At 44.9% G+C, this 143,736-nt stretch overlaps 7 protein-coding genes and 3 long non-coding RNA genes across 25 annotated transcripts; 7 read left to right on the top strand and 3 right to left on the bottom strand.

Moving 5' to 3' along the window:
• The first annotated feature begins 1,375 nt into the window (after positions 1-1,375).
• On the top strand, positions 1,376-3,030 carry LOC118516481. The gene is made up of 2 exons (XM_036062412.1): positions 1,376-2,281; positions 2,348-3,030. Exons 1-2 carry the CDS (start codon positions 1,907-1,909, stop codon positions 2,453-2,455), a joined length of 483 nt encoding a protein of 160 aa, XP_035918305.1. The 5' UTR covers positions 1,376-1,906; the 3' UTR covers positions 2,456-3,030.
• Positions 3,031-26,528: 23,498 nt separating this feature from the next.
• LOC118516484 lies at positions 26,529-28,555 on the top strand. Of its 3 annotated transcripts, none has more exons than XR_004907902.1 (3): positions 26,529-27,053; positions 27,233-27,343; positions 27,415-28,555. It is a non-coding gene; the product is annotated as an uncharacterized LOC118516484 (long non-coding RNA). The 3 variants fall into 3 exon arrangements; XR_004907900.1 differs by having other exon boundaries at positions 26,529-27,343; positions 27,415-27,537; positions 27,624-28,555; XR_004907901.1 differs by having other exon boundaries at positions 26,529-27,343; positions 27,415-27,559; positions 27,624-28,555.
• A 2,222-nt stretch (positions 28,556-30,777) lies between these two features.
• Positions 30,778-32,804, top strand: LOC118516483. Of its 3 annotated transcripts, none has more exons than XR_004907899.1 (3): positions 30,778-31,302; positions 31,482-31,592; positions 31,664-32,804. It is a non-coding gene; the product is annotated as an uncharacterized LOC118516483 (long non-coding RNA). The 3 variants fall into 3 exon arrangements; XR_004907897.1 differs by having other exon boundaries at positions 30,778-31,592; positions 31,664-31,786; positions 31,873-32,804; XR_004907898.1 differs by having other exon boundaries at positions 30,778-31,592; positions 31,664-31,808; positions 31,873-32,804.
• Positions 32,805-65,571: 32,767 nt separating this feature from the next.
• LOC118516476 lies at positions 65,572-67,740 on the bottom strand. Its single transcript, XM_036062394.1, has one exon. It carries the CDS (start codon positions 67,738-67,740, stop codon positions 65,572-65,574), a length of 2,169 nt encoding a protein of 722 aa, XP_035918287.1.
• Positions 67,741-90,934: 23,194 nt separating this feature from the next.
• LOC118516485 lies at positions 90,935-93,195 on the top strand. Its single transcript, XM_036062414.1, has 4 exons — positions 90,935-91,097; positions 91,165-91,364; positions 92,358-93,151; positions 93,187-93,195. The coding sequence occupies exons 2-4, from the start codon at positions 91,196-91,198 to the stop codon at positions 93,193-93,195; spliced, it is 972 nt and encodes a 323-aa protein (XP_035918307.1). The 5' UTR covers positions 90,935-91,097; positions 91,165-91,195.
• A 24-nt stretch (positions 93,196-93,219) lies between these two features.
• Positions 93,220-98,297, top strand: LOC118516478. 8 transcript variants are annotated; one of them, XM_036062398.1, is made up of 8 exons: positions 93,220-94,541; positions 94,625-95,004; positions 95,135-95,158; positions 96,594-96,647; positions 96,794-96,910; positions 97,011-97,119; positions 97,205-97,287; positions 97,840-98,297. In XM_036062398.1, the coding sequence occupies exon 1, from the start codon at positions 93,248-93,250 to the stop codon at positions 94,313-94,315; it is 1,068 nt and encodes a 355-aa protein (XP_035918291.1). In that variant the 5' UTR covers positions 93,220-93,247; the 3' UTR covers positions 94,316-94,541; positions 94,625-95,004; positions 95,135-95,158; positions 96,594-96,647; positions 96,794-96,910; positions 97,011-97,119; positions 97,205-97,287; positions 97,840-98,297. The 8 variants fall into 8 exon arrangements, with proteins under 8 accessions (XP_035918291.1, XP_035918294.1, XP_035918293.1 ...); XM_036062401.1 differs by lacking the exon at positions 96,794-96,910; XM_036062400.1 differs by having other exon boundaries at positions 96,594-96,896.
• A 9,036-nt stretch (positions 98,298-107,333) lies between these two features.
• Positions 107,334-108,716, bottom strand: LOC118516482. The gene is made up of 2 exons (XR_004907896.1): positions 108,243-108,716; positions 107,334-108,136 (listed from the first exon to the last, which is right to left on the bottom strand). It is a non-coding gene; the product is annotated as an uncharacterized LOC118516482 (long non-coding RNA).
• A 3,452-nt stretch (positions 108,717-112,168) lies between these two features.
• LOC118516477 lies at positions 112,169-114,831 on the top strand. Its single transcript, XM_036062396.1, has 4 exons — positions 112,169-112,693; positions 112,758-113,166; positions 113,234-113,550; positions 113,613-114,831. Exons 1-4 carry the CDS (start codon positions 112,564-112,566, stop codon positions 114,425-114,427), a joined length of 1,671 nt encoding a protein of 556 aa, XP_035918289.1. The 5' UTR covers positions 112,169-112,563; the 3' UTR covers positions 114,428-114,831.
• A 110-nt stretch (positions 114,832-114,941) lies between these two features.
• On the bottom strand, positions 114,942-116,581 carry LOC118516479. The gene is made up of 3 exons (XM_036062407.1): positions 116,106-116,581; positions 115,940-116,013; positions 114,942-115,861 (listed from the first exon to the last, which is right to left on the bottom strand). The coding sequence occupies exons 1-3, from the start codon at positions 116,111-116,113 to the stop codon at positions 115,023-115,025; spliced, it is 921 nt and encodes a 306-aa protein (XP_035918300.1). The 5' UTR covers positions 116,114-116,581; the 3' UTR covers positions 114,942-115,022.
• A 10,989-nt stretch (positions 116,582-127,570) lies between these two features.
• Positions 127,571-142,850, top strand: LOC118516480. Of its 5 annotated transcripts, XM_036062410.1 has the most exons (4): positions 128,258-128,280; positions 128,353-128,373; positions 139,196-139,256; positions 141,872-142,850. In XM_036062410.1, exons 2-4 carry the CDS (start codon positions 128,357-128,359, stop codon positions 141,977-141,979), a joined length of 186 nt encoding a protein of 61 aa, XP_035918303.1. In that variant the 5' UTR covers positions 128,258-128,280; positions 128,353-128,356; the 3' UTR covers positions 141,980-142,850. The 5 variants fall into 5 exon arrangements, 4 of the variants coding, with proteins under 4 accessions (XP_035918302.1, XP_035918304.1, XP_035918303.1 ...); XM_036062409.1 differs by lacking the exons at positions 128,258-128,280; positions 128,353-128,373 and adding an exon at positions 127,571-127,602; XR_004907895.1 differs by lacking the exons at positions 128,258-128,280; positions 128,353-128,373 and adding an exon at positions 127,876-127,912.
• Positions 142,851-143,736: the final 886 nt, after the last annotated feature.

Below are 143,736 nucleotides of genomic sequence, written 5' to 3'. Positions count from 1 at the left end.
TTCGCTTGTCACTAGATCTTCCATAATTGTCGACACTACTAGAGACATAATTGTCGACAAATGTTTTTGCGATGGTAGCTGCTGACCTATCTGCCATTGGGTAACACTCAGGCCATCTTGTAAATCTATCCACTATTGTGAGTAGGTAACACATGTCTTCCGGAGGAGGTAGAGGACCAACGATGTCCAGGTGGATGTGGTTAAACCTGCCTTTCGGAATGTCAAATGTTTCCAATGGCTAGTGAGTATGGCTTGTTATTTTGGCCTTTTGGTGTCCATTCTCCCACGTCCTTGTTCATGGATGGCCAGAAATAACGATCGGTCATAAGCTTTCTAGTAGCCCGAATGCCAGGATGTGAGTTATTGTGGATCCCTTGGAATGTAAGCTTACGCAGAGATAAGGGAACATACAAACGTTGTTTTCCTGCAGAAGATTCTATCAATAGTTGAACATTGTTTGAAGATATTTTTATTAGTTTATATGTAGTGTTTCTGCTCTGTTTTTTGGTAATATTTTTAAATGTGCATCTTTCTTTTGCTCTTTTGGAATAGTTTGATCCGTTAACATTGCAATGGAATCCATGACTCCAATCATAGATAAGGCATCCGCTGCTACGTTGCTCTCTCCCCGAATGTATATATATCAGGGATATATGTATATATATGTACGTATATCAGAGGTGTACTAGGAGATGAAGTCGAGATGTCGACTTTGTCGCGAAGACTTTTCAGCCTTGGATTTTAACGCCAATGTTAGAGGTTTGTAGTCTGTTAACACCTTAAAGTCTCTCACTTCGAGGAAGTGCCAAAAATGTTTGATTCCTAGGAAAATGGCAAGTAGTTCTCTATCAAAGGTTGAGTATCTCTGCTCGGTTGGTGTTGTTGTTTTTGAGTAAAATGCCAACGGTTGACTTTCACCATTGAGATGATGATGAAGTATCGCGCCAACTGCATTGTTATAAGCGTCGTTAGTGAGAGAATAATTAGCGTTACTCTGTGGATGAGGTAACATGATTGCATTTGATAGGTCATGTTTTACTTGAAGTACTGCTTGTTCACATTCTTCTAACCTTTCAAAGTTTTGTTTACTCTTTTTGTCGTTATATTCAGCAATGAGTTGATACAAGGGTCTCAACTTGTTGGAAACCTGTGGAATGAAATGATGGTGGTAATGTATCATTCCTGCCAATCGCTGAAGTTGTTTAACGGATGATGGAGAGGGAAATTTTGTAATTACCTTTACCTTAGAAGAAGAAGGAGTTATACCTTTTTCAGAAATGTTGTGACTAAGGAAATCCAACGATGGTACGCCAAGAACACATTTGGATGACTTTATTTTGAAGTCCGGACTAGCTAGCCGATGGAACACTTTATGCAAATGTTAAATGTGCATTTTTTGCGTTGGACTAGCTGTAAGGATGTCGTCAATATAGACAAAGACAAATTCCAGATCGCTGAAAATGCTATTCATGAATCTTTGGAAAGTTTGGCTGAATGAGGTGGTAATAGCAGTGTTCGTATGCGGGAGTTTTCGGATGTGTTTTTTTTTTGCTGCAGTGATGAATATTAACCGTCGTTTGTGTTCCTTGGAAGTTCGCAGGTAAGAGAGTTTATTTTTCCTAGTGCACTTATTTTTAAAAACCAGGCTACACGATGCTAGATTTCATAAAGATTTCGCTTAAAAGGGGAGGATTGGCGAAATTTTTACGTCAAAAACATTTCGGTTCATATAGCCGCGTTTAGGGCAACAAAGCGCACACCCAGCAGCTGTCATTCGATGTATGCGAAATTTTTCTGTCATTCCTCGCCATGTTTGTAAACATACAGGCAGTGTTGTTTGCGGTTGTTGATTTGTTTTCCGGCGTTGATTTGGAAATATTAAGGATTTTGCTGTGAAAAGTTTGCAATGGAGAATCTGTTGATGAGCGAAGAGTGGTTCGCTTCGTTATCGTGGGTTGTGGAATTGAATGAAGTGAATTTGCGAAGACGCAACAGGCAAATTGTGCGCACGTGGTGGATGCGACCAATTTTTTTCCGGCGGCAAGAAGATGGCAACCGCTTGCTGGATAATATTGTCGCAGAACAAGCCAACGAAACCGTCGTTAACTTTCTTCGAATGAAGAAGGAAGATTTTATTGTTTTGCTGCAAGCTATAAGGCCGGCAATAAGTCGCATGAACACCAATATGCGTGACTCCATCACAGCCCAAGAAAGGTTGCTAATTACGTTGCGGTATATAGCAGCTGGAGAAACGTTCAGTAGTTTGCAATATTTGTTTCGAGTGAGTATCTCGTGCGTGAGGGATATACTTAAACGAACAAATTATAACATCTTTGTATTATTTCAGGTGTCTCGTTCCTCCATAAGCAACATAGTAAAGGAGACGTGTATCTGCCTTACAAAAACTCTACGATCATATGTGAAGGTAGGATTCGAATACGTTTCTTTCGATTGATTTTAGATCAATTGTACACCAATAAATGTACAACAATAATTTTGTTAGGTATAGTAAACCGTAATCTATTTAACAAAACTTACAACTATCCTACCAAAAAATCTAACTATATTTACAAACAAACTAATGCAAACTAAACTAATTACGCTAATGTAAACTAACTAACTAACTAACTATAAAACCTAAATCTACACTATACTATGCTAAAGAAAAAAACTACTCCCGGTTAGCACGTTTGGCCAAAACTAAATCTTCTGCATTGAGCATGGATCGCTGAATCCTTGACGTTACAAAATCCTGTTCTTCGGGTGAAAAACGGTGGAGAAATCCAGCGACCCAGCGGCCAAACGTGTTCTCCCGGGAGTGTGCATTCTCCCTTGTGGCCTCCATCAGCTGCTTGAGGGCCTCGCTCAACTCACTGCCCCCGCCATCATGGTTTCAATTATGGAAATCGTGTTTTTGGTGTTGTAGATATCGGATGGGTAAAGGATTGGACGGTGGATGGCATGGTCGAGACGAGGGAGTGCTGAGCGAGGCCCTCATCATGATCGTCAAGCTGAAATTATTAAAAAGAAAACAGATTAATAAAATTTTTTATTCATGAAGAATGGCCTGGCCGTATTGCTATATTTCATTTTAATGCACTTGAAATTAATTATTCTTTTCATTTTCAATTACCATCCACTAAAGAACAATGGCTGGAAGTATGCCATAGATGCAGATTACAATTTTATGTTTGCTGATGCGGGAGGCAAGGGTGGGATTTCGGATGGAGGAATATTTAGAAACAGTAGATTGTGTAGATTGTCCGGTGGCCGAGGCGACAGCGGCGCCGGTCTTCACACGGCAGGGCCGGGGTTCAAATCCCATCCAGACCGCCTCCCCGTACGAAAGGCTGACTACTTTTCTTCGGGTAAAAACAAGTCACAGAAAGCCAGAAATGACAGGCCGAGACCTCTCGAGGTTGTAGGGCCACAGAAGAAGAAGAAGATTGTTCCAAAAGCTTGAAAACAAGTTATTAAATATTCCAGATCCCGAGCCATTGCGATTACCATATAAAATTCCAGTACCATTTTTTATATTAGGAGACAAGGCTTTTGCTTTTACCGATTACTGCATCCGTTCCTTTGGCGAGCTCCACTCACCTGGGAGCTACCAGCGCATTTTCAATTATAGACATTCGCGTGCTCGAATGCCCGTTGAAAATGCGCTAGGAATACTTGCAAATCGGTTTCAAGTATTAAAAGGACAAACACTTCTTTCTCCGGATGTGGCAAAACATATTGTTCTAACAACTGTCTATTTAAACAACAAACTTTCTACACAACACAATTCTTCTCACAACACTACAACTTCTATTTACGAAGAAATGCTTCAAGAACAATATACTCTCCACCATCCTCATTCGATAGAGTCATTGGCGAGAACGTGGTCCCTGGCGTTTGGAGAGCCAATGATAATTTGGTAAATCTTAAATTTGTTTCGTCACGGACAGCTGATCGATTGATGAATGTTCGAACGCATATGGTTCTGGATTTTAAAAATAATTACCATCATTATGCTGCTTAGTCCCTGAAACTATATGACCAACTGACAATGACCAACTTTACATGTCACGTAAAGGTAAATGGAAATTTTAAGACCACTTTGCTACCACCAAACTATGTGTTCACCTCTCTTTTCTTTAATCTGGAACGAGGTGGACATCCGACATTAGAACGTGATTCGTTTCTGAAGATTAGATTAATTATTCAGTTTACTTAAGATAATGATCCTATTAAAATGTGTTGTTGTGATATTATCGTTCATTCTATTCACAATAAAAAATGTAATTATTGCTTTTTGTAAATTTTAGTGGAATAGAAAAAATCTTAAATGTTTAAATGTTTTAAAATAAAAATGATACTTAAGATAGTGATACTTAAGATAGTGATACTAAAGATAGTGATACTTAAGATAATGATCCTATTAAAATGTGATGTTGTGATATTATCGTTCATTCTATTCACAATAAAAAAATGTAAATATTGCTTTTTGTAAATTTTAGTGGCATAGAAAAAATCTTAAATGTTTAAATGTTTTAAAATAAAAATAACACCACTGCACTACATGGAAAGTTGAGAAACATTGAGTATACCGCTAAATGAACTCAAACCTGCACGCCTGAACAGATACGGTTATATAGTGTAACAGATCGACAGGTTTCCGTTGGCTCGATTTTAGTTAATGTCGGACACCTCTACAACAGATCGTTGTCTTGGCCAGAGAGGTAAAGTTGCATGTAATAAGTAAGCATAACGTGATAAGTAAAATATACCAAACAACGCTATTTACTACGTCATACAGGTATTTAAAAAATGATGTCACAAGATAAACAACATTGCAGACAGCGGCAGCGTATGATAGAAACCGCATCAGTTGATTCTACATTGCTATCACTACTATCAATTAGCCTACTATGCAATACGGTCATACCGTTTTATAAAGAATTTCAAACTAACTAATCTACTGATTGCAATTCATCCTACGTTGTCCATGTCTGTAATGTTGCTAGCCTTTGGAAATTACATGAAATGTAAATAGAGGTTATACTAACCGTATCGGCATGTTCGTTGTCCTCCGTGGTATTCGCCATGAACATCATCGCCTCGTAGGCGAAACACCTCGGACGGTAAACTGCATCGTATGCTAAAAGAAGTAGAAAGATTACTTTGAGTTACTTAACTAATTAATTTATAACAACTTACCTGCTCCAATATGCATGCTCTGCCGCACTTTCGACCGATATGATCGAAAGCTACATAGCATGTTGGACCATAGGCGCTGAGCCTCAACGATTGTGGCTCCAACCTCCGTTGCGACACAAGACCAAGCGTCGTTCTGCAAGTTGCGATTTTTGTAATTACGGGAACTTTTTGTGTAAATTATCGGCTGCCGTTCCACGGCATTTGCCAAACGCAGGCAGAGCTCCGTATTCTACAATTACAAATAATAATAATAGCAGTCACTAATTGCAGTTCAACAGCGGCTCCATTGAAGAACTGTATAATATCCTCGCACAACATAGGACGCCAACATGCACCATGCACTGGCAGCTGTCAGTGCAGCTGCAGCGATGCAATTCCACCATCCTCCATTCGCCATGGGAACTTCTAGCGTCGCTACATTAGTGGCACCTCAGGAGACCGCTACAATTTGTTGCTTGGAAGAGCCGGCTTCCGTTTTCATCATGTGATAATGAGAATGATTCGTACTCACCTTCTGCGCGTACGCACGTTGCGGCTTTGCATTTTCCATGTTCAAATTTATTCTAAAAACAAAAGACAAGAGAGTTATTTTTGAAGCAGCATGTAAAATTTAAGATTTTTTTTACCATACTGTAGCTTTGCGGGCTTTGTCGCGGTTTGTTTTGTTTTGGTTTATTCCTTCTTCTTTTTTTCTCAATTTCAATTTTGATTATCTCGGCGAAGTGTCAAAAAGATATCTCATGGATTTCAGCTCAAGGAGCTGAAATGTTTTTGACGTATAGATTTCGCATAACCGCCCCTTTTAAGCGAAATCTCTTCGGCATCTCGCATCGTGTAGCCTGGCTTAAATACTTTTATTCGTGTGAGCGCCTCTGCACTCAACACGAATCCTGGCTACGCGAATGCCCCAACTTAACGAAAGCACGATCGTGCTTTCGTCGACTGTCAACACGTCAGGGTTGTGTCGGGGCAATTTTACGTTTCTTCGGTTCCAGAAGGCGAAGCTTAGCAAATGGTAGAGCCTTTTGTTTCAATGTAGTGTGAAACAGAATGACCGACCGGTGTGCTGTAGTCAGGGCGCTCGATCAATGATGGGTATTGTCTAAAACCTCACCGAACTCAATTGCTTCCATAGAAAAATGTTTTGGTGCGGGAGTGTCCCCTGTCGCAATAGTAGTCTTTGACACCAGATTTGTAGTTGGTTCAATTAGGCGCCGCTCCTTAAGATCAACTAACAAACAGTGTTTGTGAATAAAGTAAGCTCCTATCATAGGACGATTAACCGCTGCTATAACGAAAGTATAAGAAAAAGACCGCCTCAATCCAAGAGATACTTGTATTAGCTTGGTTCCATATGCAGCAATGGTACTACCGTTGGCTGTAGCTAATACGTGGTCAGTTGGTTTGGCTAGAGTGCCTACTAAATTTTGTAGAATGACGGATATGTCAGCTCCGGTATCTACAAGGAATGTGAATCTCATCATTGATGAAGAGACGAGGTGAGGAGCTTAAAATCGCTCGTGGGCTATCCCTCAATGCTAAGGAGCAAATTAGTTTTTTGAAGAGATAAATTGTTCCCACCCTGCGTTGAATTAAAATTGCAAGGGTTGATACACTTTTTTGCGTTCCGTTCATATTTGCGGTGGTACCAACATAGCGGACTTTCTCCCTGTTGTGAGGGTGTGTTGCAACTATTTCGCGACTTTGAGCAATTTCTCTTTCGTCCCCTTCGCTGATTATTAGAATTTACAGCCATTTGGCGAATCATATTTCGTAGCCCCGACATTTCTTGACGAATATCGTCAGTCTAGTAGTGTTGATAAAAATACTTTGGCTTACATTCCATTGCGAAACGCTACGTGGATTGTTGCATTCCCAGAGTCTATCAGCGATTTTCATTTGCTCATCGTGGTCCTTAGAATCAACTGCAAAGAGTGCTTCCTCAATGGATTTGGGTCAACTCGATTTCTACAACTTTTGTATCAGTTTGGCAGAGATATCATCTGAACCAACCGCGAGCTGCGCCATGTGCCGATAAAGCTCGGATGGTGACCTGTCACCCATCTACACGTGATATAAGAGTTTCGAAAGTTGGGCTTCTTCACTGGTTGAAAGGCGACTCAAAACTTGTTCCTTTAAATGACTGTATGGTGTTTTTTTTCATGTGGATAACATCCAACACTTTAGCTAAGGTTTGTTTAGGAAGAGCGACTATTAGGTATTTAGTATCGGTTGCGCTCCCTTGTAATTTGAGATACCTCTAACTTAGCCTCCGCCTGAGCAAACCAAATTTCAGGCATATCATCCCAGAATGGGGGTAGTTTGGCGGAAATGCGCTCCACCTACGGCACTGGTGTGGGGCTCTTTGCATGCTGGCACTGGGCCTCTAAACGTTCCGTTCTAATGACATTTTATACCATTCAAATTTAATGTGTTTGTAAGTTAAGATAAAAAATTTCCGCAAATTATTATTATTATTATTATTTATTAATTATCACTGCTAGGAGCCGTATTGTCAGCACCGCATGTGCTGACGAAATACAAATGTCAAAAACAAAAAATTCACAAAGAAACTACCAAGGCATTTCCTCCCTGGTATTTAGCCTTATCCGGGTTATGCTCGGTTGTGGGTGTGTGGCGATTGTATTGTGGAAATCCAGGTCTATTGTAGAAGTTGTATCAATGATTAGGTCTATTGCTGGCGGTGTTGTGTTGATGGTAGTGTGGTGTGTAAACGGATCATCCTTCCGTGTATCGGATCTGGAGAGTGAAACAAAAACCAAACAAAAAAAACAGCGTTTTGGACAGCACAAACATTTGCCTCTGTGTAGTGTTTCTCAAACTGCCCAGCAGTGATAGCCCAAGCTCGACCAAGCCAGCACCGAAATCAAAAGCTATCGGCGAGTTCCCCTCCGTAACAGCAGGGTTTCTGCTAATCACGAGGTAGGACCCGCCGACCACCTCCGAACCCAACGCCAACAAGTCCGAACTCGCTCCATCAAGGCTAGGCAGAGATGAAGAACACTATTGCAGAAAAGTCTGCCTCCCTTCTAACGATATTGTCGACTTTGGTCCCGGATACTGTTGCACCGTCAACGGACCACCCGTGGCACTACAAAGAACAATTAAGACACGGACAACACAACGAATAACAAAAAAGGAATGTAGGGGACTTAGGATTGAAAGGATAATTGTGATGCGGAATCAAAGGATAAGACCGTTGTCTCTGGCGAATCGGAAGATGAGCCTCATGTAAGCGAGGTCCCTAGTCGCCAAAATTTCTCTAATTTCTGTACCCGGTTGTCTACCGATGCTCTCGACTGTGCTTAACAAGGAGGGTCTTGCGGTTTCAAACTCCATGCAGGACCACAGAAGGTGATCCACATCGTGAAATCCGTCACCGCAGCCACACACCTTCGTCTGAGCCAGAGTTATACGCTGAAGATGAGCATTCAACGCGAAATGATTCGACATAAGTCGAGACATCATGCGTATGAATGCCCGGTCTATAGAGAGCCCACCGAACCAAGGCCGCAGGGACACTTGCAGAGAGATCGAGAATAGGAATCGCCCGAGATCATCGGCCACATGCTCTGCCAGCGAGACAGGAAAAGTTGCTGTGGTAGACGAAGAAACTCTCGGGCCGAGATCGGACGGTCGTAAAAGGTGCCTTGTTGGGCACCTGTTTTGGCCAGTAAGTCTGCCTTCTCGTTGCCGGGAATTCCACAATGAGAAGGTACCCAAATTAGCGTAATCCTGAACGCCTTGTCGAACATGGAGCCAAGCAATTCTATGATTTTGACGGTAAGGATATCCTGACTCTTAACAGCCTTCGAGGATCGTAGTGCTTCGATAGCGCTAAGGCTATCTGTAAAAATGAAGTACTGATCCGAAGGTCTCGCTGCTATAATCAATAGTGCGTACAAGATTGCGGCTAGTTCTGCGGTGTAGACACTACACGTCTCCCGCAATTTGAAAAATGCTTCGGCGGACTCACTAAAAACGCCGAAGCCGGTGCCTTCCTTAGAGGATGATCCATCAGTATAATACTGGCTACTTTGGTCTAAATGGCCATACTTATCCCTGAAAATGCCCGGAACTACCATCGGGCGAAGATCATTCGGTATGGTCTTAATTTCCTCGTGCAACGAGGAATCTGTTGTTAAAAGGGAACTGTAGGTCTCAGGAAGGGCAGCACGGATTAATGCCTGTGGAGCGCTAGGATGCACTTTTAGGGCAACAAAATCTTCGTAGATTTTCAAGATCTTGCTCTTAGAACCTGTCTCTAGAAGCGCTTTAAAATTTTATTCGATCAAGGGATTTGATACTGAAGAACGGACTAGAAGGCGAAGCGACAGCATTTCAAAACGAAGTTTTAGCGGCATCACTCCGGTCATCACTTCTAGGGACATGTTGTGTGTTGATTTCATGCTCCCTAGAACGAGTCTAAGACAACGATACTGTAGCCTCTCTAATTTGAGGATATGCGTTTTGGATGCCCAATGGAAACATATGCTGCCATATTCCAACACGGATAGTACCGTTGTCTTATACAGTCGCAGGACGTCTGTTGGATGTGCGCCCCACCAGAATCCTGTGACTGTCCTTAGAAAGTTGATTCTTTTACTGCATTTTTGCACCAGATGGGTGATGTGTGTACTCCAGTTTAGCCTGGTGCCAAACACCAAGGTAACGAAAATTGTCGGTAGTTGATATCATTTCACCGTACAAAAAGACATAAATTTTCGGGTCAAATAGTCTTTTCTCCCTGTTTTTTGTCGTGTCGCTAAAAGGGGAAAAGACTACCATCTCAGTTTTCGTTGCAGAGAACTTGATACCAAGGTTTTCAGACCACTCGGCAAGATTGTCCAAAGTGTTTTGTAAAGCCAGTTGTATTTCGGCGTCGTCCTTGCTTGCAAAAGATATGACGCCGTTCTCTGCCAATTGTCTAATGCTGCAGTTTGGTACTAGACAAGAATCTATTTCACTAACATAGAAGTTGTATAGCAGGGGGCTCAAGCAGGACCCTTGGGCTAGTCCATGGAAACTGGTCCGTTTTAGCTGAATATTACCATTGTTGAAATACATAGCTTTTTCCGACAAAAGGTTGAACAGAAAGTTATTCAACTTTGGACCCAGCGCCACATTTTCTAGTTTTTAACTCAGCTTGTATGGTGATACTGAGTCAAATGCCCCCTGTATATCCAGGAAAATAGATCCCATGTTCTGCCTGCGCGCACGAGCAAGCTCTATTTCTGTTACCAGAAGGGCTAAGCAGTTATTAGTACCCCTGGCTTTACGAAAACCAAACTGGGTATTTGAGAGAAGGTTGTTAGATTCCAACCATTCTTCTAACCGGAAAAGAATCATTCTTTAAAGGAGTTTCCTCAGACACGACGGTAACGATATTGGCCGATACGAATCGTGTCTTGATGGCGGTTTGCCAGGCTTCAAGACAGTGACAACTTTCACTTCTCTCCACTCTTGCGGGACGCTATTGACCTCCAACATATTGTTGAAAATACTTAACAGACGCTTCCTCCCTATGTCAGGAAGATTTGGAAGCAATTTGCTACCAATCTGATCCAGACCTGGGGAGGAATTCTTGCTTGATAGGAGAGCAAGTGATAGCTCTACCATTGTGAACGGTGAATCCATCCTGGGGTCACTACCAGGCGCATTTTGTGTAAAGCTTTGCGCAGGAACGAAATCAGGACAAATCTCGTAGTAAAATTCATATAGCCACACGCCAGAAAAGCTTTCGTTCTCATTGATGTTGTTGCTGTTTCGCATCCTTCTAGCCATTCTCCAAAGCGAATTAAGTGAAGTGGCGGGGTCTAGATTATTGACGTATCTACGCCAACAACCCTTTTTCTTCGCCTTCAACAGGTTTTTGCACTTTCTCTCTAGTCCTTTATATTTTTCATATAAGGACCTCGAGCCCGTGTCCCGGAAGGCTTTAGATGCCTCACGCTTCTTGGTAAAAGCTTGGCAATCCTTGTCCCACCAAGGAGTGGGAGGTTTTTGAAATGTCCTTGCTTGGTGGGAGCGCCTAGTTTGGGCCTCAAGGGCGCACTTGTTTATGATTGAAACAAGTTTTTCGTACTCCTTGACAGGAGACAAATCTTCCAAGTCAAGTGAAAGCGAAGTGGCTATTAATTCGCCGTATCTCGTCCAGTCGATGTTCCTCGTTAAGTCACATTTAACGGGGATTTCTTCTACTGGGCATCCTCCCTTGATGTAGGAAATTTCTATCGGTATGTGGTCACTGCCGATAGGGTCCTGGATCACCTTCCAACTAAAATCCAGGGCCATTGCTGATGGACATAGAGACAGGTCCAGTGCACTCGCCCTACTTAGAGGTGTCTGCATCCTAGTTTCCTCTCCTGAGTTTAGAATCGAAAAACCAAATCTGTCGCAGAAATCTCGGATGATAGGAGTGCGAATGTCATCCTTATCGCACCCCCAGTCGATTCCATGGGAGTTAAAGTCTCCCAGGATCAAAAGCGGTCCAGGCAAGACCGCTGCTAGATTTCCAAGATCCTCTTTGAACTTTTCAATTTTTTCTTTTTCATTATTGGCTATCGGGGGGATATAGATGGATGCAATTGTCACGTGAAGAACGCCCAGTTTTTCCTTAACTGCGACAGTTTCTATCATTTCTTGTCTTGGGGTGGGTATTCTAGTGAAAGTGTGACTCTTTCGAACACCAATCAGTACCCCCCCACCCCTAGTAACGCGATCTTCACGGATTATATTATATCCCGGGAAGGTTAATTTAATGTTATCCGATAGCCAAATTTCACAGAGGGCAAACACATCGCAGTTGTGTTCGCCCACTAATGTTATGAAAGAGTTTAGCTTTCCAAGTAAACTCCTACAGTTCCACTGTATGATAGTAGCCGTAGGAGCCATTAATCATCCAAACGGACCATCATACTTAAGCATGGCCATTGAACCAGCCACTGTTTGATCATCCCCTTCAGGAAAGGAAGGGCCCAAGTAGCGATCATGTGCAGGTGCTGCGGGAGGTTAAGGGTCATTAGGAGGGACTCAAGGATCTCGGAAAGAGATGGGGTGGGAGTTCTCGGGAAGCTTCCGTCAACGAGAAGCTCCGTCGGAAAAGCCAGGCTTTCCACTAGCGCTTCGGTCCGAGAAGATCGCTTCTTCTTGGGCTGCTTCCTGGCAATTTGGGGGGCAGGAGTTTTGGGATCAGCGTTACGTTTTGGACCGGGGAAGAAACTTTAGCGTGGCGCTGTGGTGCCAAAGGTCTATTTTTTGTCTTTAGAACCTTCCGCTGTACCTTTTTGTAAGGCACTCTCATGATCTTTACCGATCTCAGTGGCACCTGTTCGGGTGCAGTCGGACTAGGCTCGCCATTTGCAGTTGTACCCAAAACTGCAAAAGGGTTCGTTGCGTTTGCTCCCTTGAGAGCATCGCTGTATAAGCCGCGTGCCCCCTCGGCTACAGTTTTTGTCTGCTCCTTCTGGAGTTTCCGGTACACAGGGCACAAGGCTACCTCATGCCACTCCTCCCGACAATGCGAGCATTTTTGGGACGGGGCTTTGCATTCCTCTGTAGTATGCGCCCTTTTGCATTTACCGCAACATGTTTTGTGAGTACAAAACGGTTCAGCGTGTCCAATCCGGCTGCACTTTGAACAGGTGGCCACCCTTGGTACGTATGGCCGGTCGATGGGTATCCGGAGACCCTCAAGAATGAGGGCCTGCGGAAGTACCGTTCCCTCAAACGTAATCCGGATTGAGGCGGTCGGGATATACTTTTTCTCGTCCTTCGACGAGGCGTCTAACTTGAAAATCTTTTTGGCTTCAAGCACTTTTACTTTTGGGGTGTTTGGTGCTACAAAAGCGTCCACCCCAAAGTTCAAAATTTCCTCCTCTGGGTAATCGAAATCCTCGATTACGCCGGTCACTTCAACCAGACTACCGGGGATATACACCCGGTATTGCTTCGCAAAATCTGGATCAGCCGCAATGACGTTGGCTTGTGCCCGGTCCTTTGCGGTGACCCTGATCTTATTCGGGCGCATCCGAAAAACATCGGCAACGCCCGGGTACTTTCTGAATAGAGCAGCCGCGATCGACCTAACATCGAGCTGCTTCGTTCGTGGCATGAAATAAACATGCGGTTTACCCTCCCACGATGACGGGTAAGCTCGTGCGCGGTGCTCGTTTGCTTTTATCTGCGGGGCACCGCTAATAATTGGGGCACTACTCGTGGCCTTCGAGGTCGAAGGACCTTCGTCAAAGGCCACTTTTTTTGTGGCCGGAGCGGCCCTAGGGCGACCTGGTTTGCGCTTAACATGCGGCTCTATCTCCGTTTCCGAGTCCGATAAATAAGTCCCCATGACGGGACCGGAGACAACAGCGGGAGTGAGGGGAGACAACACTTACCGCTACACACGAAACACAAGGCTCGCGCGCACAGGTACACACACACACACACACACACACACACACACACACACTGCTTACGATCGAAGCGGCGATGCAGCGTCGACACGCTTGCTTATCGCAACGATCAACAGATACACACATTCACAACACTAAAACACACAATGATCGGGGCTAGGCGCCACTCGATCGATAAACACTAACTCCGAGCGAATGCCGGAGAAAGGCGGAGACACCGGTAAGTGCGATACGGGTAATCACGTTGATTGCGCAATCGCACACGAGAACAATGCCAACTATGTGCCGTACGCAATGATCTTTAGGACGCTTCCGAACGAAACATGTCTAATCGTTACGGAAGCTGGAGGCAGACTGGATTCCGATTCAGATGTTTGAGTAATAATTGAACAGTATTTGTATCTGGCAATACTTCGTTGTCGAAGATAAAGCTTATCGAATTGAATGCCAAAGCATCGGCAGCTACATTTTGTCTCTCTGGCTTGCAAACTGATTCGTAATCAAATTCTCCCAAAATAAGTTTGCCTCTAACAATGCGGTGGTTACTATTTGTCAAAGAGTACGTTAGTGGTTGGTGATCCGTTACAAGTTAAGTGCTCTGCCATAGAGGTATGGACGAAAATGCTTCACAGCCCACACCATTGCTAGTAACTCTTTTTCAGTAGTGGAGTACTTCTCTTCGGTTTTGCCCAGAGTACGTGAAGCGTATTCTATTGGTCTATCTTTCCCTAATGATCCTTGCGACAAGACGGCTCAAATTGCCCAGTCGCTCGCATCAGTTGTAAGAATAAAATCTTTTGAGAAATCAGGGCGTTGGGGCGCCGGGTTGCTTCAAGGGGTTTCTTTCAGAATGGAGAAGGAGGTGGTAGGTTCTTTTCATTTGTACTGGTACTTTTTTTGTACTTAATCGTTTGGCAGGTCATATCCAACTCCATTCTACGACGATTCTCGCGTTTTTTTATACGCGAGGAACTGCTACCCGCAGAATATTTAGAAGGTTCCAGCAAGTTTCTGCGAGTGTCACTTCTCGATCCTCGTATTTCGTGATGACAATGATGATTGTTTGCGCTCGGGTGCCCCTCTCTCCGCTTTGCTTGCAGCGCGTTCGGTTCTCCTCGTCGCCTCGTTAGCGTCGGTGGTCATGGTGGTCACGCACATCCTAGCGCGCAGTTTACAGTCTGCTGCACTAGCAACCGGAGCTAGCGTGTCGGTAGCGAACACAGGGTATATTAGAATAGGATCCATTGTCAACAGTTTTTTTTGCATTTTTCAAAACAACTTTCAAACTGTTTCGTAACATTGAATTCCGTATCTTTTCTTTACGAGTTCGTTAGTTGGTGGCGCGCAGAAATGACGCCGTAAAATTGTATTCTAAATGAAACACTGATTATGTGCGTGGTGACGCGAGGACCGACCGATCAGAACTAACCTTTTTATTTAATTCTTCTTTTCCTCCTTCTCCTCGGACGTCACAATGTTTGACATTTGGGGTGAAGGACTCTGATAAGAACGATGGGTGCGTTGAGCCTAACTTTAGGCGCCTACCCTAACCTATTTAGGAATCCAACATTAGTGGTTGTACCATTTTTGCGAAATCCTTTATAAATTTTCTATAGCACCCTTTTGTACCAATAAATTGTTTTAGCTCTTTTTCATTTTTGGCAACGGCCATGCTTTAACAGTTTCTACCTTTTTGCTGTTTGGTTTTGCTCCTTCCTCCGTACCTGTGTGTCCTAAGAAATCGACTTCTTTTCTAAAGAAGTTGCATTTGCTCACTTGAATTTTCAAATTAGCTTCTTTGAGCTTCGTAAATATTTTAATCCATTCGTTTTTATGATTCTGCGGTGAGCTCGAGAAAACTATGTCCATGTAGACAAAACAGCACTTCCCTTTTTCCTGTCTAAGTAAACAATCCAATACTCTTTGAAATGTGGCGGGTGCGTTTTTCAACCCAAAGGGCATTCGCATAAATTAAAACTTCCCAGACGACACTGAAAATGCAGTTTTTCTATATCCGCTTCATTCATTTGGATTTGGTGATATCCTGATGGTAAATCAATTGCTGAAAAATAGCGAGTCCTCCAAGCAGCAATTCACCACGCCTAAATTCATCATTCCCTCTTTTGCAGCGTTTGGAGGGGTGGTTGGTTCATGTTTGCATCCCAAGGTCAATCGGATTGAAATTTCAAAATGGCGACCAAAAAATTGTATTGGCGTACAAATGACGTTCAATGTTGAACGTTCCTTGCGGTTTATACTGCCGAATAAAAAAAACATATCGATGCAGAAAATTATTTGTCTCGCCCTTGCTGCAGATGTAGGGTATTGGTACATGGCCATGGTCGTCCGGCCATACCGCCTAAACCAACCGTACCATCCAAACCATCCATTCCATCTAAACCAGCCATTCCGCCTGAACCAACCGTACCTTCCAAACCTCCAAGTTCCACTCAATCTAATTTTGGGCTGGCAAATTTGCTAGACTCATGTCCATCGTATTCCGGCCTCTGCCAATTGGACAGAATAGAAAGGAAGGTTGATTTAGGATTGAACATGATAGAAAAACGGCAGCATATATTAAACTTGTTTTAAATCAGGTGTATGCAAATGGACCCAAAGTCCCAAAAAATTTTGCATTAGATTAAGTAAACACGGAGGAAGCTCTCAACTAGTTTTATAACGACCTTCAGGAAGGAAATTACATGGCAGAATTGGTGAACGACATGACGCACATGTTGAAAAATATTAGTGATTGTAACAAAAGATTGTGCATTCTGATGGATCATGTTTTTGAAAAGGAATTTAAAAAAAAATGTAGCTGGACTGGGAGAGGATCACATTGTTCAAAAATTTGTGTAAGCAAATATTCTGCAATTTTTAAAGTTATTCAAAATAGTCGGGGGAAACGAAGTTTCCAAACTTACGGACGATCAAGTAGAATTTTTTTTATTAAAAAACTTTATAATATTAAGCCAGCTGGACAATTAACGGTTAAGAAACGACGAGTAGCGGACTCTGAAGAAGAATAAAATAAGTTCAGTTAGTTAAGTGATTAAGGTTAAGTAGGTTAAGATGAATGAAGTAGTCTATACCATAAGAACTAGTTGTACATTTTCTGTACTTTATTTTTTTCGAATATAGTTTAAAATATGTAGATAAATATAAAATATAGAATATGTAACTACATCAACAATATGTATATTATACAGCAGATAAAGTTTTTTTTTGTTTATTACATTAAAGTGTGCAAAAGTGGACTGAAATAAAATGAAATATAATTGACAGAAATTGCTACAAGCTTAACTTTAACATAACTTAATTCTACCTGAACTATTTCCTATGAAATGTCTTCTAGTTTTCCTTGGAAATTATAAACTGTTTCAGAAGTAATCGGATAACTGAACGCAGCTTGTTTCCTCAATAATTGCTGTCTTTCTATAACGTATGCTCCTGATACTAGCTTAACGCTACTGTACCTTATAATTTCATTTTCTTTTGTTAGGAACCAGCCATTTATTTTCCCTTTTCATAACTTAAATTTTTATGTAATATTAAAGATAACCTCAACTTTCTTATGTTTAACTACTGGATATGAAATATTTGTCTTATTATGCTTAATTTCTAGTTGCCTAAACTCTGTTAACCTACTTACTACTTGAGCTAACGTCCTATGACCTGTCCGTACTAATGATTTTATAAATTGTAATGTGTTCTGAACAGGGTACGAAAAGATTGTAGGGAGGGGTTCATTTCGCGTACATCATCAGCTATATGTAAAATATTGTGTATGATGCTAGTGATATACGATTTATGATAATGCAAACTAAATTCTGCGACTAACTTTTCTAAAAGTGTCTCTGCATAATCCCAAAGTCTTTTAAAATGAGAACTAGATAATAAAGTTATAGCTACGTAAAACAGTTTAAAATGATGATAGGCATCATCGTGAATTCTTCCTTTCAGTAATGGTATGCTAATATGATTTAAGTAAGTGCGAAATTCAGACCCCTTCCAAAATTTTACATATGTAAGCGATCTCATAGCCCTATTAATTTCTACTGGCAAACGAGTTTTTAATAAAATGGTCGAAACCTCTTCTTGTTCTTCTAACGTCCACTTGGGAAACGAAGACAAAGTTCCTTCTGCATGACCTACCACGAATAACTTCATGAATCCGGAATGTAGTTGGTGGAGATCGTCCGATACTGGTATGTGCTTAATTATGGCTAAACCTGTAATATCCGCTATAGGTGTAGGTCGCCTTTGATGCCCAATAGCGTATTGCCCGCTTCTAAACTCTGCATCGGTCCTTTTAGCTGCTACGCCTTCAAAAATCATTCTGCGAGTACGTTTGTCATGTCGACCCACAATTTTACACTTAATACAGCCATTTGCAGCGTTGAAATAGATCACTCCTGAAAAAGAGACAAGTCATTAATACTGCCTTAATTTTTTTTATTGTATTGAATTTGCTTACTTTTAATAAACGCTCGAGCAGGATTATCAGCAATCATGGCTCTGAGGCTTATGGTAATCTTTTTGCTGTCCACCTGCCACCGAAGCAATTTATTTGCCAACGCCAACGGAAGTCTTCAAGAAAGTCCGGGCATCTTTAGGAACATAACATTCCGTAGTTTCCTGAACTATCTCCAATAAATCGTTCAAAGCAGCATGTGTTATTCGATGAGATAGTGCCCACAATTGTTGTTTTGGAAAACGTGTTGTTCCGGTTGGCTTCATCATCATCCTTGACCACATGCTGCTCAGCATCATCTTCCTCTTCATCTTCTTCATCCGTTAACGATATCCATTCCTCTTAGTACTCTGCACTCTCAGCCATGCCAGTATCAAGCTCATGCACATATATCTCTTCATGCATATCCTCATCGGTGATGTGCAGATCAGTATCTAAAATAAAGAAAAAACATACACGGTAATTAATTCCACTGCACCACAGAGGTTGGCTAATTTTTTTTACAAAGCACCAGGCGCTACGGTTCTGCCCGGTTCTATCGTATGAAAGAGTGCAACTGCTCGGCCGGTACCGAAACTTTCACTGTATCAAAATCAGCGGAAAGCCACTGGATCGCCACAGTTGCAGGACCGATCCGTACATTAAACAGCACAAGCAGCAACAGTTAAGAAACCCGACCATTCATTCCAACACTGTAGCACGATATTCGTTATATGTTTTTGATATCCCTGCTTCTATTTTCACACTCTTCACTTGAATACACAGCCAGAACACAAAAAACTTACATGTTGCAGTTTGGCTTGGGTTGGGTTGCAGCGTGCTCGGTCCTGGTTGATTTTCAGCTTCCAATTCTCTTTCGCACTGCTCCCTGAAGGACTTTCCCAGCCTTCTCAATAGTCCACTTTTCTTTGCTCGTTTCACGTTCTCCATTTTCAATTAATTTTCGCTCAAAATACTTTAATTGAAATTATAAAAACAGAACACAGAGAATGGCTTGTTCTGCACAAGATAACGCCGGGTATATTTTTGCAAACCATTCGGAACGTCATTCGTCTATTTTCATTGTCTCTCGTTCTTTCTTATTTGCGCTCTCTGTCTTTCTATATGCCAGTCACCCAGTGCAATTCACCACTGCTCTTCACCTCGTTGTTTCTGTTCTCTTTCTACCCCCTTTGCCCACAAGATAGCTGTCAAATGCTTCTTGGGCTGCCCTAAGTTATCAAATGTGTCTGATATTTCTGGGATTGGATAACGATCACTGATAGTTATCTCGTTAATCTTCCTATAGTCAACAACGAAACGAAACTGCTTATTGCCATTTGAAGCTGCCTTTTTTGGCACCACCCATACCGGAGAAGTGTATGGTGAAAGGGACTGTCTTATTGACTCTTACTGACTTGACTTATCTTATACCATCGTCTAGCATTCTTTTTACTTGTGTCTGAACTGCATCTTCATAAACTTGCGGGTATGTATACGATGTTGTATGGACTGGTATGTTATCTGTAGCTCTTATTTGATGTTTTGTTTTGTGTGTGAATGTAAGAGGATCGGACTCGAATTGTAGTATTTCTTTATAGCTTGTTAATATTCCATTCAATGCTCGTTTTTCTTCTTCATTCAAATCATTGTCGTTGACAACAATTTGTTTGTTATTTTCAATTTTTGGCAATGAATCTTAACTTTGAAAATCCATATCGATTTTGACCTCATTGAAATTCATTTCCATGATATTAGTGTGTTTGTCGCGTGCGCGAAGCTAACCTAGCGGCGCGTTTCTTTAAACAGGTGCAGGTCACGCCGCCTAAAGGCCAATAATACTCAGACTCGTTCTGATGGTTAAATGACAAACTTTATTGAAATTTGTTCGCGTTTTATATCTAATAATTGCTGACCGATCGCGGTCAGCAGTTCATCGGTTGTCCGTTGGCGACCGATCACGGTCAGGATTTCTCTTTCTATTTGTACCGTTGTACCGTCCGTTGGCGACACCTATCGGTCCACGTGATGGACAGTGCCAGGTGCGGAGTTTGACTGGGCGGTACATCTCCAAAACGATAACGGAGGTGCCCAACACTCGCTCATTGACCCCTACAACGCGCAGCTGCATCCGCCTCTGTTGCTGCGGCTGCTTCCGCGGCAGAGAGGCCTCCCGATCTAGTGCTGCTTGCCCGTTCTAGTGCTGCTGGTGGGAAGACGTCCTCATCCTCGCTGGAAGACTCCATGCCATCGCCGTGCAGCCATGCCAGGGAGGCCACAGACCTTCGCCTCTCCCTGAACCTCGCGACTCGTTCGCGGATGGCCGCACGACGTGCAGCTGTTGTTGGCGATGGAGTTGGTGATGGGAGCCGCCCACCTCGCTGCAACTCCCTCGTTCTCGCCCGTGCTGCATTCCTCGCAACATTCCGGCGCTGATTGCGAGCGACGGCCACCTAGTTGTCGGAGGGGCGTGCGGCTGACAACTGGCCCTGCAAAACCAACTGTTCCCTCTCCGCATTCCAGTCGTCTTGGAGCTCGTCAGTTCCGGGTGCGACGAATTCGCAGATTTCGCTCCATCTTTCCGGGCTCTCGAGCAGAGCTGGCTCGAGATCCTCGGGAGTGATCTGACTCGATCTCCCCCCTTCGAGCAGCCTTCCACGTTCAGCGGCACACGGTGGACAGCCAAAAACGGCGTGTTCCGCCGTCTCAGCGACGCCAGGACATCTGGGGCAGTTCGGAGACGACGTGAAGCCCATCCGGCACAGGTAGTCACGGAAAAATCCGTGGCCAGACAATACCTGCGCCAACTGGAACGTCACGTCTCCATGTTTCCGTGACTGCCATTCGCTCACGTCGGGTAGCACTCGATGCTTCCACCAAGTGAAACGACTGACGTCTTGGCTGGCCGCATCTGCGTCCCACTGCTGCTGCCACTGCCCGTACGTCCGGTCATGCTCCAGATTCCAAACACCAGTCCTAGAGTATTCGTTTGCTGGATCGTTCAGCCGGTGATGAACTGTCCTCCTCGATCTGCATGCAGTTGGGGTCTCATCCAAGCAGCACGGCCGTCTCACCTCTCACTGTCCGGAAAGCCCGACAAACATGAATGGCCGTCGTCCTCTGCACCCGCTGGACCAATCTGCGACATTGTTGCAGCTGCAGTCCCTCCGACCATACTGGGGCCCCGTAGCGCAGGATGGAGTCCTAGCGCTAGATGGGGCCCCGTAGCGCAGGCTGGATGGAGGATGGGCATGAGGCGCGTGACGGCTTCCGCAATCCTCATGGCCTTCGCTGCAACCTGCTGAACATGCGGCAGTTGTGACAGGTGGTCGTGCAACCAAACTCCAAGATAGCGGATAAAGCGCTGTGATTGCACGACCACACCTCTGATGTTGATGCTGACGACCGGATGACGCTTCAGGGTGGATATCAGCGTCATTTACGTTTTCTCCGGTGCCAGCGAGGGATGGTTCCGGTCCAGCCAGTCCGTGATTGCCGCGATGGCTCGTTCAGCAGTCGAGGAAGCGGCTTGGGGTGTCGTTGCGGGGACCAAGACAACAAGGTCATCAGCATAGCCAATAACCTCGGCCCCCTCCGGCAACTGGACACCCAGGACCCCGTCGTACAACACGTTCCATAGCGTGGGTCCCAATATGGAACCCTGCGGAACGCTCGCACTGATGCTCCGCTCAACAGGGCCGTCGCTGGTATCAATAACCAGTCGCCGATCCTCAAAGTAGCTTTTCAGCATCTTCTGCAGCGATGACGGTGCTCCCTTGTCCCTCAGCGCGTTGGCGATGGCTTGCCAGGGCGCAGAATTGAAGGCGTTGCGGATGTCGAGTGCCACCACCATCAGGCAGCGCTTGTCTCGGGCGTTGGTAAGGCGAAAGGACATGGCCGTCCTGCCCGCTTCGACAACGCGCTGGATCGCACTGATGGTGGGTCTGCCTCGCCGGAACCCGTACTGCCCGTCCAACAGCCGTTCCGCATCTGGTTCCTCCAGGAACTCGTTGGGGCGGTTAAGTATTAGGCGCTCCAACACCTTGCCAAGTACGTGGAGCATGCACAGCGGCCGGTAGGAGGAGCTTTCCCCGGGAGGCTTGCCAGGCTGTGGCAGCAGTCCTCCAGGGCGCTGGAAACGCACCCCGTTCACGGCAGTCCTGGCACAAACGGACGAAAACCTCCGGGTACTTCCTAATGGCCGTCTTAACCGCCGTATTGGGGATACCGTCAAGTCCAGGCGCTTTCCGGTTCGCCATCGATCCCACGATGGACAGGAGCTCGCCTAAGGTGACAGGGGTCGGCGAAGATCTCTGTTCCTCGGTGTCTTCGCTCGACGATTCGGCTTCCGGCCAGTCAACAGGCGGATGTGTCGGGAAACAGATCGTTGGCTATCCGCTCCAACACGACACGGTCTTTCTCAGGTGGCCCGAAGCAACCACGAATACGAAACATGACCCAATAGCCGGCCCCAAACTCGTTGGTTTCCGCCTGTTGAATCAGCTCGTCGAGCTGCGCTCGCTTGCTGGCACGGACAGCCTTCTCCACGGCTCTCCTCGCCATCCGATGATGTGCAGCCACGATGCTGCGCTCCTGCAGATCGGTGATTCGAAGCATCCGCCCGTGCACAGTCGCACACTCCTCCCGAAGACGTAGAATCTCCGGAGTTCACCAGAAAAGGTCTCGATGGGGGTCACGATGCGACATGGTGACGCGCTCCATCGTGTCGTCGCATACATCTAGCATGGCGTCGACCATCTCCTCCTGGCTGACGGCACGCTCCGGGAAACCGGCCGTCTGGAGTGCGGCTAGGAATGCCTCGACCGAAAACTGGGTCGTCTTCCATCTACGGCCAGCGTGCCGAAAAGTGGTGGACGACGTAGAGGACCCCTGTCCCCGCTGATGATGCTTCTGCTGCTGCTGCTGGTGCTGCTGCTGCTGCTGCTGCTGCTGCTGCTGCTGCTGCTGCTGCTGCTGGTGTTGCTGCTGTTGTCGTCGCTACTGTTGGTCAAGAGTTGGAGGCCCCACGGTGAAAAAGATGTACTGGTGGTCCGACGCCGTGTAGTGGCACGCAGCGGTGTTCGCTGCCACCTCCCAAGTGTTCGGACAAGCGATGGATGCGCTAGCGAAAGACACATCCACGACACTGGGAGTGGCGACTCCGTTGCCCACAGCAGCGGTGTAGCAGCTGATAAACACCACCCCTCCAATCTGCGCAGCAGCCAACCCGGGCATGGCACAGCGCCAAATCCGCTGGATCGGAAGGTGGCCGGTTGCCACCACAGCTGCTCACCCCGACGAATCCACCGCCCAGTTTCCGCTGCCCTCCGGAGGCCGATACACCTCTGACAGCAGCAGCATGTCGACCCGCTTCGCGCGGGCTGTTTGCAGGGCCAGATCCTGAGCGATGCGTCCACCACCCAGGTTGACCTGCATTCTCCGCATTACGCCCGCTTCTGGCGGCACGATGAGTGGCCCACACGATGGGGCCCCTGGCAGACAATGCACTTAGCTGTCGAAGTGCACTGGCTAATGCGGTGGCCCTCTTCGCCACACTGCAAACACTGACCCGACCGGTCCGACGAGGCACGACAGTCTCGCGCCAGATGCCCCATCAACAGGCAACGGAAGCAACGCTGACGGTCGAGCGGCTTCTTCGGCACTTCCCGGATGCCGCTGACGCATTGGCACAGTGTCAGCTTCTGACCGATGAGAAGCCGTGCCTTTGTGAGCGGGAACCGCACTCGAGCGCGCTTCGTGCCATCACGGAGCTCCCAGAGTTCGACACGCGCGATTTCCGGCTCTGCCCCCCTCATTCTCCTTGATGGCGAGCTCCACGTCACTCTCCTTGGCCAGAGAGTCGATGTTGGTAACGAGAAGCTCTCCCATCTCCGTCACCACACGGACCACGCCATCCTCGCCGAGTGCCAGGTTGATCCGGCGAGCCAGCTCAGCGCTGTCCACATTTTTTCGTAATGGGACGATCAGATGACCTTGCGCGGTCCGACGCCCAATCTCAATATCAGCCCTGACGTCTTGCAGCTCCTGAGATGTGCGCAGCTTCACGTACATCTCCGTGCAGGTTTTGTCCGGACCAGGGACTACCGCGATGCGATCGGGTCGTGCAGGACGCCCCTTGGACTGGGCACGATGCTGCTGATGTTGTTGCTGCTGGCTCTGCTGTTGCTGCTGGCGCATCTGAGGTGGCCCGTATAGCTCCTGATGCGGTTGCTGCTGCTGCTGAGTCGGGCGTTGCGCTCGGCTATTCCGACCGCTCACGACCATTGCCCAGATAATCTGCTGCTGCATCGGCTGGAGTTGTGGCCGCTGCTGCTGACGTTGCGGTTGCTGCTGCTGACGCTGCGGTTGCTGCTGCTGCTGGTGCTGCTGCTGGCCCTTTGCCGACACTGTGACCGTCCGTTGCTGCTGCTGCTTCTGCTGCTTTTGCTGCTGCTGCTGCTGCTGCTGCTGATGCTACTGTTGCTGCTGTTGCTGCTGCTGATGCTGCTGCTGCTGCTGATGCTGCTGCTGCTGCTGCTGCTGCTTCTGCTGCTGCTGCTGCTGCTGGTGCTGCTGTTGCTGTTGCTGCTGCTGCTGCTGCTGATGCTGCTGCTGCTGCTGCTGCTGCTGCTGCTGTTGCTGCGAAGTCTTCTTCGCTCGGTTGTGTTGTTGCCGGCTGCGTTTCGTTCTGGCACTGCCCTGGCCACCAGACTGTGCCGAGGAGTGTAGTGCCGTCAACGAACGCATTCCTTCCTGAAGCCCTTCCAGCGTGCACTTCAGACCAACCTCGCGCTCCCGGCTGAGTCGCAGCACTTCAGTTAGCGTCTCTACTTGCTTGGCGAGGGTCTCCAGCATCTTGTGCTGAAACTTTAGCGCAGACGCTTCTCCGCCTTCAGGGATCACCACAGATGTGGATGTCTCCCCTTCTGCTTCCTGCGACGCCACCACCGTCTGCTCCAGGGTGGAGGCATCGGAGAATTCGCCATCATCCTCCTCTTCCGAGATTTCAACTGCCTCCGCTGATCCGGCCGGCCATGATGTCGCCGGAGAAGGGGAAGGGGTGTCCGACCGCTTCCCGGGAGCGGACAACGACCGCACCCCGGAACGCTCCCCTTCTTTGCCAAAGGGAACGACCGTCCGTCGTTTAAATCCCTTTGACTAGTTAACTCGTCTGCCCGAAACAGCTAGTATCGCTCCTTCTCCGGGAAAATCGCAAAAAACCGTAAAGAACGGGTTTTTCCGATCTGGGTGGGGGGGGGGGGGGGGGGGTGGTGTGATGGATGGTAAGCAGGAAAGGTGTTGTTTTCCGTGGTCCTCTCCTCAGGCCGCGTTGATGGAGGGGTCGGATGCGGGGATGCGGCTGGAAAATTTAGAAAACCCAAGAAAAACGCATTCCCGTGCGTAACTCCCTCAAATGGCGTCCAATCGCTTCCGGTACAAAGACGTTTTTGTGCGCGTTGTTGCTGCGGAACATCCCGACACTCTTATTTCCCTCCTTCCCCGGCAAATTCGCGAAAAACCGTAAAAAAACGTCTGGGGGTTGGTGGGTATAGGTGGGGGGGTGGAAACTTGTTCGTTGGCTTCGTCTCTTCAAGCCGCGTCGTTTGATACCATCAAGTACCGTTTGATACTTGATGGGGTCCGGTGTATGGTTCGGCAACGGTGGGTGCCCGAAAAAACCGCTACTTTCCATGGGGGGTGGGGGTAAACCCTTGCGGGGGGGTATTATCTATTGAAATTGCACACCCCTCCCCAAACAAACCCCTTTCGGGAGTCGCACCGTTTTCCCGGTAGGCCCGGAAAACTCCTTGGTAACTCGCTTTTCCGGCTGTGGGGCCTCCTTTTTTAATGCCGAATGTTTATTCATAATAATTCACAAATTTGTATAGGTGTAACATATATGTAACAGAACAGAATACATTAACACGCATGAACAAATAATGAACAATAAATAAACAACTCCATTGCCGGCAGCCTTCCCGACGAAGGCGTAGCCACCGGCTGCAATAGCGTCCCTATCTACAATTAGTAGATACGCGCCACGCCTATCTCATCGAAGACACGACACTTAAAAATGACGGACACGAATATTACTGCACGGTTGGACGGAACGAACATCCGCACAAAACGTAAACGAAAAAGGGACGAAACTCACACACATCGCGTACGCGTGCGCTCTCTTTCCTTCTACTGGCCGGGTACGAACATCCGCACAAAGCGGAGAACGCAAAATGCCGAACGTACCCGAACCGAGCGCACGCGCTCACTCTCTCGCTCTGCTGTGCGAGTGCGAACGACCGCACAAAGCGGAGACGGCAAAATGCCGGTCTCGTCCGGTCGTTTCTCGCACGCTCTCTGACTGGCCGATCGTTTCGGCCTAGACCGCTCCCACTCGCGTTGACGCGTTGACGTGTTCGTGGTTGCGATGACGGCTTCGACGTCGGCCGACATGGAATCGCGATGGCGATCTGCTCTCTCGTTGCGACGTTGGCGTTCGCATTCACGCTTGTTGGCCGACGTCGGGCTAGCTCCTCCTCTGTCGGTGGTACACGCTTTCCCAAAGAAGTAAAAATGCGGTTTTCGGGTATGTTTTCGGCCTTTCTTTCGTACTCGAAACGGCGACCGAAAATGTGTACGAGATACAAAGACTTTTCGGACGATAGCCCGAAGCCGACCCGAACGCCGCCGAATGTTTGATTTTCGGCGTTTAAAACCGGTTTTTCGGTGCGGCAGACGTGGTCGGACCACAAAAGAAAAAAACAGCTCTTCCCCCTCTTCTGCCCTCGACAAAAATATATATTTTGCTGCTCTCACGCTTGCTCTCGCTATCGCTTTTTCCATGTACACCATTGTTCACATTTTTAATTCGCTCGCTCTCATGCAGGTGTACGCGTCATTCTGTTTAACGCGCCTTTTCTTGTTCGTACTTGTTCTGGTGAAGTTGTCATCCTCAGTGTTTTTTTCCGGTGCGTGTTTTTCTATGGAAATTTAGGAAGAAAGTTTTGGATTAGAAGTTGATTATATACAATTCAAGTGTTACCTGTTCTGAATCCTCCGCGTTACCCGTTGAGCTATTGCAGCCTTGGTATCGTGCTCCGTTACGAGAAAGGTTTTATGAAGTGTATTGTCAATTTGTTTGTTGCAGCAAAATGTTTAACCAGACCGGTGCGCAAGAAGAAGAGCGAGCAGAGCAAAACTCTAGTGCACTGAACAACCGAAAAAGTACATCTCCGCAGTCTCCGAAATGTTCTTGAAGGTAACGTTGAATGTTATAATGCACATAATTTTATTTAATTACAATTTTTACCTATGTGTTTCTAATTTTAGATCAGTGATGCACTGGGAAGGTTATTAATCCCGCGCCATAATTAAACATTTTAAGCGTTTTGGAATTGCCACCCCTTGCTCCGCTTCATTATTCCCCTCCGCAAACGCCTACCAACTCTGGTGGTATGTTTACGCAAGCGCTACGGTGGAGCTCGAATGTACTAAAATTTAATTTAAAATAATATAAACTATATGTCATAATGTTTCAGAAACCAACCCATCTACTCAACAACCCTGTTCACGTAACAGTTTTTCGGTTCCGGCAGCACAATTCGGTATGTTTCATCAAAGTAAATATTTTACATTGTATTTAACCTTATATCTTTTATCATTTCCTGTAAACGATGACATAAATAACGATGGTAGCCTCTTTACTAATGGTAAGAAATTTTACTGACAAAATATATAATTTTATCCATCACAATGCTATTTTACATTAATTATTTGTAGCACCGAAAAAACATAAAATATGCACTGAATCGAATACGACTAATAATGAGTTGAAAATTCTAATTGAGCAATTCAGTGCAAAATTACAAAAAAAAAAAAAGATGACAATTTCGCTATCGTCAATGAACGTATTAACGTTTTAAGCAGTCGAGTAGATTTTATAGATTCAAAAATGGATGTAGTCATTAAAAATTCTTCACGCGTTACATCCCTTATGGATGAAGTTGTAGCGGCAACTCGTCGTCGGGAAGGCTTGTTTCCCAGGACTGATTTTGAAATCAGCCCAATCGATTCCGAAGAAGATTTTTTTAAATTTAATGAAGAACTTAACGATCCTGAATTTAATAGCAAAGTAGTTAGATGGATGCAAGTGCAAATCACGCGTGCAGATGTGGATAATCGTCTGCACGACGCGATTGATTTGCTGTTTTCAAAACCTTTTTTTGCAACATTAAATTGGAGTGGTATCAGCAAAACTGCAGGTGTTAAAAAATTAGGTTTAGTTAATTTTCAAAACTTTTTAGATTTATTTATTAAAATAGGTAGCAATAACAATTTAAAATCCAATCCAAATTACATTTCTTTCTTTTTAAAAAATAAGTTGAGGAATGCTACGGACCGTGTTAATATACAAAGCACTAAACGCACATCGTGCCACACAGTGAAACGTTCGTAGTATTCCTCAAATTTATTTTCTTTTAAATTTGTTTTATCATCAAATATTTTCTTTTCCACTCTTAACACTTATCATTTTTATTATAGTAGTTAGAAACATATTATTTAATTGTATATATTTCACTTAGAGTTTTTGGTTAGGGTTAGGGTTATCAAAAAGGTTTTGCTAACAGCAAGCACTGCATCTATGTAAAAATATTATCAATATCGGATCACTATTTTTAGAAGTCTTCTTTTGAAGTGATACTTAAAATATTTTGAGCATGATCACTATATCCATTTGCTCTTGTAGAATTGGTTCACGCGTTGTAGTCGGTGAAGTGAAGTTAAAGTTCCTATAAGTTGTAAAATTGTAGTGTAATTTAAAATAATGTATAGAAAATGAGAAATAACAAATATCACACGGTTCAAGACATTGTTTTATTCTAAGGTGTGTTGAACCGGTACAAATATAATTTCGTCTTTACAAGAGGTTGCTAATGCCACTAACTTGCATCTTACATTATCCAAGTTCGTGTTTTCGCAGGTTTCAGACAATGTATTGACGTATCCTTTAAATACACAAATTTCCTTCGAATCAAAAGGATAGTCGAACACATTTAACATTAATCTTTTGTCCACTAATTAGAACGTTGGCGTTATCTGTTGAGGATTCTTTCTCTACTGATTGAAATTTAACAATAGAATCATTCTTCGTCAAAAACCACCCATTTCTGAAATAGTTCTGCAGTATGAAATTTGATCGCACAGTTAGTGTTATCAAATTTCCACGTTCCTTAATTGTAGGATTATTTGTTTCACACACAATACGTGGCATATCAAATTGCTCCATCTCTGATAGACGGTTGTTGGCCTGTTCTAAGTTTTTCCATCCGCTTCGGAGCAAGCGCTTCAAAAATTGAAGATGATTTTCAAAGGGATAAGTGGAAATCGTTGCAAGCGGACAAAATCGAATTACTTCTTCATACACATGGTGAAGATTATGCACGTTACTGCTGATATATCGTGCTCCATAAATTCTATCAAAGTCCTTTACAAATGTATCAAGTAAATTCCTGGCTTAATCCCACTTCTCTCTGTACACACTTGACGAAAGAATTGTAAAAGCACAAAACAAAATAATGAAATGTTGATACATCTCATCGCTCAAATGTTGCTTTAATACAACAATGCCAGCGTAATTCAAAAAGTAATGAAATTCAACGCCTTTCCAAAAGTGCAGATATTTGATTTGACGCAACTTTCGATGCATTTCTGAGGGAAGTTGTATCTTTGCTAAAGCCGTTGAGATTTTGTCTGATTGTGATTGAGACCATCCTTTTGTCCCAAGCTTGCCGTCTCGCCAGCCTTAAAGAAGGCGCTTCATTATGCCAAGATGGAACAAATTTAGAAGATCTGACACAATAACGTTCTCGATCATATCAAACTTCATCAAATCCAGCAGTGGTGTTGGTGTTTTGTGGTGTTTTGGATATGCATTATTTCGGAAACCCTGATCTGTTCGTTTGGGAGCATTCATGGTTGGGAATACTACAGTATGGCCAGCACTGTTGTATTCACCAACAACAGTGCATTTCGAACATCCTTCGTATCCTGTGTGTCCAGCTACGCCTAAAATGTAATGTAAATATGTTTTTAGTGCAGTACATTTTTACATTCTACAATAATGGTTTGTATTATAAGAAGAGTTGTGTAATATTTAATGCAGTTTTTTTAGTTTTTTAATTACCTTTTATAAACGATCTTGCCGGAGTGTCAGCAACGCTGGCACGCAGCTTAACATTTACTTGTTGCCCTTGTATCGCTTTACCATGAGTGATGAGGATATTCAACTCATTTACTATTGGCCGAAGAAACTGCTCAATGCTGTCTGGCTTTTTCAGCCCGCAAAATATGGCAGCAGTCATAATTGGTGCTAGTGGTATTTCTTCTATTTTAAATAAAATCGGCCAAAACTGCATATTGCTACTGTTATGCAGAGGCAATCCGTCGATCGATAGTGTAAGCGACAATTCTTTCGTAGGAAAAATGCCGAACGTACCCGAACCGAGCGCACGCGCTCACTCTCTCGCTCTGCTGTGCGAGTGCGAACGACCGCACAAAGCGGAGACGGCAAAATGCCGGTCTCGTCCGGTCGTTTCTCGCACGCTCTCTGACTGGCCGATCGTTTCGGCCTAGACCGCTCCCACTCGCGTTGACGCGTTGACGTGTTCGTGGTTGCGATGACGGCTTCGACGTCGGCCGACATGGAATCGCGATGGCGATCTGCTCTCTCGTTGCGACGTTGGCGTTCGCATTCACGCTTGTTGGCCGACGTCGGGCTAGCTCCTCCTCTGTCGGTGGTACACGCTTTCCCAAAGAAGTAAAAATGCGGTTTTCGGGTATGTTTTCGGCCTTTCTTTCGTACTCGAAACGGCGACCGAAAATGTGTACGAGATACAAAGACTTTTCGGACGATAGCCCGAAGCCGACCCGAACGCCGCCGAATGTTTGATTTTCGGCGTTTAAAACCGGTTTTTCGGTGCGGCAGACGTGGTCGGACCACAAAAGAAAAAAACAGCTCTTCCCCCTCTTCTGCCCTCGACAAAAATATATATTTTGCTGCTCTCACGCTTGCTCTCGCTATCGCTTTTTCCATGTACACCATTGTTCACATTTTTAATTCGCTCGCTCTCATGCAGGTGTACGCGTCATTCTGTTTAACGCGCCTTTTCTTGTTCGTACTTGTTCTGGTGAAGTTGTCATCCTCAGTGTTTTTTTCCGGTGCGTGTTTTTCTATGGAAATTTAGGAAGAAAGTTTTGGATTAGAAGTTGATTATATACAATTCAAGTGTTACCTGTTCTGAATCCTCCGCGTTACCCGTTGAGCTATTGCAGCCTTGGTATCGTGCTCCGTTACGAGAAAGGTTTTATGAAGTGTATTGTCAATTTGTTTGTTGCAGCAAAATGTTTAACCAGACCGGTGCGCAAGAAGAAGAGCGAGCAGAGCAAAACTCTAGTGCACTGAACAACCGAAAAAGTACATCTCCGCAGTCTCCGAAATGTTCTTGAAGGTAACGTTGAATGTTATAATGCACATAATTTTATTTAATTACAATTTTTACCTATGTGTTTCTAATTTTAGATCAGTGATGCACTGGGAAGGTTATTAATCCCGCGCCATAATTAAACATTTTAAGCGTTTTGGAATTGCCACCCCTTGCTCCGCTTCATTATTCCCCTCCGCAAACGCCTACCAACTCTGGTGGTATGTTTACGCAAGCGCTACGGTGGAGCTCGAATGTACTAAAATTTAATTTAAAATAATATAAACTATATGTCATAATGTTTCAGAAACCAACCCATCTACTCAACAACCCTGTTCACGTAACAGTTTTTCGGTTCCGGCAGCACAATTCGGTATGTTTCATCAAAGTAAATATTTTACATTGTATTTAACCTTATATCTTTTATCATTTCCTGTAAACGATGACATAAATAACGATGGTAGCCTCTTTACTAATGGTAAGAAATTTTACTGACAAAATATATAATTTTATCCATCACAATGCTATTTTACATTAATTATTTGTAGCACCGAAAAAACATAAAATATGCACTGAATCGAATACGACTAATAATGAGTTGAAAATTCTAATTGAGCAATTCAGTGCAAAATTACAAAAAAAAAAAAAGATGACAATTTCGCTATCGTCAATGAACGTATTAACGTTTTAAGCAGTCGAGTAGATTTTATAGATTCAAAAATGGATGTAGTCATTAAAAATTCTTCACGCGTTACATCCCTTATGGATGAAGTTGTAGCGGCAACTCGTCGTCGGGAAGGCTTGTTTCCCAGGACTGATTTTGAAATCAGCCCAATCGATTCCGAAGAAGATTTTTTTAAATTTAATGAAGAACTTAACGATCCTGAATTTAATAGCAAAGTAGTTAGATGGATGCAAGTGCAAATCACGCGTGCAGATGTGGATAATCGTCTGCACGACGCGATTGATTTGCTGTTTTCAAAACCTTTTTTTGCAACATTAAATTGGAGTGGTATCAGCAAAACTGCAGGTGTTAAAAAATTAGGTTTAGTTAATTTTCAAAACTTTTTAGATTTATTTATTAAAATAGGTAGCAATAACAATTTAAAATCCAATCCAAATTACATTTCTTTCTTTTTAAAAAATAAGTTGAGGAATGCTACGGACCGTGTTAATATACAAAGCACTAAACGCACATCGTGCCACACAGTGAAACGTTCGTAGTATTCCTCAAATTTATTTTCTTTTAAATTTGTTTTATCATCAAATATTTTCTTTTCCACTCTTAACACTTATCATTTTTATTATAGTAGTTAGAAACATATTATTTAATTGTATATATTTCACTTAGAGTTTTTGGTTAGGGTTAGGGTTATCAAAAAGGTTTTGCTAACAGCAAGCACTGCATCTATGTAAAAATATTATCAATATCGGATCACTATTTTTAGAAGTCTTCTTTTGAAGTGATACTTAAAATATTTTGAGCATGATCACTATATCCATTTGCTCTTGTAGAATTGGTTCACGCGTTGTAGTCGGTGAAGTGAAGTTAAAGTTCCTATAAGTTGTAAAATTGTAGTGTAATTTAAAATAATGTATAGAAAATGAGAAATAACAAATATCACACGGTTCAAGACATTGTTTTATTCTAAGGTGTGTTGAACCGGTACAAATATAATTTCGTCTTTACAAGAGGTTGCTAATGCCACTAACTTGCATCTTACATTATCCAAGTTCGTGTTTTCGCAGGTTTCAGACAATGTATTGACGTATCCTTTAAATACACAAATTTCCTTCGAATCAAAAGGATAGTCGAACACATTTAACATTAATCTTTTGTCCACTAATTAGAACGTTGGCGTTATCTGTTGAGGATTCTTTCTCTACTGATTGAAATTTAACAATAGAATCATTCTTCGTCAAAAACCACCCATTTCTGAAATAGTTCTGCAGTATGAAATTTGATCGCACAGTTAGTGTTATCAAATTTCCACGTTCCTTAATTGTAGGATTATTTGTTTCACACACAATACGTGGCATATCAAATTGCTCCATCTCTGATAGACGGTTGTTGGCCTGTTCTAAGTTTTTCCATCCGCTTCGGAGCAAGCGCTTCAAAAATTGAAGATGATTTTCAAAGGGATAAGTGGAAATCGTTGCAAGCGGACAAAATCGAATTACTTCTTCATACACATGGTGAAGATTATGCACGTTACTGCTGATATATCGTGCTCCATAAATTCTATCAAAGTCCTTTACAAATGTATCAAGTAAATTCCTGGCTTAATCCCACTTCTCTCTGTACACACTTGACGAAAGAATTGTAAAAGCACAAAACAAAATAATGAAATGTTGATACATCTCATCGCTCAAATGTTGCTTTAATACAACAATGCCAGCGTAATTCAAAAAGTAATGAAATTCAACGCCTTTCCAAAAGTGCAGATATTTGATTTGACGCAACTTTCGATGCATTTCTGAGGGAAGTTGTATCTTTGCTAAAGCCGTTGAGATTTTGTCTGATTGTGATTGAGACCATCCTTTTGTCCCAAGCTTGCCGTCTCGCCAGCCTTAAAGAAGGCGCTTCATTATGCCAAGATGGAACAAATTTAGAAGATCTGACACAATAACGTTCTCGATCATATCAAACTTCATCAAATCCAGCAGTGGTGTTGGTGTTTTGTGGTGTTTTGGATATGCATTATTTCGGAAACCCTGATCTGTTCGTTTGGGAGCATTCATGGTTGGGAATACTACAGTATGGCCAGCACTGTTGTATTCACCAACAACAGTGCATTTCGAACATCCTTCGTATCCTGTGTGTCCAGCTACGCCTAAAATGTAATGTAAATATGTTTTTAGTGCAGTACATTTTTACATTCTACAATAATGGTTTGTATTATAAGAAGAGTTGTGTAATATTTAATGCAGTTTTTTTAGTTTTTTAATTACCTTTTATAAACGATCTTGCCGGAGTGTCAGCAACGCTGGCACGCAGCTTAACATTTACTTGTTGCCCTTGTATCGCTTTACCATGAGTGATGAGGATATTCAACTCATTTACTATTGGCCGAAGAAACTGCTCAATGCTGTCTGGCTTTTTCAGCCCGCAAAATATGGCAGCAGTCATAATTGGTGCTAGTGGTATTTCTTCTATTTTAAATAAAATCGGCCAAAACTGCATATTGCTACTGTTATGCAGAGGCAATCCGTCGATCGATAGTGTAAGCGACAATTCTTTCGTAGGATTCTTTATGGTACTGTAACACAAATAAAATGAAAATAGAATATCTGTTGTCTCATCGACTATCAAGTTATCCTATTGACTCATCTGAAGTAATTCAAAATGCAGTGTTTGATTCCTCGATACCAGAATTGACCGCCGCCGACCTCTGATATCTCGGAGGAAGCATTCTTTTTCGTTCCAAGCAATGTTTTAGCGGTGGCAGGTACTTTAATATTTGCCTTTTTAAAAAGTTGTAAAATCAAATTAATTGATTGGTGCGTAGCGTTAGTAGAAAGCGCCCAAAACTGTATGCCATCTACGATCGACATATTTTCCAAGATGTTATTTGCTGTTGTATTGCTTTCCTCGCGGTCACTATCATCACTACAGTCATCTCCCGGGTTGAGATAGTCTGTCTCCAAATAATCGTTGTGCTGTTCTTCAGCAAGGAAAACTTCTTCTTCTTCTGCTGAGGTTTAAAAGAGACATCAATTTTATAAACGTTTTTTGTCTAATACACAATACTTATCATTTCGATTCGAACTTGACACCTTTTGAACACTGATTGTTTCCAATTTTACATATATTTTTGCGCGACGATACAAATTTCCGGATTTCATTCCATGTTTGATATTCGACATGATAACCTTTTAGGTACACTCTTTTTGATTAAATAGTATCACTTTTTCTAAAATATTTCGCAAACCAGAACAACCTTTTTATCGCATCAACACAGAACATTCATTGGCAAACCGCACGCATGAAAAACTAAAATAAAGTAATCTTCCAGACTTAAAAGAGAGAGAGAGCAGGTAATTAAAACCCTTGTAAAAAGCGCGTGCTCGCGTCCCCCACACTAGAAATACATATAATCACGCATACATACATGAATCTAGAACAAAATCGCGAGAGGGGGAAAGAGTGCGTACTCGTACCACCGTCGCTATGCATACGGTTGTAAGCGTACACGCATACATCCATACGCCAACAGAGAAATCTTAAGAGTGTGTTAGTTATCCGCCGAAAATTTCTGGTTGGGTATATTACATGCTTATCGGCGGGAGGGAAGGTTAGCTCCACTACAGCCGTGCGCTGCAATGCGATGTGGTCCTCCACACCGGATGCAGCTAACCGTACTGCTAGAGCTGGCCGCCCGATGGCCAGGAGCTCCGCATCGGATGCAACAGTTGCTGCGATCGGGCCCGACGCAGTCCGCTGCCATGTGCCCCCTCTCCAGGCACCGGAAGCAACGGCGCTTTGCCGCCTCCAGCCTGCATGATTAAGGCCTCCTCCAGCCGGCACGAGGAGTAATCGATCAGAAGGCGGTCTTTTTGGAGCAGGGCTTCCGCTTCCACTCGCGGTAACCGTACTCTGGCCCGTTTTGTGGCGTCGGTCCTCTCCCATATCCGTAGCGAGGTCACCGCTGGCTCCTTGGCGAGTGCCGCTCTCAGCGCCTCCCGGATTGTTTCCTCCTCCGTGAGGTTGTCCACGTGTTTCAGGACCACCTCCGCCATCTCGGTCGCCATCCCTGGCGGATCCCAGCTCGCCCAGCGGGGACTGGATGCGGCTACACAACGCCGCGGAGTCCATGTCGCGCGCCAGCTCCATCCGAAGGTTCCCCTTCGGCTCCCGTGTCCGGCTCTCCCGGTGTCTCCGACGTTTTCCGTGGGCCTGGCTTGGGTGCCCCCGGCGAGCTCCGTAATGACGACAGCGTCCCTGGCGACAACTCCAGGGGTGTCATCACGACGCGCGGAGACAACCTCCGCTTTTTCGGTTTGATGATCTCGGGGACCACCTCCACCGAACCATCACTCTCCTCCTCCGACATGGCAATGCTGGCCGGTTCGTCGCTTTGTCCAGCGTTGAAGTCGCTAGACTCGTGCACCTGGCCGGTATGCAGCCCGCATGGGTTTTATAGCACGCTGTAAGCTCAGTGCGGAGCTCTTGGTTTGTGTCTCTGGAGAAACTTCCGCTAGTGCCCCATAGAGAGCGCTGGTGGCACTAGGGGGGAATTCTCCCAGGACAACAACCGGGATGACCGGTGGTGTGCCCACTGTCCAGTTGTCAAACCGAGCACGTCACCCTACGCACGCACTCACCGACACAGCCAAGCCCTTACGTGCTAAGTTCACGTGCCCTTAGCACGTGGTATTCGCTTGCTGGTCTAGCGCACTTTAACACACTTTTGCACACTGAATGTTTTTCCCGCGTTGGGGGTAATGTTTTTTACACGATTTCACTTCTGTTTGTAATAAATACACCACACTGCGGCTGCGGGCTCCTCTTCAACCGCACCGAAAGGGAGCGCTACGCTTGCACGCACTTACAACACCACGCACCCTTCGTGGCCACACGCACCGGTGCATGACGCAATGTTTGTGTGCCAATTAACAATGTTTCTTCACTTTTTTTTTCACAAAACTTCACCACGGTGGCGCAAAATGTATGTTCGTAAACGTTTTTAACACTTTTTGCACTTATACTTGTTAAGTTTTCCCGGAAAAACACTGTTATAAAAAAGGAGCTCACGGAAAGGCGTCCGCTCGCTACCTTTGACAGTTCGCCTCTACAAGCTCCACTTCTTTTTTTTTTGCATTTTGTTCATTCATTATAAATGTATAAATGTATCGCCGCGTTACATACATATAAACAATAAATGAAGCATAAACACGCATGAACAAATTATACAACGAATAAACATCATCATTGCCGGCGGCCTTCCCGACGGAGGCACAGCCACCGGCTGCAACGCCGTCCCTAACTACATTTAGTAAGGGCACGCGCCCCGCCTGACTATTAGTTCACACAACATTGAAAATGAAGGACAGAACTTAAACGCCTAACACTAACGAAGCGGGCATGACCGCGGTTCGCCGAGTCTCCATTTTTTCCTATTGCTAACGTATAGTATGTACGCACACACACATGCACATACATAAGTACGCAGACACTTTGATGCTTACGGTGGGACAGAACAAACATCCGCACAGAACGTAAACGAAAAAGACGGACCTGACACTCATAGAGTACGCGCACGCTCTCTCTCCCGCTACTGGTCGGGTACGAACATCCGCACAAAGCGGAGGACGCAAAATGCCGAATGTACCCGAACCGAGCGCACGCGCGCTCTCTCTCGCCCAACTGTGCGAAAGCGAACGACCGCACAAAGCGGAGACGGCAAAATGCCGGTCTCTCCCGGTCGTTTTTTCCGCGCGCTCGCTGACTGGCCGATCGTTTCGGCCTTAACCGCTCCCACTCAGCGCGTTGACGTATTTGTGGTCGCGATGGCGGCTTCAACGTCGGCCGACATTAAGCCGCGATGGCGATCCTGTTGCTCATGGCGACGATGGCGTTCTCGCGCACGCCTGTTGGCCCATCGTCGGGCTAACTCCTCCTCCGTCGGTGGTGCTCTACTTCGACGAGTTCGGCCCGAACGCAATGGCGGTAATGTACCGGTGCGTAATTGGGCGCGGTATTCCCGCTGCCGTTGGTTCCGCCTTAGCCGACGACGAAGTAACACTTCGGCCGATGGCGGAACTCGTTCGGGCCGAATTGGGCGTTGCCTCTCCTGCTGCTGACGGGTGCTGTTGTGCGGCCATGTCCATTTCCCCGATGGCGGATGCCTGCCGTTGCCGGCGTCTTCGCCGTTGGCCAGCGTTTCTGGCTTCACGGCGGACCTGTTGCCGAACGCGTTCCGCCAGCTCATTGGCGGAAACAATCCCGCCAGCGATGGCCGCGTTTTCGGCAACCTGCTGCTCCAGCCACCTTTGCTGTAGGAAGCTGCAGATCCGCCGTGCTGCCGTGGCTGTTCGCTGCCAAGCCTCCGGGCTCGACAGAAGAAAATGCTCCAGCTCATCGGGGGTAATAACGACGCCGTCCGCGTCCGTCAGGAACTGCACTCTTGTGTCGGCGAACCTCGGACAGTGGAACACCACGTGCTCTGCCGACTTTACGGTGTTGTCGGCGCAGAAGGGGCAGGTCGGGGCAAAGGTGAAACCCATAGCGTGGAGGTACTCCCGGAAGAAGCCATGTCCGGAGAGTACCTGGCTGAGGAAGAAATCAACCTCGCCGTGCTTCCTACCTACCCAGCCGGCAATATCCGGCAGCACGCGGTGAGCCCATCGTAGGAACCTGCTCGCGGTCGGATGAGCGGCATCCTGGTCCCACGATGTCTGCCACTGCCTAATGGTCGCCGAGTGCTCTAGCCGCTTGATGACCTCCTTGTCTATCAGCACCCGCCTCTGCAACGCCCGTTGATGCCTGGTATAGCACCGCGCGATCTCGTCCACCTGCAGGTGTAGCGAGACCAATCCAGCCAGCACTACCGCCGTGTCGTAGCCGACAGTGCGGAATGTCCTGGCGACACCTTTCGCCAAAGGTCGCTGCAGCTGCTCCAGTTTCCGCCTGCACCACTGGAGCTTCACCGCCTCCGCCCAGATGGGTGCCACGTATCGCACAACCGAGTCCACCACTGCTGCCAGCAGCCGACGTTTAGCCATCCTCGGTCCGGCGTGGTTGGACATCACGCCGGTGGCCAGCTTCACCACACGGAGTGCCTTTGCGGTGGCCTTCTCGACGTGTGGCTTCCACGAGAGGTGGTCGTGAAGCATGACCCCAAGGTAGCGTATCGCCGGCTTCGAACGGACCTCGACACCGTTGATCACCACGGGCACCGCTGGGTGGCCCCGTCGCAGACTGGAGATGAGGACGATCTCCGTCTTTTCCGGGGCCAGCTGCAACCGATGTTGCTCCATCCAGGCGGCAATCGCTGCCACAGCTTCCTCCGCTACACCTGTCGCCTCCTCCGGTGTACACCCCTTGGCGAGTACTGCCAGGTCGTCCGCGAAGCCGATGACGGATGCACCTTCCGGCAGCTGCACTCCGAACACGCCGTCGTACAGGATATTCCACAGGGTGGGGCCCAGAATGGACCCCTGCGGAACACCTGCCGTTACTCGGCGTGTTACCGGACCGGAGCTGGTATCGTACGTCAGCTCACGGTCGGAGAAGTACTCCTGCAGGATGCTGCGCAGTCCTGAGGGCACTCCTTTGTTCTGCAGCGCCAGTGCTATGGCCTGCCAGTCTGCGGAATTGAACGCGTTACGGACGTCCAGAGCAACGACAAGCAGGCAGCGCTTGTCGCGTCTATTCGTTCGTCCGAAACTCATCGCAGATCTGGCGGCCTCCATCACCAGCCCAACCGCCTGAAGTGTCGACCGACCACGCCGAAAGCCGAACTGGTATTCGGAGAGGAGCGGCTCCGTCGGCATCTCGATGTGGTCGTTCAGGCGGTTAAGCAATACTCGCTCGTACACCTTGCCGGGCGTGTCAAGCAACATCATCGGTCTCACCGATGACGGCTCGCCCGGGGGTTTTACCGGTTTGGGAAGCAGTACCAGCTTCGCCTTCCTCCATTGCCGCGGGAAGCGGCCAGCATTCATCTGCTCCTGGAGGAGCCTCGCGAACGACGTTGGATGCGCCCGGATGGCCGCCGAAAGGGCAGCGTTTGGCAGTCCATCCAGACCGGGCGCCTTCCGAGGATTCAGGCCAGCCGCGATGTCGAGCAACTCCTGCTCCGTTACTGGACTGATGTTGACGCCGTCCGGTTCGATGGGTGGCCCGGCAACAGGGGTGTGGTTCGGGCACAGCGCGTCCACAATGCGCTGCAGAACGGCCGGATCGCGTTCTTGTGCGACGCGGCTCCCTCCGAGCCGTCGCAGGAGCTCCCTCCGAGCCGTCGCAGGAGCTCCCCCTGCCACCTACCCGTCTCGTCATCCTCCAGGTGTTGCAGGAACTCGCTGTACCGGTCCCGCTTACTGGCCCGGATTTCAGCTGTCAGCAGCTGGTCTGCCTCCTGGTGCCGTGCAGAAGCTGTTCTGCGGGCTGCCGTGTCGCTGGTCGGTACCCTGCTGTACCGTTCCCAAGCCAGGCGGCAGTTCTCCCTTAGCCGGCCAATCTCTGGTGTCCACCAGTACGCCGGTCGTCCTGTGTGGCCGACTGACGGGGAAACCTCCGCCATGATTTCGCTGCACGCCCGGCTCAGGGTTCGAGTCAGGCCCTCAGGATCCGTGGCCTCCTCCACGAAGTTGGCTGCCCGCAACGCGATGTCGAACAGCTCCCGGCTGAACTCCTTTGCCCGCCAGCGTCTGCCCGCTGCTCTCACTGCTGGTGCTGCTTCTGCTCCCGCTGAACTCCGGCTCGTAACCGCCGGCCTTTCCCCCACCTCGAAGCGGATGTACCGGTGATCGCTTAATGTGTACGTTCCCAGCATCCTCCATTGCCTTTCGGGGTCCCCGACGAGGTCCTGCCTGCTGATGGTTGTGCTGGCGAAGGCGACGTCCACAATACTCGGGCGAGCGACGCCGTTCCCGAGGAATGTGGCTTCCCTCCCCAGGTTCAGGACATCGAGCCTGAGACCCTCCGCCAGCTGTAGCAGTTTCTCGCCCTTCGTGTTAGACCTGCTGCTGCCCCAGGCGCTATGCCAGGCGTTGAAGTCGCCGGCAAGTAACATTCGGGGGCGCCCTGAGGCGAGCACCTCAATGCGTTGCAGCATTTCTACGAACTGGGGGACCCCGATGCTTGGCGACGCGTAACACACTATGATAGTGACGCCTGCCACGTCCGCCGCCACAATGCCGGGAAAACTCGAGCTCCAAATCCGCTGAACTGGGTGGGAGTAGCCGCTCGCGACAATGGCCACCAGCCTGTCGCGGTCCACCACCCAGTTTGCGTTCCCGTCTGGAACCGAGTACAGCTCGCACATCACCGTAACGTCCACCCGCTCCGTCCGCATTGTGTGGAGAGTCAGGTCCTGCGCACTCCGACTCCTGTTGGTGTTGACCTGCAGGACCTGGAGGTGGCTCCCCACAGGCATGCTTAGCGGCGGGGGGAAGGTTCGCTCCCCTGCAGCCGTGCGCTGCAATTCGATGTGGTCCTCCACACCGAATGCAGCTAACCGCACTGCTGCAGCTGGCCGCCCGATGGCCAGGAGCTCCGCATCGGATGCAGCAGTTACTGCGATCGGGCCCGACGCAGCCCTCTCTCCAGGCACCGGAAGCAACGGCGCTTTGCCGCCTCCAGCCTGGGGGCCTCCTCCAGCCGACACGAGGAGTAATCGATCAGAAGGCGGTCTTTTTGGAGCAGGGCTTCCGCTTCCACTCGCGGTAGCCGCACTCGAGCCCGCTTTGTTGCATCTGCCCGCTCCCAGATGCGAAGCGAGGCCACCGCTGGCTCCTTGGCGAGTGCCGGCATCAGCGCCTCCCTGATCGTATCCTCCTCCGTGAGGTTGTCCACGTTCTTCAGCACAACCTCCGCCATCTCTGTCAGGACCCTGGCGGATCCCAGCTCTCCAAGCGTGGACTGGATGCGGCTACACAGCGCCGCGGAGTCCATATCCCGCGCCAGCTCCATCCGGAGGTTCCCCTTCGGTGTCCGCTTCCCTATGCGGATACAGTGCTGGACATCCTCCAGGGCCGGGCTCGTCCGGATGGGTCTATACATCTCCGCGAAAGAGCCCCCGGTGCTGGTACCACCAAGATGGCGTCTGGTCGTCGTCGCTTGGTCCGCCGGTTCGCCTGTGCGGGGCGTTGACTCTTAGCTGCAGGTTGCGGCCGCTGCCGCTGCTGAGGTGCAGCTGAAGGCTGGGCCTTTTGCCGCTTCCCAACAACCTGCCATCCACCTACCAGGGCATCACGGTAGGATTGCTGCTGCTGGTTGGTTTCCGGTGCCGGAAAGTCGTACGGCTGCTGCAGGGGCTGGGACCGCTGCCCGTGCCCGCTCCTCGCCCTCGTCTGCTCCTCTTCCTCTTCAATTTCTCTTCGCAGCTGCTCCTGCAGTTCCAGCATGCGATGCTGGGCAGGACCCTGCGACTGGCGTGCCTCGGCTCTCTCTCGTTGTTTAGTGCGCCTAATCGTCCTTTTGCTGGGCCCGGATTTGGACTTGGTAGTCGCTTGGCTTCCCAAGCGCACGCCAGTCACTGAGTCCTCCAGCTGCTCAATCGTTCTAACGCCCGTGCGATAGATTTCCAGCTCATTGCGGAGTCTCGCGTTCTCCGCCTGGCTCTTCTCCCACATCGCGGTTACCTGCTCCAGCTTCTGCATGAGCTTCTCGAAGCGACTCGTGAAGTCATTTGCAGGCGGTGATGGTTGCGCTTCTCGTTCCACGGGAAAGGTTTTTTTCGGTTTCCTCTACCGACGGCGATGCGGCTGGTGCCAGCATCTCGGGAGATACCGATCTCCGTGGTGATGGTGTGGGGGCGGGGGCGGGGCCGGTCCTCTCTCGCGCTTCCGTATCCGCCTCTCCTGATGTCCCTGGCATTCCCCTCGGGGCTGGCGTGGGTGCTCCCGTTGCGCTGCACAGCGACGACAGCGTTCCCGGCGACAGGAGCGTCACCACTACTCGCGGCGACATTTTCATCTTCTTTGGTCTGACGGGTACGGTGGCCTCTGCATCCACCGACCCATCAGAACCGCTCTCCTCCTCTAGCATGGCTACCGCTGTCCGGTTTGTTGCTCTGCCCAGCAAACACTAGGCTTCTGCGCCTAGCCGGTATGCGGTCCGCATTCGCCTTTATGGCAAAAGCTCAGTGCGGAGCTTTTGTGGTTTGTATCTGCGATATGGCTTGTGCTAGTGCCCCACAGGTGGCGCTGGTGGCACTAAAGGGGAGAGCACTCCCAGAACATCAACCGGAATGTCCGATGAGCTCTCCACTGTGCACTTGTCAGTTAATGTGCACGCAACACACCTCGCACGCACCAACCGACACTGACACACACTGCCCTTCTAAGTGCGTGTGCCCTTAGCACGTGTTTTGCACCGTCGTTTTTTTACCCTTTTTGGTGTTGTTTTTACACCGAATGTTTTATTTTTTCGTTAACGTAATGTTTTTTCACAGCACTTTTTTACTCCTGAAGAGTTTTTTTCCACCCAATTGCGGGTGCGGGCTCCCTTTCCAACGCACCGAAAGGGAGCGCTTCGCACGCACGCACTCACCTCACCACACACGCACTTTTTCGGTCACACGCGCCGAAGCGCGACGCAATGTTTGTGTACCGTTTATAACTATAATTTCACGGTTTTTCGCCGGGTCTTCACTCAGTGGCGTACAAACTGAACAAATACACCCTTTGCACGCACGTTTCACTGGTTGGAAGATCTTTTTCCTTCGAATTTACTATTTTTTTAACCAGAAGCTCACGAAAGGCGTCCGCTCGCTTCGGTTGACAGTTCGCCTCTGCAAGCTCCACTTCTTTTTTTTTTTTTTTAATGTACATGTACGTGTTTATTATCAAATAAATAACAATCATTACATACAGATAACAAGACACGCACTAACACCCTAGCCGGCGGCCTTCCCAGACGGGCGTAAACCGTCGGCCATAATGCATCCTGACCCAAACACGCGCATGGGCCAGGCGCTGCTCCTATCTATCCGGAACGGTTCCAACGAATCTTTATTAACATTGAATAACGCCATCGGACACAAAACGCCTGAACAGTTACGTTATACAAATTTTACAAAACAACAATCGGATTTGGCGAACACATTAACAAGACATGAAGTTCGCGCACGCATCACCTCACTCGACTTCTCGCTGACCTCTTTTCGCATTCACGGCCAGATGACCGGGCCAGTTAGCGCGTGGATGTCTCCGCCTCGGTACTGGCGGCCTCTGCGTCTTCCGACCTGACGCCACGTCTACGATCGGCATCGTCTGTCCGCCGCCGTTGTCGAAGCGCATGGTGATGGGCCAATCTGCTCGCTCTGTTTCTTGTTTGCTGATTGGCCGTTGTCGTCCCCTGAGGTCGTTGGTTCCGAAACGTCCCCGGTGTACGCCTTCTCCGGTTGATTGATGGCGGTTGATTGCTGACTCCGTCACCAGCCGTATCTGGAGGTTGGCCACCACCTCGAACTGTCTACAGGTTACGGCGGTGATCGGCTTCGGCATGTCGCCTCGCTCGCTCCCGTTCACGCCGATTCGCCTGTCTCCTTTCGATTTCCTCTACAGTTGGTGGTTGCCTGTCGCGGCGCACTCTCCCCGGTCGAACAGGTGGGAGTGTGCCCGCACGCAAACGTTCCCGGTACTCTCGTTGGCGCTGGTTGCGCATCAGCCGTCTACGGAGGAGAACTTCGGCTGATGGCGTACCGGTGTTGCGGGCGTTTCTCCTAGGTTGGGCTGCCATTGGACGCAAAATGGCTGCCCCTTCGTCCGGGTTGATTGCAGACAGGCGTTCGCTCCGCTCTCGACGCCGTCTCCGCTGACCCTCGTTGTGCCGCTCGCGACGGGCCTGCCGTCGAGCTGTTTCCACCCGCTGGGCAGCTGTCTGGATATCCGCCGTGACCACCGCGTTCTCCATTGCCTGGTCCTCCAGCCAGCGTAACTGCAAGAAGCGGCATACCCGCCGTGCCGCTTCTGCTGCTGACTGCCAGGCCTCCGGACTGGTCAACATCCACGGCACCAGCCGTTCGGGAGTAACTGCAACACCCTTCTCGTCAACCAGCAGTTGCACGCGCACATCCGCAAACCTTGGGCAGTTGAACATAACGTGCTCGGCCGATTCAACGACGTTATCGGCGCACGATGGGCAGGCCGGGGCAGAGACGAAGCCCATGGCGTGCAGGTACTCTCGGAAGAATCCGTGTCCCGAGAGCACCTGACTGAGGTGGAATTCCACCTCGCCATGTTTCCGACCAACCCAGGCAGCTATGTCTGGCAGCAGCCGATGCGCCCATCGAACAAACCGGCTCGCGGATGGGCGTGCAGCTTCCTCGTCCCATGATGACTGCCACTGTAACATCGTGGCCGACCTTTCAAGTCTCTTGATGACCTCTTTGTCGATCAAGACTCCCCGGGTCAGTGCGTCTTGATGGCGCTTGTATCTCCGCGCCATCTCCTGCACTTGCAGACTTAGCGGAATCAGCCCCGCCAGCACCACAACCGTCGTGTATTTGACGGTGCGGAAAGTCCTTGCCACCCCTTTTGCCAAAGGCCTCTGCAGCTGCTCCAGCTTCCTCTGACACCACTGTAACTTCACCGCCTCCGCCCAGATGGGTGCCGCGTATCTGACAATGGAATCAGCAATCCCCGCCAGCAGCCTGCGCTTCGCCATCCCCAGTCCGGCATGGTTGGGCATCATGCTGGTGGCCAGCTTCACCACACGGAGGGCCTTCGTCGTGGCCTTCTCGACGTGTGGCTTCCACGATAGGTGGTCGTGAAGCTGGACCCCGAGGTAGCGGATTGCAGGCTTGGATCGCACCTCCACTCCGTTGATGTTAATCGGCACCTCTGGGTGGCCCCTTCTGAGGCTGGAGATGAGGACGATCTCCGTCTTCTCAGGGGCCAACTGCAAGCGGTGACGCTCCATCCATCCCGAAACAGCTGCAACCGCCTCCTCCGCTACGCCAGCCGCCTCCTCCGGTGTACACCCTTTCGCAAGCACTGCTAGATCATCCGCGAAACCGATGATCGTTGCTCCTTCGGGCAGCTGCACGCTCAACACGCCGTCGTACATGATGTTCCACAGAGTGGGACCGAGGATGGATCCCTGTAGAACTCCTGCCGTTACTCGGCGTGTTACTGGACCAGAGCTCGTGTCGAACGTGAACTCACGGTCCCGGAAGTACTCTTGCAGGATGCTGCGCAGTGCTGCTGGTACTCCTTTTGCGTGCAGCGCATCCGCGATGGCCTGCCAGTCCGCCGAGTTAAAAGCGTTGCGCACGTCAAGCGCGACGACGAACAGGCAGCGCTTGTCGCGTCGGTTCGTGCGCCCAAAACTCATGGCGGATCTGGCGGCTTCGTTCACCAGTTCCACCGCCTGAAGGGTAGAGCGTCCACATCGAAAGCCGAATTGACGCTCGGAGAGCATCGGCACCGTTGGCCTCTCGATGTGATCATTCAGACGGTTGAGCAGCACTCGCTCGAACACCTTTCCCGGTGTATCCAACAGCATCACCGGTCGCACTGAGGACGGCTCGCCCGGCGGTTTCCCCGGCTTGGGGATGAGGACAAGTTTCGCCTTCTTCCATCGTTCTGGGAAGCGGCCCGCTTCCAAAACCTGCTGGTACAGCCGAACAAATGTCGACGGGTACGCTCGAATGGCTGCCGTGAGGGCAGCGTTGGGCAGTCCGTCCAATCCGGGTGCCTTCCTAGGGTTCAGGCCGGCCGCGATGTCGAGCAACTCCTGCTCAGTGACCGGCCTGATACTGACGCCGTCCGGTTCAATGGTGGGCCAGTCGACTGGGGGATGGTCCGGGCAGAGAGCGTCCACGATTCGTCCTAGCGTGGACGGGTCGCTCTCTCTAGCCACACGGCTGCCACAAAGCCGTTTTAACGCTTCTCCCAGCCACCGACCGGTCTCGTCGTCTTCCAGTTGTTGGAGCGATTCCGCATACCGCTCCTTTTTGCTGGCCGAGATGGCTAACGTCAGCCTACGTCGGGCGTCCTGGTGTTGTTCGACGGCCTCGGTGTGGGCCACGCTGCCGGCCGGTGCCGGTTGACCGTTCCCAAGCCAGGCGGCATTCCTCGCGCAGCCGGCCAATTTCCGGCGTCCACCAGTACGCCGGTTTTCCGGTATGACCGACTGCTGGAGAGACTTCCGCCATAGTCTCGCTGCACGCCCGGCTCAGGATGCGCGTAAGGCCCTCCGGATCTGTGGCCCTCTCCTCGAAGTGAGCTGCCTGTAGCGCCAGGCGATACAGCTCACCGTCAAACTGACGCGTTTGCCATCTTCGGCCAGCCGCTCGTACTGCCGGTGCTGCCTCCCTTGTTGTTCGCCGACTAGTGGCCGTTGGCTGGTCCCCAACCGCGAAGCGAATGTACCTGTGGTCGCTGTACGAGTATGTCCGTAACAGCCTCCACTCCTGCCTCGGATCCCCGATGAGGTCGGAGCGACTGATGGCCGTGCTGGCAAAGGCGACGTCCACAATGCTCGGGCGTGCAACGCCATTCCCGAGGAAGGTGGCTTCCCCCCCCAGGTTCAGGACATCGAGCCCGAGCCCCTCCGCCAGCACCAGTAGCTCCTCTCCTTTGTTGTTGGAGCGCGTGCTGCCCCAGGCGCTATTCCACGCGTTGAAGTCGCCGACCAAAAGCACTCGGGAAAGCCCTGAAGCCAGCACCTCGATGCGCTCCAAAAGGTCGTCGAATTGGGGCATTCCGAGGCTCGGCGACGCGTAGCAGGCAATGATGGTAATGCCCGCCACGTCGGCCGCCACGATACCGGAAAAGCCCGTACTCCTGATGCGTTGGACTGGGTGGGATTGTCCGCTCACGATGATGGCGACATGTTTGTCGCAATCGACCACCCAGTTCGCGTTTCCGTCCGGTACCGAGTGGAGCTCGCACGCGACAAGTACATCCGCCCGCTCCGTCCGCATGGTGTGTAGTGCGAGGTCCTGCGCACTTCTACTCCTGTTAACGTTTATTTGTAGGACCTGGAGGCTTGAGGCCATCACACTCCCGCCCGTCCTCCTCCCCTGCAGTTGAGCGCGGCAATACGATGAGGGCCGCCACACCTCATACAGCGTACCTCATTCGAGCACTGTGCTGCCCGATGTCCGCTCTCGCCACACCGGATGCAGCACTGGCTTCGGTCTACACCTGTGCACGAGGCCGCCATATGGCCTCGCTCCGCAAGCTCCACTTCTTGTGGTGCCCTTCCGTCAATTCCTTTAAGTTTCAACTTTGCAACCATACTTCCCCCAGAACCCGATTTTGGTTTCCCGGAAGCTACTGAGAGCAACGAATGTAGTAGCGTCTCCCAATTGCTGATTGGCATCGTTTACGGTTAGAACTAGAGCGGTATCTAATCACCTTCGATCCTCTAACTTTCGTTCTTGATTAATGATAGCATCCATGGCAAACGCTTTCGCTTCAGTTTGTCCTACGACGGTCTACGAATTTCACCTCTTGCACCGTAATACCAATGCCCCCAACTACTTCTGTTAATCATTACCTCTGGGTCTATACAAAACCAACCAAAAGACTCAGTCCGAGGTCATGTTCCATTATTCCATGCAAGATTATTCTCGGCCAACGCCAACTCTGGGCGGGTGTGGACACTTTTGTACTAGCCTGCTTGAAGCACTCTAATTTGTTCAAGGTAAATGGGAGCTGCCCGGGCACCACGCACCGGCTCGGGACGTGCCCGACCGATCACGAGGTTGACGCCCAGGCACACCATTGTGAGTCGCAGCCGCGAGCTCGCGCACGAACGTATCCGGCGTGTGCCGGGCGCCCGCGGCGGTCGCGTGTCTGGACGGGGAATCAACTTCGAACGTTTTAACCGCAACAACTTTAATATACGCTAGTGGAGCTGGAATTACCGCGGCTGCTGGCACCAGACTTGCCCTCCACTTGATCCTTATTGAAGGATTTATGCTCAATTCATTCCAATTATGGACCATCGTTAGAGAGGTCCATATTGTTATTTCTCGTCACTACCTCCCCGTGCCGGGATTGGACAATTGACGCGCCTGCTGCCTTCCTTGGATGTGGTAGCCATTTCTCAGGCTCCCTCTCCGGAATCGAACCCTGATTCCCCGTTATCCGTTGCAACCATGGTAGTCCTCTACACTACCATCAATAGTTGATAGGGCAGACATTTGCAAGATCTGTTGTCGGTCAAGCGACCATACGATCGGCATTCTTAACCAGACATCAACTCAAGCCGCCCGGAGTTCCATCGCCCGCAAGCGGACAGCGGTTCCGGCTTGTTGCATGTGTTAGCTATGGCTTTCCCACAGTTATCGAAGTAACTGATGCGGAGATTATCTTGTGAATTATGGCTGTTGTTATGAGCCTTTTGCGGTTTCACATTCATTTATGTTTGTACTTAGACATGCATGCCTTAACCTTTGAGACAAGCGTATATTACTGGCAGGATCAACCAGAATTCATCTTCCACTCGCACTTGCTTGTTCGACTTGATTTTGTCTACCAGGGCACCAGTCCCCGCAGACCCGAGCTACGTACACCACCAGGTGACACAAACGCGTTGTTGTGCACACCGTTGTTGACCTGCGGCAGCATGCCGGCACCGCAAGGTCAACACACCACACGAGCAAAGGATATCGCGGCAAGAGTGCCAACGTACACCGTACACACTTTGACGTACCAAGACGTTAAACCCCGCACGTAGCGAACTAGACCGGACAATGCTCGCATACGCTCCCGGACTCCTAATCACCTTACATTTTTGTTTCCGTACACTAAGATGAGCTAATTCGGTAAAAGACTCGAGAAGGCCCCCCCCCTAGAATGTTTTGTGTGCAGCACTGTGGCCTGTCATTTGTATTGCACAGTGGGATTTTGTATTGTCATAACAAGTTTCGGTAAAAGACTCGAGAAGGCCCCCCCTAGAATCTTTTGTGTACAGCACTGTGGCCTGTCATTTTTTTTTGTACAGTGGGATATCTGTATGGTCAAACCCCATCTGATATAAACATTGTGCATTGTTCCTAAATACTGTTAATAGACAGCGAGTAGAACTTGATAAAATGCATTGTAACAAGTGGTTTGAGATTATGATATTCTTATGCTTCCTCCTTTGCTGAATATCAATGCAAGGTAACAAGTATTCATCGAATTACTGTTCCGTAACCGTCCGAGAACGCCGTGCATGTTTTAGGCCCAATTGTTCACCCCAAGTGCGACCGAAAATTAGTACGAAGCAAAAATGTAAGCCCTTTAAGCCAAAGTGAATAGTAGGGTTAGCGGAGAGAGGGTTTCAATCAAATAATAACAATATTTCATTCTACTTTCTTCAACCAATTTTAACCACACTGAAAGCACCCTGTGAAGCTTTCACAACGTGTACTGCGGATTGCATACCTTTAGGTGTATATCCTATAGTGCCTAACTAATTTTGTCAGGGGGGGCCTTCTCGAGTCTTTTACCCAAGTTTCATATAAACATTGTGCATTGTTCCCTAATACTGTTACTGGACAGCGAGAAGAGCATGGTAATATAAATTATAAGAAGTGATTTGAAATGTTATTATTCTCATTTTTCCTCTTTTTCTGAATATCTTCGCCCGTTAACAAGTATCCATCGAACCAATGTTCCGTTACAGTCCGGGAACACCGTGTATGTTGTAAGCCTGATTGGTCCCTCCCGGCGTGACCAAAAATTATTACGTAGCTCCTGTAATCCAATATAAATGGTCAGGATAGAGGGAGGGGGATTAAATCGAATAATAAGCAATATTTCATTCGACTTTATGCAACCGTTTTTGACCACACTGAAAGCACATGGTGAAGCTTTCGCAACGTGTACTGCGGTTTGCATACTGTTAGGCGTAAAACTTATAGTGACAAACAAATTTTGTCAGGGGGGGGGGCCTTCTCGAGTCTTTTACCGGTTGATCGCTTTCCGATAACTAGTTTTTGAGATATTCTAGAAAATGTGATTTTTGGGACTTAGAAAATTTTCGACCATTACATATATGAACATATATGACTTTTTCATAGGACCAAAAAGATTGTCCAAATAGGGTTGGGTTTCAATTTTTATGGTCAGATAAGTGATACGATGCCGTGTTATTCATAATTGGAGAGATCTAATGCTGTGACCAAAAATTTTTATAATTTATACTTGTTCCGGTGCCGTAAATGGGAGAACTTGGGACGACATTTTTGGCTCGAAGAAAATAAAAATGTACACTTTGGCACATAATTTGTATCAATCCAATGCACCAGAGCCTGTCCTGGGGAACTTTTCCGTGACCCGGACTTGTTTATTCTTCGGGTTCCATGTCCCGGCCATGACCATGTTATGTGCACCGTGAGGCCCTAACCTGCCCGATATTCACTGGATACGGCTACCATAACATCTTTCGGTAAAAGACTCGAGAAGGCCCCCCCTAGAATCTTTTGTGTGCAGCACTGTGGCCTGTCATTTTTGTTGTACAAAGGGATTTCCGTATGGTCAAAACCCATTTGATGTTAACATTGTGCATTGTTCCTTAATACTGTTAATAGATAGCGAGTAGAACTTGATAAAATACATTGTAACAAGTGGTTTGAGATTGTGATATTCTTATGATTCCTCCTTTGCTGAATATCAATGCAAGGTAACAAGTATTCATCGAATTACTGTTCCGTTACCGTCCGAGAACGCCGTGCATGTTTTAGGCCCGATTGTTCACGCCTAGTGCGACTGAAAACTAGTACGAAGCCCCTGTAACCAAAAATGAATGGTAGGGTTAGCGGAGAGGGGATTTTAATCAAATAATAGCAATATTTTATTCGACTTTCTTCAAACAATTTTGACCACACTGAAAGCACACTGATAGCTCACTGTGAAGCTCTCGCAACGTGTACTGCGGATTGCATACCTTTAGGCATAAATCCTACAGCGCCTAACAAATTTTGTCAGGGGGGGGCCTTCTCGAGTCTTTTACCCATCTTTCAATTGCCTTCGTGTTCAGAACAGAATCCCAACACCCTACGGACACCATACGTACACCTAAGGGGACATTTGGGGAACTTTTTCAAACACTGCCTATTTACATTGCATACTTTTAGGGGCAAATATGTTGAACTTTGATACTTTGGGACTTGGACGTTTTTTGGGTTCTATGTCCCGATAATGTGTCTCTAATGTGCATTAAGACGTACGAGGCGTACGTACAAGGCTATATAAGTACATCGAGGCGTTCATTTCCGTATTCCCGGACTTGTACATTGTTCGGGTTCCACCTCCCGATAATGTATCTCTGCTGTGCATTACAGACTTTATAATGCACTGCACTCATTGGGTGTCTCCACTTCACCATCTTTCGATATTGCCCGTGTTGCAGGTATAATCCCAACACCTACCAGGCTTTATATGTACATCGAGGCGTTCATTTGATGTACTCCGTATTTCCGGACTTGTACTTTTTTCGGGTTCCACCTCCCGATAATGTGTCTCTACTGTGCATTACGGGCCTTATTATGCACTGCACCCATAGGGTGTCTCCACATTATCATGGTTCGATATTGTCCGTGTTGCATATTTGTTGCCATTACCTACCAGGCTTTATATGTACATCGAGGCGTTCATATGATGTACTCCGTATTTCCGGACTTGTACATTGTTCGGGTTCCATGTCCCGATAATGTGTCTCTCTACCTCTTCTACTCCTCTACTTCTTCACACTCAACAGACAACCTTTTCCTTCGCTTCCGGGCCGGGACTTTCCTGACGTCCACCGTAACTCTACCAGGCGTAGGTCGTTTGCGGGCGCTTGGTGGGCATCGAAGCTAGTCAAGTCCACGGTCGGCGAGGTCGGCGGACACCGGCGTTCCCTATGGTCAGGTACTAACGCGTGCAGTGCGACCCCGCGCGATGCGGCCCAGTCTATGAAGCGGGGATGAGGCGCCAGGCTGCGGAAGCAGTTCCAGCGGATCTCGGAGGGTTGTTAGGCCCGCTAGCTTCCGATTGCCCATAAGGTTTTGAAGCGCTATCAGCTCGGAATGGTTACGACCTTTGAGGCGTTCAGGCATAATCCAGCGGACGTAGCGTCATACCAAAGTCTGGTCGAACTAGTATTGAGCCAGTGGTCCGTACCTGTGGTTCCTCTCGTACTGCACAGGAGTTCCGTTACGATAGCACTTATTAGCACAAACCAGTAGGGTAAAACTAACCTGTCTCACGACGGTCTAAACCCAGCTCACGTTCAAGGATGAACAATCCTACGCTTGGGGAATTTTGCTTCACAATGATAGGAAGAGCCGACATCGAAGGATCAAAAAGTCACGTCGCTATGAACGCTTGGCGACCGCAAGCCAGTTATCCCTGAGTGGCGTTTGACAGCTCGTGGCGAACAATACAGCTCCTGTGTGATCATTGTTTATTGGCGGAAAAAAGTTGCAAAAGAACTCAGAAAACGTCCGAAAAGTGAAATGTGAGCGAAAAAACGGCGAGATTTAGCGAATGTAGGTGAAAACGGAGCGAAAAACGGTTAAAAGTCGACAAAAACATCGTGTCAACAAACCCCCATACATTTTGTATGGGAGGGGTTTTTCACTCTTTTAGTCAAAGTGAGTTGAGAGGAGGTGCCGTTAAAAGCCCGTTTTGACACATGGAAAGAAGTAGAAGACCAGCACCAGTTTGACGTTTACTTGACCGCATTGAATCAGCTGGTTATATGTGTTGTTTATCATTCTCGAAGCAATAACATCATTATATGATTTGTTTTCTTCCATTCTGCTGTTCAATATCATTCGGAAAGCCTAGATCAAGTGAAGAAATCAGGATATTGTAGTGTGTCAGTGCTATCTGAGATGATTCTGTATTATATTTATAACTGTTTTTGGTGGTAACGATTCTGCGCCTATATGGACAGGGCAGCTGACTGTGTCGGCGTCATAGACGGAGCCGGTTTGCATCCCCGAACTATTGGAAGATCCGAGATATAGGATCATTCCACTTTTTTGCCGATCTGCAAGCAAAAAATCATCAAGAGCACAGCAGATCGAGCTTCATCAATGTATGCTAGAGATCGCTTGCTTGACCAACAAAGAATGCTTGACCGCAGTTTGTTTACATTTTAGTCAAGTAAACGTCAAATTTTTTTTCAAGATGTCCGACCGAGAAATCGCTATTCCGACACCTCCTCTCAACTCACTTTGCTTTTAGTGGTGAAAGTTAACCGATTTTCATGCGGTTTTCAATAAAAACGCAAGAAAGGGTGCCTGTGTGACGATTTTTGGTGAAAAACGGTGGATGCCGGCGATTTCCGCGCGGAAATTAGTGGAAAAACATTTCTTCGCGGAAGAAGAAGAAGAAGAAGTGACACTTTTTGAAGTGCGCAAAAAATTCGTCCGGATCGTGCTGGAAAGTGTCGGAACGGATAGAGCGGGTGGCATTCAGTGGATTCTGGCGAAAACCGAACCAGAATCGGTGAATTTTTGACGGAAAAAAAGCATCCGAAAGTCGGAAAAGTGCCGTGTTATAGTGACAGCCTGAGCCGGATCTCAAATAACTCCACCAATTTTCGACGGATCCGGCCGAAAGTGGAGTCAAAAGACGCGCGAAAGGACAAACTAGTGTTCATTAACAAAAAACCGTGTTCAAATCGGCGCAAAAACGGCGTAATCAGCGAAAAAAGTGCTGTGACAAAGGCCGAGCACGTGTTTCGACAGCTCCGTCGGCGATATACCGAAATTAATACAAAAGTGTTAATAACTTCGCCAATTTCCAACGGAATTGAGTGCGGTCTTCACCGAAGTGCTTGTGCGAGTGTCCTCTTCCTGTTTCATTCCGTGCACAAATCGCACAAATCGCCTTTGCAAAAAGTGCAAAAATCGCGAAAAAAGGTTTTGACATTTTTGACATTTGCATTGAAGGCTCGATTGACAAATCGATAGTGGTGGGCAAAATCATAGTGATGGACCCAACGGAAATTTAAAAAATATCAATTTCCAAAAAGTGGCCCGAAAATCCTGGTTTTTGGTGTGTGTGTAGTGAAAATTGAGCGGGAATTTTCCACCAAGTGAGAAAATTTTCCGACCACCCGTTCCCCCCCTCCACCCGCGTTTAAGTTCAGCAAAACGGCTTAAACTAGGATTTTCTAAACGGCTTATACTGCGACTGTGGAAAATTCCAAAAACAATTGGCGAAACTCTGGGAGTGTTCGGGCAGTTCAGCCATCTGCTCGACTGCTCGAAAAGTGCTCGAACGGCTCTGTAAAGTACCAGATCACCTTGGTAAAACCCGGAAATTCGGCGTTAAGCTCCCCTGGAGCGCTTAGGTCGACGCTGGACGTCTAGCAGTCGTAGGCGAAGTGCTCGAAACTGCTCGAATCCATCCTGAGGCAGTTTCTTCGCGTCGTGGGAGCACTAAGAGTGCCGCCAATCTACACCACGGCGGCCTCAGTGCTGATTCGAGCTACTCGAAAGTGCTCGAATTTCCAGTACTGGAGTTATGAATGATCAGAAGAGGGCGTTACGCCCTCGCACGGTGTCCGAGGACACTAGCAGCGGCGTGGGGCCGAAGAAGCCCCCAACAACCGGCGAGCTGCGGGTGTCTGTCTCCCGCTGCAGCGTCCCTTCGGGGAGCAGTACGGCGCAGGGCCAGATGACGGTTCAGGCGCTCCAGGAGGTGGTGCAGTCCTTGACCACCACAGTGAAGCAGCTCACCGAGGAGCAGAACACCTGGCGTCTCCTCGTCCAATCGATTGAGGAGAATAGAAACGCGGCGGATAAGGCGCATCAGCAAGCCATGGAGGCGCTTAAGCTGGAGCACCAGCGGGATTCGCAGCTCCTGCGGGACGAAATCCGCAGTCTGCTCGAGCTGCTCAGCAGCGTCATGAGCGGAGCTACTTCGGAGGGCGGCATGCGGCAGTCATTGCCGCCGCAACAACAGCAACAGCAGCATCAGCAGCAGCAGCAGCAGCAGCAACAACATCAGCCGCAGCAGCAGCAGCAGAAGGCGGCGAAGCGGCGAGAACAGCAGCAGTGGCAGCAGCAGCAGCAGCAGCAGCAGCAGCAGCAGCATGGCGTGGCGGTGGCAACGGTGGCACCGTCTTGTGGGCAGGAAGGCGGCTCCTACGCCGAGGTGGTGCGCCGTAAGCCGGCACGCCAGCAGGCTTCTAACCAACAGCAGCAGCCACGGTCTCAGCAACAACAACAGCGGCAGGCACAGGCCTCACAACCGGTCGCAGGTACATCGGTGCCCCGGCGTCAGGCAGCGGTTCCCTCGGAGCCCCAACAACAACAGGGGCCCCAAATTCAGCGACGACGCAGGCTCGACGCGATCGAGATCGCTCCTGGTGAGGGGAAGACGTGGGAGGAGATGTACCGCGCGGTACGTACTGCTCCGGAGCTGACCGACCTTGAGGGTGTGCTGGGCATTGGCCGACGGACCTCCCGCAACCGTCTCGTGATGGAGCTTGCGGCCGGCTCCGACTCCATGTCGGTGTTTGAGCGCGTGAAGGAGGTGTGCGCGCGGAATGACGTGGACTGCCGTCTAGTAACGGACATGGCTGAGGTGCGGATCTTGGATGTAGACCCTTTGGCCTGTGCGAAGGACGTGGCGGACGCTCTGACGCAGTTGGCGAAGGAAACGATCCCCGAGGCGGAGACACGGCTGCGGAAGGCCTGGAACGGGACGAAAATTGCCCGAGTCCGGGTCTCGGAGCGGGTAGCAGATCTGATCGTGGGCCGGACCGTGAAGGTCCTGTACACGTCTTGTGCGATCAGCAAAATGCAGCCAACGGCGACGGGCCAGCAGCGGTGTTACCGGTGTCTGCAGTTCGGACACCTCCAGGCCAAGTGTCGGAGCGATGTGGACCGCTCGACGGCCTGCATCCGCTGCGGAGAGCCGGGCCATCTGGCTCGGGATTGCGAGGCGGAGATCTGCTGCGCGGTCTGCAAAGGCCCGCACCGAGTCGGCAGCCAGGACTGCAGACCTTAAAGGTGCTGCAGATCAACCTCGGGCGGAGCCGTGCTGCACAGGATGTCATGTTGCAGACGGCAAGGGAGACAGGCGCGCAGGTGGTCCTGGTGAGCGAGCCATATCGACCGCCCAGGGACAACGCTCGGTGGGTGGTGGACGAGCAGCAGAATGTGGCCATTGTGGCCACTGGAAGCTACCCAATACAAAACCTCTGGGGTAGCCCAGTGCCTGGCTTGGTGGTGGCCACCATTGCCGGCATCGTGTTTGCCAGCTGCTACGCCGCCCCCAGCCTGGGAGCGACCGACTTCACCAGCTACGTCGAGGCTCTACAAATGTCCCTGGTAGGACATCAGACGGTCGTGTGCGGGGGCGACTTCAACGCCTGGCATCAGGAGTGGGGCAGTGCTCGGGACATGTGGCGCGGCGAGACGCTGTTGAGTGCGGTGGACCAGCTGGGGCTGACGACGCTTAACCGCGGCAACGAGCCCACCTTCAAAGGCAACGGCGTTGCGCGGGAGAGCGTCATTGACGTCACCTTCGCCAGCCCCTCCATAGCACTTGACGATTGGAGAGTGAGTCACCGACTCTCCGCCAGCGATCACTGCTACGTGGACTTCTCTGTGGCTGTTCCTGGAGCTCGGGCCGTCCGGCCCAACCATCAGCGGCGGCAACAACATCGCGGGACGTCTTGCGGCACGGCCAGGCATGCCGGAACGCGCTTCAAGACGACGCAGTTCAACCGGGAGAGCTTTAAAACCGCGCTCGCTCTTGCTCGGTTTGAGCGGGTGGACTCCCCGGAAGAACTTATCGGCGGCCTCACAACGGCGTGCAGCGGGGTGATGCAGCAGGTGCACGGGGCGACCTACTATCAACCGTCCCAGGTGTACTGGTGGAACCCCGAGCTACAGCAGGCGCGTGAGGCCTGCGAGGCCGCCGAGGCGAGGCGTCGCCTTGCAACGGAGCCGGAGGAGCGTGCTGCTGCGGCTGCCCAGGCCCTGGAGCTGCGAAGGGCCCTGGCCAGGGACATCTCCAGCAGCAAGGAGCGGGCCATGCAGGCCCTTATAGACGCGGTGGAGGAGGACGTGTTTGGGCTAGCATACAAGGTGGTCATGGCGAAGCTGCGCGGAAGGACACCTCCTGAAACAGATCGGGCTGTGCTGGAGCCGATCGTTGATGCCCTGTTCCCGTCCCACCCATCGTTTGAGTGGCCCACGATTGGGGCAGAGAGCGGCGAGGACGAGATCATCCGGCCGGCCACCAGAGAGGAACTCCTCTCGATTGCGGGAAGAATGGCGTCGTCGAAGGCACCGGGACTCGACGGAATCCCCAACGCAGCATTGAAGACGGCGATCAGCGAGCATCCGGACGTGTTTGTCCGGGTGTTCAATGACCTGCTGCAACGGGGAGTCTTCCCGAAGTCATGGAAGGCAGCGCGGCTTGTCCTTGTCACAAAACCGGGCAAGGAGCCTGGTACTCCCTCGGCGTATCGTCCGCTGCTTATGCTGGGGGCGGCTCCCAAGGTGTTCGAGCGACTCATCCTCGACAGGCTGAACGAGCACTTGGAGCGCAGCGATGCCCACCGCTTGTCGCCGGAGCAGTATGGGTTTCGCCGGGGGAGGTCAACGGTGCAGGCTATCCAGCGGGTGGTTGATCGGGCCCTGCATGCGCGGTCGTTCCACCGCACCAACAACAGAGACCCTCGGTGTCTGGTGGTTGCAGCGCTGGACGTCAGGAACGCGTTTAACTCGGCGAACTGGTCGGCGATTGCGGCGGCCCTGCAGGAGATGCGCGTCCCTCCTGCGCTCCAGAAGATTCTGCGCAGCTACTTCTCGGAGCGGGAGCTGGTCTTTGAGACCAGCGAAGGGCCTGTCCGTCGACCGGTGACAGCGGGCGTTCCACAGGGGTCCATCCTCGGCCCGACTCTGTGGAACGCCATGTACGATGGCGTCCTGCGTCTGGCGTTGCCTGAAGGAGTTGAAACCATCGGGTTTGCTGACGATCTCGTCGTGCTGGCGAGCGGCACAACGCCACAATCTGCAGCGGAACTGGCCGAGAGGGCTATTTCGGCCATTAGCTCCTGGATGGCGGAACGGTGCCTGGAATTGGCCCCGGCGAAAACAGAAATCGTGATGATTTCCACCATGCGGCGAAGCAACACCCAGCAACCGGTGATGGTTGACGGCGTGGAGAGGTGGCCGACGCGAAGCCTGCGCTACCTGGGGGTCGTAGTGGAGGATCACTTATCGTGGAGGCCGCACGTGGAGTACGCAACGTCGAAGGCGCTTCGTGTGGCACAGGGGATCTCGCGACTCCTTCGGAACCACAGTGGCCCCAAGTGTGCGAAGCGGCGACTGCTCGCGTCGGTGGTCGATTCCACTCTCAGGTACGCCGCTCCGATCTGGCACGAGGCTGTCCACCTGCAAGCGTGCAGACGGAAACTCAACCGGGTGCAGGGGATGTACGCGAGACCGGTGGCACGCACGTTCGTCACCGTGCGGAGCGAGGTAGCGGCGGTGTTAGCGAGTGTGGTGCCAATTTGCCTTCAAGTCACCGAGGATGCCCGATGTTATCGGCGGCGAGCTGACACTGGCGTGACGCGCCAGCAAATCCACTCCGAGGAGCGCATTAACACCATTGCGCAGTGGCAGTCGGAGTGGGATGCCCTGGCACCAGCGAGCCGCTTCACAAGATGGACGAGTAGGCTGATCCCTAACATCGCGGCGTGGAAGAACCGGCGGCATGGAGAGTTGACGTTCCATCTCTCCCAGGTGTTGTCAGGCCATGGGTTCTTCCATTATTACCTGCACGCCATGCACATCTCGCCGTCATCAGAGTGTGCACGATGTCCGGGAGTGGCAGAGACGGCGGAGCACGCGATGTTCGACTGCCCGCGATTCGCCGACGTGCGCCAGGAGTTGATGGGCGAGGACGACACTGCCCGTGTCACGCCCGACACCCTGGTTCAGTACATGCTGAGCAGCAGGGAGCGGTGGAGCGCGGTTTGTGAGGCCGCACGCCGCATCACGGTTACCCTCCAGCAGGAGTGGTACATCGAGCGGTCCTACAGTGCTCACGCGGAGATGGTTGCTGCGGCACGGCGGCTGGACGATGTCCACGAGCGAGTGGTCGCAGAGAGGAACGAGCGGCGCAACGAGCGGCGACGACAGAGGACGCTTGAGCGGCAGGCGGCGAGGCCACCCCCAACGCATCCTGATGGCCGTTTATACACACAGCAGGAGCTCGCTGAACGTGAGGAGGTTCTCCGCCGAGGCCGGGAACGGGTACGGAGGCACCGGGCGAGACGCCGCCTTGCGAACGGCGAGGAGGTGACCAGCGATGACATCCTGTTGGCACTTTTCGGCGAAACGCTGGAGAATGGTGAGCAAACGGAAGAAGGGGCGGGCTCAGAGTAGCATGCGGCTACTTTGAGTTCTAAAGACGGTCAAAAAGGTAGGGTCACTGGCCACTTTAGGCAAAAAAACTGGAGTGACCGGGAGTAGACACATGGGCGTATCGGGAATCCTCTCCAAACACCAAACCTCGCGGTAATGTGCTGGAGGGGATGGGGGGCTGGGTATTACTATGTGAAATGTATAAGTAAGTAATAAAAACCAGCCTATATTTAAAAAAAAAAAAAAGCCAGTTATCCCTGATGGAGATGTCTCCTTCCATCTGTGCCAGGTCCTCTCCGGACACGGCTTCTTCCGGGATTACCTGTGTCACAATGGTTTTACATCGTCCCCTGACTGCCAGTGGTGTAGCGGAGTCCCAGAGACCGCGGAGCACGCAGTATTCGAGTGCCCGAGGTTTGCCGAAGTCCGTCAGCAGCTTCTCGGTGAGGGAAGTACGGACCCCGTTTGTCCGGAAAACCTCCAGCAGCACCTATTGCGCGACGCCGAGAGCTGGAGCCGCATCAGCGAAGCGGCAAAGCGGATAACGGCTCAACTCCAACAAGCCTGGGACGACGAGCGGGCAGCCCTAGCATCCCAGGGCAACGAGCAGCATGCGGAGGATGTCGCCGACTTGGAGGCACGGCGAGCGGAAATCCGTCGAGCACGGAACGACCGTCGGAACGCGAGCCGCCGAGCAGCCAGGGCACGGCAACGGGAAGAACGGAGAGCTGGACTTCCCCCATCTCCACCACCATCACCCAGAACAGCGGCCCGCCGCGCAGATCTTCGGCTGCGGCAGGCGCGATTCAGGGAGCGGAGACGTCAAACGCTGCAAGACGTGAGACATCTCTACGGGGACTACAGTCCATCGACATCCAGCAGCAGTGACGATACCGAAAGCGCGGATAATGCTACCGTACCGTTTAGAAGGCGCAACCGCGCTAGCGAACGGGAGGAAGAAGCCAGAAGCAGTGGCCTGAGTGCTGCAGAAGAAGCCGCAGCGGTCGAGGCGGAAGTTGCCTCCCGCTAGGAAACGCGCTAACCAGTGCTTAATGCGGGAAAGTGGCGTGCTTATCAATAAAAGGGAAAAGGATAGTTTATCATACAAGTAATAAAAAAAGAAGGTGCTTTACGCACGGAAGTAGATTAGGCGAAAAGTCTAGCAACCCCCTTCAGGGAACGCCCTCGCGGGTATAAATGTAGGGGAAAGTGAGGGTTTTTGGACAAAATAAAGAACCCGCTATTGAAAAAAAAAGCCAGTTATCCCTGATGCAGCGGGTCACAACGTCGCACAGTGACCCCCAACGCGACCTGTTCTGGTGGACGCCGCTGCTCAGGCTGCTGCGAGAGAATTGCGAACGCGTGCGTGATCGAATGCAGCAGACCAGCGACCTTCAAGTGCGGAGCATCGGCGATAAGGGCCAGCAAGCGGAACTCGTTCCAGGAGCTGATCGACATCGCTAAGGAGAACGTGCTCGGAGCCGGATATCACGTCGTTCTGTCTCGCCTCCGTGGTGGACGGACGCCACCGGAATCGGAGCGGGACAGGCTCGTACACATAGTGTCCGATCTCTTCCCCCAGCACCCGCCCCTCGTCTGGCCAGAAGCGACAGACATCATTGAAAACGAGCAGACAGGAGCGGTTGCAGCAGTGACCGACGAGGAGCTTAAATTCATCGCGCGACGCATGGCCAACAATAAGGCCCCGGGACTCGACGGTATCCCGAATGCGGCGGTGAAAGCAGCCATCCTGCAACACACGGGGGTTTTCACGGCGCTGTATCAGGACTGCCTAGTTAACGACACGTTTCCTGCAGAGTGGAAGAGGCAGCGCCTTGTACTCATCCCGAAGCCATGAAAACCCCCAGGATTGAGCAGCTCGTACCGACCCCTGTGTATGTTGGATGCACTGGGCAAGGTGCTTGAGCACTTGATCCTGAACAGGCTGCACGAGTTCCTCGAAGATTCAGAATCACCGCGACTGTCGGACCGGCAGTATGGCTTCCACAGGGGGCGCTCGACCATCGGAGCCATTCAGAGGGTTGTCGAGGCCGGCCAGCGTGCGATGTCGTTCGGGCGCACGAACCGACGCGACAAACGGTTCCTGCTAGTAGCTGCACTAGACGTCAGGAACGCGTTCAATACGGCCAGCTGGCAGGCCATCGCCACTGCGCTGCAGACGAAAGCTGTTCCCGCCGGCCTACAACGCATAATACACAGCTACTTCCAGGATCGGGAGCTGGTATATGAAACCTCTGATGGCCCGGTAGTGCGTTCTGTCACGGCAGGGGTACCACAGGGGTCTATCCTAGGCCCCACCCTATGGAACACGATGTACGATGGTGTGGTGGACATCGCCCTGCCGTCCGATGCCGAGATCCTGGGGTATGCCGATAACCTGGTGCTGCTGGTCCCAGGCACAACCCCAGAGACGGTTAAAGCTGCTGCGGAAGAGGCCATCACAGGAGTGATAGAGTGGATGGCTCAACACCATCTTGAGCTGGCGCCGGCGAAAACGGAAATGGTGGTCATTTCCAGCACCAAGGCACCAACGCGGATCACCGTCCGAGTAGGCGATGCAGATATCACCTCGACCCGCTCGATCCGCTATCTCGGCGTAACCCTCCAAGACAAGCTGTCATGGCTGCCGCACGTCAAGGAGGTCACCGAAAAGGCTGGGAAGATCGCTGACGCCACATCCAGGTTGCTGCGAAACCATAGCGGACCAAGGGCGTCGAAAGCGAAGCTGCTAGCTTCGGTGTCCGAGTCCGTTATGCGCTATGCAGCACCAGTTTGGAACAATGAGCTGAGGAAACAGAAGCCATGTCGTTTGCTGGAGCGTGTCCAGCGAAAGATGGCACTGAGGGTGACACGAGCATTCCGCATCGTGAGATACGAGACTGCCACCCTCTTGGCTGGTTTGACCCCTATATGACTGCTGGTGGAAGAGGACGTTCGGGTCTACCAGCGACTGAGTGCCGCCGATCACACCGACCGATATGGGCGAATATCCGCAAGCAGGAGCGACAGGCCACCATCGAAGAATGGCAGCAGCAGTGGGATGCGGAAGCCGACACCAGCCGGTACACACGTTGGGCGCACCTTGTGCTACCCAACATCAGCAACTGGCAATCAAGGAAGCATGGAGATGTCTCGTTCCATTTGTGCCAGGTCCTCTCGGGACACAGCTTCTTCCGGGACTACCTGTGTCACAATGGCTTCACATCGTCCCCTGACTGCCAGTGGTGTAGCGGGGTTTCAGAGACCGCGGAGCATGCAGTGTTTGAGTGCCCGAGGTTTGCTAAAGTCTGTCAGCAGCTTCTGGGCGAGGGAAGCACGGCCCCGTCCGACCGGAAAACCTTCAGCAGCATCTATTAAGCGACGCCGAGAGCTGGAGCTGCATCAGCGAAGCTGCTAAGCGGATTACGGCTCAACTTCAGCAAGCCTGCGACGACGAGTGGGCAGCCATAGCATCCCAGGGCAACGAGCAGCACGCAGAGGATGTTGCCGACTTGGAGGCACGGCGAGCAGAAATCCGCCGAATACGGAACGACCGTCGAAACGCGAGCCGCTGAGCAGCTAGGGCACGACAAAGAGAAGAACAAAGAGCGGGATGTCCCCCATCTCCACCACCATCACCCAGAACTGCGGCCCGCCGCGCAGATCTTCGGCTGCGGCAGGTGCGAGTCAGGGAGAGAAGGCGTCAAGCGCAGCAGGACGTGAGACGTCTGTATGGGGAACGCAGTCCAACTCCATTGTCATCCAGCAACAGCGACGACGACGATTCAGACGCCCGAGAACGGGCGAATCATGTTGTCGGACCATCCGGAAGGCGCAACCGTGCTAACGATCGTGCAGAAGAAGCCGCGGACCGTGGCCTAAGTGCTTCGGAAGAAGCTGCAGCGGTCGAGGCGGAAGTTGCGTCCCGCTAGAAGTGCTTCGGACATCATAGCAGCGCTCATATGCGAAACAAAAAAGTGTCCCAAAGAAAAGGAAAAGAGCAGATACTATTATAAATAATAAAACGGAAGGCTAAGTCTTCGTCACTAAGGCTCGCATCCTCGGGATCTGGAATTGTTGTCGCAACTCGTTGACCACCGTTTCGTTATTTGCATGACGATACAAACGATGATAGTGATCAGCAATCAGCTCAGCCAGCTTGGAGTTGCCCGGCAGAATCACGGGATACTTGGCCGAATAAGGTACATCCGCCGCTTCCCCTATTCTTCCCCGCATTCGTAATACGCCTTCCTCGTCCAAAAATGGTATCAAGTTGTAGATACGGCTTTGCTTCTCTACCGTTTTCCTGCCCGCCATCTCGTCGTCATCTCCGGAACTCAAGATGCGAAGTTCTGCCGAATAGAACTCTCGCTGTGTCTGTCTCCACAGAACGTTGTTCGCCTTACAGAGTTCCTCGTGCCTGAGGACCCCATCCAGTACCGGTTCACCTCTCATTTTCCTGCCCAGATTGTCGATGTACCTTACAATCCACCCAACCGTCCTTTTCAGTTTTCCCAACTTGCTAAACCGCTCATACGGAATGGGTATCAATCCGGTGTGAGAGTCCTCCGTGTGAAGATTTACCCGTCGTATCTCTTCAGCTGTCCCGATGTCCGTTGTCCTTTGCTTCGGCCAATCCTCTTCTGGCCGCAGTAAGAATTCTGGTCCTTGAAACCAGATGCCGTCGTATTCAAAACTCGCCTTTCCCTTCCACTTCGTTGCCTCATCCGCCGGGTTGTGGTCGTTTGGCACCCATCGCCAATCACTCGCTGAGGTGCTATCTTGAAGCTCGACCACCCTATGGGCAACGAAGGGCTTGTAATCTCGAGGATCTGCTCTTTTCCACGAAAGAACAACCGAGCTATCCGTCCAAAGTACACGCCGGATTACCTTGAGCGGATGATGTTCCTGCGTGTAGCGTAGGAACCGCGCTCCCAACACGCATGCCTGAAGCTCCAGCTTCGGTATGGTAAGTGGTTTCTAAGGCGCCACATTAGCCTTTCCTCCTATCAGGGTGCACTGCGGTTCTCCAGCCTCGTCGATGATGCGAAGGTACAAGACGCATGCATATGCGTGCTGACTGGCATCGACGACAAATGCCACTCGCCGTTCTCGTAAGTCTTCTTCGATGCTTCTGTAAAGCTACAGCGCGGGATACGTATGCCGGCGATAGTGGGGAAAAGGTCAACCCATCTTCGCCAGTCCCTGTACTGGATGCCGCTTATCTCCTCATCCCACTGCGTGCCGGTTCGCCAAAGATCTTGAATCAGGATCTTGCCATGTATCACGAACATTGCCAGCAGCCCAAGGGGATCGTACAGTGACATCACACATCGCAGAACTTCCCTCTTCGTAGGGATCCGCTCTTCTCTCCACAGGTCCGATATCGCCGTGCACGCCCGAGTACAGAATCCTAACTCGTCCGATGAAGGATTCCAGCGCATTCCTAACACGCGCTCCGACTCATCTCCTACAGATGATAAGCATTTCACATTACTGCCGTCCGGTTCGTCGAGAGATTTCAAGACCGCCAACCTATTCGAGCTCCAATTCCTCAGCTCGAAACCACCATTGCTGAAAATCTCTCTCACCTCTCTGGATACCTGGCAAGCTTCTTCTACCGTCCCGAAGCTGTCCAGGTAGTCATCCACGTAGGTACTCTCAAGAATACCTTCTACCGCTCGTAAAAACTGCTCTATGTGTTCCTTCGCATTCCGGGCCTTAACATACTGCGCTGTGGCCGGCGAACACGTAGAACCAAGCGTCACGACGTCTACAATGTAGGTACTCAGCTCGTCCGAAGGATTGTCACGCCACAAGAAACGCTGCGCATGCTTGTCCTCCTTTCGTACTCTTATTTGTAGAAACATCTCCTTCACATCCGCACACGCCGCCACCGCATACAGACGGAATCGGAAGAGTACTCCGGGCAAGGACATAACCTCATCTGGACCCTTAAGGAGCATGTCGTTGAGCGAGACCCCTTGTGCCTTGGCTGCAGCATCCCAAATCAGACGGACCTTCCCGGGCTTATTTGGGTTCGTGATTACCCCTATTGGCAGATACCAAACACGATTCTGATCAGCTTCCGCCAGTTCCTGTGCCGTAGCCTTGTGCACGTACTGCTTGTCCAACAGATCACGAATCTGACGCTGTACCTGCAACTTCAGCTGACCATCTCGTTCCATCCTTCTCTCCAGGCAGACATTATCGACCTTCCACAGCAGGCCTGACTCGAAACGCTTCCCTACCCGAACGGTAGTAACTTCCAAAAGATGTTGCGCACGTTGTACTTCCGGATCTGGCTGGACTACGTGCGTAACCCCCACCTGTTCCAGCTCGTAAAACTTCCGAATCGTTTCGTGAAGGTCCTCCAGATTGTTGCACTCGCAGATATGCAACAGTCGCTCACCCTCCACGTTTATCGGTTTCCCGTAGATGCACCAACCTAGGCGCGTATTAACTGCGATCGGTTCACCAACTCCTCCCTCTACCGTCCTAAGAGGGACCGACAACCGCAGATTGTCAAAACCGATTAACATCCTCGGTTCCGCATTCTGATATTCCCTTATCGGTAACCGCTTCAGATGTTCCCATGTTCCTTCGTCCGGTTCGAAGGATTGTCGAGGAAGATTTAACCTAGGCACCGTCCGCACCGAGTTGACCGAACGCTTCGTAAAACCGACCGGCCCCACCTCGAAGTTCACACGCCTGGAACCAGCCTCAACCCTTGTTGTGTCACCGGTCCAACGAATGCAAAGAGGTTCTACCTCCCCTTCGACACCCAATTCTTCCGCTAAATCCTCGTCCACTAACGTCATGGACGAACATTCATCCAAGAAGGCAAACGTTGTTACCGTTGAGGCTGGACCATAAACAGTGACAGGCACAATTCGGAAAAATACCTTCGACGACGACGACGCTGACAACGATGAAGACGACGACGACGCATTCTGATGATGGTTGTTGGCCACAACAGCACCACCGTCTCGGGAACTGATCTCGTTGTTGGACCTACGCTGCTCCTCAACGCCATGCAACAGCGCATGATGCTGATACGTGCATCCATCCTTCCCGCACACCGGTCTGTTCAAGCACGTCCGCCAATTGTGCTTGCCCAAACATCCAAAGCACAAGGAAGGTACACGGGCCTTCCTCCAGCGCTCCTTTACCGGCATACTGACGAACGTGAAGCACTTGTCTACGTCGTGCTTTCCCTTAAGACAAATTATTCAAGGTCCTACCTGCGTTCCGTCTGTTGTCGACGCTCCCGGTGTCGCCACATGCGCGTGCACGTGTCCCTTGGTGTTCGGTTTCTTCCGCTCCGTTCCTTTCAGCGATGAAGATTCCCGGTTGGTTAACGTCTCCGCAGCACTCAGCAGCTCCGCCACGAATTCCGCAAACATAGTGAGATCCGGCTCCTCCGCGGCAGCATCTCGACAACCTCCTGCAGCAGCAATGGGTTGGCCAGGTGCGCTTTTCTTCCGGCAGCCTTCATGTGGTCCACCATTGTTTGCACCACTTCGCCGAACGCTATTACAGACTCGGGTTTCTCCATACACGGTGCAGGTGTCTTGCGTACCTTCTCGATAAGCGCCGTGATAAGATGCGCCGGTCGACCATACCGCGATCGCAACGTTGCAATCACTTGCGGCACCACCTCTAGAAGCACTAGACGGCTGCGCACCGCCTCCAACGCCGGACCCTTCAGGGCCTTCTGCAGTCGTACCATGTTCTCCCAATGCGAGAAACCAAATCTTTCCGTCGTGTGTTCATAGTTGGCGATGAACACAGGCCATTCCGCCGGATCACCGGAGAAGGCAGGAAGGTCGGTCGATACGGTACGATGCACAGTGCTTTTCTGACGAGCGGGGCTATGCTGCACGCGCAGCGAACCCTGTTCCGTATTCTCTTCCGGGCGGGACGGTAACAACACTTGCGTTTCGGAAAGCACGGCCGGTATCACTACCTGTGATTCGGGAATCACATTCACACCTAACGCATCGGCCAAAATTTTCTCTTCCTCCTTGACAAACTTCAGCTGCAGCTCCAGTTCCACTCGTTTCTTCTCCGCCTCCTGCCTTTTTCCACTCCTCGCGATCCTTTTGTTCCGTTTCCATGTTTACCTTTAGACCGTTTTAAAGGATTTTGTTAGCACGAAAAATGCCCCGGTTGAGCAGCACGCGGAATGTTATGGTAGTTTTAGTTCTGTTGCAAATGCAACAGGCAACAATCCGCGAGAATAAATGAACTAGACGCCTTCTCTACATCCGTGAATAAGTGTATTCTTTTTGTAATTTTTAGTTACACTTTTAGCAGATAAAAAACTTAACGTCTTCCTTCTCTCGCTTTATGGTTGTTACTGCCGTGTGTAACGCGGTCATTCGCCCTTTCCCTTCGCTCTCTTTCTCCGGCTCTCTCTGGCTAGGTTTTTTTCTCTTCGGCTGCGCTCCTGGCTCATCCTTAAGTGGCTGCGTACTTCCGCGGTCGGCTGTCATCGCACTTGACGTTGACGTTGTATTTTGTCAACACTGGGCCCCAGTGTTTTGGCCTCTCAAAACACTACCTCGTGGTTCAACGTCGATAGTTGCTACCTTGACTGCCAGTCGCTCGCATGTTTTTTTCCAGTAGCTAAACGAACGTGAACCCGTCTTACCGCACCGTCCTTGGATTGAATAGTGCGAATTACACGTCCCTTGGGCCAGCATCCCTGCGGAAGATTTTCGTCGATGATCACAACTACGTCTTCCTCCTGTAGCGGTTTGCAGGGCTGAAACCATTTCGTCCGTCGGGTAAGAGTGGGACGGTAGGAAGCTACCCATTTTTTCCAAAACAGATTAGCATAAACCTGCAATGTCTTCCAGTTGTTTCGTAGCGTGGCCGTTGTGTCGTCAGGTGGTAGGAAGGGTTTTACTCCTGATGAGGAACCTAGAAGGAAGTGATGTGGAGTTAATGGTGCTTCTTCCTCACTGTCAACTGGAACATCTGTCAACGGACGAGCGTTAACTTTTTGCTCGAACTCTATCAGTCAACCATTCAATACAGCGTCGGTAATGAGTCTCGTAAACTGGATATTTTGGAGGGTTTGTTTAACTGTGCGGATCAAGCGTTCCCGTGCTCCTCCAAAGTGCGGTGCCGCTGGCGGGTTAAAACTCCATCGTGTATCTGGTAAGTTCATTGCGTCGATCATCTCATCAGTGTTTACTTCTTTTAGCGCTTCCCGAAGTTCCCGACTCGTTCCAATGAAATTTCTACCTTGATCCGAGAAGATTTCAACCGGCTTTCCGCGGCGACCTATAACGTTTCGTATTGCGATTATGCAAGCGCTGGAGGATAGAGATGGAACTGTTTCGATGTAGATCGCACGCACAGTCATACAGGTAAATAAGACGCCCTATCGCTTTTGCGTCTTTCGTCCATCGACCACCACAAATGGTCCAAAGTAGTCTATCCCAGTGTAGCTGAAGGCTCACGTGAAAGGAGATAGTCGCGACTCAGGAAGGTCTCCCATCATGGGTTCACTTGCAGTCGCTTTCCTTACTCTGCAGAATTGGTAGCTGGCTCGCACCCTATGGCACGCACTCCGTAGAGCTGGTGTATCGTATTTTTGACGGACTTCACTCATTACTGTTTGGAAGTTTTGGTGTCTGTACTGCCGGTGTTAGTCATCCACTATCAAATCAGTCACTTTTCCAGCTTTTGGTAGGATGATTGGCCTCTTGGTTTCGAGGCTCACGTAGCTGCAGGCATCGACCCTACCCTGTACTCGCAGTATCCCTTCTGGATCCATATATGGGCTACGCTTTACAATCAGGCTGTTACGGGGCAATTGTGTTTTATGACTGGCATCCGTAGGTTGACCTGCCAACAGACAGTATTATTCGGGGTATGCATGTCGTTGCACTTGTCTGATGATGATTCGTTCAGCTTGTTGCTTTTCCCAAGCGGCTAATGGACCGGTTTGACGGATCAAAGGCCGCCGGGTGTTGTGAATGAAACGGCATACATACCCAACCGACCGTTACAACCGATTCCACCTCGAAAACCTCTCAAAGTCGATGAGTCCGCAGCTGGTGACATGCGTATTGAGGCTCTTACGGATTTTTTCTGGGATGCTTATTTCAAAGGCTCGTAAATCCAGCTATCTTCTGGTGACGACAGAAACCATGGTTCGGTAAACCACTGGCTTGCTGTGAGATGCGTGTTGAAGTTAGACCATTTAGTGGCTTCATCCGCTACGTTTAAGTGTGTCGATATCCGTTGCCACTCGTTCACGTCGGTCTCTTCTAAGATCTCTCCTTCCCGATGTGCCACGAAGGTGCTGTACCGCCTATGATCAGATCGCAGCCAACAGATTACGTCCTTTGAGTCAGTCCAGATCCGAGTACTTTGCACTGTCTGTCGATGTGCTTTCTTTACCGCGCGCGCCAAGCGAGTTCCCAGTACAGCCGCTTGGAGTTCTAATCGAGGGACAGACGTGTACTTAAGCGGAGCCACTCTCGTTTTCCCTCCTACGAGGCTGACTTCAATGCTCCCCTCGTGTTTGTAACGGAAGTAAGCAACAGCAGCAAACCCATCGGTTCCAACATCTACAAAGACATGAAGCTGGAGGTTACATTGTTTTAAGTCAATCTTTCGCCGGTAGCATCTTGGGATTGAAATATTCTCTAGTTCAGGTAGACACTTTATCCAACTTCTCCACTTTTCGTGCTGCGCCTACGGAATCTCTTGGTCCCAATCTACTCCCGCTCGACACACTTCTTGTAATATTATTTTTAGGAAAAACAGGAATCCTGAAATTGGTCCCAGCGGATCGTAGATCGACATGAGAAGGCTTAACAACTGACGTTTGGTAGGCATCGCGTTGCTATCTAGGAAAAGGTGAAGTGTTGCTGGTATTTGGTAAGCAGAAGGCGTCACTCTGTGAGTCCCACCACATGCCAAGCACCTTGTTTGTGATTAAATCGGCTTCTAACGTAAACTCCTTTTGGTGTCGTTGACTGCCTTCAACCGCCTGTAGTACCTCAACTGAATTAGACATCCAGTTGTGCAAAGGGAATCCTCCCTGAAGGTGGATGAATTTGACTTCTTGGGCTAGTTTTATAGCATCTCCAACGTCTTCAACGCTTGCCAACATGTCATCAACATAGTGGTCCTCCTTTATACATGTTACAACTTGTGGGTATTGATCTCGGAACCGATCTGCGTTGATGTTCCTAACGAACTGAGCACAACTGGGTGAACAGGAGGCTCCAAACGTCATTCGTAACATGACGTATTCCTCAGGTTCCGGTTGATCGCGCTTCCACTTCCACAGAAAACGTTGACTCTGTTGATCTTCCTCTAGAATGCGAACCTGGTGATACATTTCCGATATGTCTGATGCAACAGCTACCTTTCCTTCTCGAAATCATTGCAGGACACTGGACAACGGGGAGAGCAGGTCCGGCCCAGTCGACAGTGCTGAGTTTAGGGAATGTCCACGGAACGAAGCGGCGCCATCCCATACAATTCGGACTTAGTTGGGTTTGTTCGGGTTGAATACAGGGAATATAGGCAGATACCACACCCTCGGATGATTCGACTGATTTTCTTCAGCAGTGAGCAGTCGAGTGTAGCCCTTCGCCAAGTACTCCGTCAGCTTGTTGTTCATGACCACTCTGAGTTGAGTTCACGACCCATCCTCCGCTCGAGGCACTCCATTCGTCTCAGCGCTAAGGTCCGGTTCTTGGGCAGTACCATGTCTTTATACAGCCACAATAATCCAGTGGTATACCTGCCTCCTGTTGGCAGAGATAAATTAGGCAGAGAGACACCTTGTGGATCGAGTTCAGAACGCAGAGAGAGAATTTATTATACCTAGCTTTGTGCTTTTATAAATTAGGTAACAGTATATTCATGCAAGGTTGGTTCATGCAGACTTGCTATAAACTCCATATTTCCACACTCCTCGTCATAAATATAGTGTTCAATTTGATCCTGTTTTAATAAGTCCTAATGCTGTTGCAAATCGTGTTATCTTTTGTGCTCCTAACGGTTTTGTAAGTAAATCTGCAAGCATACATTCAGTTGCACAATATTTCAATTTCACTATATTCTTCCTACACATATCTTTTGTATAATGGTATCTAGTATCGATGTGTTTTGATTTCCTCTTTTCATAATCCATTAACGCGAAATCAATAGAACTACTATTATCTTCGTGTATAACAGTTGCTTCCTTTTGCTCTAAATTCATTTCTTCTAACAGTTTACGTAGCCAAATTGCCTGTTGTACAGCCTCAGATAGAGCTATGTACTCAGCTTCCATTGTAGACATCGATACGCAAGTTTGTTTTCTACTTGTCCAGCTTATAGTGGCTCCTCCTAAACGGTATACATTTCCACTACATGATTTTCTATCACTCGTATCACCAGCCCAATCTGCATCGCAATATCCTACAAGTTCAATTTTCTCATTTGGGCTTCCTAACTTTAACGCATGATCTATAGTAAAAATTAAATATCTTACTACCCTTTTTGCTTCCAACCAATCGGATTCTGTAGGATTACTAACCAATCTGCTTAATATTCCTGTAACGGCCGCTATATGTGGGCGTGTATAAGTTGCCAAGTAAAGTAAATTTCCTATCAGCTGGTGATACGTGTAATTATTTTCCATTTCTTTACTTTCGATTCGATTATTGTATTGATTTGGATCCATGGGATATTTAGATATTTTTGCTTGTTCTAAATCGAAACGTTTTGCTATTGTTCGTATGAAACTGTCTTGTATCAAGCTGAAAAATCCATCTTTGTTCCTGATTACGCGCATCCCTAAGAACCAATTAATGTCTCCTAACGATGAAACTTGTAATGTTTTACTTATTGTGTTCACCACGGTTTGAATTAGGCTTACATTATTTCCTGCGATAATCATATCGTCCACGTATATCAGTAAATACAATATTTCATCTTTACGTTTCATCTTGAAAAGACATGTATCTGCCTTGCATTGATCGAATCCTATTTGCTTCAATATGTTTGATATTGTTTGATGCCACACCCTGGCTGCTTGCTTCAATCCGTACATACTCTTTTTCAAACGACAAACTAAGTTTTCTCCGCCTTTTTTAACAAATCCTTGCGGTTGTTTCATGTAAATTGTCTCGTTAAGCGTACCATACAAATATGCAGTTTTTATATCCAAATGTTTAACGCAAAGCTTTTCGTGTCCTGCTATTGTTAGCAATATTCGTAACGTGCACTGATTCGCTACAGGTGCTGTAACTTCCTCATAATCAAATCCCTTCCTCTGTCCAAATCCTTGTGCAACAAGTCAACATTTCCGTTCGCACCCAACTTCCTTTTAAACACCCACTTGCATCCGATGATGTTACAGCCAGATGGAGGATACGTGAGCTCCCATGTGTTGTTGCTCGTTAGGGATTTTAACTCATCGTTTATAGCCTCTCTCCACTTCTCCTTTTCCACGGATGCTAGAGCCTCGTTGTATGTCGTCGGCTCATCGAAACTTGTCTTCACCAGGCCTAAAAAATAGTCAAACAAATTAGCTGGTGGTTTACCTCTCGTCGAACGTTTTGCAGGTAGTTCAGCAGGTTGGTCTTGGTCATCTGGACTTGATTCAGAACTTTCGTTATCTTCCGCCGAGTCAAAACTCTCCTCCTGCTCGTTTATCGGGTTGCTTCCTTCATCAACATCGTCACCACGATATTGATGTCGATCGGGATCAACGTCTATCTCGATCTCATCATCCGGAACTCCATCACATTCCGCGGATGGTACTGATGATTCGTTGAATGCAACGTCGCGACTTATCACGATGCGATCGGTGCTTGTGTCCACAAGCCTATAAGCTTTTTCATGCTTACAGTACCCGACGAATTTCAATCGCTTCGCTTTAGACTCCATCTTGCCGCGTTTTTCTTTTGGTATTTGTACCCACACTTCACACCCGAACACTCTAAAATGGTTGTAAGATGGCTTCCTCCCATACCATTTTTCAAATGGCGACATACCAATTATTCGCGATGGTAGTCGATTCTGGGTATACGTTGCAGTAAGTATTGCTTTGCCCCAATAGTTGCTTTCCATTTGTGCGTCTTGCAACATACACAATGCCATTTCTTGCAAATGTCTGTTCTTTCTTTCGGCAACACCATTTTGTTGTGGCGAGTATGGCACCGTTAACTGGCTCATAATGCCCTCTTCTTTGAAAAAATCCTGCAACTTTTTCCCCGTATATTCACCGCCATTGTCCGACCGTATGGCCTTAGGAATCGTACCGAATTGAGTTTTGCAAAATTTCACAAAATTACGTATCACTTGTTCCGCGTCCGATTTATTCTGCATCAGAAACACAAACGCCATCCTTGTGTGGTCATCGATAAAAGTGATGAAATAACGATTACCACTTGGTGTATGTGGAAAAGGCCCACATACATCGGTATGAACAATGTCTAATTTCTTTTCACTCCTTTTGTTCAATCTTTTAAATGGCGCTCGAACCATTTTCCCTTCTAAGCAACTCGTACATACACTACTCACACCGCACTCTTCCAGCTTCAATTTATCGTTAAAAAGTTGCTTTATGATTCGAGGATCTCGATGCCCAAGCCGTCTATGCCATAAGTGATGACAATTGTTACTAACGGTTGTACTCACCAACGCATTTTCGCCGCTACGTAGTTTGTACAAATTTCCGCTTCTGTCCGCCACAGCAATAACTCGTTCCTGACTTTTTATTTCACATGCATTTTCTTCAAAAATCACTTGCATTCCCTTTTTCATTAATTTGCTCACAGATATCAGTCCGCTTGCCAATGATGGTACATACAGCACATCACACACTTTGATCACGGCTCGTCCACCATCTTCTGATACGCACACTAATGTTCCCGAACCTACGCCTTCGATTTTTGCTTTCTCACCGTTGGCCATCGTCACGTACATTTCGCCGCAACTTTCCATTCTTTTAAAGAATGATCTATCGTTCGTCATATGACTCGATGCACCACTACCACTATCTAGTGGTATACTTGCCTGGTTCTACACAACCAGCCATCCACGCAAATTCTTCAGCGATATCACTATTTGCTACTCTCGCAGAATTTGTAGCATCATCCTTCGCTCTTCTTTGCACTTGCGTTCGGTTCAAAAACCTACATTTGCGCTTAATGTGCCCGGCTTTGCCGCAATGGAAACACACTGTGCTGGTATGTGTATTTCGCTCACTAGTTTTGTGCTTACTTGCCGAACACTGGAATACTTTACTTTCGGCTGCACTAGTACCGGCGCGCTCTCGTCGTTTCTCTCCTTCAGTCAGGAGTTTACTCTTCACCAACTCTAGCGTTAAATTGTTGGCGGAAATCTGATCTAATGCCGTTGTAAGTGGATCATATGATTCCGGCTTTGAACATAACAGCATAGCCACTTGCCATTTTTGCGGTATCGGCTCTCCCAAATCTGCGATCTGTCTGACGAGATTGGAAAACTTTTGCAGATGTTTTTCCATATCTCAACCTTCTGCTAGTTCCAAGCGCGTAAGCTGCTTTAGCAGGTAAACCTCTGATCCCGCCTCGTGATAGCTTTTCAAAGCATTCCACGCATCTTTAGCTGATTCTACATCACGCACTAAACCGACTTGGCTATCGTCGACACACAGCCCGATTGTCGCACGAGCTTTCGAATCTTTCTGTGTCCAAACAGGCGTCACAGGTTCTGGCTTTGCTTTACTAATAGTGCACCACAGCTCGTCGCGCTCGAGGAGCATTTCCATTTTAAACTTCCATGTTTGGTAGTTTTGATTCGCGAGCTTCGGCACTAAGAAACGTTGCGAGTCAGCCATATCACCTGGGCCCATAACCTGTTGGCAGAGATAAATTAGGCGTAGAGACACCTATCTATTCTTACCTCGATGTCTCGGCATTCGCAAAGCTGTACTCCGTGTGATGTTACCGATTCACGTCCAGCATATTGTTGGCCATTTGCGTAACATCGTCCAGACACCACCCATCCAAGACGCGTTTTTGTAGCAATCGGTTCGTCAAGATGTCCTTCTACGGTTTTAAGAGGACGTATGAGATGGTAATTATCCATACCTAGTAAGATCCGGGGAGATGTAGCTCCCTAGATGGTATGGGCAGCGATGATAGGTGCTGATATTTGGCCGTAAACTGATCCATCGTCAAACGTTGACTGGGCAACCCTAAGCAACGAACCGTACGGATTGCAGGTACCTCGTAACGGCGATCATATTCTCGAATACCAGAAAGGTTGACACTGACTTCCACTGACTGCGCCTCGTCGCAGTGTTGACCCCCAGTCCAGCTAAGACAGAGCGGTTTCGGAGTACCACTTATTCCGAGTTCCTTGATTAGGGCGTGTTCCATGAGACTCACGGATGAGCCTTCATCTAGTAGTGCAATCACGTTTACTTGGCGTCCCTTAGCGTTTCTTTGTAGAGTTAGCATTTTGCCTTTGATTTTGTTTATGTTAGTACGTTCATTTAGATTTCCATAAAAGTTTTTGTATGAATTATTTAGTTGCTGTTCAAGGTTTTGATAGGAATTATTGTAATCTTTAAAGAAAAGGCTATTTTTCCATCTGAAGAAGGATTTAATTTTAGGTTTAGTAAACTTAATCCACCAGTCTATCCATGTTTTGTAGTGTTATTCTTGTTTTGTCCAATTGATCCAATTATGCTTAAATTCATTTTTCACAGCTTCATTAACGGAATTTTCCAAATGCCCATAGTTTTTGTTTAGGCATTGGATTTACAATGAAACTTGGAGCTCCTAATCTGATCGTGTAAGCTTTATGGTCACTAAATGATACACTAATAGTGTAAGCACTTCTCAAATTATTACGTAGATTTTTTGAAATGTATATTCTGTCCATACGAGAGGCTGAGTTGTGTGTATAAAATGTGTATTCTGTTGTTGTTTTTATAAGTCCGAGCTATCGTAAATTTGAAGATGTTCTGTCGTGTTTTTCAGCGCTGAGCTATAGTTTAAGGTTCCAGTAGCGTATTTTTTTAAATAATGCAGTTGAAATCACCGGCGATCACTAGATATTCATATGGTTTTCTTAACACGTTGTCTGCCACCATACATGCCCACTGAATTGCCCCGTCAGGCCACGGAATCACTCTTTGAAACGATTGCATTTGCTTTTGCATTTTTTCTCTTTTAAATCAAATTCACCAATTCTCTTTGTTGTCTCAGTCGCTCCACAATGTCGTTTGTTGGGCTAATTCCATGGAATTTCATTCTTGGAACCCCCTCTCCCCTCCCTTCCCTTCCCTTTCTTTAAGTCTCGCAAAAGTCGGTGACATTCCGACTCCAACTACTGCTTGCAAGGGAATCGGATGTATCAGATTCTGACAAAATCATTTCTATAAATTCCTCATTTTTGCCTATAATCAATTGTTCTACTGTGTGCTTCCCTACGAGGTGATGATTTTTTTCGCTGGGTTGACAACCTGCTGTTTTGATCACTTTAGTTGCACTTCGGATTTTTAAGCGCAAGGTTCACTGATCACCCCAAGAAATGTTTGAAGCAAACATGCCAAAGTTAATCGAAGCACAGAGCAGCGATGAGGAAGACATCAGAATACCAAAAAAGAATACTAGAAACAGAATAGTATCCTCTGATTCTGAGCCTGATAATTACGATGGTAGTGATTGTGATTGTGATGAATCTGCACTTCCAGATGTTTTTAGAGAATTGTAGTTAGAAGAAGAAAGAAATCCAGAGGGCTCACCGCAACAAAAAAGCACAATCCAATCAACTGCATGGAGTGAATTTATCGGTCGACAAAAATCATTTGCTTTTGTGGAAGAAAATTAGTTAAGTTTGCCACCTTTGGATATGACACTTCCATCTACCGTTATGTCGCGGAACAGGTTCGAGATATTACTCAGTAATCTCCATTTCACCGATAACACGTCCATATCCCCTAAAGATCGGCAAGGAAAAATAATAAATTTGATGGATAAACTACAAGAAAAGTATCAAAAAGTGTACACACCAGGAGAAAACATCGTTATTGACGAAACATTGATTCCATGGCGTGGCAGACTCATCTTTAGACAATACATTCCAAGTAAAGCACACAAATACGGAATTAAATTGTTTAAGTTATGTTCAAGCGAAGGATTCACATGGGCTTCTAAAATTTACTCTGGAAAGTCTTCGGAGGGTATCAGAGAAACTGGATTGGCTCATAATGTTTGTATAAAACTTGCTGAAAAACTTTTCGAAAAAGGACGAACATTATATGTTGACAATTTCTACACAAGCTATGAGCTGGCTTTAACATGCTTAGATCGGAAAACTCATCTTGTAGGAACCTTACGGCATAACAAAAAATCTATGCCAAGAGATGTTTTGGACTGTAAATTAAAAAAAGGTGAAATGATTGCAAAAGAAGACGAACACGGAATTGTGGTTCTGAAATGGAAAGACTCTCGCGACGTAAGAATGTTATCAACGAAGCAGGCTCCATACATGGTACAAACTACAAAAAAATATAACTCGAATCAGCCTGCTACAAAACTAAAACCACTAACTGTAGTAGACTATAACAAAGGAAAATGTGGGATTGATGAATTATTCGGACCAAATGGTCGCATATGCCACAACAATGAGGAAAGGTGTCAAATGGTACCGCAAACTAGGAATCGAGCTTTTATTGGGAACCTCTGTAGTAAACGCCTTAGTGGTTTTAAAACTGCAACAAAGAGAAACATCGGAATAAGAAAATTTAGGGAGATGATTGCTTCGGAATTGCTACAAATACCCGTCAAAAACACAACCACATTCGGTCCGCAACAAGAAAATCATGTTTTAGCCATCCGTCAAGATTCCAATGGGAAAAAAATGCGACGCGCATGCAAACGATGCTACAACAATGACAGGCAAAGCATGGGCCGATCAAAGGCACGTAAAACTGTGAAAAGATCGTTTACGTATTGTCCAAGCTGTCCCGATCAACCTCAACTTTGTGATGAGTGTTTTATGATTGTGCATCAAAAGTAAAGGATGAATAAATGAACTCCAAGATCTTATAATTATTGTTCATTCTCATTCTCATTTATTTATGAAAACATAATAGAAACTCATTTTGACATTTTAATCATTTTTTAAGAAATAATAACCGTGAAAGAAAAGCACTCTGAAAGAACCGATCAAATACGTGCAAATGTATCTCTTGTAACTCGTCTTTTACAATGCATAATGTGTCAGTCACTACGTGGCTGACGTGGCCCGATCGGAAAAAACCCGTCAGCCACATAGTGGCTGACGTGGCAGACAACGTGTTAAATAGTAAGCCAGCGTTTGTCGAAAAAAGTATTCTCTGTTTTGCTTTTGTTGTGTGCCAGAGGGAGCGTATACATTTAATACTTTGATTTTGTCGTGAATACACAATGTGATGAGTCTACTATCTATGCTCTTCTCCAAATTTGAATATTTTAGTCCGTAACGTATAGCTATAGCCGTTCCTCTCTTATGATGATTTATGTTAGTGAAAGTTGTGTAATTTCTAATGGATAGATCATGCTGATACACTTTTGCATGCAGACTATGTCTACATCCGTTTTATAAATAAATGATTGAAGACTTCCTAGTTTAGTTTTTTTTTATTCATAAAGAACTGCCTGGCCGTATTGCTTAAATCTAAATAACAAATAATAGTACAATTCACGATGGTTTGGAGACATTTCCTTCTCCAAACCGTGAAAGGGCACCTTATCCCGGGTGAGCTCGGTTGATCCGTTAATAATACAACCGTCATCCAGTAGCCGTGGTAGTGTTGGTTGCGAGGGTCGGTATCGTAAGTGATCATCTCATCCCGTTTGTTTTGGGAAATGCCATTTTCAGATTTCGGCGTGTCGAGATCCAGCGTTCTTCCATCCCTCTGCCTTGTCAGCACTGATTGACCGTTGCAATATGCCCTTGCAACGGTGTAACTTTTGGTCCTGGATCATCCAGGATATTCCGCCAATGCCATACCAAGCCCCTCTACAATCGCACTCATTCATACATTCATTCATTCAATCAGTCATTCATCATCATACACACAAGCGGGATACAACAAATATAACAGACAAACAGTAGGAGTGAAAGGAAAGGAGGAAAGGTACTAAACTACAATACTATTTACTCGGCAGAACTCAAAAATAGTCCTCAGGTAGGCATCATCCCCGCCCCCCAGCAGATCTCGAATTGGAACGTTGGGCGTTCTGCCAATGTCCCGAACTGCGTCCAATAAGGAGGGTCGTGCTGCCTCGTACTCCAGACAAGACCATAGAATATGATCTATGTCATGGTATCCGAGGCCGCAGCCACATGTTTTGGAGTCTGCCCGTAATATACGCTGGAGATGCGCACCCAATGCTAAATGGTTAGACCTAAGCACGATCATCATTCGAATGAACGCACGATCTCCTGAGATGCCTTGGAACCAGGGCTTCAAGCTAACTTGGGGAGTGATCGAATATAAAAACCTTCCAAGCTCATCTGTGTCCCACATACTCTGCCACCGAGCCATGCAGAGAGATTGTGGGGCACACATATGCTCGTGAGGTAGGATAAGCCTATCAAAAAGAGACCCTTCCGAAGCGCCCTTTTTGGTCAATTGATCTGCCTTGACGATTTACATTTTATGGACTGCTGGGGTGTACCTGTACAGAGGCAAAATCATGATACGTGCTCATGATTTTGCATTTAGATACTATCTCATGCAGTGTGTTGAAGTTCTCGATTATCGATGGGTTTGAGACAGTAGAGCGTATGAGAAAGCGAAGCGAGAGTAGCTCAAAACGGAGCGCTAGCGGCATCCCTCCACACATCACTTTGAGTGACATCGTGTGGGTTGATTTCATACAGCCCAACGCGATTCTTAGACGACGATACTGGATGCGTTCTAGACGGATCAGATGCGTCTTGGCTGCCAAATGGAAGCATATGCATCCATATTCCAAGACGGACAGTATCGTTGTCTTGTATAGCTTAAGGATGTCTGATGGGTGCGCACCCCACCAGAATCCGGTAATCGTTCTGAGAAAATTAATTCTTCTGGAGCATTTTTTGACAAGATAGTCAATATGTGACCTCCACACATTCTTGCTATCGAACCAAACGCCTAGGTATCGGAAAGTTATGGCAATGGATATCATTTTGTTATGCAGAAGTATATCAAATTTAGGGTTCACCAGATTTTTGCGTCTATTGCTCTCGGTGTCATAGAAAAACAAGAAAATGAGCATTTCTCGGGAGAAAACTCGATTCCTAGGTTTCTGGCCCACACTTCTAGGTTGTTCAACGTGGTTTGCAAAGGTTTTTGAAGATCGGCGATGTTGTTGCTGGCGACTGATACAACACCGTTGTTTCATAGCTCAACCAATTTCGGATCGCTCTTCACAATGTTGACTGCTCTGGTGGTGTTTCACTTTAAGACTAATTACAATATATTCAGGTACTTCATACAATTACTGCTTACCAATACTAATATGCCCTAACTGCTATAAAATATTCTAATTCATCGCAATACATGCCTTCTTATTGCCTACTCATAGGCGCATTCCCAAACAGTAGTATCAGTGCTTATAGGAGACATGTGTCCCAGTTCTAAGTACTCCTTCATGAATGCTTGGTATGCTTTTCTAAGTGCTGGATCGCGTTCTAGTCTTCGCTCAAAAAGTTTAAACCGACGGATGGCTTGAGCTCTGGACAGGCCGAGTTTTTCTCCGAAGTCGGGCTGTTTTGGTAGACGGACAATATATCTACCTGTGTCGTCACGTTCAGTGGTTGGTTTATAAAATGATTCGCAATGCCGTTGCTCGGGTGAGTATGCATCATTAACCGTTAAATTTTCTAGTTGCCAAAATCGTTGTAGGGATTCCTCCAATGATGCCATGCAGACGATTGAATAGGAAGTGGTAGGATGGGTTTTAGATGACACATTCTGATCAGCTGTAGTACCGGTCACTACTCAACCGAAAGCACTATTAATCATGACGAGTTGATGAGGTGCGGGACGAAGCTGAGTTGCATTCTCAAATAATGCATGGTAATGACAAGCGCCGAGAATGATATCAACGGGAGCAGATTTGTCGAACATTGGATCTGCTAAATTCATGCCAGGCGGTATCTTTCAGTTCTTGGTGCAAACATCGCGCGTTGGAAGATTCGCTATCAAATTGTCGACCATCAAAAACTCAGTGTTGATCGTAAACGCTGTCACTCGAGAGGCAATCTGTCTTCGTAGATTGTCCTGCTCCAACAATGGTAACGTGTACGTTACTCTTCTTCAAATTAAGCCGTTTCGCGAGTCGATCGCTAATTAGCTTCGGCTGCGATGCGCTGTCCAAAAGCGCGCGCATAGGATGAGCAATTCCGAAATTTTCAATGATATTCACCAAAGCAGTTTGGAGCAATACCTGCTCGGGTGCTTGCTGTAGTGCTGCTGCAAATGTGCGTTGTGTGTTATCGGTGGCCGTGTGATCGTTAGCGGTGTTGTGTGTGTGTGGGATTCTCGCGTAAGCAATATATGCATAAACGCGCGGTCATCGCGAAACGATCGCCATCCTTAGGCTCCATTCCTTCAAATCGTGGGCATTTTAACAATGAAGGCGAGGAATTGCATAAAATGCAATTTGGCGTTTCATGTGACGTGGTACCAAAACTAGTTTTACGCGGAAAGGTTATTCGCCGTGAGTGATTCAGTTCATGACCCTGTGACGTATGAAGGTTGTTTACTAACAACGTCTCCAATACACGCAAACGACGGTGCCGGAATGTAATCAAATTATCGTAACTAGGCTCTGTGTTGCTGCATTGGTTCTGTCAAATCGTCTCGAGCAAGTCAGGTTTGGTATCGGCTCCACTAAAAACGTGAAAAATTGTGTGTAAAATTATTTGTCCGTTGTGCTTCCCTGCATAAATCGTTTGTTTGTGTATCATTCTATCCGTACTTACCATCTCCTTGCTTTAACGGTTGTTGTTTGTGTCCTAATTTGGTCGATTTTGTTTAGCGTCGCTCAGCTGTTTGTTGTTGTTTATTCCGTGGGCTTGTGTGTTGCGCTGTGTGTGTAAATGGCTCCTGTGTGTTCGGCCTGTGCAGCGGATGCCTCCGTGGCCAACGATGTGCTGTACTGCTGCTTTTGTGATGCGGTTTGTCATAGAAACTGCACCTCAGTTCCTGACGACGTTCTGGAATGCATCGGCCCTTACCAAAATGTCCACTGGAGCTGTTCCTCTTGCACTGTAACCGTTGAAAACCGCCGCAGATTGCCCACGAAGGATGGTAGCTTCCAAGCGGGCTTCCAGACGGCGCTAGATTCCATTGTCGCGTCGCTCAAAGACGCCATTCTGCAGCCTCTCACTAGTGAGATTCGCTCTCTGCTATCTCCTCGGAAGGCCGGCTTAACTCTTGTCTCTCACCAACCAGATCATGGTGCGCCCACCTCCTCTCCGATCAGGCTTCCTCCTATCCTTAGCACCGACCGTCCTTCTTCCTATGCCGCGATCGCAGGACAAACCCCCGCTCCGAGCCTTGTCGGAATTTCGGGCACAAATGCGGTGACGTCACCTAATCTAGTAGCGACTCAAGCGCGCAATCCTCGCAGATTTTGGTTGCACCTCCTTGGAGTTGCACACCATATCACGACCGACCAAGTGAGAGCATCGGTGATACGCCGTCTCAACACCGAGGACGTGCTTGCTTTCTCTCTCTTGGCTAGAGGTGTTGATCCAGCTTCTCGACGCTCTCTATCTTTTAAAGTGCGTGTTCCAGATTCCTGTCGTGAATTGGCTCTCTCCCCTGAAACGTGGCCTGTTGGCCTCCGTGTGAGAGAGTTTATCACCGCTACTCATCACGATCCAGTTAGACGTCCACCGGCTCCATACAATACTCCTGTTTTCACAGCTAGTAACTCTCTCATCGCCGCTCGACACCGTCGTAGAGAGGCTCCCTACATCAACCGCACTCAGCCTCTCCACAGCACACCTTCCTCTCCTGGACACAGTTCGGACTTGACTTTGATCCACGCTACACCACTCACTTCACTTCCTCATCCCGCTCCCCCTAGCAAGCGTAAGAGAGTTCTAACTTGTAGTCCCCATCAGCAAACATTGGACCAATTCTTTCGTGCATAATTCGGCGCCCAGGAAAAAAATTTATGCATACTATCAGAACGTGTGGAGTCTCCGCACGAAACTCATTAACTTCCACCAGGCCTTTGCTGAATCTGACTATAACATATGTGTCCTGACCGAAACCTGGCTTGATGATTCGATCCTATCGTCGCTTCTTTTCGATGAAAACTTTATCATCTTTAGATGCGACCGCAACAATAGGAATAGCAACCTTTCGCGTCGTGGTGGTGTGCTTATTGCATGCTCATCACAACTTGCGGTCTCGTCGATCTCGTCACCATGCGCATCGTTGGAGGCGGTGTGGGTTCGCATCAACCTGGGGACCTCGCACCTGTACCTTGGAGCCATCTACATTCCGCCATACAGCAGCTCATCCTCATCTGTAATTGATGATTTGATGGAGGGCATCGGTGTAGTCCTGGGGCGCATGCGCTCCGAAGATAAAATTATGATTTTTGGCGACTTCAACATGCCGGGCATCTCGTGGACTGCTGATCCCCATAATAAACTGTGGTTTTATCCTTCCGATTTTAGGCAGCGGGATACGACGTTCATTGACGGTCTGAACTTTAACCACTTGAAGCAACTCTCAGGGGTAACTAACGGTAACGGACGTCAACTGGACCTGATATTTGGCAATTCCGCTGCAGCCGCGATCTGTGATTCAGTACACCGAGTGCCTTTGACGATTATTCCCGAGGACGCTTATCATCCAGCATTGGAGACGTGCATCACCGTCATCGCGTCGCCCTCTGATCGTCCGTCTCGTTTAGTTTTGACGCGTGAGCTGAACTTCAGGAAGCTCGACAACAGAAAATTTATTCGTCTCATCTCGACATACGACTGGAGCTCCCTGGACGCTGCTCCTAGTATTGACGAGGCTGTAGCCAAGTTTACGTCTGTGATTTTGTCTTTCCTCTCCCAGTGTTGTCCCTTTCGTACCCCTCCTCCAAATCCCTTGTGGTCAGATAGACACCTTCGTTCACTTAAGGCGGATCTTAAGCGTGCGCTTCGTGCGTATCGAATGCACCGCTCCACTTTTCACCTGCGTGTCTTCAAATACGCAGCATCTGCTCATCGCAGTTATAACAGGATCCGCCTTCGTACCCATAACGCGCCCAACAATCCCATCTTTATACAAATCCTAGGTCATTCTGGAGATACGCCAATAGACAACGTGGATCCTCCGGTATTCCAACAAATATGTCTTTGGGCGATTGCTCTGCTTCCTCCCCGTTGGAAATATCTAATTTGTTTGCGCATCACTTCGAGGGTCTTTTTGTTGATCCGACCCACTCTACCGCGTCTCTTGTGGCCGGGCTCTCGAGTGTTCCTTGGGACTATATTAACGCTCACTCGGTGCATATCGACGAGCAGATGGTGCTCACTGCACTTTGTCAGCTTAAGCGCTCCTTCTCTCCTGGTCCTGACGGCATCCCTTCTTCCGCACTCATTGACGCTAGAGAGGCGATTGCTCCTGTGTTGATTCGCCTATTCACTAGGTCGGTTGATACAGGAGTTTTTCCCTCTCTTTGGAGATCAGCTTGGCTGATCCCAGTCTTTAAGAAAGGTTGCCGGACGTCCCCCTTAAATTATCGAGGCATCTCCATCCTCTGTGCAGCGTCCAAAGTCCTCGAGTCTGTGATCTACTCTTCTATCCTTCCTATTGTTTCCCCGTTAATCCCATCCTCCCAGCACGGTTTCGTGCCGAGACGCTCTATCCTGTCGAACCTTATGTCGTTGATGATCGATCTGTTTCCGCACACAGCCGCTGGTAGGCAGGTTGACGTCATCTACACAGATTTTTGAGCTGCGTTCGACTGTTTGTCGCATGAATTGCTTATGGCAAAGCTCGAGCGAATGGGCTTCGGTGGAGCCCTTCTTCTCTGGCTCTGTTCCTTTTTGAAGGACCGGTCGTACAGGGTAAGGGTCGATGGGGCTCTGTCGGACCCGTTCATCAGCAAATCTGGGGTTCCTCAAGGTAGTGTCTTGAGTCCTTTATTGTTTTCACTCTTCATCGCCGATTGCATTCAATCGCTTCCCCATAACGGTTGTTTGTTGTATGCCGACGATGTCAAGTTTTATCTTCCTGTGTCTTCGTCCCGCGACTCCCGCTCCCTCCAATCCCACATAGATGCTTTCGCTGGCTGGTGCATATCCAACGGGCTCGTTCTTTGTGTCTCGAAGTGCTGTGTAATTTCGTTTGGTCGCTCTTCTTCCAAACATTTACACCAGTATCGGCTCTACGACTCTACACTTCCGCGAGTTTCATTGGTCAGGGACCTTGGGGTGTGGCTGGACGACAAATTGTCCTTCGAGCCGCATCTCAACTCGGTCCTTGAGCGGGCTAGCAAGGTGTTGGGTCTAATCTCTCGTATGTCTACTGAGATTCGAGACCCGTTATGCCTGAGAGCGCTGTATTGTTGCTGGGTGCGTCCCATCCTGGAGTACGCCAGTGTTGTATGGTCCCCCGCTGGTGTCACCGCTATGAACAGGTTGGAGAGGGTGCAGAGGAAATTTACGCGGATAGCCGTTAGACGTTTACTGAACGACCCCAGCACAACCTTACCTTCTTATTCGGAGCGGTGCCAGCTGCTGGGTTTGGTTAAGCTGGAGGATCGTCATGGTCATGCTCGCAAATTATTTATTGCCAACATCCTGCTTTCCAACATTGACTCCCCCGCCCTTCTGGCAGCTATCCCTTTATATGTCCCCTCCCAACGCTTACGCGTACGTCCTCCCCTGCTTATCCCTTTTTGTCGTACGCGGTTTTCCCAGAGCGATCCATGGATGCGCGCGTTACTAGCATTCAATTCGGTTGGTGATCTGTTTGACCACAATATCTCCATTAATTGTTTCCGCTCCCGTCTTTTGTCTTCTTTATCCTAAAATCTGTTTTTCTTTTCCTCACTAGCCATCTCTGTCTGCTCCCTATATCCTCTTTACGCGTAATGTATGTTTAGTTATAAGATAAATTGACTCTGTAATGCCCTTGTGGCAAACAATTTGAATAAAGAAGAATAAGAAGATGCGTGCTTTTCCCAATCGCGTAATGTTATAATTGGCAATTTAGTGCATAGTAGGTGCTCAAGTATACTGCCCCAAGTGTCCGTTTCTTCTCCTAAGTGTTGCAATATCTTTTTGTGCCTCTCAAATTAATCCACAAGATGGTGTAGTGTTGTAACGCTCTCCTTTTGAGCAGCCGAAATGGCAAACATTGCTTGCAAATGGCATTTTTTCAGCAAATACTCATTAGAGTATCGCTCCGCCAAAGTGTTCCAGGCTAACTCATAATTAGCTGCGCTTATGGTGATTGATTCTATCACCTGAGCCGCTGCTTCTTTTACTGCGGCGCGCAAATAATGAAACTTTTGTATCGCTGGTAGATCGGCGTTGTTATGAATCAAGCACTCAAATGTGTCGCGGAAAGTCAACCATTGCATATAGTCGCCTGTGAATTCTGGCGGCGCGATGCTGGGAAGCTTGATGCCCTTAAGTGGGTTCGATCCAGTGCTCGGGTGCGCGGTAGGAGCTGGTTTTGCCTGCAGTTGAGATTGGACGTGAATCAATCTATCCTCGAAATTCTCTCGTAATGCAGCATTCTGCGTTGTTTCTTCCAGCGTGGAAGCGGAATCCTCCAACCCTTGTTGAACACTCTCTAGATCCTTGCATAATATTTCGAATTTTCCTAAACGAACCTCCACCTCTACTTGATCCCGTGCGTGAACGAAACTATCCAAAAACTTCTCGTACCGCGTAAGGGACGCCAACAAAATTGTCCGACGGGACGCCAAAACAACGGGTGGTACGGGCATTGTGCAATCGTGTGTGTGTGTGAGTGGGTGACCTGCAGTGTAATGCGTGATGCGGCAAAAACAGCTGTACGGTGCACGAAAATCCAAACCAAATGTGGTACGACACAGAAAACGGTGAACGATGGGTCGATCAAACTCGCAAAAAACACCAGAAATTCGAGCTATATATCTGGTCACGGCACCATGAAGAATTCGCGGAGTTTCGGATCGATGTGTGTTGCAATAGTTACCAAGCGTCGTATTCAGATTCCAAATTCGAAGAGGGGTATAATTGTGTTTTCTGCCCTATTTATAAACTTTCTTATGAGCGTCTCCCACGCGAGCGACACTCATCCCTACTCACTGTACCCATCTTGAAATATTTCATGTATCATAAACTTGACGAAACTAGCTTTCGTCAAGCAGATTTGACGTCTAAGCGTTAACACCCAACTGACATCTGTTATACAAAAGAGGCTAAATTTCAAAAAAGAAAATTCCCGATCCTTGCCATAGCTGCTCGCTTCATGCGCGAATGCCAGTTACGCTCTTAGAGCAGCTCAGCACCATACCAGTTTGCCGTTGGAACGAGCAGCACAGCACACACCCGTTCGCTCTCGCGTGCAGTGGCGCTCAAACATTTTCTCGCTTTCCGCAATGTGCCGTGCACTGCTCGAACCATAATCCTCCGCTTGAGAGCCCCTAAGTGGGAGAGAGCGAACACACGTGTGCAGGGGCGCTCGAACTGTTTCTCGCGCGCCGTTTTGGTACTGGCATGCAGCGCGCATTTTAAAACCGTCTGGAAACCCCTGCAAATTTTTGCTTCTCTCTTTCTTTATTCGCTCTGCCCTGAGCACGCTGAGCGACAGTCGTGTTCTAAATGTGATGGAGGGAGGACGTCGCACGCGCACGGATAAGCCGAAGCGCATGACCCGGTGTTTCAATGCAGATGGTGTTGGAATTGTTCGTGTATTTGCGTGTAGGTGAGCTGCGGTAGCCTGGAGTTTCACACGGTGATGATCGATTCGTGTTTGCCGCTTCCCGTAACATGTTTTCTGTGAGAGATGAGGTATGATGCAGCATCTCATCTACGACGAAGAGCACCATTTCTCAACTCACCCTCTTGTTTTTTCCCCTAAACGAACACTGGCGAACACGAGGAGTGCAACGGAATAGTGAGATACATGAACGGGTTTGTTAAATAAATAATAATTCAGCGTAATATCACAATTTAATCCGAGTGTTATTGTTTGTTTTGTTTTCATTTGGGCTGCCATGGCGCCTCTGGCCTATGACAGCTTGGATCCGAAGGAAATGGGTGAAAAAACTACGTGAAACCACGCGTTCGAACTGTTATAATTACCTAAATCTGCTGCTCTCTAAGGCAAGATTAAGCATCGAAATTTAGGTAAAAGAACTCGAAAAACGCCATAAGCCTGCTATAAAATGTCAGTTGGGTACCCAACTGACATCTGTTATACAAAAAAGCTAAAATTTACGCTCTTAGAGCAGCTCTGCACCATACCAGTTTGCCGTTGGAACGAGCAGCACAGCACACACCCGTTCGCTCTCGCGTGCAGAGGCGCTCAAACATTTTCTCGCTTTCCGCAATGTGACGTGCACTGCTCGAACCATGATCTTCCGCTTGAGAGCCCCTGAGTGCGAGAGAGCGAACACACATGTGCAGGGGCGCTCGAACTGTTTCTCGCGCGCCGTTTTGGTACTGGCATGCAGCGCGCATTTTAAAACCGTCTGGAAACCTCTGCCAATTTCTTCTTCTCTCTTTCTTTATTCGCTCTGCCCTGAGCACGCTGAGGGACAGTCGTGTTCTGAATGTGATGGAGGGAGGACGTCGCTCGCGCACGGATAAGCCGAAGCGCATGACCCGGTGTTTGAATGCAGATGGTTTGGGATTGTTCGTGTATTTGCGTGTAGGTGAGCTGCGGTAGCCTGGAGTTTCACTCGGTGATGGTCGATTCGTGTTTGCCGCTTCCCGTAACATGTTTTCTGCGAGAGATGAGGTATGGTTCAGCATCTCATGTACGGCGAAGAGCATCATTTCTCAACTCACCGTCTTGTTTTTTCCCCCTAAACGAACACTGGCGAACACGAGGAGTGCAACGGAATAGTGAGATACATGAACGGGTTTGTTAAATAAATAATAATTCAGCGTAATATCACAATCTAATCCGAGTGTTATTGTTTGTTTTGTTTTCATTTGCGCTGCCATGGCGCCTCTGGCCTAGGACAGCTTGGTTCCGAAGGAAATGGGTGAAAAAACTACGTGAAACCACGCGTTCGAACTGTTATAATTACCTAAATCCCCACTGGTCCTGTCGAGCAGTTTCCGCACAAGGTCCTCAGCTTTGTACCCAATTTTGTGCTCGTGTGCAACATTCCATATTGCTATCCCTCTTTGCCGGTACGGCAATGATCGTCTGTGCTGCTCTGTCAATTCTTCCACAGCCTGTGTCGATGTGTATGCCTGTGTATGCTACAGCTCGACCGTGTAAAAACACGACAATTCTACGTGAAGTGCGATATTGGTATGTATTGGTGCGACGGTGAAGACTTGACAGGTACGATGCCGGTACATAAACAATCTATGAGGCAAACTGAACTAACATATATTTTGTTTCTTTTTAGAAAAGCGAATTTACCAGCCGAAAAAAACATCATGACGTCGAAATCGTCCCTGTATCGAAAGCGCCGTCTCATCCTTGAAGAAGAGGAACGAATTATGCGGGAAGAACGTGATGCAATGGAGGCTTCCAGCTCTGTTTCGGTACCGGCATCGGGGGCTTCCGGCTTTGCTACGGAGCCGGCATCGGAGCCCATGAATTTAGGTAAGTTACACAGGTTTTCTAGGTTTGCTTGCACATTTTTAAAGCTTGTGAAATGGTTACAAACTGCGTTTGTTCTTTTATGCGTTGGTTTACGTTTTCGACCGAAATTTGTCGATGCTGAGCAGAAGCAAAGTGTAGTGTAGTGGGTGGAAAAAGTGCAGTGCAGTGAAAGTTGCCTCGTTTTCAACCCCATTTCGGAAACGATAATTATTTTTGTAGAAAAAACTATTCTCAGCTACTATCGTTTATGTTAGCTAGTTTATACACTGTTTCGTATAGTTTTCTTCCGTGCTAAACAGAAGCTTTTGTTTGGTGTTACGAGAGTGAAAGATAGATTAATGAGTTTCCTCGTTCTTTAATCCTGCCATTGCAAGAGAATCTATTAATTCAGATAAACCCTGGCGAGAGGCAAATTAGTTATTTTCCGTCACCATCCGGGAATCGCGAACCCACCGGGTTCTAATCCGTTTAGTCGCGTTGTGTTTTTAGCGTCAATGTTGTAGCATTCGCTTCGCAAAGTCGATATGCGAGGTCATTCGTATGGCCATTCGGGTTGTTATTACTGTTATGACGATACGTGAAGATCCGTAAAAACACCTATTTTACGTGGTAATTGTTAAATAGTTAAAAACGTATTGATTGTCTCTAATAACTATGCGTCCGTTGGTTACGCTTTCGGGTGGATTCATGTGGCAAGCCTTTCTGGAATTGGTTTATTTAACCCTACAGCGTGCATATGCGGCAAGTTACAGTTTAAGTAAATGGTCACATTCTAGAATTAAGTTTCAAATGAATTTACATATTTCTCTGCTTCTACTGAGTATCGTTAATAATGTGATTGCTCTGCTACACATGTTTAAAAGGTTAAAACTCAAACCGCCTAATTTATTGATAACTTGTATCAAATGGTCGCGTTCGCAACAAGTCAGATGTAAGCAAGCTTCAAACGTCTAATTTTATTTTTTATTTTGCTTCGTTTATGTTTCTTTACAGATGTTTTATATGATTCCAATACTGTATCAGTAGATAGCGTTGGTGGTGGTATAGTGGGTAGTAGTATAGATGTAAATACTAACGATATTTATGATGAAGTAGAAGAACCGGCTGAACTTCGCGATGATTTTTGGACGGAAGCTTATAGCTTCTTGAACGATTTTTCAACGTTGAAAGACGCTTTGAAATATTTGGCAGTGGCAGGGCATCTTTCTCGAAGTTTTCTCAACTTGCTGTTGGCGATTTTAAGAAAGTTTGGACACCCTGATCTACCGAAAGACGCTCGTTCGCTTCTCAAAATACCCAGAGTAAGCAATGAGATTCAAACCGTTGCAAGTGGACGTTTTTGGTATCCGGGTATTGAGGTTGCCCTTAGAAATGTTTTTAAAAATAGCCCTCCACAAGTGACGAATTTAAGCCTTCAAGTATCGATTGATGGACTTCCACTCTTCAAAAGTAGTGTCACTCAGTTTTGGCCAATTCTATTCAAGGTAGAAGAGATATCCGATTGTCCGGTAATGGTAGCGGGTGTATTTAGCGGCCAAACCAAACCCGGTAGTCTCGAGCAATTCCTGCGTCCAATAGTTGACGAAATTAACAATTTACGGTCAACAGGCATACAGTTTGGTGATCATGTACTTCCAGTATGTATTAAGGCCTTCATTGCTGATTCACCAGCACGGGCTTTTATTAAGTCTGTTATGGGATTTTCGGGTAAACACGGTTGCACGAAGTGCACTACCGTTGGAGTGCATGTGCAACCCGAAGGTAAGGTAATTTTTAATCCTTCATCTGCACCCCCGCGTACTGATACTAGTTTCCGTGCAAGAGAGGATAAAGAACACCATAAGACAATACATACCCCCTTAGAAGACATTGAAGGTTTAGATATGATCAAGAGTTTTCCAGTTGCTGATCGATTGCATCTTCTTGATTTGGGTGGTAGTCGTAAATTTCTGCAGGGATTTATGAATAATAAAATGGTTAGCTTTGATCGGTGGACAAGTGATCAAAAAAAAAATATTTCTCACTTTTTGGTTAAAACCAAGCTTCCTTCCGAAGTACACCGACCATTTCGATCGCTGGAAACAATTCAGTATTGGAAAGGAACCGAGTTTAGATCTTTTCTGCACTACGTTAGCCCTGTAATATATAAAGATTTCATGCATGAGGTAGGCTATAATCATTATCTACTCTACTTTTGTAGTATTACAATTTATTCTTCGTCAACCCATGCGCACTTACATTCTCTTGCACGTAGAATGCTTCTTAAATTTGTTTTAGATTTCCCAATTCATTATGGTCGCACCCATATGAGCAGCAACATACACAATCTTCTGCACGTTCATGAAGACGTTGAAGTGCATGGTGAATTGGACAACTTCTCGGCATATCCTTTCGAGAACTTTTTACAGTTTCTTAAAAGGTGTGTGAGGAAAGGTTCTAAATGCTTAGAACAAGTAGCTGGTAGATCCAAACTGTTTGCCTCGATGAATGTAATCTCTAGTTCAAACAAAAACGTGTATCCATGTGTAACTTCGGATGGCTGTGGGTTGCATATTACTGCCAGTTTTGTTTTAAAACCTGTGTTTAAAGATCAGTGGTTATTAACAACATCTAACTCAATAGTTAAATTTGTAAGGGTGGAAATCTCCTCCCAAAATATTTTTATTATACATGGCATTCAATACGAAAATAACGTAGATTATTTTCACGTTAATATTGAAGACGATGTTTCGCGTATTGAATTAAAATCTAGTGAAATTGGTATTTACAAACTAAATTCTTTTCTTCCATCATTACCAGTCACCTTGACCATTGAATCTATAAAATGTAAATTAGTAGCCGTTAATTTGCCTCCTCGTCCTCTAGTTTATTTCAATGTAGATGAATTTGTAGACGATACACCCCCACTTATATTATTTATTCCTTTGTTACACAGTTTTAATAATAATTGATAACATATTAATGGTGGTGGCGAATTGGTGGCAGTAAAATTATTATAGTCATTAAAACCTAGTACACAGTTGGAAGACAGTTGAGATGCATGAGGATCAACAATCCAACTAAGTTGAAATGAGCACCATTTTTCAATTAGCAACAGACGTTGACGACATGGAATAATGCCCTTACGAATCGCCAGGGAACACATCCTTTTCAGAAAGGAAAAAAAGTAAAAAATGAGTAAGGCATCGGTTCTGAAGCTTGTATAATGTGCTTGTAATTACGTTTTATTTAACCCATATACTTTGCTCCAATTTCAACAGGTGCAATCCAGGAATACGTTTTCACCCAGTCTGCTTTACACATTGCTCATCGTTTTCCTACTGCTAGGAGGAGATGTGTATCGAACACCGGCAGACGGAAAATTGTTTGTGTCTCACTCAACATCGGACATCGGATCGGCAAGTCGAGGGAATCAGTTTCATCATAATGTTTTAATAAATACAAATTTAACAGCACAGGTAACTTAAAAGCAAAACTCATAAATCGAACTGCTTCCACAATTTTAGTTTCATTTTTTTTTCTTTCTCCCTGTATGATGGATCGCGACAACCATAACCTTTTTTTCCGGGGGCCCACACCGGAAAATGGGGGAACTGGGACGAAATTTGTTTAAGTTATTTTACCGATGTCGAACAAAAGGGTAAGCATACCATCGATTTAATGTTGTACAGTAGCAACTAACTAACCACGTATTGTGTATCCAATTTAATTATGTTTCCATGTATACCACGTCTTTCATCGATCCTCTGGAAACACACGAGCTCAATCAGGACGCTTTTCTATCACGGAAAAAGGTAAGCACATTATCAACTAATAGCACGATTTTCTAGCATTTCAATCCATAACGACCCGGTAGCAACAATATTCAAATGACAGCAATATGCAACCCAGTACCGTACGCTACACAAATCACTGAATAAGTTGGCAGAATCAGATAAAGAATAAAATAAAATATAAGGAAATAAGAATCAGTTGGCTGATGAATTATGAGAAACTTTTTAACCCTAACCCAACAAAAACTGCAACCTTCTCCTGTAGTTTAAAATATCAACAACCAGTTGCCTATGTTGCATACAGCGGAAAACTTAAACTCAGTTGTAGCTCGTTTTGTAGAAAATAGTGCACTAATTATCATTGTATCTAACCATGTGATTGAATTTCTTGGAAAGTAAAATAGTCTTGTAAATGGGGCGGTCCAGTGGCCTAGGCGATAACGGCGCCGGTGTTCACACGGCAGGACAAGGGTTCAAATCCCATCCAGACGGCCTCCCCGTGCGTAAGGCTGACTACTTTACTAAGGGTAAAATCAAGTCACAGAATGCCAGAAATGGCCTCTCGAGGTTGTAGTGCCAAGGAAAAAAATATAGTCTTCTGATACATTTGCGCATTATTATATTTGCACCTTCTTGCACACGCATTAGCCGTGGCCTGGAGAACTGGATGGAATGGTGCCAGCTCTTACCTCTCATCATCTGGATGATAGTGTAAGATGTCTATTGGCAAGTGCACATGATATATCGAACAAAGGCTCTCACCTATCATGCAAATGATAGTGTGAGAAGCCGATCGATGAATGCATATGGTCTCCAGGTCACGGCCGATACGCTTCTGCCTGCCGTTACGTTACCTAACCACAGCAAGATACTCGGCCCAACGAACGGGGAACGATCTGTACAAAATTCGTAACCGTTCCTGTCATCGTATTAAAGATCAGCGCCACCGTAACCAGCTATACTAATAGGATGCAAAAAGAATAATTTGGAATATTTTAAATTTAAACTTCTAGCCATGATTCAATAATTATCCACATTGCAATTGCATTTTATGTAACAGACGATTATTAAGCATTCTTTCACAATCAAAGAAATAGTTAGATGCGATGAAAATTAATGTACTGTTTCCTACAAATCGAGTTTCAGTTAAGTGTCTTTTTCCCCTTCCATGCTACTTGTGCATCTGATTATTGGTTTTTTAGACTATGCAAAACATTAGAACGTTGCTGTTTTTGTTTGGTTAGGGCTAAGACGTTTCTAATCATTCATCAGCTAACTGAAAACTTATTGTGTGATAAGCGTAGCTTACGGCACCGTGTTGCGGAAGCTATCGTTTGAATTTTGCGTTTTCTGGGTTTTGTTGGCTCATTCTTCGGGAGTTTTTGAGCAAAGCATTAACATCACTTACTAAATACGTCCTTTTCTCTTTTAACTATACTTCCATGCACCCATCGAGTTTCTTGCGTTTGGAGCACATGTGGACACAAACCATCACAAGCGGCAAACAAAGGTATACCCAAAAATCCTACCAACTATAACTACCATCTCAAACCCCACTACATACTTTCTTTTTCCTTTTTTTCTTCTTTTTTTTACATTAAATGCACTCAACTATCATTTCTTGGGCTCACTGCGATGGCAATGCGTGCTGGCAAGCCTGGATTAAGTCAACTCGAGGAGGGGTTTACTGGGCAAGACATCGATTGTAACTCTTGTATCGATTGATTGTGATCGATGAATCCCACATTTCTCGTGGATGGTTGGTTGATCCAGGTTGTATTATGAAGATATCCCTCCTAGTAAAAAAATCAGTTATATTAAATATTACTTAATTATAGCAAGATTCTACCTAATTCTGCCTTACCATTTACAGGAGCAGTGCTGTGAAACTTTGAGAACGAATGCGCCTAACACATCGCTCGTTTTTATGGACACTCGAATAATCTTTCAGGAGAATATACATTTGAGTTATCATCAACAAAGTAAGAATTGAAATATAAAAATAGATTGTAAATTGTAGCTAATCCTACCACATCAATTAAACTATATAATTCACATTATTTACAGAATACGGAATGGACGGGATGGACGCTTAAGGCAACCAGAATTATTTGCATGTTTAAGCAAATGGATGGATTTGTAACTTAGAAGTGAGTATGTAACATCTATTTATTTATTAACGGGATGGTGATATTTAGTTGGACCAACAAACACGTAATTTAGAAATAATTCTGTTGTTTTTAATTTATTATGAACGGATATTGTGCTAGGCTTACTAATTAAACAAAAACTTAAAAATGACTTAATCTAATAATAAACATCAAATTAACATCAACAAAATTAAATCTTAATTCTTATCTTACCTAACTACTACGGGACCTACGCTCATGGCAACTAGGCTTATTTACAAACTTATTTCTATTAACATTATCACTATGATTTAATTTTAACTTTATCCATTCCTTTACCTGTGTATCTGTACAATTACCACCTAATTCCTTAATAACTAACAAAATATTTTTTAATTCGCAAAACGGTTTTTTTTCCGTTTTCCCCCTTCCTGTCCAAGAAAACTTCAATAAAAGATTAGGGTCTAAAATCAAATTTAATGTGTCACTAGCACGCTGTTTTTCGTTAGTGTCTGTTGCTATATTCATTTTTACCCACTTTATGAACTCTTCTCTTTCTTGTACATCTTCCAGCTTAGCTTCCAGGAAAAGAAGATCTTCTACACTATCCACAGAGCGGAATCGTCCCGGTTTGTTAGGCTGGCTAGTGTTAGCTAGTGGTTGCTTCTTGCCCATAAATTCTTCCACCAATCCGGCTATATATTCTACTCTGCCACTGAGCTGCCGAATCTCCTGTGTAATTATGTCCTGCCGGACCTGGACGTTCGCTAGCATTCGGCGCATGGATTGAAATTCCTGCGCCGAACCCGTCGCGGATGATGATACCGGCACATTGTTGTTGCAGTCGGAATTTTGCTTGGAATCCATCTAAAATTGAAGAGAGCGTAGTTAGGGACATTTTAACTTTCCACTGTGTTATTTAAAACAGTTTTTTCTTGCCTTTTTGCGAAAATTATCGGAACACTCGTCACAAGACTATCCTGAACCAGAACTAAAGCAAAATAAAATGTTCACCATTCTTCGAATTTGAATTTTGACAGAGGAATAAATGTATGCGAAAGCAAAACAATATCACAACGACATTCATAACGCGTATCGAGAGTGTTCACTAACACATACACATTATACGGTCTCACCAATACACTCATACATTTGAGCCACAAACGCTCACGCACACCACCCCATAAGCCCGAATCCGAACGTCCTCAGAATGTCCTCAGCCCATGTAAAAACGTCCTCAATTTTGTATGGCCGGCGGGCTTGTGACACAAAATTAGGACGTTGCATGCGGATTCGAGCACTTGTATGACGAGTGGGTCGTCATACAAGTGCTCGAATCCGCATGCAACGTCCTAATTTTGTGTCACAAGCCCGCCGGCCATACAAAATTGAGGACGTTTTTACATGGGCTGAGGACATTCTGAGGACGTTCGGATTCGGGCTTATGGGGTGGTGTGCGTGAGCGTTTGCGCTCCAGGGGTATACATGTGTGTGTGATCACGCTGTTTGTATGTATTGTGATATGTGTTTTCTTTCGCCTTGCCACTATTTGCTTCACAAACAAAACAGCTCTTTTTTAAATCATTTATTAACAGAGGCTTTGGCCCTCAGAGACCTCATCCGCCTCTTTAAACACTCCGATAGTATCCGATGCCGGCTCCGAAACACATCCGGAAGCTTCCTACGCCGGCTCCGTAAGAGAGCCAAAGGCTTTCATTGCACTACGTTTTTCCCGCAAATTTTTAACACAATTGATTAATGCGACGGTCCCTCCGATACAGGAGCGATCTCGACGTGACGCGGATGTTTTGGCTGGCAAATTTGCTTTGCCTAAACACAATTCTAATCCATAACAGCAACTGCGGCCAATGGTTTGTTTACGTGCCGGCACCGTACCTGTCAAGTCTACACCGACGCGACAATACATACCAATACCGCGCGTTTACACGGTCGAGCAGTGGCATACACAGGCATACACATCGACACAGGCTGTGGAAGAATTGACAGAGCAGCACAGATGATCATTGCCATACTGGCAAAGAGGGATAGCAATATGGAATGTTGCACACGAGCACAAAATTGGGTACAAAGCTGAGGACCTTGTGCGGAAACCGCTCGACAGGACCAGTGGGAATAAAGCCATTCTTTCGCGCGTTCTCTTTCAGTTCGGACCAAGGTATATAGATTTAGGAGGTAGAATTATATAGAGCAATTTGACATTTCGCGACTTGACGTTTTTGTTCCGTGGTGAGGTGGAGAAGAAATGGTTGTGGAATGGTAGAAGGTATTGGTGGAGGTATTGTTTACAAATATTTACCCTCATAGCTTCTTGTACTTTCGGTTTGCTCGGTTGTGGATTGCGTGTTTTTGGTGGCTTTGAAGTGATATCATAAGGAAGTGTGTTTTTTGAAGGTTAATTTTTTGTTATAGTTATTTTTTATAATCATTTAATAAAAATTATAGTTTGTATTAAGTGATTTTGACTATAACTTGGATAGATGTGTAGATTCTAAATTAAGATCCACATCTACAGTTCTTTGAAATCGTTAGTTAAGTTTCATTTACGATAATTTTCTTATAAAATAGTGTTTAGTTAGGTTAGTTAGTTAGCTCTATGGTAAGATAGTTACGTTAGTATAGGTATTAGTTTGATATTTTGTTGTTTGTTTTCAAGTAGCATTAGTTAAATTTTGTTTCTTTCATTACCATAACGAATTTCATAAGAACTTTTCTAAAACTTTTAAACATGCCTGCTCCCTGTGCTGTTTCACTGTGTCGCAATAAACGATGCGATGCAAAAAAACATTCGGTGGAGATTTCCTTCCACATTTTCCCAAAATCTGAACCCCTTCGTAAATCTTGGGTTCAATTTTGTAACCGGGAGGAAAATTGGGAACCTTCAATAAATGACGTGATATGTTCAACACATTTCCTAGAAAATGATTATCTAATGCCAATTAATAATTTGGTTGGTGCTAAAGTGTCTCGAAGACTTCTTCTTCCTAATGGTGAGTTGTTTTGAATTGCATCTTAATCTTTGTGTGACTAATTCATTATATTTGTTTCAGCTATTCCAACAATTAAAACTGCATTGCATACTGCAATGAGTAATCAACAGGAGGAAGATTTGGAAAACTTTCCTCCCTTAACATCTATTCCTGTTACGGCAAGCAATGATGCATCCGTAAGCACAACGCAATCCACGAACACAAACAATTCTCAGGAAATACAGAAACTTAGAGAAGCTAATTTGCGATTAAAAGCAACCTTAAACTACGTTACTTCTGAAAATTTTAAACTAAAACAAAAAGTTTTAAATTTAGAAAAGGAACTTAACTTTTTGAAGAATTCTTGCATCCATCCGAACGATCTGATTGACAAAATGAAAAACCTTTTACAAGGCACACTATCATCAAATCAGATTGCTTTGATTACGGAAGAAAAGAAACGCGTCAGATGGACGAAGAAAGAAATTAGCAGTGCTCTTACGCTCCGATATTTTGGGAAAAGGGCATATGACTATATGGTACGGGATATGAAATACCCCCTACCATCAATTTCGACCTTACAAAAATATGCAAGGACTATTAATTTAAGCGAAGGCATTTTGGAGGATGTTTTAATATTTATCGGTAACTTTATTAGTACATTGAACAGTAGAGATGCGGAATGCATATTAAGTTTCGATGAGATGAAGGTGCAACATACAATGGAATATGATCCTTCAACTGATGAAGTTGTTGGTCCTCATAATTACCTACAAGTAGTTATGGCTAGAGGTTTGTTTAAGAATTGGAAGCAGCCGATTTATATTGGTTTTGACAAAAAAATGACCAAAGAAATCATTATTATTATTATAAAGAAACTATTTGAAAAGGGTATAAACGTTGCTGGGATCGTAAGCGACAATTGTTCGACTAATATAAGTTGTTGGAAAGAGCTAGGTGCACAAGATTATAAAAAACCGTATTTTGAGCATCCCATAACTAAGAAAAATGTATATGTATTTCCAGACGCACCACATTTACTAAAATTATTGAGAAATTGGCTCGTTGATCATGGATTTAATTATAAAGATCAAGTCATTTCTGCAAAACCATTACTTGATCTAGTAGAAGGTAGATTAGGAGCTGAAATGACTCCTTTATTCAAGCTTACTAAGGGGCACTTGATTTTGTCAAGTCAAGAACGACAAAATGTGCGTAGAGCAGCAGAGCTACTATCTCGTACTACAGCCATTTCATTGCGGCGATATTTGCCAAATGAAAAAGAATTGGCAAATATTATAGAAATGGTAGACTTGTGGTTTAGCATTTCTAGCTCATATAGCCCGAATGCAAAACTACATTATAAAAGATCATTCATGGGAAGTGAAGAGCAAATTGAAGCTTTAGATAATATGTATACTTTCATTTCGAACATGCTAGTGGTAGGAAAAAACAATATACAAGTTTTTCAGAAAAGTATTTTGATGCAGATAACATCCGTGAAAATGCTGTTTGCAGACATGAAGGAAAAGCACAACATTATTTACTTATCTACGCATAAGGTAAAACACATTAAAAATATTTACTTTTCGTTTATTAGAACTAATCATATCATGTTTATTTTATTTCAGCTTAATCAAGATCTACTGGAAAATTTTTTCTCTCAGTTGCGACAAAAAGGAGGTACGTATGATCACCCATCCCGTTTGAATTGCATGTACAGAATTCGTTTAATGATTCTTGGCAAATCGCCCAGCATTATTAATTCTATTACAAGTACATCAGACAGCAAAAATCATATTGCCTCGGATGTATACATAACATCAACAGATTGTGTTGAGTATGAACATGTAACTCATCAGGAGAAATTTATATCAGCTTCCATTTTTGAAGAAGCTGATATAGTACCTGATGTAGTAGAAGTAGTTACAGATAATGAACTTCCAATTCATAATTTGAATGAACAGGAACAAGATGGATTGGAATATATAATTGGATACATCGCACGTAAATTTAGAGATAAATATCCCCAATTACAGTTAGGAGATTATACTTGCAACAGCAGAGAAGATCATAATTATTCACAACCACAATCATTTGTTGATCATGTATCTGCTGGCGGTTTATACAAACCATCTAATGGATTCCTTGAAGCAGGCCACAAAATGGAACAAATTTTTCTTAATTTCCACAAAGATGGAAAACTTAAACAAACCACCCGGATCGTGGAAACCCTCGCTCGCCATTTACAAATTAATTTTCCTGAATATCCAAACGATATTATTAGAACCTTTGCAAAGCAAAGAATATTAGTGAGAATGAGATATTTAAATATGAAACGAATTGAAGCTCAAAGAACATACCTCAAGCGAAATAACCCATGCCAAAGAAAATACGCCAAGAAACTTAAGAAAACTATTAGTTAATTTGAGTAAGTTTGATAATTTTACGCTGGGAGCAAATGTTTTTTTTTATGTTGATGCAATTTTGTTGTTATATTTCATATTTGTTAATTAGCTTATAATCTACAAATATTTTGTGATATTTTTTTAATTATTTATAGAAACTTTTGGTCTGTGATACAATATTCGCCTCTTTTCTTTACATGCGGGAGGCGAACAATTATTGCGAGAGTTAAAGAAATGTATATGTTTGAATTATATTTAATTTACAATTGTACGTGGAAGGGTAGGTTAAGGGAATAGAGTGTGGGATGGAAGGAATGGATGATAGGAATGCAACTTAGCAATTCGGTTGCTAAGTTCTTCGTCGCTGCTGGTGCTGGTTCGGTGCGGTTGATGTGTTGTGACTATTGTCCAGGTAGGTGTGGTGTATTCCGGATTATTTAGTTTTGTACCGATTTGTATAAAATTTTTGGCTAACCTTTACTTACATATGGCAATAGGCTTTTGATTACTTTGCAGGCCGCTAGGTAATCTGGATGGCCACTGAAAATCGAGAAATCGTATATTTTTTCAAAAAAGCTAAGTAGCAATGCTCAAATCAAGCAAACACAAATGTTCGCATTCACGATGGCAAAACGTAATGTCAATAGTGTAGTGATCAAATGAATACCTAAAATTAAATTTCCATTAAGTTGAAATGTGATTTGATTAAGCTCATACATTCAATAGCTAAAGTATCTGAAAACTACGATATGAAATCGTAATTTTACTTGTTTCTTTTGAACACTCTCCACAAGTACATTTTTTTAAATATCGGGGTAAGAGGAGGGAATCATCATCATCTTTTGATTAAAGACGGATTTTCAGAACATTTTGGGTATGGGATTGTCTAACACCGTTAGTGCAATTATAAGCAAATTAATTCTGAGCAAAAAAAAATGAATTAAGAATAGTCACATTTATAATTGTTTTAAGCAATTTACAATTGTTTGCTTATTTTTCATAATAAAAATCAGGGTCACAAATGTAAGTTATAACGGATTTTTTATCTTAATTTCACTTTTATTACGTTACGTTACGAGGATTACGTTTTTCACTTTTATTTACTAAACGACTAGCTTAAGAGGCACGGTTACAGGGGTACGCACGGATGCGCAAGCGGTTACAAGGCTACGCACGGATTACAGAATGAGCAAGCGGTTACGGGGGTGCATATAAAAGGGGTGGAATGGATCGGAGGTCCAAGATGCATCCATGGTCAAGGAAGGATGAAGGGTGGAAGATGAATGAAAGTTGTAGATGGAAGAAACTTAAGAGGCCCGGGCACAGGGCTACGCACGGAAACTCCGGGGTGCATAGAAACTCCAGGATGTACATAAATACAATATGACCATCTATCTAAATACGAATGAGGTGTCACACGGTGAATTTGGGGGGGTGGGGGGGGGGGGGATTCGGAATGCCAAAAACGGTTTTTTGGATGGTGCGCCCCTTGCTGGTCGGAATGATCCGATCTTTGACCGGATCTAGATGTATCTCGATGAGATGCGCAAGATTGCCGAACATCGCGAACGCGTAGCTCCGCTCTAAACCCGGAAAAACACGGAAAAACAGTTTTCCGGCCCTGGTTGCCGGATGGTGGGTGTGATCCGGCCAAACGGTACACCAAACTATCGGTCCCGTTGGTCCGCATCGATCGATGCGTTATTTGTCCGGATCGGTTGAGAATTCGCTGTTTGGAGACGAAAAAACCGGTCCGCGAAAATCTCCCACAGTTTTCCGAATTTTCAGGAAAAACTTGGCACACGGCCGGAGGGTCAACATCGGGGACCGGACACGTGAAACCGACCCGAACGGATGATTTTCCAGCGAACTCCCCTTATACCCTGGGTTTGGTACTACTTCTCGGTGGATGGGTGTATGGGGGGTGGGAACAGGTGAGGGGGAAAATTTATTTTGCGAATTCCTCTCTGCGCCGATCGAGGTGCCTTACGATGTATTTGGGAAGCAAAATTTGGAATGTCCAAAACGGTTTTCCAGTTGTTTTACTAAATTTTAATATAGATGTCTTGAAAGACTCATTCAATCTTAGTCATTCCTAATATGTGATTTTAATCGACATTATTGAAAGATAGATTATCTTTAGGTGTTAAATGGAAATGTAATTACAGTAAGCTTGAAGATATATTGACATGCCTTATTTTATTATTATTGTCAGAAATTAGTGTTTCACATGTTCAGAATTTCAATTTTCGATGATATTAATTGATTTTTAATTGGATTGTGCTGTAATCAGCTAACAGGTGCCGAAAATTTCGGTTATATTTGGGATGATTCGTTTTCATTTCATACCAAGTTTTTTGGGCTATTTGAAACCGAGGCCCGGTGTTTTCCCCAAGACTTATTTTATTTAGGACTACTTCATTTTATATTTTGTTATAAAGCAACTTGGTCTACATGGTTTCAATAGCAAATTCCAAATGCTGATCATCACATAAAGTGACGAAAATATAATAAGATTACCTGGTATCAAACAAACTTGTGATGTCAATAATCTTTAAATCGTTCGTGTCGTATGGCACATAATTATAAATTACCTCTTTAAATGTGAGAATTCCGGAAAAATGAATTTTTTTTATTTTTTTTTAGATTAGTATTTAATAATTCTTTGGTATTTTTTGCAGTTTTTAAGCTCGTTTTTCTCAAGTTAAAATATCTCATTCCTGCAATTACACGAGGTTTTGCAAAGAATTATATAAGAATCGAAGGATGATTCAGGTGGTTAGTTCTGAATGTGTTAAGCAGGAGCCACAATTCCACTTTTTTTAAGTAAGGTTTCATCGGGATATAGATAAAATCTGTTTCATTCTCAATCCCTTTTTTAAAAATCCATTTAAGGACTCAAATAAACCTCCTACCGGTAAATGTCCGACAAGGGTTTGAGGTTGACAATATGTATGACCTGCAGTTGATCGTACGAGATCCTTACTGATGTAGGGAATTTGAAACTAAAATATTTACAATGTAACCTTAAAAGAATTTCCATCCATCTTTTTCTTGTTTTTTTTTCTGCGTGTGGCTACTGCTACTCAAGGTATTAATACAGTCGCTTGGATTGACACCTCCAGTGGAACATGGTTATACTCAAACATCTGTCTTACATCTGACTGAGAGTGTCTGATGTCTGTAGAAGAAAAAATAATAGCTGATGAACTCTGAGAGTCAAACAAACTCGTTGAATGCAGATTCAGATGATTGGTCAGAAACACCCCTTATTTTGCAATGGCTGTGAGAAAAAAATATCTCCAAGATATCATGGTTATACTGTAATTCAATAATGCGTAGTACAGCTAAAACAATGAGTAGCCAATCTTTACTGGGCTCCCCTAGTTTGTCGACATGTAATCAAAGCCATGTTTGTTTTTCCTTCATTCGCAAAGCGCTCACAGTTATGATATGTGCATAAGAATTAATTTCTTAAATATTTGCATAGCTTTTTCTGCATTACTTACATGTTCACCACTGACACGTACATTTCAATCGAGGCAATTTTTGATTTTCATTTCTTGGGAATGATTTATAATGATCTATATGTTTAAAAAGAAATACTAAACCAAATATCCACCCGTTTTGAAAATGTTTCTAATTCTTCAAGGTACTAGTGCTTGTAGATAATAGCTGAGCAGCTTTTCAGTTTTTCGTTCTTTCTTGTGGCGTAATCTATTTTTTGTACGTTTGAATAATGGTGTTATATCGGTCTTAATACAATTTATAAATAGAAAGTAAATCCATTTTAGATTTTTTTTTATTATGCAACCAACATCGACCATATAAAGCCAGTTTCGAAGTACTATGTAATATTGTACACGTCGGAACATAACATTTTTCCATGTTATCGTAGGATTCACAAAACAAGGATTTGTAGTTATGTGCTACTATTTTTCCAGTAACGACATTGATGCTTTTTATGATACAGACGACTTACAATTTGCAATAATATATCTTCCCTCACTACTGGTCAAACCCAAAGAATATTTGTTGTTTTCTGATTTTTAAAAGCCCAAGAAAGCTAACAACTTGTACAATCGAGTGATCTCACAATTTCGTTAAATGTTGAATCGTACTCCATATATTTTTTTCACTTTCATTTTATCAAACTTAAAAAACCACTCATGTTAACATGAGGAAAAGCATTAGTAATGTGATAATAAAACACAGTTTTGTTGCTTTTTATTTCGTTCTTTGAAATGAAAAATGTTTTAATAATCGATCTCTTAATTTTTTGTCATTCTATTCAAAACGGTTGATTAAATTATTTTATTACTGGTTACAGGGGAAAGCACGGGACACATAACGTATTAAAACATCGATAAACTAATTTGCTGAGCTGTTTGATGGTGTAGATATCCTGAGACCGAAAGCCGAAAGGATGGTTAATGAACATGAAGCAGATGCCGGACTCATGCCCCACCTTCAAGGTTCGTCCGCGACTCGGTTGGCACAAGGCGTAGAAGAGTATAGCGAACTCGTTAACTGTATCAGGCGGAGTCGAACTCGGAAGCCGCCACGGTTCGAAGATTGCAGCGGTTTACTGAGTTTCTTTCTTTCGGCTACGTGTCCATTTCGGATAAACTTGTTCGAAAGAGTGGGCAAGTAGTAGAAACTAGTAGTAAGATACAATGTGCAGTAACAAGAGTAATGAACACAATGTGATCAACTTTAATGAAGCCAAATTATAAATATTAACATAAGTTTACAAACAAGTTTTCCTATATACTAAAGCAGAGAGCAATAAGAGCCGGTCTCTACATATCTCAATCAACTAGTTCATTCGTAACTTCTAAGCTATGTTTAGTCCGCAAATGAAATAACGATGGTTTTGTAGAAGTAGTTTTAATCACTAGATACATTAACAATATCCTTACTTATTTTTGCTGAGCACTTTGACTCCCTGGACATCGAAGTGAAAGTTCTTTCTTTTCAATCACCTTCAAAAAATGTCTTAAGTATGTGATGATTCTGTTAATGGCAAATTTTACCGTCCTGGCTACAACGTCGACGTTGTTCGTTTATCGCTGTCCATATAACACTGAATGAAATGTGTATTCATATATATTCGTCGTTTTGAAAGAAAGCGTTTAAACGCTGAGTAAAGTTGTTCCGTTTCATTGAATCGTTAAATAAAAATAATGAACAGCAAATACAGCTTTAAAATAGACTTATTGTAAACGGTTGGCACCTGCACACGTTGGGTTGTGTTGTTCACGAATAAAAATTACAAATTTTCCCTCTTGCCTTAAATATTGAATGCCCCGTAAACAGTTTACAGTATCATTCAATATAAACGTTCTTACACCGATGATCGATGGAGTCCTTACCTGGATCCAGTGGAGGCAGCACATCATGATACTGATACTTTACGGTCCACGCACTGGTGGTGCTGGTGCTTTCAAATCATAGTGAAACTTTCCGAACAATCTGATGGCAGAGAATCGAATTAGTCGTTCGTTGAAACCACAGATGAATGAAGAATAGAGGAAGCATCCATACAATCTACTGGACAACGAATGCATAAAATACTTACCTACGCATAATTGCTAATGCTATCCAGTGAAGCATTATACGCCTGACGGGTACGAAAGATAAGGGTTTCGAGGTGGATGCGGCACAATTCTATCCTATTCCTTGTAATTTATGGTACTTAGCACGAGAATCGAACAGCTTCACTTAATCTACCAGTGTAATTTTATCGAGTGGTATGCCGTAATTCGATACGTCCGATAGGCCTTTGGTAGCTGTATGAAGAAAACAACGTCACGCAAATTTCTTTTTAGAGCTGGTAAAGGAACTGTTTATCTTCAGTGCTATGTGCAACGACGATGATAAATGTAGAAACTTGGTTTACTGAACCGAAAAACGATGCTTTATGTTTGTTTATTTTGGTAGTCCCAAACCATATGATTAAGTAAACAAACTTTGAAGTTTCTCGACCGGCCAAAATCCAAAATGTCTACCTGCCAAATCGACAAAAATTCACCTTCTAAATATATACACCTTGGTTCGGACCGAACAGAAACAGAACAGAACCTTCCGTCTCCTAAACATACGCCATAATTCCTTCCGAAACCCTTCCGAAAGCCTTCCGTGGATGTAAATCCGTTGTGATAACCGTCCGCCATCCGGTTTACATTCGATGAACATGGTTCCGGTTCATTTTATGAGCAGGGTTGTGTTGGATAGAAATGTTAACAAACAGAATCTCAGAAACATACACAAGTTATCCTCGAAATAGTTTGGAATTTCGTAAATCTTGTTGAGGAAGTTTCGTTAACGAATATATTTACCAAAACATTTACGAAAACTGGGGAACCAGATAACTTCCCGGCTAGCACGATTGAGGGCCAGGGGTATGTAGAAATCGAGCGAAATGGGGGAAAAATCCCGAAGCAAAAATCCGTCATAAAAGCCATCACTTAGACGCATTTTATGACGATTTTCAAATTTCGACAGCTTTTCGCCCATTTCTTCCATTTCGCCCCTTGGCTGTTTCGTCGCGATTTCTTTCAGTGTGTGCGTGTCATCTAGCATGAATGTGGCATTGTGCGTGTGATTGTTACCCTTTATTCAAAGTCACAGCTGAAAACATAAACACTCAGCGTGCAGCATTCAAATTCAACTCAGCAGTTTCACCTGGAAAATAAATAAATAAAAGTAAGTAAGATTAAGTGCTTGACAATGAATCAAATTATTATCATACTTACATAAAAAATAATAAAACGATTGATTATTTCAGCCAAAATGTAATGTCGGAACCACCAAAGAAAAGGCGCCTTTTTGCACTGCAACAACTGCCTTCGGCTGTATTATGCTCCACAGGCGCGATCGTCCGTGTTTTTGGACCGCGAACGTCATCAAGACCGACGCCGGAACCGTCTCTTGCCCCCGATGCTGGTTCCATGGATATCGCTACGCGTCCGGCAGGATCGATGGAACAAAAGCGAGGATCGCAGCCCTCAACGAAAGCGATACGTGGGATGATTCTTGTGCCTGCTAGTTCCGTGCGTGTTGTTCCACTAGCGACATTGTCGTTAAAGCGTTCGCATGGATCGCAGCTGACCACAAGTGCGACGCCGGTACCATCGGTCATTCCCGCTGCTGGATCCGTGGATGGCATTCCGTGATCGTTAGGATCGTTTGACGAACAAATGCAAGGATCGCAGCCGACTACAAGTGCGACGCCGAAATCGTCTGTTGCTTCAGCTGCTGGTTCATGCGCGCATGACGTTGCGCGACCGGCAAAAACGACTGTCGTGCATCAAGGATCCCTTCAGCCGTCACCAAGCATGACACCGGAACCGTGTGTTTCATCACCGGGATCAACATTTCACGAAGAGCAGTCGTCAGCAAGCAGCATTCATCCGTCCACCGTATCTATTCATGTAAATAAGAACACAGAGTTAATTCAAGCAAAAAGAACTTGTCCTGGGCACGATTTTTGTTCACAATGTTCATTATTAAAACTGGATGCCCGAACTGCCCAAACGGCTGCGGTAGTGGCCACAATACACCCGATGAAAGGCGTGCGACGCAATGCTTAAACCATCCCGATGCAATATATAAGCAATGAAGAGTCACTGGACAGGTTTGAAGAGCATCTTACAGATGAAAATTTGTTTTACACCTTCATACAGCGTGCGGATGCTGTACAAAATTGGTTGCTTGAAGCTATGGGTGGAGGTAGGAAAAAAAATAGGTTAAACAAGGTGTAATATGAGCGCAAATGAAATAACAGTAGGCGTTGCTATGAACACAGTAGTATGGAAAACAATACGTTACCTTTTTCTGCCCGGTAATGTGCAATCCGAATCAAATATGATGATCACAAAACAGTAATACTCTTGGCGTTGTTTACACACATATTGGGAAGATGCTGGAGTATCAGCCACACACACAGCTTTTTTGAAGCAATTTTTGTTATTCCACGGCACTGCACATATCGGTAATAGCTTCGATGTGTTCAAAATAAAGAATATTTAGATTATTTCACGAATTTTTGCACATAACCAAGCGGATTGCGCATGTTTACTTTCTGAACTCCAACTGAGTTTGTTTACACATTTTTTGACACAGCGGCGTTTTGCTCGCTTTTGACGCACGCACACATTCAAAGACAGCACAGCGCATGCGCTGCAACGAGCAAAACGGCTAGTTCGCCCGAGCGAGATTGCCCCCCCACGAGTTTCACCCATTTTCGCACGATTTCTACATACCCCTCACCTACAAACTGACCCGAATTGTTTGCCGGGTTGGGAAATGGTGCTGCTGCTCTGTCAAATCGACCGAAATTCACCTTCTGAATACATACACCTTGTTATAAATACATACACCTTGCTCTAGATACATACACCTTGGTTGAGCCTGGGCAGTGTTATGTCACTGTAGCAGTGTCGAGCTGTCATCCGGTGCGCGTGGCACTCTGTGTAAAGTGCGCTCTGTTTTTATATTGTTAAAAAAGGGGGTAAAATTGTGCTTGATCCACCAGATATTATGCACAATGGAGGTAAAATGGCAAGTTTTACTGTACAAAAGTGAAAACGGCTCCAAAATCGGTGAAATAATGTGTATATAAGTGGCCCATGGTTCCCGCACATAAGTGCGGTAAGCAGACGGAGATGGACACAGTTTTCCAGGTGATGGTGAACCGATCGGAGCGCGGTTTGTGTTTCAGTTCAGTGATAAATGGCCAATAAAGTGGTTTCAGTGAAGAAACGGTGCATTTCCGCTGCTTTTAGGACGAAATGTAGCGCGTGTAGGCCACACAAACAACAACAACAACAGCCGTCAAGATTGGTTGACACACAATTTCTCGGGAAATCCCCGATTTCTCGAGTTTGGAAGTGAGTGAAAACGGTCGATAAGGTGGTCAAAATGTTGCGCAAGCCGAAAACGGGGTAAAAATCGGCCGATTAGTGCGAAAGCTACGTGGTCCAAAAAGTGCATCAGAGGTGGGGGTGATGCAGTGTCGGGTGTGTGTTTTTGCGGCCAATTTCGCACGGATCTGTCCGGAAGCGGTCCTTTCCGGTGTGGAAGTGTGCAATCAATTGATCGAACCCAAAAAACCGCAGTGAAATACGTCTTAAGTAGGCTAAATAAGTGAAAAAACGGAGGTGGCAGAAGTGTGACAGTAGTGTGACAGCACCACCACGTGGCGGATATACCGCGTTAATGCAAAAGTGTAAATAACTTGCTCATTTATGGATCGAATTGAGTGCGGTTTGGATTGTAGTGATGTGAACCGAGTGTGCAATCCGTTTCCATCGGAAAAACGGTGGAAATGCGGAAATTTATGGCAATTTTTAGGCAGACGGCTTTCCGGCTTCCGAATTTTGACACAAGCAAAAACGGATTCCCATCGGACAAAAATCGCCATTACTCAAGCGACAAAAAATAAAACTGCTCAAATTGCAAGCAGCTTTTCTGGTAAAATCGGAAGTGTGTTCGGCATAGCTGTTGGTGGCTGCCCAGGCTGCAAGGAACATATGAAAAGACCAAATCCCTCTGTTTACAATACTAAGTCAGCGAGTTCATGAACTTTATACGGCTTTTTACCTAATAATAAATAGTAAAATCATAAAAAAACATATAGAAAACTCATGTCTTTATTTAACATGTACATTTTATTTGGTTTTAAAAGATTTTTCATTAATTTTCAATTTTAATCTAAAAATCGAGAGTAATGATATTGTTGATATTGGTTCCCTGATCAGCGATTGTTGTTGTTTTGCCTGTCAGACTGGCCGACGCGCTACAAAAAGAAAACTTCTATCCGTATAAACAAAAATTTTCCGAGTGCTTCTTAATTACGTTTTTGCTCAGTGCCTTCTAATATCACCAATCTTGTAAAAATGAGTGACCAATTCACTAAACGAGTAAAATATAATTCATATTTGTATCGTTATCGCGATGCTACAGAGCGCCGAGCAGCTTTGCTAGAGCAGAATGACGAAGAGCTAGTTGCAGGAGGAAGTTCATACGGTATAAGACGGGCAAATATCATTGTTAGTTTCTTTTATAACATGGCATATATTTTGTTTTCCAGTTATTGGAAGCAACCAAGGCGCAGGCGATGCACCTATGGATTATCATTCAGAAGGATCTTCCAATGTGATGGCAGAAGAAGCCGGTGAAACGACAAGCGAACCTGAATGTGATGAGTTTGTTACGGACTATTTAGTTGAAAGCTCTGACGATGAAAGAATGGACACAGAACGCACAGAAGGGTATGATGTAGAAGCCGAATTACGTCGATGGGCAATATCCACCAATCAATCGTATAATTCTATAAGTCAAGTTATGGAAATCATACGAAACGTGAGTTCTTGTAATCTTCCAAAAGATGCTAGAACTTTGCTGAAGACTCATCGAAATGACTCAAATGAAGTTGTAACGATAAACGGAAGTCAGTATTGGTATAACGGGATAAGACGATGTCTGCTCAACGAACTAAGGTGCGTAGCTAATAAAAGTTGTTAACAACAATCTTTACATAACAAACGTTACGTTTTGTATTTTCAGCCGCAGCGATATAGCTCTCGATTCGTATTCTAAGCTGGAACTTAATGTTTCTATTGATGGATTACCCATATTTAAAAGCAGCAATCTTCAATTTTGGCCAATATTATTCAACGTTCATAACATTCCAGAAGTGCCGGTAATGACCATTGCAGTTTACAGCGGATCAACAAAACCAGCAGATATCGATCAATTTCTTCAGCCCTTCGTTGATGAACTTAACTTCCTTATGGAAAATGGAATAACCATCAATAACAAAAAGATTTCCATAGAATTACGTGTCATTATAGCTGATTCACCTGCTCGAGCATATATTAAAGGTAAGACAAAATATAAGATTACGTTGAAAATTGTATGGAACTTAATATACTTTTTTAAATAGGTGTTGCTGGTTTCAACTCACGAGATGGTTGCTTGAAATGCGCAACGAAAGGAAGAAGCCTTAATGGAAGAACTGCATTTTCCAGTTATACTGAACTTGAGCGAACAGATCATGGGTTCAGATTACGAATTTACGAAGGTCATCATAAATATTGTACTCCATTGTTGAAACTAAATAACTTCGACATTATCAAACAAATAATCGTCGCAGATCAACTACATTTGATAGACTTAGGTATCACCAAACGCACGATCGTAAGTTTCATGGAAGGAAAATTTGGCGTTAAAAAAAAGCTTAGCAATACACAAATTAACAATTTGTCTGAAATGCTGACCAACATCAAACTTCCTATTGAAATTCACAGAAAGTTCCGTTCAATGCGTGACTATAAGCACTGGAAAGGCTCAGAATATTCCTCATTTCTATTTTATGCCAGTTTCGTTATACTCAAAGAGATAACAAATGAAGAACAATACAAGCACTTCATGCTGTTCTTTTGTAGCTTAACTTTGTTTTCCTCAAATGTTTACAAAAAACATTGGCCTTTAGCAAACACGTTGATTCAACTTTATGTAAAACATTACGCAAATATCTATGGCCCGGAATTTATTTCAAGCAATGTACACAATCTGCTACATATATTCAAAGAAGTTGAACAATTTGGTCCAATTAGTAGCATATCTTCTTATCCATTTGAAAACCATTTGCAGCATTTAAAACGTTCATTGCGTTCTGGCTGGAAATGCTTAGAGCAAACTATAAATAGACTTTCCGAAAAGAGGTTTTTAACACTCTTTCAGCTAATCTATGTTTAAATTTCCCTTGTGTTCATACCAGAACTGGCACGGTAACATTACATGTCCGCAAAGCCTTTCTTTTAAAAACTGGGGAACGTAACGAATGGTTTTTGACCAAAAGTGGTAATGTGTGCAAATTTATCACTGCACATGAACAATACCGTAACATAAAAATTGTTGCGAAAAAATTGTCTCAAACAGACGATTGTTTTGTATATCCTTTGAATTCTAAATTTATGCATATGCATCATGGAAACCTGAGCGATCTGGAACATACGGAATTGGATGTTAATATTGAGGATATACGATGTAAATTGGTAGCTGTTCCCCTTTCCAAAGAAAATGAGTATCAATATGTTCCATTAATTCATACCCTCGTAGGCTAATATTTGCATTTCTTAGATAATAAATAATTAATATGATTTTCTTTCTGTATCGTTCTTTTTAATTACTATAATTTATGGATTATAACATTTCAAAAATTTACATATTATACATGATACATTTTTCATGAGTTTTTATTATTAACATACATATTACATCATATTTCATGTATTTAAAAAAATAAGGACACTTAGTAAGTGAAGGAACTTTATAACAAAACAAAAAAACACTAATAATGAGAATGTTGATGTCTGTGGTGCGTGGATTTAATCTTACCTTCTAGGTTCAGTCTTTGGCGGGCATGCTTCAATTTATTTTGGAAGAATGTTTTAATTTTTTGAGGAGTTGGAGTTACTCCGTGAAAGGTTCCAATGTGCTTAAATAAAGCAAGAATATTTTTATATCCAAACAACGGAATTTTTTGGTTCGAATGTCCAATTCCCGTCCAGCTCATCTCTATAACAAACTGTCTGGCAAATATGATGTCCATCGCTGAATGAAGCCTTTCTTCCGAGCTATCTGTTGGCAGCTGGCATTCCAGATATTCTTCAAATTCTTTTTTATACTTTTGCTCATTAAGCTGCTGATTCACTGCATCCAACATTTCTTTGGATGCGATCGGTTCCCAGTTGAATGAACTATTTGTTACCAATCCTGGACGAGGAGAGATTTTATCTAAGATCAAGTCCAGCTTAGTTTTAATAATTGCTTGATTTTTCTCAACAACTCGAACCCTGTTGGCGTGGTTAGTTTCTATTTCATTAAGTTTCTGGTCCAAATTTGTAATTTTTTTTGTCATGTCATCCATTTTCTGTCCAATTGAATCTAAAAGATCGCGCAATCCTGCGTCTATAGAGGATTTTGTTGTCTCTAGATTTATGGGACTATTGCTGCTTATGGGTTTGGAAATGTTGGGTTTGTTGGATGCGGAAAAAATGGAATCCGAAATGGATGCGGAAACATTGCGGTGAACGATGTTTGTTGCAGGTTGGATGTTCTTGGATATATTTTTTGCCGTTGGTAGTTGTTTTATAAAATCTGGATGTAGTGTTGGTTGTGATGAGGAAGCTGTAACACAACGATGAAAAACAATACATATTACTCTCAATACTGCTCTAAAGTTTTATGAACCAATATTTTTTATACCTGTAGGCTGCGGCTTCTCGGATAAAACATATTTTCCGTCTCTCATATTGAGCACCACAATCTTGCGTGGTGTGCTAAATGATTCGCCACATCGTTAAAACACGAACAAAGAGATAAATATATTATACATCGAATCCTTTGTTACATGTATTTTAAAAATACATACTTTTCCATGTTGCTTGGTTGCTTCTGTTATTGGATGTTTACGTCTCTACACAACACAACCGCAATAGCTCACACGGATCAGATGGAGGACAAGCAACTCGGTAAGCACAAGTTCAAATCAACTTATAACCCTATATAATTGATAACACAGAAAAGATACGATAGCCACCGGTAAAGGGGGGGTACTACACACAGCTATGGCATATGAATGAATAAGTATGAATTTAAATAAATGACAGCTACAAGAAAAAAACAAGATTTTTTTTCGTTTTTACTTGCTTGAAAACGGCACGTTTTTATTTTCTTTACCAACCAAGTTGTATACATTAAGACCAAGATGTATACATTACCACGCCATGACAGATGGTCCGATGAGGTGTTATTAAGACGTCTTTTCGTGGTCTTTTCGTGGGTGAAAAGACCACGAAAAGACGTCTTTTCATCTGTCATTTGGAGCCTGGGTGAGAGGGTTTGCTGGGACATGTTGCAGTTGCTCGACAACTGCTCGACTACTGCTCGAATATAGATGCTGGAGCCAAAAGCGTCAGGTATACTTTGGTGTCAGATTATTCGTCACAGCGTCTCAATGAGTGGATTTGAGTTGGCGAAAAGTGCTCGATGTTTTTCTAGCGCTGTTTGAATTAATCAAAGCGTTTGCGAGTGCTGCTTTGTTATTTGAATTGTACGGTATCTTAAAAAACTGCTCTAAACTGCTCGGATATCCAGACAGGTGCAAATAGTGCATGATATATACTTTGGAGTGTGTGTGTTTACTGGTTCAGAGTGTCTTTAAGAGTAAAATGAAGTGTGCGATTAGTACTCGATTCTTCAGGCACTGCTGGAGTGACACAAATTTTCGGTAAGTGCGTGTTTTGTTGTTACTACCAAGGCTACTATTGCTAGTAATAGTTCAGAATATAACACTCCTCCCAACTTTAAATGAGATTTAATTCATTTCTAATATTCTGATTATTCTTTCATTTGCCTTGCTTTTATCCTCTTTGATCTGCGTAGTTTAGGCGAGGATGATTCACTGCTTTATCTTTTTGAATGCATATTTTCTCTTCTGGTAGGTACTCTAGTTTCATTATTTCCTGTCGTAGCATCAGTCATTGATATAGGTATAGGCAAAGTAAGGTGAAATTCATCTGAGAGCTGAGCAGCACGAATCTGATTGGTATGCACCATTCTAACATTCCAATGTAAATTAATTAAGTAAGTGCTAGGACTTATTTTCTCTAATACCATCGCGGGTATCCACCTAACAATGTCTTCTTGATGATTTCTATATAATCTCCACGGCTAAAGGTATGATGAATGGGTCTAACTGGTTTCGTTACACTGTTAGTGTTAGGATCTTAACTGGATTGCTCGTATTTAGTAATGTGCGAAGCACATAGTTAAACAATAACGAAGATAGAGTTTTGCCAGTGGACGTAGATGGAATTTTACAATAACTTAAAAGAATCTTGGTAATCTTTTTCTGAAGTGGTGGTATTGGTTTTAATTGCTCATCTATCAGATATTTTTTCAACACATTCTTGATCGTCTGTACCCCCCTCTCCGCTAGTCCGTTGGATTGAGGGTGATAAGGAGGAGATCTCAATACTTTTATATTATTTGAATTACACGCATGTATAAACCCAGATGAGTTGAAAGGTGGACCATTATCCGAACACACTTCAGAAGGCAACCCAAAATACGTATACATTTCTTCCAATCGTTCCAATACACTCTCCGTACACGTTCTTCGTAGTATTTTCACATCTATAAATTTTGAATAGGCATCCACTATTATCAGAAAGGTATTTCCATCAAAATGAAATAAATCCAAATGGATTCTTTGGAATGCATGAGTGGCTAGAGGCCATCTAGACGTAACTATTTCCCTTGGTACGTTTTGCGATTTTTGACACGCGGGGCACGACTTTAAAAAATTCACAATATCTTTATCAAACCCTTTCTACCAAAAATATGATCGTCCGATCATTTTCATTCTGATTACCCGATCATGATTTTCATGTAGTTTATCCAGCACGCGGCGTTAAAGGGCCTTGGGTACCACTACACGATCCTCAAAATAAAGACAATGATTTTCTATTTCATAATTGTGTCTGGTCATTGCACATTGCTTAACTTCTTCCACTACTTCTTTAGGCCAACCGGTTTGTGTCACTTTGAGCAGTTAAACGAACACAGCGTCTTTGTGCTGATCCTCTTTTATCTCTTCGATACCAATAAATCCCTGTACTTTACTTTCAGTAACTGATATGTGCTCAATCCGGTTTTCAGTTGGCAACGGTAAACGAGATAACGCATCGGCATTACTAATACATGTTCCAGGCCTATGTACTACGCTATAGAAGTTATTAGACAAAATTACGGCCCATCTGTGCAATCTGGAAATTGCCACAGCAGAAGAACTCTTGTGTGGGTTAAACATTTGTTTGAACGCAGAACTATCGGTAACGAGAGTAAAACTCGTACCATACAAATACTTGTGATTTTGTTGTTGTTCCAAATACAACTGCTAATGCTTGTTTATGTATTTGCCCTTTATGTAATTTTGTTGTGCGGGTGTGAGTGTTGATGACGCAAAATACACATGATTCTCCAATTGTCCCGCTAAGTGAGATAAAATAGCACCAACTCCGTACGGTCTGGCATCCGTAGTTAGTATTAGTACCATAGCCGTATTTTGGATCATACGGCTCTAATACGTCGCTGGAGATCAACCATTCTTTACACTTTTTAAATGCGTTTTCACACTCGACTGACCACGAGAATCTACTTTCTCTCCTTAACAATTTATGTAAGGGATGTAATTCCAACGACAGATTTGGCTAAAATTTGTGGAAGTAGTTCAAAAGACCTAAGAACGACTGTAATTTCTTAAGAACGACTATATCTTTAGGTGCTGGAGCAAGACAGATTGGTTCCACTTTAGCTTGACATGGACGAATTCCGTCAGATGTGAGCATGAAACCGAGATGTTCAATTTCTGTTTAAAAAAAATCGCGATCTGGCCCAATACATTTGCACTTTATGCTTATTTAATTAATCCAACACATGGAATAAATTTTCCTTGCATTCATGTAGCGTACTGCCACCAATAAGGATATCATCTAGATACGGAATAGATTTTGTTCCTAGCAAAATTTGATCTATTATAGACTGAAATACTGCGGGCGCCGAACTTATCCCAAATGGCATTCTTGTATACCTGGATCATCTCATCCACGGTGGGTATTTATGGTACATAACTCTTGAGCTGTGCGTGACAATCGTACTTGGAGAAAGGCTCCCGTTAAATCGATTTTATAAAAATAAATTGAAAATCGATAAATTTGCTAAGATGTCTTCAATAGCAGACAACGGATAATGCTCCGTACAAATAAAGCGATTCAATGTAGCTTTCCCATCTAAACAAATTGTAATAGTGCCATCTTTTTTTGGCGTAATTACGATTGGACTAGCCCACTTGGACGAACGAACAGGGACTATAATTCCCTTATTCACCATGCGATTTATTTCTTCTGCATTTTCGCGAAATTTGAACGGTTCCGTGTATGGCTTATGAAAAATTGGTACAGCACCTTGTTTTAGGATAAAATTTGCTGTAAAACCTTCTATTGCCAGACTGGCATCCCCAGAAAATACGTATGGGTATTGGTGTTCAATTTCAGACTTTCGACTGGGTTGAATAGAGACTAAGAGACGAGTAATGAAGACTTACCATTTATCTCCGTTCTGGCATTAGGACATCTAAGCTCGAGCGACCGAGGAGCGGTATAAGCATCTTCTTTTTCGCCGGTTCCACAACAAAACTGTAAAGTGAAACGAAATCTTCATACCTGTTTTTTACGCCTACTGGTAACTCTCCTATTGGACGAATAGTTTGCCCTGATACCGTTTGCAACACTCTTGTCGTCCCACGCATCGGAACGTGAGATAGTTGCTCCTCGTACGTCTCTCTCGAAATCACCGTCTCGCACGCACCAGTGTCCACTTCGAACCGCACACGCACACCTTCAATCTCCAGATCCATCATTGCGGGTACATCCGTCCGCAATGTACTCGTACTGTTGGCACCGGCTCGAACGATCAAGTTGGTGATCCTCTCGTTTTGGCTCGTAGTTTGCGTAACACTTCCATTGTTTGGCAGGACAGGCTCTCGGGGCTATGATCTCTACCACAACGAAAGCATTTATTATCTCGATGCCTTGCTGGTAAAGAACGCGTAGACAAACGCTTGCTCTTTCTTACTGGCGTTCGATCCGACGACTTCCACGATGTGCGTTGCTTGAACGCTGCCAATTTCGATGATCCTTGCATTTCTCTGCATTCCTGCTCCGATGCTTCCCAACTTCTTCCAATCTCACAAGCTTTTTCAAACGTGAGATCACCTTCTGCTAGGAGCTTGGTTCGCAACCCGGAGTTTTGCAATCCTGCGACGAATCGATCTCGTAGCTTGCGACAAAAACGTGCCGAAATCACACGATTGTGATAACGATTTTAGCTGGATGATGAACTCCGTTATTGTCTGGTTTGCTGCTTGTTCGCACTTGTGGTACTTGCAGCGTTCGGCTATTATGTTGTCCTTTGGCGCCAAATGCTGCTTCAGCAGCTCGATCTGGTTCTTATACGTATTTGAACACGGATCCTCTGGCGAACATATTCGATTGGCTATCGAATAAAGTGACGGTCCAGCCATTTTCACTAACATTGGCATTTCACTGCTTTCTTCCACATCATTACTACACTACCGATACTGATCTCCGACACGAGATTTACCGACAAATCGACGGATGAACTGCTTTACTATCGATTAACTTCACACGATGTACACAAAAGCAAAAGTTCCGTTCCGCGTTTATCCTTTTTAATCCTCGTCGCCAAAATTATGTTATGGTTGCGGGTAGTTACGGTGTGTTGATACTTTACTTTATGACATATAACAGAGAAAGAACGGTTTAATTAGTTTGACGAGGGCTTTTATACTAATACTACCTAAGATGTACGTGTGATCAAGGTGGAGCACTACTTCTACTAAGGCTACTATTGCTAGTAATAGTTCAGTATATAACAGAAACATACGTGGTACCCGAAGTAGAAGGATGTTAACTCACACAGTTACCCTACGATGGGGTTCTCGAAACTAGTCAATTAAGATGTTGGGCTGAGCCCACCGGATGGTAAATTGAGGGTAATTTATGTTCAGGATAACCGAGTTGTAACGTCCAGATGAATGTTACCCATTGTGTACACGAATAGACCTTTGCGACCTGGGCAAGGCTAACTGTCAGTGAGAATAAAGCCATTCTTTCGCGCGTTCTCTTCCAGTTCGGACCGAACAGAAACCTTCCGTCTCCTAAACATACGCCATAAGCCCTTCCGAAAGCCTTCCGTGGATGTAAATCCGTTGTGATAACCGTCCGCCATCCGGTTTATATTCGATGAACATGGTTCCGGTTCATTTTATGAGCAGGGTTCATTCAAAATGTAATCAAACAGAATCCAAACATAAACAAGTTATCCTCGAAATAGTTTGGAATTTCGTAAATCTTTTCCAGGAAGTTTCGTTAACGAATATATTTACCAAAAAATTTACGAAAACAGGGGAACCAGATAACTTGGGAAATGGTGCTGTTGCTGTGTGAAATCGACAGAAATTCACCTTCTGAATACATAGACCTTGTTCTAAATACATACACCTTGCTCTAGATACATACACCTTGGTTGTGCCTGGTCAGTGTTATGTCACTGTAGCAGTGTCGAGCTGTCATCCGGTGCGCCTGGCACTCTGTGCAAAGTGCGCTCCGTTTTTATATTGTTAAAAAAGGGGGTAAAATTGTGCTTGATCCACCAGATATTATGCATAATGGAGGTAAAATGGCAAGTTTTACAGTACAAAAGTGAAAACGGCTCCAAAATCGGTGAATTAACGTGTATATAAGTGGCCCATGGTTCCAACACATAAGCGCGGTAAGCAGACTGAGATGGACACAGTTTTCCCGGTGATAGTGAACCGATCGGAGCGCGGTTTGTGTTTCAGTTCAGTGATAAATGGCCAATAAAGTGGTTTCAGTGAAGAAACGGTGCATTTCCGCTGCTTTTAGGACGAAATGTAGCGCGTGTATGCCACACCACCAACAACAACAACAACAACAAGCCGTCAAAGTTGGTTGGCAAATAATTTCTCGGGTTTGGAAGTGAGTGAAAACGGTCGATAAGGTGGCCAAAATGTTGCGCAAGCCGAAAACGGGGTAAAAATCGGCCGATTAGTGCGAAAGCTACGTGGTCCAAAAAGTGTATCAGTGGTGGGGGTGATGCAGTGTCGGGTGTGTGTTTTTGCGGCAAATTTCGCACGGATCTGTCCGGAAGCGGCCCTTTCCGGTGTGGTAGTGTGCAATCAATTGATTGAACCCAAAAAACCGCAGTGAAAAACGTCTTAAGTAGGCCAAATAAGTGATCAAACGGAGGTGGCAGAAGTGTGACAGTAGTGTGACAGCACCACCACGTGGCGGATATACCGCGTTTAATGCAAAAGTGTAAATAACTTGCTCATTTATGGATCGAATTGAGTGCGGTTTGAATTGTAGTGATGTGAACCGAATGTGCATTCCGTTTCCGTCGGAAAAACCGGATATTCGGAAATTTATGGAAATTTTTAGGCTGACGCCTTTCCGGCTTCCGAATTTTGACACAAGCAAAAACGGATTCCCATCGGACAAAAATCTCCAGTACCCAAGCGACAAAAAATAAAACTGCTCAAATTGCAAGCAGCTTTTCTGGTAAAATCGGAAGTGTGTTCGGAATAGCTGTTGGTGGCTGAGAGGGTTTGCTGGGACATGTTGCAGTTGCTCGATAACTGCTCGACAACTGCTCGAATATGGATGCTGGAGCCAAAAGTGCCAGGTATACTTTGATGTAAGATTATTCGTCACAGCGTCTTTATGAATGGATTTAAGTTGGCAAAAAGTGCTCGATTTTTTTCGAGCGCTGTTTTAATGCATCAAAGCGTTCGCGAGTGCTGCTTTGTTATTTGAATTGTTCGGCAGCTTAAAAAACTGCTCTAAACTGCTCGAATATCCAGACAGGTGCAAATAGTGCATGATATATACTTTGGAGTGTGTGTGTTTACTGGTTCAGAGTGGCTCTAAGAGTAAAATGAAGTGTGCGATAAGTGCTTGATTTTTAAGCACTGTTGGAGTGACACAAATTATCGGTAAGTGCGTGTGTTGTTGTTTGTGATGTTAGGTAGGGCTTGAATAACTGCTCGAAACTGCTCGAATTTGCTGAGGGTGTTTGGTAGTAAGCGTGAAGGTGACAAATGTGCTAGGAAGGTGTTAAAACTAATCGTATTGCGGTCAGTGCTTCAACCGCCGCATTTCAGGATTACGACGGATATCGGCAGTTGTACGCGAATTGGGAGTCCGGATGGGTCGCTGTATGTGAGTATTGCGGTGATCGTTTTATGTTTTCGCCTTGCTGCTGTTTGTCACACATCAAATTCAAAGCAAAAGTTTTATCGTTCAAGCAGAACACGCAATGTGAACCCCATTTTCCGTGTGGTTCCTTTTTTGCTGGTTAAAGGTAATTATTATTAGTAAATTGCACATTTTTCCAAATGCAATATATCTAACAATTTTTTTTATGAATTTTAGATGGATGCGAAGAGCTGGAAGGTAATAGTAACAAACAAATACAGTCAGCGATGGCAAAGGAGATGTTGCGGAAGCGTATAACAGGCCTGGGGGTCCAGATGGATGTGATGAATGAGAGAATGGACAAATTCATCGCAATGTCGCAGCAAGGGGAGAAGAGCCAGGTCGTTTCTAATCCTAGTCAACCATAGGCACCTATGCCCACCTCTGAGACAACATTGCTGCTGTAAATTAAAAGCAACGTGCGGGCGACGCTCTAAATGTAATGATAGGGCTAAGCCTTTTAATGTTTGTAGTGATGGACAATAGAAAAAGACCACTCCTTTACCCGATTTTCAAACGACTGCTTGCGATATTTTTACAATGTATAATTTAAATTGTTTGAATTATTATTATTAATATTATTATTATTATTATCTTACAAAACTTTGGCAAAAGCATTCTCAACATCATAAGTTTTGATGTTCATTGTATTTTTTTTGTCAAAAATTAACAAAACATTGAGCAAAAAAAAAAACTTCAATGGAGTTAACAAAAATTTAGACTCCAATCAATTCAACTTTTTTATAACAAAGCTAGACGATGTGAAGGTTGAAAATACGAAAGAGCGGATGTCCAGGACTGTAAAAGAAAAGTTTGGTCGATTTCAAAGTGTGGTAAATAGGATTATTTTATTGTACAAAATGTTTTGGTCGTAGTGTCATGAGAGTAACAAAACGATGCTTAAAATCGATTTATCGTTTGATCAAATGATAGAAACGACTTGCTAACATTTGAAACTAAATTTTGCAGAAAAAACTTAGTTAATCCGTTGAAATTCGACACCATAACCTCAGCTTTACGTTTGTAAAACATCAAATCTGACACTCTGATGATCTCAGACTCTGATGGAAGTCTGATATCAAAAACTGATTTAATTTCCTCTGAAATTCAGTATTTTGAATCACGTAACTAATAATTGAATCTTTCACCGTTCTCATCGCTCTGTCCACTTATCCATTAGATTGTGGGGGGCAAGGTGGTGATTTGCTGACTTTGATACCTTTTGAATGTTAAAATGATTTCTACTTCCCTGAGTTGAATGGGGCGGTCCGGTGGCCGAGGCGACAGCGGCGCCGGTCTTCACACGGCAGGGCCGGGGTTCAAATCCCATCCAGACCGCCTCCCCGTACGAAAGGCTGACTACTTTTCTACGGGTAAAATTAAGTCACAGAAAGCCAGAAATGGCAGGCCGAGACCTCTCGAGGTTGTAGTGCCACAGAAGAAGAAGAGAAGAGTTGAATAGAGGCCCATTGTCTAACACTTTTTCTCGTGGCATTCTCAAACATGTGAAAAATGTATCTTGCTCTTGGATAACACGCTCTGCCCTGATACTTGTCATGATGTTAGCTTCTGTAAACAACGCTAAATTTAACTTTACTTTGTTTCGGAAGTACTAAAAGACCGAAGGCAGAAGTCCGACACAAACAACGATCTTGTCCGGTCGGCAGGCGGTTTCTGAATGCCCAGCCGCGGGGACATTTTGTATTTATTTCCACTTGACATATTTAAATCAAGATATATGCAGATATATACAAACATAAGGTACTTAAAACTATGGGAGCCTACACTTGTATGAATTTCGTCAACTATCACTTGTGAGCTATTCTCGAAGTAACAAAAATCTATGAGTATTCGCTCAAATGGACTTAGATTTTCTTGCCATTGTGTTGCGAATGTTTCTTTCACTATAATCTGTCTGGAATGACAGATTGGAAAAAATAATGACATAATAGAAATCCTGATCCATATTCTTCCACCATGGTTAGCTACTTGCTGCCATTTTCATCCTCTTCGCCAGCGTGGCGTGGTTTTCTCTTTCAGTTTCTATGGTACTATCACTCTATCATGGAAAAGCAGCATTCCGTTCTCGATTCCCAAATAACTCTTAAGCTTAGCGTAATCTTTAAATTGACTCTACACATTTTGTGACCATCCGTATTTTACGTTCTTATAAACTTGTTGCATTGTCATATCGTTTTTCTGACACTTCCTTACCATTTTAATGTCTATGTGTGAGAAGTACTGCTACAGTGATTTTCTTTAACGCGCACACGTTCCGTTAGGATGCGGATTTCAATCTGAACTGTATTCCTTGATCCTTACTAGCTAACCTTACTTTTATACTTCTTGCACTACAACTTACATAACGTCTTCTACACACCACTATTACTATTAAACATAAAGCCATTCTTTCACGCGTTCTCTTCCAGTTCGGACCGAACAGAAACCTTCCGTCTCCTAAACATACGCCATAAGTCCTTCCGAAAGCCTTCCGTGGATGTAAATCCGTTGTGATAACCGTCCGCCATCAGCGGTTTACATTCGATGAACATGGTTCCGGTTCATTTTATGAGCAGGGTTCGTTCAAAATGTAATCAAACAGAATCCAAACATAAACAAGTTATCCTCGAAATAGTTTGGAATTTCGTAAATCTTTTCCAGGAAGTTTCGTTAACGAATATATTTACCAAAAAATTTACGAAAACCGGGGAACCAGATAACTTGGGAAATGGTGCTGTTGCTGTGTGAAATCGACAGAAATTCACCTTCTGAATACATACACCTTGTTCTAAATACATACACCTTGCTCTAGATACATACACCTTGGTTGTGCCTGGTCAGTGTTATGTCACTGTAGCAGTGTCGGGCTGTCATCCGGTGCGCCTGGCACTCTGTGCAAAGTGCGCTCTGTTTTTATATTGTTAAAAAAGGGGGTAAAATTGTGCTTGATCCACCAGATATTATGCATAATGGAGGTAAAATGGCAAGTTTTACAGTACAAAAGTGAAAACGGCTCCAAAATCGGTGAATTAACGTGTATATAAGTGGCCCATGGTTCCAACACATAAGCGCGGTAAGCAGACTGAGATGGACACAGTTTTCCCGGTGATAGTGAACCGATCGGAGCGCGGTTTGTGTTTCAGTTCAGTGATAAATGGCCAATAAAGTGGTTTCAGTGAAGAAACGGTGCATTTCCGCTGCTTTTAGGACGAAATGTAGCGCGTGTATGCCACACCACCAACAACAACAACAACAACAAGCCGTCAAAGTTGGTTGGCAAATAATTTCTCGGGTTTGGAAATGAGTGAAACCGGTCGATAAGGTGGCCAAAATGTTGCGCAAGCCGAAAACGGGGTAAAAATCGGCCGATTAGTGCGAAAGCTACGTGGTCCAAAAAGTGTATTAGTGGTGGGGGTGATGCAGTGTCGGGTGTGTGTTTTTGCGGCAAATTTCGCACGGATCTGTCCGGAAGCGGTCCTTTCCGGTGTGGTAGTGTGCAATCAATTGATTGAACCCAAAAAACCGCAGTGAAAAACGTCTTAAGTAGGCTAAATAAGTGATCAAACGGAGGTGGCAGAAGTGTGACAGTAGTGTGACAGCACCACCACGTGGCGGATATACCGCGTTTAATGCAAAAGTGTAAATAACTTGCTCATTTATGGATCGAATTGAGTGCGGTTTGAATTGTAGTGATGTGAACCGAGTGTGCATTCCGTTTCCGTTGGAAAAACGGTGGATATTCGGAAATTTATGGAAATTTTTTGGCTGACGCCTTTCCGGCTTCCGAATTTTGACACAAGCAAAAACGGATTCCCATCGGACAAAAATCTCCAGTACCCAAGCGACAAAAAATAAAACTGCTCAAATTGCAAGCAGCTTTTCTGGTAAAATCGGAAGTGTGTTCGGAATAGCTGTTGGTGGCTGAGAGGGTTTGCTGGGACATGTTGCAGTTGCTCGATAACTGCTCGACAACTGCTCGAATATGGATGCTGGAGCCAAAAGTGCCAGGTATACTTTGATGTAAGATTATTCGTCACAGCGTCTTTATGAATGGATTTAAGTTGGCAAAAAGTGCTCGATTTTTTTCGAGCGCTGTTTTAATGAATCAAAGCGTTCGCGAGTGCTGCTTTGTTATTTGAATTGTTCGGCAGCTTAAAAAACTGCTCTAAACTGCTCGAATATCCAGACAGGTGCAAATAGTGCATGATATATACTTTGGAGTGTGTGTGTTTACTGGTTCAGAGTGGCTCTAAGAGTAAAATGAAGTGTGCGATAAGTGCTTGATTTTTAAGCACTGTTGGAGTGACACAAATTATCGGTAAGTGCGTGTGTTGTTGTTTGTGATGTTAGGTAGGGCTTGAATAACTGCTCGAAACTGCTCGAATTTGCTGAGGGTGTTTGGTAGTAAGCGTGAAGGTGACAAATGTGCTAGGAAGGTGTTAAAACTAATCGTATTGCGGTCAGTGCTTCAACCGCCGCATTTCAGGATTACGACGGATATCGGCAGTTGTACGCGAATTGGGAGTCCGGATGGGTCGCTGTATGTGAGTATTGCGGTGATCGTTTTATGTTTTCGCCTTGCTGCTGTTTGTCACACATCAAATTCAAAGCAAAAGTTTTATCGTTCAAGCAGAACACGCAATGTGAACCCCATTTTCCGTGTGGTTCCTTTTTTGCTGGTTAAAGGTAATTATTATTAGTAAATTGCACATTTTTCCAAATGCAATATATCTAACAATTTTTTTTTATGAATTTTAGATGGATGCGAAGAGCTGGAAGGTAATAGTAACAAACAAATACAGTCAGCGATGGCAAAGGAGATGTTGCGGAAGCGTATAACAGGCCTGGGGGTCCAGATGGATGTGATGAATGAGAGAATGGACAAATTCATCGCAATGTCGCAGCAAAGGGAGAAGAGCCAGGTCGTTTCTAATCCTAGTCAACCATAGGCACCTATGCCCACCTCTGAGACAACATTGCTGCTGTAAATTAAAAGCAATGTGCGGGCGACGCTCTAAATGTAATGATAGGGCTAAGCCTTTTAGTGTTTGTAGTGATGGACAATAGAAAAAGACCACTCCTTTACCCGATTTTCAAACGACTGCTTGCGATATTTTTACAATGTATAATTTAAATTGTTTGAATTATTATTATTAATATTATTATTATTATTATCTTACAAAACTTTGGCAAAAGCATACTCAACATCATAAGTTTTGATGTTCATTGTATTTTTATTTGTCAAAAATTCACAAAACATTGAGCAAAAAAAAACTTCAATGGAGTTAACAAAAATTTAGACTCAAATCAATTGAACGTTTTTATAACAAAGCTAGACGATGTGAAGGTTGAAAATGCGAAAGAGCGGATGTCCAGGACTATAAAAGAAAAATTTGGTCGATTTTAAAGCGTGATAAATAAGATTATTTTATTGTACAAAATGTTTTGGTCATAGTGTCATGGGAGTAACAAAACGATGCTTAAAATCGATTTATCGTTTGATCAAATGATAGAAACGACTTGCTAACATTTGAAACTAAATTTTGCAGAAAAAACTTAGTTAATCCGTTGAAATTCGACACCATAACCTCAGCTTTACGTTTGTAAAACATCAAATCTGACACTCTGATGATCTCAGACTCTGATGGAAGTCTGATATCAAAAACTGATTTAATTTCCTCTGAAATTCAGTATTTTGAATCACGTAACTAATAATTGAATCTTTCACCGTTCTCATCGCTCTGTCCACTTATCCATTAGATTGTGGGGGGCAAGGTGGTGATTTGCTGACTTTAGTACCTTTTGAATGTTAAAATGATTTTTACTTCCCTGAGTTGAATAGAGGCCCATTGTCTAACACTTTTTCTCGTGGCATTCTCAAACATGTGAAAAATGTATCTTGCTCTTGGATAACACGCTCTGCCCTGATACTTGTCATGATGTTAGCTTCTGTAAACAACGCTAAATTTAACTTTACTTTGTTTCGGAAGTACTAAAAGACCGAAGGCAGAAGTCCGACACAAACAACGATCTTGTCCGGTCGGCAGGCGTTTTCTGAATGCCCAGCCGCGGGGACATTTTGTATTTATTTCCACTTGACATATTTAAATCAAGATATATGCAGATATATACAAACATAAGGTACTTAAAACTATGGGAGCCTACACTTGTATGAATTTCGTCAACTATCACTTGTGAGCTATTCTCGAAGTAACAAAAATCTATGAGTATTCGCTCAAATGGACTTAAATTTTCTTGCCATTGTGTTGCGAATGTTTCTTTCATTATAATCTGTCTGGAATTAAAGATTGGAAAAAATAATGACATAATAGAAATCCTGATCCATATTCTTCCACCATGGTTAGCTACTTGCTGCCATTTTCATCCTCTCCGCCAGCGTGGCGTGGTTTTCTCTTTCAGTTTCTATTGTAATATCACTCTATCATGGAAAAGCAGCATTCCGTTTTCGATTCCCAATAACTCTTAAGCTTAGCGTAATCTTTAAATTGACTCTACACATTTTGTGACCATCCGTATTTTACGTTCTCATAAACTTGTTGCATTTTCATATCGTTCTTCTGACACTTCCTTACCATTTTAATGTCTATGTGTGAGAAGTACTGCTAGTGTGATTTTCTTTAACGCGCACACGTTCCCTTAAGATGCTGAACTCAATCTGAACTTCATTCCTTGATCCTTGCTACCTAACCTTACTTTTATACTTCTTGCACTACGACTTACATAACGTCTTGTACGCACTATTACTATTAAACATATCTATACATTTGTACATACTAAACCTCCCCCCTTTAGAAGATTGGCAAACGCCTTTTTTGTGTTTTTGTTTTTGCTTAACTAACCTGTTCTCATGCACTATCGAGGTTTTGTTGGTAATTTTATGTCTAATCGTGCAATTTGGGTGAGATACGCTTGTTACACTACAGGGTCCTACATATTCCGGATCTAATTTCTTGCAATTTTCATTTTTCAGGTAAACTATCTCTCCTTCCTTAATATTTAGGGGATTAACGGTTTCCTCGGTGTTGTTCTTTCTTTTCCTCTTGTGCTCGGTGATTATTTCCCTAGCCTTCTTGTTTGATTTTTATAATTTAAACCGCAGTTCATTATAATATTGATCGTAGTTGTGGATAGGATGAATTGATCTTTCATAGTTTTGTTGTGGTAGATAAGCTTTTCTGCCGAACACTAGTGGTGTTGTGTTGTAAACGAACTCATAATATTTAATCCACGAGTCCCAATCATCGTGGTGTCCGTTAGTGAACGCTCTCAAATACTCATTTAAACATCGGTGTTTACGTTCTAAGTCTCCAATCGACTGGGGATGGTATGCTGTTGCAAATGTGTGCTTAATGTCCAGAATTTTGGCTATTTCCTTCAAAATCTCATTGTTCATTGTGTGTTGTCATTGTCTCTGTCCCCTGATCAGATTTAAGTTGAAGAAACTTTCCGAACGTTAGTACGTAATTTTCAACAATGGCTCGTGCAACTGTGGTGGCTTCCTTGTTAGGTATAGGAATAAGAGTAATATACTTTGTTAAGTCGCATTGCATTGTGACGGCGTGTCTATTGTTTGTTTGAGTTTTTGGTAACGGTCCAACGGTATCGATTGATACAGTTTCGAATGGTTTGGACGGCGTTGACGTAATTACAAATTTCTCTTTTGTATGCCTAAGTACTTTGTTTTGTTTGCATTTATCACATTGTTTTACATAGTTCTTTATATCTTCCTTCATTTTTTTCCATTAAAATTTATCTCTGATTTTAAGGTATAGCCGATACTGTACTATATGCCCTCCCGAAGGTGGAGTATGATAGTTTTGTATAATTTTTAATGTTTGTTTGGGATCCGTGATCCATTTTGGTGGATCGAATGTTATTATTTATGAACCGGAGATGGCCCTGTTGGCGATTTCCTTAAATGTTTCTATAGAAAAATAACTAAATATTATATCATGTATTGAAATTGCAAGCTTGTTTCTTTTAAAGACCTTAGCAACTTTACACAGTTGTAGAAGAGCATTCTCTAGAGATTGACTTCCATTTAGACTGGTTTTATTGCAAATTGGCACTATTGCGCATCCTAGTACTTTGTTATAACTATGATTGTTCAAACATAGCTGGATGCTATGCCTTTGGGTTATTGATTTAATTTTTAAAACCTTATTCACTTCTGTAGGGCTGTCGCTATGCCAGACTACAGGATTTAGTACTTCTCCTGGAATATTTTTATCTAGAGGCAGTGGTTTACTTTGAATTTTTGTCATAGCCTGTGTATTAACTGGTAATATTTTGATCTCGTCGTCGTTTACCCCACTTTCTTCAGGTTCTTTGTCTGAACGCTTTAAGTCGTTAGAACTAACTATGCATCGCATCGGCTCCTACATTCGTTTTTCCAGGGACGTGTTCAATGTCGAATTCAAACTCTTCTAGATCAAGCCTCATACGCGTAAGCTTGGACGTTGGGTTTTTCATATTAAATAGATAGACCAATGGTCTATGATCGGTTCTGATTGTGAACTTTCTTCCAAAAATGTATGGCTTGTAGTAGTTGACTGCCCAATGGATGTCTGTCAGTCATTTTCAATTGTTGGATTTGACTTTTCACCCTTACTAAAAGTTTTGCTGGCAAATGCTATGGGCAGATCGTTACCGTTGGTTATTTGGGAAAGTAAAGCACCACATGCATTTTCAGATGCAAAATGATTTTCAGATGCGGTTATGAAAAATTCTTTTGTAAAATCTGGGTATTTTAAAATGGATGGAGATAATAATATTTTTCTAAGTGTTTCAAATGACTGTTCGTATTTCTTTGACCAGTAAAATACCTTTGCTTTTTTTTGTAAGTCATTAAGTGGTTTAGCGATTTGGGCAAAATTACGTACGAGTTTACGGTAATAGTTGCAAAATGCCACAAATCTCCTAACCTCGTCTGCATTTTTGGAAGTGGGGTAGTTTCTTTTAACATTGTATTTGGATTCGTCAGGATATATTCCTTTTTCAGTTATTTTATGACCTAAATAGACTACTTCACTTTTGAGAAATTTACATTTTTCTGGGTTCAATTTGAGATTATACTTTCGCAATCTATCAAATACCTTGTTGAGATTATTTAAGTGATGGTTAACCGAGCAACCAGTAATAATAATATCATCGATATAGACAAAGGATGTTTCTGGGGTTAGTCCTGTCATAGCTATGGTAAGCATCCTCTGAAAACTATTTGGACTTATGTTGAGATCAAATGGCAGTCTTTTGAATTGATAATGCCCGGAGGGGGTTGAAAATGCAGTGTATTTTCTTGAATTATTTTCGAGTTGTATTTGATGGAACCCGGACATTAGATCCAACGTACTAAAATACCTTGCTCTACCAAGTTCATCTAAAATGCTGTCTATTCTAGGCAGTGGAAATTTATCGGGAATAATCTTCTTATTTAGTTGCCTGTAATCAACAACTAACCTCCACTTTTTGTTTGCATCATTCGATTTTTTTGGAGCTAGTAGCACAGGAGAATTATACGGCGATACCGAATGCTCTATTATATCGTTTCTCAACATGGCATCAACTTGGTTTTGAATTTCTGTTGCTTGAGAGTAGATCTTTTTGTGATTGGGGATGTAAGTTGGTATCTTATCTTTTAATTGTATGCCTTGTTTGTAGAAATCATTATAAGTTATCGGGTCGTCTTTTATGCAGAATAAATCTGTGTACTTTTCGAGTAATTGTTCCAGATTGTTGCGAATGTATTAAGGTATGCTTTCGATATCTATTTTGCTTAGTAATATGTTTAATCTATCTTTGTTTGTTTCTTTAGGAATATCATAATTTTTAACTAAGCAGTTTGTCATTGGTTCAATGAGTGGTTTGAATGTGTTGTTGCTAATGAATAGGTTTTTTTCAGTCGTATTTATAAATTTAACATTTTGATTGTTTTGTGAAACTATCGCATTACCGCAAAAAACGCCAGGTTTGATTTCGTATGGAAATACTATTGAGTCCCCTTTAACATTTGGTAAGTTTACTGTACGTATAATCTCACTCCTCATTGGAAGCATGAATCCACATTCAATAGCATCATCTATGGGATGGGAAATAGTAACTTCATTATAATTGAAAGTTATCAGCCAATGATCATAATCGATAATACATCTGTGTTTTTTAAGGAAATCTCTGCCAAGAATGCCAACTGCTTTAATATCAATTGTTGAGGCATTAAATGAAATTGATGGTTTACTGAAGCATTGTCAAATGGTATAATTGTGTTTGCTGTTCCTTATGTGTTTATGGTGTTGGTTGTTTTATCCGTTAAGCTTATTTTGTTTTGGGTGTATAATGGTTTGTAGGGATTGGTTTTGTCTATTCTGAATAATGATACATCGGCTCCGGTGTCCACAAAAAGACTAGCAAATTCTGAGTTTTCCATTTAAATTTTAACTTTAATAAAATTCCTAGCCGACAAGTTTATGCAGAATATTGGCAATCTTCTGGAGATTGTTGGCGTTCTTCTAAAAAATGGTGCTGATCGGTTTGTTGTGCACTGTATACATTGCGATTATTTTTGTAATCGTTTGTACGATTTGAATTTTGTGCAAAGAAATTCGAATTTCTTCTGTTTTGGCCTCCATAGTACGAAAATCTGCGATTGAAGCCTCTTTGGGGAAATCTGTTGTATGAAGATCGACCCATATCATTTCTTGTACGTGGGTTAAAGTTCGTGTATCGATAACCTTGATTTTGTATCGCCAATATTTGAGTATTGTGGTGTGTATTATATTCATTTTCTTAATCTTTTTCTATAGCTTCTGACACGGTTTAGAAATTGCATGCCTTCAGTATGATTTTAGTTTCGGGGTTGCGAATTTTCTCCGATAATGTTTTAACACTTTCCTTAACTTCCATTTAGTTGGCCTCGTTTTTTCGGTATTTGTTGTTCTAAATAAATATGTTTTAATTTGGCAGCTAAGGATGCTACTTCTTCACATACAGGTTGTACTTCTGCATGTTTCATATTTTTCATCTGGGCCATTATTCTGTCTGAGCTTATTTTTTCACAACACCTTTTAGTAACGTCGCTTATTAATTCACTGAAGGTGTTTATGTTAGGCGACAATCCTAGCCTTGCCTTCCCTGTAAGCCGTGTTTTTAGGAATTTTATGAGTGTGGTTTCCTCGTCAGTTGGGCATATATCTTTTAGAAACATTGCCGAATCTAGAAAATTTTGTAAATGGTCAGCGCGTCCATCGAGAATCTGTACCAAAACGGTAGCCGTTTTAATGTCGAATTTCGCCATTGTATTTTCTTGCACTAGAAACTCAAAACGCTTATTAATTGCAGAAAAAAGATCGTTTGCTTCCAAAATTAATGATTTAATTTGTGGTTCGTTAAATGTTTCTTGAATTTCACTTAGATCAGATCTAATAGAGTTATAAATATCTTCTGCCAAAATTTCGTATTGGTTGAGTACACACTTACGGAAAGGTTTGTTTGGAATAAGGAGCTTATTTTTTATATCTACAAGCCGGACAATGTTCTGACTAATATTTGAAAGCATTCAGACGAAAAAGGATTTTGTTTTGCACACGCTACACCTAATGAGCACTTAACGATATTATATAATTTAGTATGGAAAAAAACAACGCCGATAACTTTTCGTTTCACCTAATTCTAACCTGTCCCTAATTTATCGCTTACTCATACTATCATTTCGCACTACTAACGGTAGTTCGCTTTGCGATTATCTGATAAGTCCTCTTTTTTTTTACGCACACGCTTTAACACTTCAACGCTTAACGCTCTCTCTCCTTACTCCATTAGTTGATAATTAACAGCAAACTATCACTTCCTATTATTCTCTTATTCGTTGGGACATTTGTACAGCAATTATCTGGTACGCATTTTTCTTCTTCTTTCACTTTTACACATATACGCTTGCACAGTAAATGCTTCACGTTTTTTCTGAACTCAGTTTAGCAAATGATGATAATCAGCATTTTAAAGTTGATAACCGCTTGATTTGCGCCGCACGGTTCACCTTCGAAGAGCTGTTAAACTGTTGCTGAGGACACACTCGTTGGCTTGTAATTAAGTGATCTTCCTTTTCTCCGTTTCAATGGTTTTTTAGGAACGTTTTTTGCTATTGTAGTCGTTGGTTGATTCGCATTTCCTTTTTTTCATGTCACGGTCGCCATGTGATATTCTTTAACGCGCACACGTTCCGTTAGGATGCTGAACTCAATCTGAATTTAAATCCTTGTTCCTTACTAGCTATCCTTACTTTTATACTTCTTACACTACTACTTACATAACGTCTTCTACGCACTATTACTATTAAACATATCTATACATTTGTACATACTGCTCTTGTTTAGATTACGACATATTCCATGAATTAAAATTTTTGAACTAAGACGACAGAACCCACATAGAGAATGCAAACACACACTACTTGTCGCTACACGAATTGACAACCAGGAAAATAAGGATGAATTTCGAATGAATTATGTATGTAAGATGAACTAGGTCGAATGAATAAACAGTTACAAACGGAACGACGCCAAGACTGCACGGGTTTCACTTTACCGCGATAATTTCTCCAGCGTCGAGAATATTTCTCACACTATGATTGGATTGGAAGATAATACGTGTCATGATACTCCTGCTTGTTCTATGATCGACCCTTGTTCCAACGGTAACCTGCACATAGCATGTACATGAACCTTGTATTTTCCGGGTTTATGCTCAGTCACAAATTCGTTACAAGCCAATATCAATGCCCAACGGCTTAATCTAGCAACCGCAATTGATGACGCTGCTCTTGAAGGCTTGAATACTTGTACTCCTACATTGTCCGGTACAAGTTTAAACTTTACTCCGTACATTTATTTGTGGTATTTTTGCACACCGTAAACTACCGTTAGTGCTTCCCTCTGGACTTGTGCATAGTGTTTGTGTGTATGTGTGTTTGCGTCGCTGACGCAAAATTAATCGGCTTTTTTTGTCTTCCTTTTTTGTGAGGACCATTAGGGCTAGCATCTTCCGTCAAATTAGGATCGTATGGTTCTACGACGTGATTTGCTTTCAGCAGTGTCCTTTGTCTTTTCGAAAGACGTATGAAATTCTTTAGAATGTTTGAATTTATCTTTTTTCCCGCTCGACTCGTGTAAAGGTTTTAGTATATTTGCTACATCTGGTGGGGACCTACCATAATAATTTAATATTCCCATATATGCTAGTAACTGCATTACGTTTCCGGGCGCTGGGCGGGCATTATCTATAGTCTCAACTTTTTCTACGTTTGGTGTGACTCCGTGTTCTGTTTTTAAGGTAGCCCAATTATTCTGTTTTCGTTTAGAAAATAAACTGCCTTTTTTCATTCATCTTTACTTTTTGTTTTTCGAGCCTCTTTAACACTTCCGTCAAAGTACCCATGCATTCTTTTTTCGTTTTTCCTCCTACCAAAATTTCATCCAAATACGCTTTACCTTGAGTTTGTTAAACTATTTTAACAATCATTGATTAGGATGCTTTACACTGTACGATTCTACCGCAATTCTCCCTTGACAACGAATCTTTGTTTCACTGTATTGGTGCATTCGAGCAGATTCGGCGAATCCGAGTTTGGTGGACAACACGAATCTTTTGGGCGAATCTTTTGACAACTCCCGCTAAGGAGTTATAACTATATGTTATAGGCAAACAGTTGTTATAGGTTTAGTTAAAATTTATGTTAAAGAGTTTGGGGGAAGAGTAACTTAATTTAATTTTACACTGTTTCTTCTAGCAGAAAGTACCGATGTCTTTTCGTAGGTACCACACACATTCATGAAAAGATTCGTGCCGTCTAAACACAATCATGCAAGCGATTCTTTTTTACAGAGCGAGCGATTCTTTTTTTGTGGTGGTATTGTTAACATTCGCCATCAAAGAATCGTATCGTGTACAACGACCGTTGCAGATTGCACTCCGAAGGGCATGGAAACAAAATTCCATCATCCACTTACGTTTCTAAACTTTCTTCTACTTTTGTCTTAAGCGCGTACGGCACCGCATATGCCTTATGAAATATTGGGGTGTAGTGGAGTTCTCCCAAAGGATGTCTGTTGTATGCTGACGATGTTTAGTTCTTCCTGTGTCCTCGTTTCAAGACTTCCTTTGCCTTCAAAGCTACGCCGATGCATTTGCGGATTGGTGTTCCTCTAACGGGCTCATCCTTTGTGTAGAAAAATGCTGCGTAATCTCGTTCGGCCGCTCTCATTACAAGCAGCTATATGACTACCAGCTCGGTGGCTCACCACTCCCACGAGTCATTCTGGTAAAGCACCTTGGTGTGTGGCTCGATGACAAACTGTCTTTTGAGCCACATATCAACTCAGTCCTCGAGCGAGCCAACATTTTATTGGCCCTCATCACCCGAATGGCGTCTGAGGTCCGTGATCCATTGTGCTTGAGGGCGTTGTATTGCTGCTGAGTCCGTTCGATCTTGGACTACGCCAGCGTCGTTTGGTCCCCAGCAGGTGTCACCTCTATGAATGGGTTGGAGAAGGTACAACGGAAGTTTGCTAGAATCGCCGTAAGGTGCTTCCTTAACGACCCCAGTGCTGCTTCTCCCCCATACTCGGTACGATGTCAGTTGCTGGGTTTGGTTGGCTTAAAAGACCGTCATTGTCAAGCACGCAGGCTATTTATTGCCAACATCCTTCTTGCCAACATTGGCTCTCCTACCCTCCTGGCAGCCATTCTCATCTTTGTCCGATGCTACCGTTTTGCGACGCTCACGATCTAAAAATGGCCTTGGATGTGCGCATTATCTGACTTCATTTCAGTAGGTGATTTGTTTGACCATAGCATATGTCCTTTGCTTCATTCTGTTCCCTTGTATTGTCTTCCTTGTCCTAATGTGTTTCGTCCCGTGCATGACGTTTTAGTTATATGGTAATTTTTTATTTTTTATTGTATCTGACGCCACTGGAAAGCCCTGGAGGCATCCGGTTTAAAAATAATAATAATAATAATAATAACAATAATAATAAAATCAAACAAGCTTCGAAATCTTTAATCATTTTTCAATGATTTCCATCAATTAGACTGCGAAAATTCTCTCTCATTTCATCACTCATTTCTCTCTCGTGCGCATTCAAACTTTGTACTTTACTTTCTCAATTCTTCCAACAGGACGACACATGCCCGATCTTATTACAAATCTGGGCACGCAACATTTCGAGCAAAAACGCTTGGCACTAACCCGTTTGTATCCTGGCGTTCAGTTCCATAATGTATTCAGGAAAAGAGAGTTCTTGCTGCATACAGTGTCGAAAATTGTAATGTTCCGCCACCACATTGACTTTAAGCTTGTTCTCTAAGCTTCATACACAGCTTCTCATAGTTGCACGACTTTGGCTCCTCCGGTGATACTATCTTCGATATCAGACTGTACATTGATGCTCATCCTAACTTTAACACTTCTATTTCATGCACTTGAAAGAAAATGTCCATTCTTTCCAAGTATTCACGGATGCTTTCCCCCATGATAGAGGGCTCTATGTCACCGATTAACGACTTGTTTTTTTTCTTCTGATTTTAGACTCGACATTTACACGCAGGCCGAATTTTCCTCGTTGCCAAAAGTGGTGTTCTTCAAATGCGTGAGTACACTTTGACCTCTCGTGTATATCTGTATTTCGCTCTTATCATCTATCTACGCATACATCTCCATTTAATACTGCTTACTCACTACTAATCGTCACAGTTAAACTATTAAAAACTCTTTGCGTAGATTTTATAGTTTTACAAATCTTCGCTTGTTTTTACATTGCCAGTGAAACGCAATGATTAACTAGGGGCTCCTGTTTCAAATTTTAAATGATTGTATAACAACAAAGCTTTTCTTAAATATTTTTCATGTTCAACGGTATTCGCTTGTCACTAGATCTTCCATAATTGTCGACACTACTAGAGACATAATTGTCGACAAATGTTTTTGCGATGGTAGCTGCTGACATATCTGCCATTGGGTAACACTCAGGCCATCTTGTAAATCTATCCACTATTGTGAGTAGGTAACACATGTCTTCCGGAGGAGGTAGAGGACCAACGATGTCCAGGTGGATGTGGTTAAACCTGCCTTTCGGAATGTCAAATGTTTCCAATGGCTAGTGAGTATGGCTTGTTATTTTGGCCTTTTGGTGTCCATTCTCCCACGTCCTTGTTCATGGATGGCCAGAAATAACGATCGGTCATAAGCTTTCTAGTAGCCCGAATGCCAGGATGTGAGTTATTGTGGATCCCTTGGAATGTAAGCTTACGCAGAGATAAGGGAACATACAAACGTTGTTTTCCTGCAGAAGATTCTATCAATAGTTGAACATTGTTTGAAGATATTTTTATTAGTTTATATGTAGTGTTTCTGCTCTGTTTTTTGGTAATATTTTTAAATGTGCATCTTTCTTTTGCTCTTTTGGAATAGTTTGATCCGTTAACATTGCAATGGAATCCATGACTCCAATCATAGATAAGGCATCCGCTGCTACGTTGCTCTCTCCCCGAATGTATATATATCAGGGATATATGTATATATATGTACGTATATCAGAGGTGTACTAGGAGATGAAGTCGAGATGTCGACTTTGTCGCGAAGACTTTTCAGCCTTGGATTTTAACGCCAATGTTAGAGGTTTGTAGTCTGTTAACACCTTAAAGTCTCTCACTTCGAGGAAGTGCCAAAAATGTTTGATTCCTAGGAAAATGGCAAGTAGTTCTCTATCAAAGGTTGAGTATCTCTGCTCGGTTGGTGTTGTTGTTTTTGAGTAAAATGCCAACGGTTGACTTTCACCATTGAGATGATGATGAAGTATCGCGCCAACTGCATTGTTATAAGCGTCGTTAGTGAGAGAATAATTAGCGTTACTCTGTGGATGAGGTAACATGATTGCATTTGATAGGTCATGTTTTACTTGAAGTACTGCTTGTTCACATTCTTCTAACCATTCAAAGTTTTGTTTACTCTTTTTGTCGTTATATTCAGCAATGAGTTGATACAAGGGTCTCAACTTGTTGGAAACCTGTGGAATGAAATGATGGTGGTAATGTATCATTCCTGCCAATCGCTGAAGTTGTTTAACGGATGATGGAGAGGGAAATTTTGTAATTACCTTTACCTTAGAAGAAGAAGGAGTTATACCTTTTTCAGAAATGTTGTGACTAAGGAAATCCAACGATGGTACGCCAAGAACACATTTGGATGACTTTATTTTGAAGTCCGGACTAGCTAGCCGATGGAACACTTTATGCAAATGTTAAATGTGCATTTCTTGCGTTGGACTAGCTGTAAGGATGTCGTCAATATAGACAAAGACAAATTCCAGATCGCTGAAAATGCTATTCATGAATCTTTGGAAAGTTTGGCTGAATGAGGTGGTAATAGCAGTGTTCGTATGCGGGAGTTTTCGGATGTGTTTTTTTTTGCTGCAGTGATGAATATTAACCGTCGTTTGTGTTCCTTGGAAGTTCGCAGGTAAGAGAGTTTATTTTTCCTAGTGCACTTATTTTTAAAAACCAGGCTACACGATGCTAGATTTCATAAAGATTTCGCTTAAAAGGGGAGGATTGGCGAAATTTTTACGTCAAAAACATTTCGGTTCATATAGCCGCGTTTAGGGCAACAAAGCGCACACCCAGCAGCTGTCATTCGATGTATGCGAAATTTTTCTGTCATTCCTCGCCATGTTTGTAAACATACAGGCAGTGTTGTTTGCGGTTGTTGATTTGTTTTCCGGCGTTGATTTGGAAATATTAAGGATTTTGCTGTGAAAAGTTTGCAATGGAGAATCTGTTGATGAGCGAAGAGTGGTTCGCTTCGTTATCGTGGGTTGTGGAATTGAATGAAGTGAATTTGCGAAGACGCAACAGGCAAATTGTGCGCACGTGGTGGATGCGACCAATTTTTTTCCGGCGGCAAGAAGATGGCAACCGCTTGATGGATAAAATTGTCGCAGAACAAGCCAACGAAACCGTCGTTAACTTTCTTCGAATGAAGAAGGAAGATTTTATTGTTTTGCTGCAAGTTATAAGGCCGGCAATAAGTCGCATGAACACCAATATGCGTGACTCCATCACAGCGCAAGAAAGGTTGCTAATTACGTTGCGGTATTTAGCAACTGGAGAAACCTTCAGTAGTTTGCAATATTTGTTTCGAGTGAGTATCTCGTGCGTGAGGGATATACTTAAACGAACAAATTATAACATCTTTGTATTATTTCAGGTGTCTCGTTCCTCCATAAGCAACATAGTAAAGGAGACGTGTATCTGCCTTACAAAAACTCTACGATCATATGTGAAGGTAGGATTCGAATACGTTTCTTTCGATTGATTTTAGATCAATTGTACACCAATAAATGTACAACAATAATTTTGTTAGGTATAGTAAACCGTAATCTATTTAACAAAACTTACAACTATCCTACCAAAAAATCTAACTATATTTACAAACAAACTAATGCAAACTAAACTAATTACGCTAATGTAAACTAACTAACTAACTAACTATAAAACCTAAATCTACACTATACTATGCTAAAGAAAAAAACTACTCCCGGTTAGCACGTTTGGCCAAAACTAAATCTTCTGCATTGAGCATGGATCGCTGAATCCTCGACGTTACAAAATCCTGTTCTTCGGGTGAAAAACGGTGGAGAAATCCAGCGACCCAGCGGCCAAACGTGTTCTCCCGGGAGTGTGCATTCTCCCTTGTGGCCTCCATCAGCTGCTTGAGGGCCTCGCTCAACTCACTGCCCCCGCCATCATGGTTTCAATTATGGAAATCGTGTTTTTGGTGTTGTAGATATCGGATGGGTAAAGGATTGGACGGTGGATGGCATGGTCGAGACGAGGGAGTGCTGAGCGAGGCCCTCATCATGATCGTCAAGCTGAAATTATTAAAAAGAAAACAGATTAATAAAATTTTTTTATTCATGAAGAATGGCCTGGCCGTATTGCTATATTTCATTTTAATGCACTTGAAATTAATTATTCTTTTCATTTTCAATTACCATCCACTAAAGAACAATGGCTGGAAGTATGCCATAGATGCAGATTACAATTTTATGTTTGCTGATGCGGGAGGCAAGGGTGGGATTTCGGATGGAGGAATATTTAGAAACAGTAGATTGTGTAGATTGTCCGGTGGCCGAGGCGACAGCGGCGCCGGTCTTCACACGGCAGGGCCGGGGTTCAAATCCCATCCAGACCGCCTCCCCGTACGAAAGGCTGACTACTTTTCTACGGGTAAAAACAAGTCACAGAAAGCCAGAAATGGCAGGCCGAGACCTCTCGAGGTTGTAGGGCCACAGAAGAAGAAGAAGATTGTTCCAAAAGCTTGAAAACAAGTTATTAAATATTCCAGATCCCGAGCCATTGCGATTACCATATAAAATTCCAGTACCATTTTTTATATTAGGAGACAAGGCTTTTGCTTTTACCGATTACTGCATCCGTTCCTTTGGCGAGCTCCACTCACCTGGGAGCTACCAGCGCATTTTCAATTATAGACATTCGCGTGCTCGAATGCCCGTTGAAAATGCGCTAGGAATACTTGCAAATCGGTTTCAAGTATTAAAAGGACAAACACTTCTTTCTCCGGATGTGGCAAAACATATTGTTCTAACAACTGTCTATTTAAACAACAAACTTTCTACACAACACAATTCTTCTCACAACACTACAACTTCTATTTACGAAGAAATGCTTCAAGAACAATATACTCTCCACCATCCTCATTCGATAGAGTCATTGGCGAGAACGTGGTCCCTGGCGTTTGGAGAGCCAATGATAATTTGGTAAATCTTAAATTTGTTTCGTCACGGACAGCTGATCGATTGATGAATGTTTGAACGCATATGGTTCTCGATTTAAAAATAATTACCATCATTATGCTGCTTAGTCCCTGAAACTATATGACCAACTGACAATGACCAACTTTACATGTCACGTAAAGGTAAATGGAAATTTTAAGACCACTTTGCTACCACCAAACTATGTGTTCACCTCTCTTTTCTTTAATCTGGAACGAGGTGGACATCCGACATTAGAACGTGATTCGTTTTTAAGATTAGATTAATTATTCAGTTT

Source organism: Anopheles stephensi, unplaced genomic scaffold (genome assembly GCF_013141755.1).
Source record: "Anopheles stephensi strain Indian unplaced genomic scaffold, UCI_ANSTEP_V1.0 ucontig300, whole genome shotgun sequence".
Lineage (NCBI taxonomy): Eukaryota > Metazoa > Arthropoda > Insecta > Diptera > Culicidae > Anopheles > Anopheles stephensi.
Note: the sequence above shows the minus strand (reverse complement) of the source record. Positions and strands in the feature narration are given on the sequence as shown.

Bases quoted from the DNA above. Each gene is read 5' to 3' on its own strand.
- LOC118516477 (XM_036062396.1), top strand. From the start codon at position 112,564: ATGAGTGACCAATTCACTAAACGAGTAAAATATAATTCATATTTGTAT. The intron at 112,694-112,757 runs GTATAAGACGGG...TTTGTTTTCCAG, and splicing joins TGCAGGAGGAAGTTCATACG to TTATTGGAAGCAACCAAGGC. The intron at 113,551-113,612 runs GTAAGACAAAAT...TTTTTTAAATAG, and splicing joins TGCTCGAGCATATATTAAAG to GTGTTGCTGGTTTCAACTCA.
- LOC118516476 (XM_036062394.1), bottom strand. From the start codon at position 67,740: ATGCCGGTAAAGGAGCGCTGGAGGAAGGCCCGTGTACCTTCCTTGTGC.
- LOC118516480 (XM_036062408.1), top strand. From the start codon at position 141,431: ATGGAGAATCTGTTGATGAGCGAAGAGTGGTTCGCTTCGTTATCGTGG. The intron at 141,806-141,871 runs GTGAGTATCTCG...GTATTATTTCAG, and splicing joins GTTTGCAATATTTGTTTCGA to GTGTCTCGTTCCTCCATAAG.
- LOC118516479 (XM_036062407.1), bottom strand. The intron at 115,862-115,939 runs GTATAAAAAATA...GTTGTGTTACAG, and splicing joins CGAGAAGCCGCAGCCTACAG to CTTCCTCATCACAACCAACA.
- LOC118516481 (XM_036062412.1), top strand. From the start codon at position 1,907: ATGGAGAATCTGTTGATGAGCGAAGAGTGGTTCGCTTCGTTATCGTGG. The intron at 2,282-2,347 runs GTGAGTATCTCG...GTATTATTTCAG, and splicing joins GTTTGCAATATTTGTTTCGA to GTGTCTCGTTCCTCCATAAG.
- LOC118516478 (XM_036062401.1), top strand. From the start codon at position 93,248: ATGATCAAGAGTTTTCCAGTTGCTGATCGATTGCATCTTCTTGATTTG.
- LOC118516485 (XM_036062414.1), top strand. From the start codon at position 91,196: ATGACGTCGAAATCGTCCCTGTATCGAAAGCGCCGTCTCATCCTTGAA. The intron at 91,365-92,357 runs GTAAGTTACACA...GTTTCTTTACAG, and splicing joins ATCGGAGCCCATGAATTTAG to ATGTTTTATATGATTCCAAT.